At 42.4% G+C, this 144,179-nt stretch overlaps 1 protein-coding gene across 4 annotated transcripts; it reads right to left on the bottom strand.

Moving 5' to 3' along the window:
- Positions 1–39,571: 39,571 nt before the first annotated feature.
- TMEM196 (transmembrane protein 196) lies at positions 39,572–116,585 on the bottom strand. Of its 4 annotated transcripts, XM_082259845.1 has the most exons (5): positions 116,193–116,585; positions 56,980–57,036; positions 54,808–55,053; positions 49,434–49,485; positions 40,177–40,283 (listed from the first exon to the last, which is right to left on the bottom strand). In XM_082259845.1, the coding sequence occupies exons 1-4, from the start codon at positions 116,361–116,363 to the stop codon at positions 49,468–49,470; spliced, it is 492 nt and encodes a 163-aa protein (XP_082115971.1). In that variant the 5' UTR covers positions 116,364–116,585; the 3' UTR covers positions 40,177–40,283; positions 49,434–49,467. The 4 variants fall into 4 exon arrangements, with proteins under 4 accessions (XP_082115969.1, XP_082115970.1, XP_082115972.1 ...); XM_082259843.1 differs by lacking the exon at positions 49,434–49,485 and having other exon boundaries at positions 39,572–40,283; XM_082259844.1 differs by lacking the exon at positions 49,434–49,485 and having other exon boundaries at positions 39,572–40,283; positions 116,211–116,585.
- Between the last annotated feature and the right edge of the window lie 27,594 nt (positions 116,586–144,179).

Below are 144,179 nucleotides of genomic sequence, written 5' to 3'. Positions count from 1 at the left end.
CGCCTTGGGACCTCAATTTGATGCTTTTGGTCCACCAGAAGCCTCCCTTTGAGAACCTTCAGGAGATTCCCCTGCTTACACTGTCCCAGAAGGTAGCTTTTTGGTGGCTATCACCTCTGTGCCCAGGGTGTCGAAACTGGTGGCGTTATCCTGTCATTCACCTTACCTGGTGCTTCACAGAGATAAGATGGTTCTTTGCCCCTGTCCGTCGTCCTTCCAAAGGTTGTCTCTGATTTTCATTTGATTGAAGACATTGTGTTGCCTTCCCTGTGTCCCAGGCCTAAACATCCAAAGGAAATTGCCTTGCATGCCTTGAAAGTGGTCGGGGCAATTAGAGTGTAACTGACAGCTACAGAGTCTTTTAGGAAGACAGACTCTCTCTTTCGCTTATAGATGGGCCTCGTAAAGGGTTGTCCGCTTTCTCTGTGACCATTAATGGATCAGAAAGACAGTGATTTAGGCCTATTCTATCAGGGGTGAGGTTCCTCCTTTCCTTGTTAAGGCACACTCTACTCGGGCGCTTAGTGCCTACTGGGCTTTCCGCCATCAGGCGTCAGTGATGCAGGTTTGCAAGGCGGCCACTTGGTCGTTGGTGCACACTTTCACAACGCTTTATAAAGTGGATGTGTTGGCATCTGCTAATGCTTCTTTTGGCTGCAAGGCTTTGCAGCCAGCTGTTGAGAGGACCTGATCCTCTTTGAGAGTCTGTCAAAAAACATCAGAGAAATGGATTTTACGATTTTACGAAGTAATTTTTTTACTATTATTTTTTTTTTTTTTAATGAAGCAGTATTACACTATTGGATTGTATTTTATTATTATATGCTTCCCACATCAAGATAATTAATGCAGATGAAATTAGAATAGTGAAAACGAGATTCCATATGAAATAACTGGATAGTCTTATCCAGATGATTTTTTTAAAGGAGATCTGGAAATGGTGAAAATGCACATCTGTACTTTATAATTTGAGGTTTGTTTCATCTGGTGAGCAAGCTTATCTGAAGTTGTTGCATAACACAGTTAAAGCAATTTTTCAGGGGAGTTCAGTGTAATGTTCCGGTACCTTTGGTACCCTAAATTACACTTTCCACAAGTGTATGCGCCCTACCATTTACTTTTGGAAAGGTGCGCATACACCTTTAAGACTGGAGCTGTCATCACTCAGCGCCGGACTAGATGGCTATTTAAGGCGTCGGCTCTCACTCACATGTGTTCGTTCAAACACCCTTATCTGGATGCTAACCTTGCTTGAAGCTTCCATGCTTGCAAGCTTACTTCGCTGACGGAACCTCGCTGCGCTGATCCCTGTATCCCGCTACTGGATCATCCGCCTCTCCTGAACCACCCTTCGGCTGTATCGCTAATAGTGCTAAGTACCCCACAGGGGAATTCTCTATAAACTTATACTAAGCTTACACTATCTAGCTCTGAATAGTAGAGACTGTTTATCACATCTGCATAAACTAGATTGCTAGCTCTTGAGACTACTGCTACTTTTCTGCACTGGGTTGATCTCTTTTGTATGTCCACCTGCTATTCTATCATCTGCTATCATACAACATTGTTAAACCTTCCTGCATCCATCTGCTACTGTCTCACCTTCAAGTGTCTATCACCTACCACCTCCACTCAACCTATCCCTCAAACCTTCATCATTGTGTTACCACATATATAAAGTCACTCTAGGAACCAGCTTGCTAATTGTGTGTATTTACTGGCTGAAATAAGACCTTCCACACATGATGAGTCATTGAGGTTGGGAATGGTATCTCAGCATATCTCTTACATGACAACTGACGTGGAACTATTTCTGCAGCTGAAAATCCACACCATATAAGAAACGCAGGAGCGTTATAGATTGAACGAACCTAAAAAATGGATTCAGCAGAAATAGCCACTCAGGTGACACAATTAAAACAGCAAGTATCTGCGTTAATACACGCACTTGCTGAATTAAAAGAAGACAATCAGGCTCTGTCGCAGCAGGTAATTAGACTGACACAACTTACCTCTGCTCAGTCCCCTGAACCCAAGATAAATCCCCCTTTGGTATTTACAGGCGATCGCAAAAAATTTCACGAATTTAAAAACGCATGTGAGTTATTTTTTTTGCTAAAACCTCGTACCTACCTTACTGATCACATTAAGGTTTGTACTATTATTTCTTACCTATCAAGCGATCCTCGAGCCTGGGCAGATTCTCTTTTTGAGAAAAACGACCAGCTTCTCAACTCCTATGCCTTGTTCCTGGCAGAGCTCACTAGCCTATATGATGACCCCAATAGGCAGAGTACTGCTGATCTTCAGTTAAGATCCTTGAAACAAGGAAGGAGGCCTGTGGAAGACTTTGTCGCAGAGTTCAAGAGATGGACCCTTGATTCAGAATGGAATGATGCATCTCTGAAAACCCAATTTAGGCTTGGCCTATCAGAAGCCGTTAAGGACGAGCTCGCCCGAGCGGATCTGCCAAAAACCCTGGATGCATTAATACAACTCAGTATTACCATAGATAGTAGACTACGAGAAAGAAAGGCTGAAAAGATGGGAATGCCATTATCCGTTTCCTCTCGGAGTCTGGCCGTTGACCCCGTTCCTATGGAGATAGGAACCATACGCCCACCGCTATCAACTATGGAAAAAGCCAAAAGACGAAATTAAAATCTCTGCTTGTACTGTGCATCCCCGGATCACAAGATAAACGTCTGTCCCCTAGTCAACAAAAAGAAGGGTGAGTGTTCACATGTCTCTCTAGGAGGATTGACAACTTCATTCACTAACCCCTACATTTCTGTTTTTTTGACATTACAGTGGGACCAGAACAGGATTACTACTAAGGCCATGATTGACACAGGATCTTGTGGAAATTATATGGATATATGTTTTGCTGCTTTAAATAAAATTCCTATTATTTCTAAACTCAAACCTGTCTCAGTAAGTCTTATTACCGGTGTTCCGTTATCCTCTGGTCCGATCACCGATCAGACACAAGCACTTCTAGTCACTATTAACGAGTCTCATAGGGAGACTTCTACCTTCGATTTAATACCATCACCCCACTTTCCCATTGTGTTGGGACTTCCCTGGTTGCACACACACCAACCAACCATAGATTGGAAGAAACGGTCCTTGACCTTCCCTTCTTGTTATTGCGAGGAAGCGTGTAACCTCCCGTTTTCCGGGAAGATTCTGTCTGTGGTGACAGATGAGATTGCACCACTATGTTATCAGGATCTTTCTGAGGTTTTTCTTGAGAAAAATGCTCAAGCATTACCTCCTCATCGAGACTATGATTGTAGCATTGATCTACTCCCAAATAGCAAATTGCCGTTCGGTCATGTTTATCCTCTTTCACAGGATGAACTTGCCCATCTCAAAACCTATTTGGATGAGAACTTGGAAAAAGGTTTTATTAGACCTTCCACTTCTTCCACAGCAGCAGGACTCTTTTTTGTTCGCAATAAAGATTCAAGTCTCAGAACTATCATCGACTACAGGAAATTGAATGCTATCACAATAAAAGATCGCTATCCTCTACCACTTATCCCTGAGCTCATTGAGCAGGTGCGTGGAGCTACCTATTTTTCAAAATTAGACCTGAAAGGAGCATACAATCTCATTCGAATCCGTGATGGACACGAGTGGAAGACTGCGTTCAGAACTAGATACGGATTGTTCGAGTATCTTGTGATGCCATTCGGCCTGTGCAATGCCCCTGCAGTTTTCCAACGATTTATAAATGATATTTTTAAAGACTTACTAGATGTCTGTGTTGTGGTATATCTGGACGATATACTTATATATTCACGGACCCTGTCTGAACACATAAGACATGTAAGACTTGTATTATCGAGATTGCTTGCACATAATCTTTATGTGAAGCTGAAGAAATGCTTGTTCCATAAAGATGAGGTACTCTTTCTAGGCTACATCATATCCAAAACAGGAATCGAGATGGACATGAGTAAAATATCCTGCATTCAGGATTGGCCTACACCAACTACACGCAAGGCGCTACAGCGATTCCTGGGATTTTCAAATTTCTACAGGAAGTTCATAAAAAACTTTTCTGCTATTGTGAGACCCCTCACACAGCTCACTAGCATAAAAATACCATTTAAATGGTCAGAAGAAGCAAATAAGGCTTTCCACTTGTTAAAGACAAGGTTTACTTCCGCTCCCATATTACGCCATCCAGACCCATCCCTCCAATACATTCTGGAGGTAGATGCGTCAAACCTGGCAGTAGGAGCAATACTCTCCCAACGACCTACCCCCACTTCACCACTTCATCCAGTCGCCTTTTTTTCTAAATCCCTGAGCAGTCCCGAGATAAATTACCCCGTGGGTGAGAAGGAACTGCTTGCTATAAAATTGGCTCTGGAGAATTGGCGACATTTACTCGAAGGCACCCAATTACCAATAATTATATACACGGACCATAAAAACCTCCAATATCTTCAGACTAGCAAAACTCTCTCGCATCGACAGGTACGATGGTCACTATTCTTTCTAAGGTTTAACTTCCTAGTGACCTACACACCTGCAGATAAGAACAAAAAGGCGGATGCACTATCACGACTAACTGAAGAAAATTACTTTGAAATTCCTTCCGTTCCTATAATACCTCACAAACGCATTATTGGAGTTGTCCGTTCCTTGAAGGAAGAGGTTCTGCATGGTATAAGGTTGGATTCACCCCCACCACAACTAAATACCGATGCAGAAGGCTTCCTCTACTACAACGACAAACTTTACATACCACCTACCCTACGCACCAAGATCTTGGAATTATCGCATGATGTGCCTATGGCAGGACATATGGGTATGACAAAGACTTTCAATTTGATTTCTCGGCAATTCTGGTGGCCTGACATGAAAACATCTATACAAAAATTCGTCTCTTCATGCAATGTCTGTGCCAGGTCCAAAATTGACACTACGAGACCATCCGGCCTACTATGCAGTCTACCAATACCCCAAACTCCATGGGAGGTTCTGTCATTGGACTTCATCGTAGAATTGCCTCCTTCCAAAGGATTTAATACCATCTTGGTGTCAGTGGACCATCTGACAAAGATGGCACATTTCATTGCTATTCGCAGACTACCTTCGTCCAAACAAACGGCAGAACTCCTGATGAAACATGTCTTCAGATTACATGGTATCCCAAAAACTCTTTTGTCTGACCGTGGATCCCAATTTATTTCTAAATTCTGGCAAGAACTATGTCACATACTACGGATTGAGCGGAAGCTCACTTCTCCTTACCATCCGCAGACCAACGGACAGACTGAAAGAGTCAACCAATGCATCGAGCAGTATTTACGTTGTTACACTTCTTACCAACAGGATGATTGGTTGGATCTTCTTCCCCTGGCAGAATTTGCCTACAACAACGCAACTCACAGTACAACCAAGCAGAGTCCGTTCTACTTGAACTATGGGTTCCATCCCTCTATTCTCCCTCCACGCATCCTTCCTTCAAATAACCCAGTAGCCTCAGACTATCTTTCCCAAATAAAGGATTCTCTGGGTTTACTAAATACTACCATTGCACACGCTCACAGTCAACAAAAGAAGTACTATGATCTTCGTAGAAGACCTTCTCCACAGTATACTATCGGGGACCTCGTTTGGCTCTCAACAAAAAACTTGAGACTGAAGATCCCTAGCAAAAAGCTTGGACCTCTGTTCTTGGGACCTTTCCCAATCAAGAAACTTATTGGAAAAGCTGCAGTGCAGCTTACATTGCCAATGGACCTAAAAATCCATCCCATTTTCCATGTGTCGCTACTAAAACCCCATGTTCCGGACCAAGGAATAAGGCCTAATATTCCACCTCCCCCTCCTGTACAAGTTGAAGGTGGAGAAGAATACGAGATAAAAGAGATTCTGGATTCTCGTATCTACAGAAGAAGACTTCAGTACTTGGTTAGATGGAAGAACTATGGGCCCCAAGACGACACCTGGCTAAACACCTCTGACATACATGCCCCTAGATTAATCCGCAATTTTCATGCGAGATACCCAGACAAACCAGCTCCAGAGGCCTTCAGGAGCAGGCCTTAAAGGGGGGGTATTGTAATGTTCCGGTACCTTTGGTACCCTAAATTACACTTTCCACAAGTGTATGCGCCCTACCATTTACTTTTGGAAAGGTGCGCATACACCTTTAAGACTGGAGCTGTCATCACTCAGCGCCGGACTAGATGGCTATTTAAGGCGTCGGCTCTCACTCACATGTGTTCGTTCAAACACCCTTATCTGGATGCTAACCTTGCTTGAAGCTTCCATGCTTGCAAGCTTACTTCGCTGACGGAACCTCGCTGCGCTGATCCCTGTATCCCGCTACTGGATCATCCGCCTCTCCTGAACCACCCTTCGGCTGTATCGCTAATAGTGCTAAGTACCCCGCAGGGGAATTCTCTATAAACTTATACTAAGCTTACACTATCTAGCTCTGCATAGTAGAGACTGTTTATCACATCTGCATAAACTAGATTGCTAGCTCTTGAGACTACTGCTACTTTTCTGCACTGGGTTGATCTCTTTTGTATGTCCACCTGCTATTCTATCATCTGCTATCATACAACATTGTTAAACCTTCCTGCATCCATCTGCTACTGTCTCACCTTCAAGTGTCTATCACCTACCACCTCCACTCAACCTATCCCTCAAACCTTCATCATTGTGTTACCACATATATAAAGTCACTCTAGGAACCAGCTTGCTAATTGTGTGTATTTACTGGCTGAAATAAGACCTTCCACACATGATGAGTCATTGAGGTTGGGAATGGTATCTCAGCATATCTCTTACATGACAACTGACGTGGAACTATTTCTGCAGCTGAAAATCCACACCATATAAGAAACGCAGGAGCGTTATATTCAGAAGATCTGCCTTGTGGTGAATCATTTACCAGGTTAAAGGTGGTGGATCCATTTCCAGGGCTATTTTTTGTGTGGTGAATGAAACATAGTTAAACAAAAAGATTTTGGATTTTTGTAGCACGTATTTGAACTTTAGCGCTGGTTGCAAATGGATTTAAAATTATATATTAAATCACAGCTTCATAGCAGAGCAGTAAGGGTTATATTTTACTATGGAAGATTGGGAGCTCAAGCTGCTAATTGCAGCAGCTTTTTGTAGACCTTATAGGTGGCATCACTGAAATAGCCCCCACACAGTCAAAAATGTGTGAGTGTGGTGTGAGATAGGAGGGTTGAAGCATTTATTTACAGTGAACCCTCCCACTATGTCGTTTTTCTAATATGACTAGGTGTTACAGTCTTAAAATCAATATATTTTCAGACTGGAAATCCACATTGGATAGACATCCAATATGTATGGATTTGTTGCAGATTCTTCTTAGGAGATGGAATGTGTCTAATCCACCAGCTGCACCTTATACTATAGTGATATTATTATTTTTGCAGGATTTATATGATGCCAACAGTTTATGCAGCACTTTACAATATAAAGGGGGAACAGTACAATTACAATAAAGTTCAATACATAAGGAGGGCCCTGCTCATGGAGCTTACAATCTAAAGGAATGGGTAAGGGGTACAAAAGGTAATAGCTGCGGGGAATGATCAAATGGAGATGACTCAAGTACAGTTCTTAGGTAGAGGTGCGGTAGGCTTACCTGAATAAATGAGTTTTCATGGATCACTTAAAGGCAGACAGGGTAGGATCTGACCAGACATACTGGGCAGGGAGTTCCAGAGGAAGGGAGAGATTCTAGGGAAGTCCTGGAGACGAGCATGGAAGGAGGAAATAAGAGAGCTAGAGAGCAAGATGTCTTGGGAGGAGCGGAGAGAACGATTTGGGCAAGATCTGCAGATGAGGTTGGTGATGTAGCTCGGGGCATATCTGGTTTTAAGTTATGGTAATTCTTGTGTACCTTTAGGCAGATGCTCTTTATTAATGTAATTTTATCATATCAGAATTTATGAAATATGACTGGTTTTAAAGAGCTGATCTGTATAAAAAAGGCACTTTGCAGTCAGACAAAGCCAGAGCACAAATGTAGATTGATTCTATCTGGCTTTACAGCAATTTTCAACAACTTTTAACTGGGGCTGTTTGGACCTGCTAAACTACATATAGATCACCCCATATTTATTTATTTTTTTTATCAGAAGAAATTAAATCAGAAGATTTAATTTTATTTAAAAAATGAAATCAGAAGAAATTTCTATTTGAACACATTCAGGCATACATGTTCTATAAACACTAAAGCCCCGTACACACGTACCGATCGTCGGCTGAACGATCGGCCGTCTTTTGTCCAGGGCTGTCGTGTCTGTTGAAAACTGCAAAAGACTGCACACGAATTTTGTCGGCCAACAACAGCCGACTGCAGAAGTGATGTCATGTGATGGTTAACTTTCCTTGTCTTTTTTCTTTTCTGAGCATGCCCAGTCTTGCAAATCTGCTGTCTGTCGGCCTAAATCTGTACTGACTGGCGAACAATTGGCCGTTCTGGTGTTGGCCAACAAAAATTTTAATGCCTGCACGACAGATTCTGTTCGGCCGAAAATGCGCTGTCGGCTAGCCTACAATCGGCCGATCGGTCGTCGGCCGAATATTTACGGCCGACAATCGGTACGTGTGTACGGGGCTTTACAAAGGAATGCAAAGTTGTAATGTATAAAACAGTAGAAAACAAAGCAATTACAGCTGCCAACTGCATAAAGCTCACTATAGAGAACACCTAGTGGTTGAAAACATAAATTACAGTGTCAATAAAGCATTAATATTGCACACTCCAAAGTCAGATACCAGAACCAGCATACATACAGCGCTAACTCCCAGCAGACAGCACCTGGGGTGAGAAGGGACGTATGTTTTTAATATTGACCATTGCAAGAACAGATGTCCATCTGTGTAACTTGGGACACCTCCAGGGCATGTGAATGAGATCCCCTTGATTTCTGCTACATTTTGGACAGACTGGTTCTGACAAAAGCCCCATTTTAAACAATTTCAACGGGGTATAATGAATTTGCAATAAAAGGTACAATTGCCATAAATGCTGAGACTTATTAGGAGAACTAGCTTGCACTGCTTCCAGCACATGTTCCCATTGTTCACCATACAAGTCTTCTACATCTGACTTCTACAGATCCATGGCCTTACAGGGGTAGGCCTCCAAATAGATATTCAGTAGGGATGCATAACAATTAGCAATAAGGTCCTTCTGTATTTCACTGTGCTGCAAATAGTCCAAAAATAGGTGTTGGGGAAAGAGAAAAGTCAGAGGGAAGATGTTGTGCCTGTACTGCATGGGACAGCTGTGAACAGAAATAGTACTTGGATTGTGGTAGACTAAACAAAGACTGAAACAAAGGAAAGCATAGCAATTTACCAGCTCTAAAGATATGCTTCATGTGCGTAATACCATAAGCACCCCACTTAGGAGCATAAGTAAGTTTTAGTAAGGTAAGTGGACAGGGAAATGTAGCCTGCAAAAACGTCCTCTCATCTCCTCTTGGGAAGGAGATGGACAGGCATTGAGAACAGGCAGGGGAAACAGAGCCATTAGTGACTGCTTGTCAAATTCCCGACCACCACAAGAGGTCGCCAGTTCCATGTTCTCTCACTGAAGAAGGCCGAAAAGCCGCGGCCTCAATTATTGGATGGCGCGGTAGTCCGTGCACTCGGGGAGTGGGTGGGGGGGCGCAAAAGGGACAGGACACCTCCTGCAGTGCACCCCAGGCGCCAGGTCGCTAATTCTAGTCGCCAATGCGACCTGGGTCCTGGGGTTTGTCGAGCCCTGTCTTAAGACATTAGCATACCAAGACATTTTGGACAATTTCATGCTCCCAACTTTGTAGGAACAGTTTGGGGATGGCCCCTTCATGTTCCAACATGACTGCGCACCAGTGCACAAAACAAGGTCCATAAACACATGGATGAGCAAGTTTGGGGTGGAGGAACTTGTGTGCGTGTAAAGGCAGGCGTCCCAATACTTTTGACAATATTGTGTATAAAGTGTATGGGGAGTCTCCTCATACAAATTCATACATATACTATTTTCAGTAGGAAGCCATCATTTAAAATATGCAAGAATTTATTTACATTAAAAAGTGGGTTACTATGCGCTACCGTATTGGATATGTAATATTATATGAAATAGGGCAGCTGCTCAAATCAGTGTCATGTGTCCCCACATTAAGAACTCAAAAACATAATATGCGGTGTATCCGGGAAGTATGCACAGCGCTTCACTTTTTCCACATTTTGTTATGTTACAGTCTTATTCCAAAATTAATTAAATTCGTTGTTGTCCTCAAAATTATACAAACAATGCCCCATAATGACAACAGGAAAGAAAATAGTTTAAAATCTTTGCAAATGTATTATTTATTTATATTATTCACAATCTTTGCCATGACACTCAAAATTGAACTCAGGTGCATCCTGTTTTCTTTGATCATCCTTGAGATGTTTCTACAACTTGATTGGTGTCCATTTCCCCACAAATAGAGCTTTCTTTTGGTGGTATTTGATCACCTGTGCGGTTTTTACTTTTTGCGCTATAAACAGAAAAAGAGCGACAATTTTGAAAAAATAACAATATTTTTCACATTTTTTTTATATGAAATTCCCCCCCCCAAAAAAATGTAAAAATCGAATTTTTTTTAACATTTTAGGCCAATTTGTTTTCTGCTACATATTTTTGGTAAAAAAAATCGCAATAAGTGTATTTTGATTGGTTTGCGCAAAAGTTATCGCAGCTACTAACTATAGGAAATTTATGTCATTTTTATTGTTTTTTTTAAACTAGTAATGGTGGCGATCTGCGATTTTTTTTTCGGGACTGAGACATTGCGGCGGACAGATCGGACCCTTGACTGACATTTGTGACACTTTTGGGGGTACCAGTGACAATGCTACAGTAATCAGTGCTATAAATATGCACTGTTACTATAAAAATGACACTGGCAGGGAAGGTGTTAACTTTTATTGGCGATCAAGGGGTTAATGTATGCCTGGTGCTTGGGGGGAGGGAACTGTGTGACACAGGCACAGATCGCAGGTTCAGCTATGCTGAATCCTGCAATCTGTCCCTGCCTGTCACTTAGGAGATTCACCTGCTTTGTTTACACAAGCGGGCGGATCTCCACACTCGATCCCCGACGATCGGGGAAGAGCGGCGGTGATTACCGCCGCTCCTCCCCTGGCCCGACTCCCGCTGTGACTGAATACAGCGGGAACGAGCCTCTGGCGGCACGTGCGCTGCCCACAAGGGGAGGAGTCCAGCGACGTAGACCTACGTCGCTGGGCGATAACGAACCACTTTGCCGCAGTACGCTCAATTTGAGCGGTCGGCAAGTGGTTAAAGGGTGCAGTCGCAGCTGCAAGACTATTCAGTGGAGATTAATACTAATACATCATACAAACATTACCAAACCAATGCAGACATTACTTTAACAGAATAATGCACACAGTAACAGCATCAGCAGTTCCTCAGATACAAAAAGAAAAGCAGTGGCAGTTCTGTGTGGACCATTTATCATGTGGTTATGTATGATAATGGTGTAAATATGCTTTTCAGCAAGTAAATAATCCCTTTAGTAGAAATTGTCAAATACTGAATGCAGGTGACTCAGTATAAAATGTGAAGGATGTATGTGTGTAGGGGACAGAATTTGACACATGCTTGTCCATATTTTGGTTTGAATTTTATCCTTTGGGGAATATTCTGCTTTATAAAAACATTTCACTAATATTAATCTTGAATTTGATCACAAAAGCTTTATAGAGAGAGAATATTTATTTTTTCAATATTTTGCCATGACAAGTCGCGCCCCATTAACGGCAATTAAACCGTTCTAATCGGTGGGATTCAAGTCACTCCGACTTAGAAAAAGGTTCCTGCGCTGCGGCTCGTTCACAGACAAGTCAGTGCGTGTGACCGGAGGACTCGATGTCCGCCAGTCACACTACGATCGCTCCTGTGAAGGGAGAAAGACAGAGCGGCTTGTGTAAACAAGCTGCCTGTCAGTTCTCCCTGTGTAAAAGTGAAGATCTGACCGTTCTACTATGTAGAACTGTTGATCTTTGCTTTTACACCAATAGCAATGTCCCTGCACAGTTAGAATCACGCCCCTAGGACACACTTAACCCCTCCCTGTCCAATAAAGTTAACCCCTTCCCTGCCAGTGTCATTTTTGCAGTAACAGTGCATATGTATAGCACTGATTACTGCAGTAATGTCACTGGTACCCCCAAAAGTGTCAAAAATGTCAGTCAAGGGTCCGATCTGTCCGCCGCAATGTCGCAGTACCGAAAAAAAATCGCAGATCGCCGCCATTATGCGTTAAAAAAAAAAAACACCAAAAATGACAAAAATCTTTCCCTTTGTTAGTAAACGCGATAACTTTTGTGCAAACCAATCAAAATACGTTTTTTGCGATTTTTTTTACCAAACATAGGTAGCATAAAACAAATTGGCCGAAAAATGTTAAAAAATTTTGATTTTTACATTTTTTTGGGGGAATTTCATATAAAAAAATGTGAAAAATATTGTTATTTTTGCAAAATTTACGCTCTTTTTTTGTTTATAGCGCGTGATCAAAAAATCGCACAGGTGATCAAATGAAGGGGGCGGAGCCTCGGCGGGAAGAAGGTGAGTGCCCATTGCCCAAGTGTGTGTGCTGGATAGGAGGGGGATGGGGCTGCTGCATATAGAGGAATTCATCTTTCTCTATTCTTCCTGCAGCTGCCTGCTGAATAACTGATTCTCCTCCTCTCCCTCCTGGAGGAAGAATAGGGAAAGATCAATTCATCTATATGCAGCTGCCCCATCCCCCTCCTATACAACTTCTTTTGCTGGCCCCCCAAAGTTCTTAACCTCCTCCAGTGCTCCTAATCCCCCCTCAGTGCTTTTAGCCCCCCCAGTGCACTAGACCCCCCCTGTTCTTTAGCCCCCCCATGCTCTTCAGCTCCCCACAGTGCTTTCTCCCTCCCCCCAAGTGCTCCCTGTCCCCCCCTGTGCTCTCCACCCCCTGGTTTTCCCTGCCCGCCCCCCAAGTGCTCCTTGCCCCCCCCCAGTGCTCTCCACCCCCTGGTTTTCCTTGCCCGCCCCCCAAGTGCTCCCTGTCCCCCCCAGGGCTCCCCCCTGGTTTTCCCTGCCCGCCCCCCTAGTGCTCCCTGCCCCCCCCCAGTGCTCTCCACCCCCTTGGTTTTCCCTGCCCGCCCCCCAAGTGCTCCCTGCCCCCCCAGTGCTCTCCACCCCCCTGGTTTTCCCTGCCCGCCCCCCAAGTGCTCCCTGTCCCCCCAGTGCTCTCCACCCCCCTGATTTTCCCTGCCCACCCCCCAAGTGCTCCCTGCCCCCCCCAGTGCTCTCCACCCCCCTGGTTTTCCCTGTCCGCCCCCCAAGTGCTCCCTGTCCCCCCAGTGCTCTCCACCCCCCTGATTTTCCCTGCCCACCCCCCAAGTGCTCCCTGCCCCCCCCAGTGCTCTCCACCCCCTGGTTTTCCCTGCCCGCCCCCCAAGTGCTCCCTGTCCCCCCAGTGCTCTCCACCCCCCTGATTTTCCCTGCCCACCCCCCCAAGTGCTCCCTGCCCCCCCCAGTGGTCTCCACCCCCCATATTTTCCCTGCTCGCCCCCCAAGTACTCCCTGTCCCCCCCAGTGCTCTCCACCCCCCTGATTTTCCTTGCCCACCCCTCTAAGTGCTCCCTGTCCCCCCCAGTGCTCTCCACTCCCCTGGTTTTCCCTGCTCGCCCCCCAAGTGCTCCCTGTACCCCCCAGTGCAATCCACCCCCTGCACCTTCCAACCCCCCTACAATGCTTTCCAAACCCCCTCTTAATTCTCTCCAGTCCCGCCCCCCCACCATGCCCTTCAGCACCTCCAGTGCTCTCAGCTTCGTCTGTGCTCTCCGGCCCCCCTAGTGCTCTTCTATCTTCTATCATGTCCTCAGTCTCTGAGCATCTTCTGTATCATGTCTGTAGTCTCTGACCATCTACTGTATCATGTCTGTAGTCTCTGACCATCTACTGTATCATGTCCGCAGTCTCTGACCATCTCCTGTATCATGTCTGCAGTCTCTGACCATCTCCTGTATCATGTCTATAGTCTCTGACCATCTACTGTATCATGTCTTCAGTCTCTGATCATCTACTGTATCATGTCCTCAGTCTCTGACCATCTCCTGTATCATGTCTGCAGTCTCTGACCATCTCCTGTATCATGTCTGCAGTCTCTGAGCATCTCCTGTATCATGTCTGCAGTCTCTGGCCATCTTCTGTATCACGTCTGCAGTCTCTGACCATCTTCTGTATCACGTCTGCGGTCTCTGACCATCTACTGTATCATGTCCTCAGTCTCTGACCATCTACTGTATCATGTCTGCAGTCTCTGGCCATCTACTGTATCCTGTCTGCAGTCTCTGACCATCTACTGTATCATGTCTGCAGTCTCTGACCATCTCCTGTATCATGTCTGCAGTCTCTGACCATCTCCTGTATCATGACTGCAGTCTCTGACCATCTCCTGTATCATGTCTGCAGTCTCTGACCATCTCCTGTATCATGTCTGTTGTCTCTGACCATCTACTGTATCATGTCTGTAGTCTCTGACCATCTCCTGTATCACGTCTGCAGTCTCTGACCATCTCCTGTATCATGTCTGTTGTCTCTGACCATCTACTGTATCATGTCTGTAGTCTCTGACCATCTCCTGTATCACGTCTGCAGTCTCTGACCATCTCCTGTATCACGTCTGCAGTCTCTGACCATCTCCTGTATCATGACTGTAGTCTCTGACCATCTCCTGTATCATGTCTGTAGTCTCTGACCATCTCCTGTATCATGTCTGTAGTCTCTGAATATCTCCTTTAGCAAGTCTCCAATCTCTTACTCAAACTTAAACACATTGCTAATATTAGCTATCTATCTATGCTTAAGGTAGGACTGTGCAGGGGAGGCAGAGAGTGCAAAAGGGGGAACTGTGATTAGAGAGACGGAGGGCAGACTGCAAGGGGCCCTGTGATGGGGGGCTGTGAAATTTGTGCAAAAAATATTCTTGAAAACATTACATTTTTTGTGGGTGTTTTTACATTTTAAAGTCGGGGGGGGGGCAGATATAGGATCCGCCCCGGGTGCCAAATGCTCTAGGTACGCCACTGAATCAAACTTTCACTTTTTAATACTTGGTTGCAAATCCTTTGCAGTCTGGCTTTTGCAGATACTTTTATAACCCTTTCCAGCTTTATGTAAGTCAACAATTCTTAATCATAGGTCTTCTGAGAGCTCTTTTGTGCGAGGCATCATTCACATCAGGCAATGCTTCTTGTGAAAAGCAAACCCAGAACTGGTGTGTTTTTTATAGGGCAGGTGTAACCAACACCTCCAATCTCATCTCATTGATTGGACATCAGTTGGCTGACATCTCACTCCAATTAGCTCTTGGAGATGTCATTAGTCTAGGGGTTCACATACTTTTTCCACCTGCACTGTGAAAGTTTACATGGTGTGTTCAATAAAAACATGGCAACATTTCATTCTTTGTGTGTTATTAGTTTAAGCAAACTGTGATTGTCTATTGTTGTGACATAGATAATGATCAGATCACATTTTATGACCAATTTGTGCAAAAATCCATATCATTCCAAAGGGTTCACATACTTTTTCTTGCAGCTGTATTAGGCCTTATGCACACAGGGCGTTTTTACAGCTGCTTTTAGGAGCGTCAGACGTTCTTTTTTGCAGGTTAAAAAGGCCCCTCCATGTTATTCTATGGCCTCGTGCGCACACAGGCTTTTAGGAGCTGTAAGTGGCATAGGCGTTTTTAAGCTGTTAAAAAAACTCAGGGCCAGCGCGTTCTGGAGCAGCAGCGTTAAGCTGTAAAAACGCCTGACGCTGCTAAAGGCCGCATAGAGCATTAGGCCACGTCAGACGTTTTTAAGCTGTAGTAGTTAGATTTGAGATTGGAAAATAGAAGAGGGCAGAGAAAGGCTGCCAAACGCTAACGCTGCTAAACGTGGCTAATACGGCATTAACGCCAATTCAAAACGCATCTAAAAGCACGTTTTTACAACTGCTTTTTCCTGGCATCAGAATTGGCTTTGCAGCTCAGCTCATTTTTTCAAACGCCTCATGTGCATGAGACCTAAAGGCCCGCACACACGTAGCGATTGTCGGCCGTACCACCGTACGATCGGCCGATAATCGGCTTGTTAGTATGATGCTTCCGACAACCGACTGCGACTTTTCGACCGAACAGAATCTGATGTGCATGCTTTAAAATTTTTGTTGGCCAACACCAGAACGGCCGATTGTTCCTCAGTCAGTACAGAATTCGGCCAACAAACAGCAGAGGAGCAAGACTGGGCATGCTCAGAGAAGAAAAAACACACGGAAAGTTAACCATCACATGACATCACTTCTGCAGTCAGTTGTTGTTGGCCGACAAAATTCGTGCGCAGTCTTTAGCACTTTTCAACCTACACGACAGCACCGGACAAAAGATGGCCGACCGTTCGGCCGACAATCGGTGCGTGTGTACGTGGCTTTAGTGTATTGGGGTGCCATTCAGAATGAATGGCAACATGTAAATTATATACAGCACATTATAGTGCATTCTAGTAATGCATGGTAGAACGCATTACCACAATTTTGTTACGGCTCCTGCTTTGAAATAAGCAGGTAAAACCGGTTTAAGGCCTCACTAGAACTTTTCTATTCTGGGTGGGAAAATGGCAATCATTGTCATACTCCACTAACTGGAAATATATAGGCTGCATTTTTAAGAGGCTTGATCACTAGCCTGGAGGATAAATAGCTAAGGCTTCCCTGCTTTTAAAGAGCTAAAATGATTGCATGCATTTTAGGCCATATCCAAGCTCCTGGTTTAATATATGTATATGCTGTCACACAGTTTAAGGCTTATACTGTGCAACAGGGAACAGAACCTATTATGTGACTTGACATTTTCAAGGTGCTGTTATGAGAAATAACACAAAGCTTTTTGTCACTAATACAATAAAACAGTATGTGAGCATAATCGGAATGTTAGCAGCACATTAAGTCATATATTATCACTTCTAAAAGAAAAAAATTAACTTTTTTTGCAGAAAGCACTGAACATGGACTTGTCATAATGATGGATTCCTGATGAGAACAAAGATCTTTTGAGATTTTTGGCAAACATTATTTTGACCAGCTGTAAAACATATTTAAGGGATGCTGGAAATGAGGACCACAGAGACGTGTGCTGTAGATAAATACAGAGACACAATAGAGTTGTTGGGTATATCCCTTGTAAAGCTATTGCCTTTATATAACTTAAATCTTATTCTCTGAATAATATGTACAATCAATGATATGTTCTTGTTTCTAAACAGTTGCTAGCCTGTTGCTTAAAGTGATATTAAAGGTTATTTATTTACAAAAGAACCATGCCGATGTATGTGGAATCAAGGTGTGTGTCAGTCCCCAAAATGTACAAAGACAGAAAATAATGGGACTTTAACCACTTCAGCTCCGGAAGGTTTTACCCCCTTAATGAGCAGGCCATTTTTTTGAAAACAACATTTTTTTTTAACAATTGCACGTGGTCGTGCGACACTGTACCCAAATACAATTGATGTCCTTTTTTCCCCACAAATAGAGCTTTCTTTTTGGTGGTATTTAAACACCTCTGCGGTTTTTAGATTTTGCGCTATAAACAAAAAAAAGAGAGACAATTTTGAAAAGAACACAATATTTTTTACTTTCTGCTAAAACGTACCCAATAAAGTTCAGTTTAAGCCAATTTTTATTCTGCTACATATTTTTGGTAAATAAAAATCCCAAAAAGCGTATATTAATTGGTTTGAACAAAAGTTATAGCGTTTACAAACTACGGGATAGATTTTTAGACTTTTTATTTTTTTTTGTTTTTATTAATATTGGCAGCGATCTGCAATTTTTAGCGGGACTACGACACTGCGGCGGACAAATCGGATCCCTAACTGACATTTTTGGGGACCAGTGACATTAATACAGTAATCAGTGCTAAATAATATGCACTGTTACTGTATAAATTATACTGGGAAGGAAGGGGTTAATGCTGGGGGTGATCAAGAGGTTAAATGTATGCCTAAAGTGCTTGATAACTGTGGGGGGGGGGGGGAGCTCTGTGAAAGGCACACAGAGATCAGTGTTTCAGTTTAGCTTAAAAACACGATCTCCGTGTGCCTGTCTGACAGAAGAGCCGCCTGATTTGTTTACATAGGCAGGCGGCTCTTCTGTCAGTTTCCCCGAAGATCGCAGGAGGCCGGTGGCGACCGAGTCTGCTTCTCCTGTGGTCTGTCTCCCGCTGTGTCCAATCACAGATCTACGTGATTATGCGCAGCCGAGCGGCCCTGTCGCATTAAATCTGCATGGGGCGGTAGGCAGTGGTTAAGGAGATACACAACAAACATTAACCACTTGCTGACTGCCCACAGTAATATTACTGTGGCAGTGCGACTCCCCTGCGTCCAGTCACGTAGTACTACGTGACTGGATTGTATGTGATTATGGCTATGTAAACAAAGCAGGCGGATCTTCTGTGAGACAGGCAGGGACAGATCATCACTTGCAGCTAAGCTCAAACTGCGATCTGTCTGTGCCTCTCACAGAACCCCCCCACACACACACAGTTAGTAAGCATCTAGGCATACATTAACCCCTTTGATCACCCACAGGGTTAACCCCTTCCCTGCCAGTGTCATTACTACAGTAACAGTGCATATTTTTAGCACTGATTACTGTAGTAATGTCACTGGTACCCCCAAAAGTGTCAAAAATGTCAGTTAGGGGTCCGATCTGTCCGCCGCAATGTCGAAGTCCCACGAAAAATCGCCCTTACTAGTAAAAAAAACCAAAACAATAAAAATGACATAAATTGTTCCCGTAGTTAGTAGACACAATAACTTTTGCGCAAACCAAACATATGTATTGGAAAACAAATTGGCCTAAATGTTAAAACATTTTGATATTTTATTATTTTTTTTTTTTTTGGGAATGTCCTATAGTAGAATGTGAAAAATATTGTTTTTTTTTCCACAATCGTCACACTTTTTTGTTTATAGCGCAAAAAATAAAAATCGCACAGGTGATCAAATACCACCAAAAGAAAGTTCTATTACTGGAAAAAAAGGATGTACATTTAGTTTGGGTACAGTGTCGCACGACCGCGCAATTGTCCATTAAAGTAACGCAGTGCCGAATCACAAAATAGGGCCTGGTCAGGAAGGGGGTAAAACTTTCTGGGGCTGAAGTGGTTAAAAATATAGGAATTTATTACAAGAAATATACATATAAAATTGAATCATCAAAAATCTTTACAATGTATATTCATCAGTAGGAACAGAACAAAAAATGAAGTATAAATTCATACAAAATATGAATTCAACAATTTCCAACATTCTGTGCTATGTCATTATCATTCTCAATATACTGTGCTGTATCAGTCTCAACGCGCTCTGCGAAATCTGTAGTTTGATCATCAGGAGAAACACAGATATGAGTAATCAATGCCGTAATCAGGGTCCTCTCATATATCCAATAAATGTTCCAATAAATTCAGTCAACTGTTCCAATAATTAGTCAAATTGAAAAGGAATGGAAAAAGCCCCTCCACCTCTTAGAGGTGCAACTCTTTCCCAAGGAGGTGATCACAAGTCTATTGAGAAATTCTGTCCAGGAATAAAACATTGGGTCATAAAGCCACTTTGCTACAGTATAAAGTAGTGAGTGTACAGCTTGTATAACGGTGTAAATTTGCTGGCCCCTAAAAATAACTCAACACACAGCCATTAATGTGCAAACCGCTGGCAAAAAAAGTGAGTACACCCCTAAGTGAACATGTCCAAAATGGGCCCAAAGTGTCAATATTTTGTGTGGCCACCATTATTTTCCAGTGCTGCCTTAACCCTCTTGGGCATGGAGTTCACCAGAGCTTCACAGGTTGCCACTTGAGCCCTCTTCCACTCCTCCATGACGACATCACAGAGCAGATGCCCCACAGATGCTCAATAGGGTTTAGATCTGGAGACATGCTTGGCCGACAGCACTCATGCAGCCCAAGAACATGACACTCCCACCACCATGCTTGACTGTAGGCAAGACACACTTGTCTTTGCTCTCCTCACCTGGTTGCCTCCACACACGCTTGAACCATCAAGCGTGTTTATCGTGGTCTTGTTAGACCACAGGACATGGTTCTAGTAATCCATGTCCTTAGTCTGCTTGTCTTCAGCAAACCGTTTGCTGGCTTTCTTTTGCATTATCTTTAGAAGAGGCAGACCAATTTGATGCAGTGTGCGACGTATGGTCGGAGCACTGACAGGCTGACCCCCCACCTTTTCAACCTCTGCAGCAATGCTGGCAGCACTCATATGTATATTTCCCAAAGACAACCTCTGGATATGACGCTGAGCACATGCACACAACTGCTTTGGTCGATCATGGCGTGGACTGTTCTGAGTGGAACCTGTCCTGTTAACCACTTCCCGCCCACCCTATAGGCGATTGACAGTGGGAAGGTGGTTGCATTATCCAGACCGGACGTCATATGGGGCGCGCAGAGCAGCGATCGGTGATGCGGCATGTCACTCTGATGCACCGCATCTCCGATCTTGATAAAGAGCCTACTGACGTAGGCTCTTTACCATGTGACCAGCTGTGTCCAATCACAGCTGGTCACAATAGTACACAGGAAGAGCCGTTGATCGGCTTTCCTTAGTTTGTGCCTGACAGACAGTAGTAGAGGAGAGCCGATCTGCGGCTCTCCTGACAGGAGGGGGTCTGCACTGGTAATCAGAGCATTGATTACCAGTGCAGACCCTTGGGGGGGGTGCCACTAGAACCACCAGGGATGCCAACCAAGACCCCAGGGATGCCCACCCAAGACCCCACGGATTCCCACCATGGCAATCAGGGCTCAGGGAGCCCACCAGTGCCCTCCCCATCAGTGCTGCCCACCAGTGCCTATCATTGCCATCTATCAGTGCCGCCCATCAGTGCCCGTTATTGCCCACCAGTGCCCATCAGTGTCCATCAGTGCCGCCTATAAGTGCCGCCTATCAGTGGCCATCAGTGCCACCTATCAGTGCCCATCAGTGCCACCTATCAGTGCCCATCAATGCCGTCTATTAGTGTTGCATATTAGTGCCACCCCATCAGTGCCAGTCAGTGCGGCCTCATCAGTGCTCATCAGTGCAGGAAAAAAACGTATCTATTTACAAAATTGTATAACATAAACAAAAAAACTTTTTTTTTTTTCAATTTTTTCTGTCTTTTTTTATTTGTTTAGTAAAAAAGAAAAAACCTTGCGATGATCGAATACCACCAAAAGAAAGCTCTATTTGTGGGAAAAATTACATTAATTTGTTTTAGGTACAGTGTTGCATGACTGCGCAAATGTCATTCAAAATGCAACAGCACTAAAAGCTGAAAATTGGCCTGGGCAGGAAGGAGGTGAAAGTTCCCGGTATTGAAGTGGTTAAACCAGTGTATGGTCTTGGCCACCATGCTGCAGCTCAGTTTCAGGGTCTTGGCAATTGTCTTATAGCCTAGGCAATCTTTATGTAGAGCAACAATTCTTTTTTTCAGATCCTCAGAGAGTTTTTTGCCATGAAGTGCCATGTTGAACTTCCAGTAACCAGTATGAGAACATGAGAGCAATAATACATTTAACACACTTGCTCCCCAGCATTCACACCCATAACCCAAAAGTCACTTGACACCGGGGTGGGAAATTGACTAATTGGGCCCAATTTGGACATTTTCACTTAGGGGTGTACTCACTTTTGTTGCCAGCAGTTTAGATATTAATGGCTGTGTGTTGGGTTATTTCTAGGGGACAGCAAATTTACACTGTTATACAAGCTGTACACTCACTACTTTACATTGTAGCAAAGTGTCATTTCTTCAGTGTTGTCACATGAAAAGATATAATAAAATATTTACAAAAATGTGAGGGGTGTACTCACTTTTGTAAGATACTGTATATATATATATATATATATATATATATATATATATATGCATACACTTTACAGTTAAAGCATACTTTACCCAAAAGACGAAGTTCTGCTTTTAAAAATTTCCCCACTCCTATTGAAGTATTATTATTATTGGGGGCGCCCTTCTGCTAGAATCACCTGGGCAATTCCACTGAAAGTTGGCCCCCTACCCCCCCCCCCCCTTCTCACAACCTCATGGGACATGCCACAGGTCTGAAGAGGCTGCAGGACCATTCACAAAGAGCAGTGCGAGTCATGCATGCGCAGTGGAAAGCCAGCTGTGTAGCTGCAAGGAGTCACTGCCAGCTTCCCAACCTAGACATGCCTGTGCCAAGGACCTGAAGACTGGTGAAGAATTGGGTGAGGACAATGTTGGATCTCTGGACAGGTACAGTGAGTGTCCTTATATTAAAAATCAGCAACTACAGTATTTGTGGCTGCTGACTTTTAATTTTTTTCTAAAGACTGAAGAACAGTTTTAAAACAATATTGATACATGGGGCCCAGCACCCATTTACAAAAAACCTACAGCTCTTTTTATCCTAGCATTCATCTAATTCACCTGGGGGCTCCCACTAGCTAAATCCCTAAATTGCTCTTTCAGCATGACCTCATGTGTATGAAATAACACATAGCAATTTTTCTTGTCAGTATATTGTTTTCTTATTTTTTATTTTATTTCTTACATAAAATAAATAGACAAAATGTATTTCCTTAATGTTAATTATTGCATTGGATATTTCTGTGGTGGTTAATCTAGCAGCGTGACTTGTCAAACATTACTGTAGAAAATGTATTTTAATGCCAAGTAACTCTTCATTGAAAAATCAGAGTATAATGGCCCATGGAGAGATGAAACAGAGATACATAAATTACCTGCATGACCCACAGCTAAGACCGCTGATGTGTTTATCTAGAGAACTGTCACACTGTGCTTACTGGAAATCTACCATGCTTTGGAATTTATATTAATTTATACAAAATGTGTAGACCTTCTATTTAATGTTAAGAATAATTTTATGGACTGATTTATTTTTCTAGCAGTGAGATGAAAACATATGATTATATCTTGGCTCATTATAGCTTTAAAGTGTTACTAAACCCAGGATCCTGCATTCACTATATCTGGTCTCCCACAGTACACAGAACATGGAAATGCAATTATTTTAGTAAATATAAACTACTAAATACCTTTTCACATCAGCAGTATATAGCAGTCTCAGTGTCTGGTTAAAGCTCGTAGAAGGAGTTTTCATTCTACTCTGATTGTCCTATGAGGCTGCAGGACCCCTGATCCTCACCATAAACAGTGCTGATTTGCCATGTGTCAATCACATGCATATTCCGCCTCCCAAAAACCTCTCTAGAAATACACACCTAATTGAGCATGTGCAGAGTGACTCCAAAGGCTTTGTCTTATCAGGAGATAGATTGGGGACAGTGTAAACAGCCTTTTTACACAATGCGCATTATACACAGTGAGTAAAACAAGCATGCTTTACTGCATACAGACTGATTTTACTGTTGTGGGAACTGGAGTCCAGAGAAGGGCAACAAAATAAAAAAGGGGACTGGAGGACCTTAATTATGAGGAAGGACTACAAGCACTAAATATATTCTCCATGGAGAGGAGGTGCTTGAGAGGAGACATGATAGCGATATATAAATACGTCAATGGTGATCCCAGCATAGGAAAAAAACTATTTAGTCTCAGGGAGTGTAAGAGCACATGAGGCCACACAATGAGATTGGAGGAGAAGCAGTTTAACTGTAAGCTGCGTAGGGGATTTTTCACTGTCAGGGTGATAAGGATGTGGAACTGTCTTCCACAATTGGTGGTGTCAGTGGGGAGTATTGATACTTTTAAGAGACTCTTGGACATGCATCTTAGTAAACACAACATACAGGGATATGGGAAATGATTATCAACACTGACACACGTAGACCTACACAGGTTGTACTGGATGGACTACTGTCTTTATTCAACCTTACCTATTATGTAACTATGTAAGAGGCAGCTGTAGCATATGTGAAGGTTGCGCAACTGCCCAAAAGCCCTCTAACATTTCATTGTCCATTTATATTAGATGTTGTGGCAAGTGCTGAGGCACGGTCATGTAGACCTAAGTACAGCTTATTTAATGAAGCAGGTCAGGAGTGACAGATAGCCATTATGAAGGTCTAACCCTTCTCCTTCTTTGTAATATCCAAGTATCTGTACAGTATCTACCTTTACAGTGTTTGTACTTGTCCTGGATGTGATTGAATGGTCCAAAAATGGCATTGGGCCCTATGTTAATAATGTTTTCCACTGAACCAGTAAAAGTGAACACTATCGGCAGCTACTTATTGGTGTATGAAGAAAAAGAATTGGCTGCACTCCAGATGAGGTCAAAATCCAGATTTATTGACTGGACATCCCAACGTGACAATAGTGACAAGGTAATGATTAAGCACACATTGTAGTGTGTGAAACGCGTCTACCTTGTCACTATTGTCACGTTGGGATGTCCAGTCAATAAATCTGGATTTTGACCTCATCTGGAGTGCAGCCAATTCTTTTTCTTCATTGATTATCCACGGAGGCGAGCCGGGGCGTGCACCGGTGTGTGTCATCAGGCTTTCATACCATCTTGAGCAGTGAGTTCCTTTTCTTTGATTACTTATTGGTGTATTTGAAAATAGTCTTTACCTTGTTTCATGTGGACAATTCACTGCTGTACTTGCACTGGATAAATACTCCAGAAGGTCAGATTGTTGATTACCAGGTATATATCACTGCATTCCATGTATTCAACCCTTCCAGGCCTACGCGTGAGAACTGAATGTATGATGCAAAATCCAACTTTTCATATACAGTATGTCTGTATGGACTGGGAGATATATAGTTATCAGTTACCCAAGCACATTTCCCAGTTATGTGGAGAAGAATACTTAAACAACAATTTCCTTTTCAAACCTCTTTCTTAACACATATAAATCAAGAGGACTGACTGAAAACAATTTTCTCTATGTGTAGCTGGGATTTTATTTCCACAGCTGTTTATGACTACCCCGGAAGAGCCACTGGATAGTTTGGTTCCCAGATGACCCACCTTTATCTGGACCTTTCTGACACCGACACACTTGAACACAGATTCAGTAGGCTTTATTTAAGGCAGTTAAAGCCCTGAAAGAAAAAAGGGTTAGGTTTAACCAATGCAATGTCAAACAGTTTACAGCACGATACACACTGCAATTGGATGGCTTGCTTATGTGCAAAACCACTAACTACAAGCAAGAGACCCTGTCTACTCCTACTCCTCTGGCCAGTTAACTCAGTCCTGCTGGCATTGGGACCCATACTATGATGGATAACTCTCACCTCCCTTCTGATGGCATTTTTATTTACAAAGGCCCAGAAAACTAGCAGAACAAATGGTCAGAGGGCTGTCACCAGAGATGCAGTCCCCCAGTGAATATTAAAAGGTTTTCCCAGGGCCTCCCTCTCAAGTTGTTGTCCCACAGCATCTCTAGGTTGTCTTCACTCAAAGGATCCGGAAATAGCCATTGACTCTCATGGAATCGGGAATGGTTAGCAGCATACTGAAACAAAATCACAGTGACGGTAACCCATTGAATTAGGGAATTCTCCAGCATACTAATTCAAGCCTTGGTACAGCAGCCATGTGTTTCTAACCAGCAAAGGTTCCCTGTTTTTTCTTGCAGTAGCTTTGAGTCCTTGAAGTTAGCAACACAGCACATGGTCTCCACAGCTGCAGGTTCCAACTCCTCTTCCTGGACAGCAGCACATAGTTGTGACTTGCAGCACAAAACCTCTAGCAGCAGTTCTAAGTCTTCTCCCAGGCATCCAGCAACAGTCTGTCATCATCAATGCAGCCATCTTAGCACAGGTCAAAGAACACAGGCTTTTAACTCTGGCTAGAACAGCAGTAACAGTCAGTCTCTCATCACAGCAGCAGATATTGGACTCCAGCTCTCACCTGCAGCATCTCAAGTAGCTTACAGACCGTATTGTAGCAGCAATGATAACTTACAGCTCTGTACACAGATTCACAGGCTCCAGGTAGTCTCTTCAGAACTCATACTGGGCAGCAGACAGCACCTTTGCAGACACTGTACTAGCTGGATACCCTGCTCTTCCCATGGGTTCTGGCTTATTGCACATGCTTTCCTGGTCCTCCTGTCCACCACATGGGTCTCAGAGTTCTGTCCCTGTTGGTGGCCAATTACAGCTCTCCTGACCTGCCAAGTCATTAATATTTCCTCCTTGCCACATTACTAGAGTGGGATTATCTTCAGCTGCAGAAACAGCTAAACACAGCTCTCAGTGTCCTCACTTTTCTCTCCCTGGGCTATTCATCACTAAGGGGGGAGAAGAAGAAGTAAACTTAAGAAGTAAACTTAAGAAAGTAACTAAAAAATATATGTCCCCTGAAAATAGATATTTTGATAAAAAACTATAAAGGTGAGCTAAAATCACAAATATTTCAGTGGTCAGTGGGAGACAGGTGTCTGGTTTCTGGTTTCTGGTTGTCAGTAAACTTGGACAAATATTCACCATTTAGAATCTGAAAAGATGGTTAAAGTTTGTCTCACAGCCATACCTCTACAAATGTAACAGTCTGAAAAAATTAACTTTGTATTTGTCTAGGAAAATATATTCAAAGACTCCTGCCATTGGGATAAAACAATACTGCCCAAAAAGTAAAGTGTTTTCAGTTTTTTTTCCCTTTTAATATAGCATATAGGCAAATCTCTGCATGCCCTTTTTCTTTCTTGTATTTTTTTAAATGTTTTCTTTGTACATATTTCTATGCACTGCTCACCAGTATCCACTTCTTTGGTAGACCTTTATGTGCATAGTCTATAGTTCGCTGCTTTGTACTGTGGGGTTAGTCTACTAAAACGGAAGAGTGCAAAATCTGGTGCAGCTATGCACAGGAACCAATCAGGTTCCATTTTTTTCTGCCAAAAAAACTCTTACTGGCCAGCAGACAGCACCTTTGCAGACACTGTACTAGCTGGATACCCTGCTCTTCCTGTGGGTTCTGGCTTATTGCACATGCTTTCCTGGTCCTCCTGTCCACCACATGGGTCTCAGAGTTCTGTCCCTGTTGGTGGCCAATTTCAGCTCTACTGACATGCCAAGTCATTAGTATGTCCTCCTTGCCACATTACTAGGGGCGGGATTATCTTCAGCTGCAGAAACAGCAAATCACAGCTCTCAGTGTCCTCACATTTCTCTCCCTGGGCTATTCATCACTAAGGGGGGAGAAGAAAAAAAAATGTCCATGCAGCAGAGGATCCTGCGTTGCTGATGAGTGGCAGAGGATCCTGCATTGCTGATGAGTGGCAGAGGATCCTGCATTGCTGATGAGTGGCAGAGGATCCTGCATTGCTGATGAGTGGCAGAGGACCCTGCATTGCTGATGAGTGGCAGAGGACCCTGCATTGCTGATGAGTGGTATAGGAACACAGAAGGCATTATAATGAGGGTTTCACTTTGTGATTTGAGTTTTAATTCTCTGACTTTTGCTTAACCTTCTTTCAAGGAGCTAACTTATACCCACCTCTCATTCCTCAGTCCAGTCAGATTATCCTTTTTTGCCTTTAGGTTCCAGTCATTTGACACAGGGGCTCTGCTGGGACTTAGCTTTGGAGACAGAGCTCAGTTCTGAAGTTGGGACAGTTAGATTTTAGTACCAAAATAAAACCAGGAACAAAACGGAAGAGAGCAGTAGATATTTTGCCTAGCAGATGTACCAGTTTTTAGCCTGAACTTGCACTTTTAAAAGTTTGAAATAGTTGACCAGGTCGCTTTAAAGTAAACTTAGGAAGTAACTAAAAATATATGTTTCCTGAAAATACATATTTTGATAATAAACTATAAAGGTGAGTTAAAATCACAAATATTTCAGTGGTCAGCGGGAGATAGGTTTCTGGTTGTCAGTAAACTTGGACAAATATTCACCATTTAGAATCTGAAAAGATGGTTAAAGTGTGTCTCACAGCCATACCTCTATAAATGTAACAGTCTGAAAAAATTAACTTTGTATTTGTCTAGGAGAATATATTCAAAGACTCCTGTCATCGGGATTAAAACAATACTGCCCAAAAAGTAAAGTGTTTTCTGTTTTTTTCCCCTTTTAATATAGCATATAGGCAAATCTCTGCATGCCCTTTTTCTTTCTTGTATTTTTTCAAATGTTTTCTTTGTACATATTTCTATGCACTGCTCACCTAGGGATATCAAATTGTAAAATTATTAAGTGCCTTCTGTGTACTAAGCTAAGAATTCCTACTTGTAGAGAGACTGGTGCTCTGTGTTACCAGTGTCTGTATTCTTCATATAGGCTTTTTCTTAGTTTCTATGAAATACCATTGTGTGGCTGATAACTGCAAGCAGATTAGTGTTAGTGACGGATGTGTGTGGTTGCCTAGCAGACCAGTCAAAAAAATAACATGGGGGTAGGTGGGTTCTGCCCTGAGAAACATATAACAGTGCCAAATGTTTTTTTTTTAACAATTCTATTTAGCCATGAGAAGTGCTTTTTTTTTTTTGGGAGCACTGATATTTAGGAAAAATGGCTTTAAATTGCTGCACAAGACATTTACCCTCTGGCTTTATATAAAATATGTAAGGGAACTTTGAAAGGTCTTGGCTCTGTTTTTTTTTTTTTTTTTAAAGAACATGGCAATTAAATGTGATTTGCCAACAATTTAAACTGTACAATTTTTCTTTGTAAATGCCATTTTTGCTGTAGCACATTGTACAGCAAAAATGGAATAAAATGTTCTCCCAAAATGCATAGCAGACCCCCTGAGTCCCTTTGATGAGGACAAGGGCCTCTTCCCTGGCCTCGTGGTTGTGGGGGTCTGTGGGCAGCAGACCTATCAGAACCTGGAAATCCCCTTTAACCTGTTGCCGACCGCCTGCCGCAGTTATACGGCGGCAGGCAGCCACTCCCAGGCGAATCGCCGTAGCTGTACGTTGCTCGCTCTCGGGAGTCTAAGGGGCGAGTGCACGCCGGCGGAGCTGGGGAAGCTGATGCAGCGGGCAGATGGCTCCGATTGCCGCCTGACACCCGTGATCGTTCCCCGCTGAGAGAGAAGAATGGTCAACACAGTTGACCGTTCTTCCTGGAATGATCATAGAGCCCATGTGATCCTTCTATATAGGATCACATGTCTCTATGGTTATTTCAGAAGCCACACCCCCCACAGTTAGAATCACTCCCCTAGGCTCACATTTAACCCCTTGATCACCCATAATGTTAACCCCTTCCCTGCCAGTGTCATTATTACAGTAACAGTGCATATTTTTAGCACTGATTACTGTAGTAATGTCACTGGTCCCCCGAAAAGTGTCAAAAAATATCAGTCAGGGGTCCGATCTGTCCACCGCAATGTCACAGTCCTGCAAAAAATTGCAGATTGCCACCATTACTAGTAAAAAAAAAAACAATAAAAATTACAAAAATCTTTCCCGTAGATAGTAGACGCGATAACTTTTGCGCAAACCAATCAAAATACTCTTATTGCAATTTTTTTTACCAAAAATATGTAGCAGAAAACAAATTGGCCTAAAATGTAAAAAATTTAGATTTTTAAATTTCTGTTTTTGAGAATGTCATATACTGTAGCAGAATGTGAAAAATATATATATATTTTTTCAAAATTGTCGCTCTTTTTTTGCTTATAGCGCAAAAAATAAAAATTTCACAGGTGATCAAATACCACCAAAAGAAAGCTCTATTTGTGGGAAAAAAAGAACATCAATTTTATTTGGATACAGCGTCACAAGACCGCGCAATTGTCTGTTAAAGTAACACAGTGCCGAATCTCAATATAGGGCCTGGTCAGGAAGGGGGCAAATCCTTCTGGTCTTTAAGTGGTTAAAAAAAGAGTACCCCAGATACTCCCCCCCCCCCTTTGTGAATGAGTAATGGGTACCCCTTCTCATTTACAATAAAAATGTAACCTAGAAACAATGACATCTAAACAGTTGAAACGTTGACACTTTATTGAAAAAATAAAATAAAAATCCTAAAAAAAGTCTCTGTCTGAAAACCCATCTTCAATCACAATGCATGCCTGGCAAATCTTTGAAATTAAAAACCCAATGGTATGCACACGACCAATCCTGATGATACTCATTCCCATATACCAGTTCCCCAGCTGTCATCAGTTATTTAAGGGAAGAGGCTGAGATAGAAGCAGCATCTTTGTTAATGGCATTGCCCAAATAAGGCCAGCAACCATATTTAGGCAGTGATGTTACTGCTATCCCCAACCCTTTGTTTACATGGCTAGAGATTCCCGGCCATGTAAGCCACTGTGCCAGTGATGGCGGTAGTTGTAGTGAGAAGGTGGTTGCCAAGTCCTTAGGAACCATTAACATTAAGAAGATGTCATATAAAGAAGCAGTAGAAATAGTTTTATACACTGCAAACAAGCTTAACCCTATACATAAAAAAACAATCAGTGTTCGATAAATGCTCATGTGTATAAGAGCACCCCGGTATCCAAGTTACTTACCTTTGGGGTTTCAACTGAAAGTTAACTAGAGCCACATAAGAAAGTTAGGTTTCTACCGTTATAGCTAATTCAGAGAGGAAGGTAAATAGGACTTCAGTGGTCATGACAGAGAGAAGAAGGGAATAGACTTCTAGCAAACAACAACCAGTTCTTTACACCACTGGAGCTCCATTTTCAAGTAGACAATAGCCTAAGGTCAGTATCCAATTCTTTGGTAGACCTTTATGTGCATAGTCTATAGTTCGCTGCTTTGTATTGTGGTGTTAAGCTGGATACACACTATACAATTTTCTTTAGATTTTTTCCTTTAGATTTACCAAAACCATATAATATGAGGTCAAATCTAAACACTTTTAATCTGTATACAATCTGGCACTACATAGTTGAAGGTAAATCTAAAGGAAATCTAACAACAAAAGTTGTATAGTGTGTATCTGGCTTTAGTCTAATAAAACGGAAGAGTGCAAAATCTGGTGCAGCTCTGCACAGGAACCAATCAGGTTCCATTTTCTTTCTGCCAAAGCTTAATTGAAGAAGCTGAAGTTAGAAGCTGATTAGCTAACATGCACATCTGCATCAGATTTTGTACTTTCCAGTTTTAGTAAATCAACCTCTATGACTCTGTAATCGCTGATTGACTTACCAGACATATGGAAAGAAATATAGCAATACCATGTTTGAATGACAGACAATGATGAGTAAGGTAAGGTGGGAGCTTACATCTGATTTTTTAGCCCTTCCAAGAGTTTAAAAAAACAGGAAAGCAAGGAGAACACACTATATGTACAGTATTCAGTCTAGTTTATTGGATCTCTTTTCAAAAAATTAATTCAATTCTAAGTATTGCTTTGTTAACAAAATGATTCAACCAGTAGATCAAGAACCACATTTGATCTATAGTTGCAATATTATAACTTATAAAATATACAATACCTCATTCATAAATTGCAGATATATACATTATTTGTCATTTTTACACTGGTTGTCATAGATTTTATTTTATTATTATTATTTTGCCTTTATAGTCATTATATTTGTTTCATGTTACAATCTATCAAATTGTAGAAAAATGTGTTGTGTGCGTGCACATAAATGTATTTGTGAGCTACTTCTACTTGCCTAAATATGCCAACCTTTTCTTCAATGGTGCCATGTAAATGTGGAATTGTTTGAAAAAACTTACAGAGAATAAATGACAGTTTGCTTGATCTGTTTTTTTTTTTTTTTTCAATGTATTAGGGGTTAAATAATACTCAGGTGCAAGGCAAAATGTCATATTGGTTCGAATGATAAAACTGCTTGCTTCTCTGTAGACCAAAACTTACACTGAATTGACCATACTGAGCTGCTAAATACAATAGACACCACACTTTCACCCTTTGGAAATAAACATTTTGTAGACTTTTATTTGTTTTTGTATTTTGAAATTTAATAATAATAATATTATTTTGCATAGTTTGGGGCCCAAACTGGCCATCAAACGTGAGACTGCACAATCTGAATACCAACCGTCCACTTACATTTTCAGATCAGTGAAAGATAAGCATGCTAAATCTTTGTTCTCAGCAGACACAGCTAGTGGCCTTTCCATATCTAAGGTACCCATACTGCTGTGTTAGTTTTCAAATAAATTCCTGTATCCTTGTGGAGGTCGTGGATTTTCTGACCTATGCTGTACAGAACAGGCTCTCCTTCTGTTGACAAATCCTGTCCACTAGCAGAATGGGTGGACGCTCAGTGTTGCTAAATTAGAATGACGTTGAGGTTTTATAAACAGCCTGGGACAAAGGAATTGAAGTGGTACCTTAATGTGGATAGGGGGAAGGGGGGGGGGGGGGGTAAGCAACTAGTTTGGGGATTTATAGCATTCTAATCCCTCCGACAACTCAGTCTCAAAGCATGTAACTATGTAGCTAAACAAAAATACTCCTGACTCATGATCCGACTTGCGGTGCGACTTCCATTCAAATCAATAGGCTCCCATAGGGAACCATTGATTTTGAATGGAAGAAAAAAAAAAACGTATAACGTGGCTTAATGTACTTCATCACGTTTGGTCGCGTTCGGTCCCGTTTTTGCATTTGAAACGCCTGGAAACACACGTTCGAACGCAAATAATTGCGTTCCAAAAAATGTCCCTGAACTCAACTGCCTGCAAATGACTGTAAACAACCCTTTGTACATGGACAGATAAGATAACATGCAGGTGGGTTCAGGGGCTTCTGAAAAAAACGCCCAACTGCTCCTAAACGGCCATTTACAATGTCCCGTGTACATGGAGCCTAAGGATTCATGTTATTGTCAATTAGGAAAGAGATACAGGTACCTGTCTGATTTAGGTTTCCACCCAAAGAAATGTCAAGCAATGCTCCCCATAGACATGATTGGGCAGCTGTCTTCTAATGTCTACACTGTTTTTTTCAAGACGCTGATACTTTAAGTGGTATCTAGTATCTGATGTGTTGCATTTATGGAAGCTATTTAGGACCTGAACACCCATATCTCCATTTCTACTGCATAGTGAAGGTCAGTAATTAAAAAGGACGGGGATATCTAAAGCTGTTGTATTATTTTTTGATGGAGCAATAAGTTAAACTCATCGTGCGGCAACTAATGACATGCAGCTGCCTGGGTCCTAGCAACCAATGACACTTGTGGGTTGCACAGCATCACTGGTTGGTATGGTGCAGGCAACCAACATCATCTTAGCAAACAATTATTAACTGTTGCATGTTTGTGTAATGAAATAAATGTTTTTACTGAACAAGTTTATTGTAATGTAATGTATTTATCTTTTGCTTTTCAGGAAAAAATGGGTTACTGATACAGGTCATCCGAAAAGTATTCACAGCGTTTACATTTTTCCACATTTTGTTATGTTACAGCCTTATTCCAAAATCGATTAAATTCAATACTTTCCTCAAACTTCTACAAACAATACACAATGACAATGTGAAAAAAGTTTGTTTGAAATTTTTGCAAATTTAATAAAAATAAAAAAAAAATCACATGTACATAAGAATTCACAGCTTTTGCCATGACACTCCAAATTGGGCTCAGGTGCATCCTGTTTCCACTGATCATCCTTGAGATGTTTCTACAACTTGATTGGAGTCCACCTGTGGTAAATTCAGTTGATTGGACATAATTTGGAAAGGCACAAACCTGTCTATATAAGGTCCCACAGTTAACAGCGCATGTCAGAGCACAAACCAAGACATGAAGTCCAAGGAATTGCCTGTAGACAGGATTGTATCGAGGCACAGATCTGGGGATGGGTACAGAAAAATCTCTGCAGCACTGAAGGTCCCAATGAGCACAGTGGCCTCCATCATCCATAAATGTAAGAAGTTTGGAACCACCAGCACTCTTCCTAGAATGGGCTGCCCGGCCAAACTGAGTTATCAGGGGAGAAGAGCCTTGGTCAGGGAGGTGACCAAGAACCCGATGGTCACTCTGACAGAGCTCCAACATTTCTCTGTGAAGAGAAGAGAACCTTCCAGAAGAACAGAATGAAAGGATATGGAGCGGCGCTATATCAATAATAGTAATATAATACAATAGTGAAACAATATTAAAATGACCTAATATAAATCTTAAGCTTCAACGCATAAGATCATGCATCTACAAATGATACTATGATGAAAAAAAGTGCATGTGTAAACAACCAAAACAACAACAAGTGTTAACACATTAACCAATAAAGATTATATATATAAAAGTTCCAAAATATATATATATCCTGTGAGATGCTCAAAAAACATAAAAAATGTGTTCAAGATAACACTGTGCAATGGTGATGAGTGAAAAAAAAGTCTGCTGATTCAAAAATAATGTGATCCAAACTGTGATAAAGTGTGTCCTTTTCCCCACAACTGATATTCAACATTGAGTGCAATAGCCGCTCACCTTAAGAGGAATGGTATTGCATTTTTTATGGGGGTCAAACCTTTGTTGAAGAGGATCACTCCATAATAGCCAAACTTAGCTCATATAAAATAAAATGAGGATCCCTTTATTGTAAACAACAGTCACTTACAGTTAAGTAGGAGACAACAGATGTAGCCTAAGGAACCAAAACGAGGGGTCCCAGGAAGATAGCAGCTAAAAAATCCGAACTTCCGGTCTCGGCCGTACACCAGACGTAACATCACCCGACTCCCTCTGACGCATTGTGTCACAATCACATGACTTTCTCAAGGGCTCAGAAGAACAACCATCTCTGCAGCACTCCACCAATCAGGCCTGTATGATAGAGTGGCCAGACGAAAGTCACTCCTCAGTAAAAGACACATGACAGCCCAAAAGGCACCTGAAGGACTCTCAGACCATGAGAAACAAAATTCCATGGTCTGATAAAACAAAGATTGAACTCTTTGGCCTGAAAGGCAAGCGTCATGTCTGGAAGAAACCAGGCACCTACAGTGAATTATGGTATTGGCAGCATCATGCTGTGGGGATTTTTTTCAGCGGCAGGAACTGGGAAACTAGTCCAGTTCGAGGGAAAGATGAATGCAGCAATGTACAGAGACATTTTCAAGGAAAAACTGCTCCAGACTGCTCTGGACCTCAGACTAGATCGAAAGTTCATCTTCCAACAGGACAATGACCCTAAGCACACAGCCAAGGTAACAAAGGAGTGGCCATGGGACAACTCTGTAAATGTTCTTGAGTGACCCAGCTGGGGCCTAGGCTCAAACTCTAATGAACATCTCTTGAGAGATCTGAACCGACGCTCCCCATCCAAACTGATGGAGCTTGAGAGGTCCTGCAAAGACGAATGGAAGAAACTGCCCAAAAATAGGTGTGCCAAGCTTGTAGCATCCTACCTAAAAAGACTTGAGGCTGTAATTGGTGCCAAAGGCGCTTCAACAAAGTATTGACCAAAGGCTGTGAATACTTTAAAAAAAAAATTAAAAGAACACTTTTTAATAACAGTGTATATAAGAGTATAGCATCAAGTCAAATAAACTCCTGGGATATTGATCTGGTCAGTTAAGTAGCGGAGGGGATTGTTATTCAGTTTTAGCTATTTGGTGTTAGCTAAAAATAACAACAGGGGCACTAGATGGGCAATATTGAGATAACCTCCAAAACAGAATAGTTTTACAAGTGGAGGCCACTGAAATTTTTTTCCCTACTCATCTTTTCTGACTGTTTTTCACTAGTTGTGCATTTGACTAGGATCAGTGTCACTACTGGTAGCAATACCTGGACCCTATAGAGGTTGCACAGGCAGTCCAACTCCTCCAGGAAGGCACATCAATACGTGCCATTGCCAGAAGGTTTGCTGTGTCTCCTAGCACAGTCTCAAGAGCATGGAGGAGATTTCAGGAGACAAGAAGTTACTCTAAGAGTGCTGGAAGGGCCCTAGAAGGTCCTTAACCAATCAGCAGGACCAGCATCTGCTTCTTTGTGGAAGAAGGAAAAGAATGAGCAATGCCAGAGCCCTACAAAGTGACCTCCAGCAGGCCACTGGTGTGAATGTCTCTGACCAAACAATCAAAAACAGACTTCATGAGGGTGGCCTGAGGGCCCAACATTCTCTAGTGGACCCTGTGCTCACTACCCGGCACCGTGGCTCGATTGTCATTTACCAATGAACACCAGAATTGGCAGGTTTGCCACTGGCACCCTGTGCTTTTCACAGGTGAGAGCAGGTTCACCCTGAGCACATGTGACAGATGTGAAAGGGTTTGGAGAAGCTGTGGAGAATGTTGGATGGAGGGATGCACAGGCCTCTAAAGGCTAGACAATGGCACCCTGACTACCATTAGGTATTAGAATTAAATCCTTGGTCCCGTTGTCAGACCCTTCGTTAGTGCAGTGGGTCCTGGGTTCCTCCTGGTGCACGACAATGCCCGGCCTCATGTGGCGAGAATATGCAACCAGTTCCTGGAGGATGAAGAAATCAATACCACTGAATGGCCCCCATGCTTGCCTGACCTAAATCCAATAGAACACCCCTGGGACATTGCGTTTTGGTCCATCTGACGCTGCCAGGTTGCACCTCAGTCTGTTCAGGAGCTCAGTGATGCCCTGGTCCAGATCTGGGAGGAAATACCCCAAAACACCATCCGTTGTCTCAAAAGGAGCATGCTCCTTTTGACTATCCGTTGTCAGGCATGCATACAAGCACATGGGGGCCATACAAATGACTGAGTACCATTTTGAGTTGCTGCAATGAAATTTCAGCAAAATGGACTAGCCTGCTGCATACTTTTTTCACTTTGATTTTTGGGGTGTCTTTGAATTCATCCCTCTGTAGGTTGATAATTTTAATTTCCATTAAACCATGTGACATCCTTTCGTTTCTAGCACATTACCCAGTCAATATCAGTATAGATATCCAGCATGATATTTTTCCCCAATGAGATCTGATTTATTTTCAAAGTGTTGCTTTAATTTTTTTGAGCAGTGTACATGTGATTTTCTTTTTTTTCTTTTTTTTTATCTTTAAGGCTCCATGTACATGGGACGTTGTTAAAAGTCCCTTTGAATGCTGTAATTTTTAGGACGTTTGAAACGTCCGTTCGGTCACGTTTGTACCCGCGTTTAGCGGGCGTTTAGCAGCTTTTGGGGGCGTTTGCGTTTAGAAGCGTTCCTAGAGGTCAAAAAAATTATTCCCCTTTAAAATGGAAAAACGCGAACGCTAAACACGAGTCATCGCGTTCAGACGCGTTCGGACGCGTTTGTAACGCCGGGAAACACACGTTCGAACGCAAATAATTGCGTTCTAAAAACAGTCCCTGAACGCAACTGCCTGCAAATGACTGTAAACGACCTGGTGTACATGGACAGATAAGATAAAATGTAGATGGGTTCAGGGGCTTCTGAAAAAAAAGCCCAACTGCTCCTAAACGGCCATTTCCAGCGTCCCGTGTACATGGAGCCTTATACGTTTTGCAAAGGTTTCAAACAAACTTCTTTCACGTTGCTGTGAATACTTTCCGGATGCACTGTACCTCTGTCCCACTGACATTTCCAGATAATGCTTAAACCTCTGCATACTCAGATATTCCTAAAGTATTCTAAAAAATATTTTTAAAGTAGGATATCTGACATTTAAAGTCAAACTACTATCCCCCACTAAAAAATGTTTGCTGTTGCATTTAATTATGTCTGAATTGTTTTAGTACATTTTAGTACACTAAAATCTGTAGTACATTTTATTTGACTAAAATCGAATGGGTTTAATTAAATTGTACTGCACTGTTTAAGCATTTCTCTAAGAGTGACAAACTCATTATATACTCCTGGAGTTAAAAATCAAATAACATGTAGCAATTTATGATATTAAGGTTTGAACATGCACTGCAGACACAGATTTAGTCGTTTTGATACATAACGTCTTTATAAATAGGTTTCATAAACAACCAAAAATTTTGCTTTTTGACAAACAGAACTGCAGCTTTAAAATTTAAAAAAACAAAAAATAAAAACATCCTGTAAACTTTATTTGCTGCAATGCCATTACACATATTACTTGAATATATTACCAACATTAAAAATTAAGAAAAAAAAAAGGAAAGACTTTTTTCTTAATTTTTTTTATTTTCTGTCAGCAGCTTAATAGATGCCCACTACTTATTCTTATGTGGTAGTGCAGTGTTAATTTTGGCATCAATTTTCAATTTAGTTTTAGTCATAGACTTTTGACTAAAATGTAATTTTAGTTTTGGCCGTATTTTAGTCTTTTTACTAAAATGCCATCTTAGTTTTAGTCATTTTTTAGTCATCTGAATAGTTTTAGTTTTAGCTTTATTATAGTCGACTAAAATAGTGTTAATTTCGTTGATGAAAATATTTTAGTGAACTAAATTAACACTGCTGCCTGCAAATTTCCCCAACCACTGATTAACCTACTATTAAAGTCCACCTAATGCAGCTGTCTGTCATGGTGTGGCAATGATACAGCACTGCTCCTGAATTCAAAGCGGAGTTGCCATTCTCATGTAGGCTGTGCCTGGTTGCTCTATAGTGGAATGATAAAGTGTTGCAGGGGTGTGATCAGCTGCAGATTGTCATTCTGTACCTGGTTCTGCCCACTGCTTTCTGGTTTGGCAGAACTAACTATACTGGTGAAGCCCTCCTCCCACTGTAGGCTGCAGTGTCCAGGAGGGGGAGCATGTGAGACATAAATGAAGGAAGATTTGGCTCAGCCAGGGAAGGCAAAGGAAGTTTTGTATTTACTTTATAAAGCTTGTACATCATTTTTTCATTAAAGCCTGTGGATCACATAGTAACTAGATTTGTGGTTGGAGTTGGTTACATAATCACCTCAAACTGACATTGGTATGATTATGCGGACAACTCTAGGTGGTACCATGGCGAGCCAAAAATCCGGGACACAACATTCTGAAAAATACTGACCAGATCTCTCATGTTCACACTGCAGCTTCCCTCACCACTCTCCTTGCTTTCCTAGTGGATGCAAAGTATGATGGACAGCCTTACTGGCCACTAGGGAAATGAAGAGAACACAGAAAAGAAAAAGCCAAAGCGCAACCATAAGAAATTTGGTTATTTTTTGCTAAATACAACATTTTTCAGGGAAAGCGTGTGCATAGGCCCCTTCTGATGCAACATTGCTCATTTAAAATTCCTATAGGTTTGCATAAAGACACTGCAGCGATATTACTTCTTTGGATTGCTACAGGCCAGACCATGATACAGATGTGCAGTAAGTGGAGGACCTGGAGGGGACCTTTTTTGGGCAATGGTTGTGTACCTCTAGGTGGGGTTACACAGTACATATTGCTGGAAAGGTACCATTGGTCCTTAAAGTGATTGTAAATGATCACCTTGTAAAATAACCCATTCAGTTTAAAAAAGAAATGAAAGGCAAAACATTTGTGTATAGATGTAAACAAAAAGAACATTACAAATACCTTTTTTTTTTTTCCCCCTTTTTCATTAGTGATCACATTCTCTCTGTCCTCAGCTCTATAAGAGCTGGGAGAGGAGAAGCAACAGTACACTGATCTTCCCAGTGAAAGGCTGTGAGTCAGGGGGGAGTCAGGACAAGTCTGATCATTGGAGGAGAGCAAGCACAGCTAGAGAACTGACCGCAGTGTGTTCTCCTGCTTAGTGTGGTCAGTTTTAAATAAGAAAGCAGAGGTTCTGGCAGGAACACCAGGGATTTCACACAAATGAAGCGATACAAAGAGAACATGATCCTTTTGCATACAAGTACATGGCACAGCAGGCACATATCAGGAATATGAAATGTTGGGTTTGCATACTGTTTAAGGCATATCAAATTATAGAATTGGAAATATGCTGGTACAGTATAATACATACATAAAACTTTCTCTTGAGGTTGGCTTAGAATGTGAAGGAAACGCTAATTTGCTCAGCTTGCTGTACTGTGTGTGAACTTGTTGATGTGAAAGAAATTCAAAATATATCTCTAGAAACCTTGTGCTTTCCAAAGTAGCATGCTTATTGATAGTGTCTCCTGTTTCCATAAGAAGACATGTTTAACCTTGTTGTTACAAGTCTTTTTTTGTATTATACAGCAATGTTTCTTGAAGGTTGCAGTTAGTGGATGGCAATGTGCTGAGATACATGGATACATTGTTGGATAATTTAGAAACATTGTTCTACAACTCTTCACTTCTTCTTGTATAAATTGAATTGGTCATTATTCATCATACAAAATTGTTCTACACTCGTCCATTAAAAACAAGCTGTGTTCCTCCATTGCTGATGTTTTCAATGGTTTCCTGGTAAAACAAAGACAGAACATATTTCACGTTTGATTGAACAGCAATTGCCATCATTTTAATATTAAAAAAACAAGAAGTTTTCATTTGATATGAATTTCTGAAGATTTCACTTTAAATTTAACGAAAAGATTCAGCTAATAACATCTTGTTGTAGTAAAAAATAGAGAGAATCTGAATTTCTTATGACTGGTTGCAGATTGTCATGATCAGATACCCTAATCTGTTCTCCAGTAATTTAGGCCCCTTTCACACGGGCTGTCCGATCAGGTACATCTGTCAGTTTTTCCTGGTGAACCTGATCGGATCTTGCACTCTCCCCTATGGAGCGGCGGATGTGAGCAGACACATGTCTGCTCACATCTGCCGCTATCTGATCCAATCTTGCCCGCAAAATACAGATGGACGGTGGTCCTTTTTTTCTTCCGTCTGGCGAATCGGATGGGATAGGATCAGATGAAAATGAACAGGCGGTCACACAATTTCCCCATATAGGGGAGCGGGAGTGTCCGTCTCCACTCTGCACAGTGAGCAGACACGGACCTGTCATCCGTGTGCTTAGCGAGGATCAGTGGAGCGATCCCCCACTGAGCAAGTGGAGTCTGCCAAACGGGGGGACCCGTGTGAAAAGGGCCTTACTGTTGTGATTATTAGAAATGTGTGTGTGTTGCCATTACATATGATATTACATATGATATTGAATATCACAAAACCTTATCCTACTTTTTTTATCAACTGAATATATTTTTAAAGGAAGATAAAAATGGCAACTGTCCCAATGTATAACTAGCTTTCAGAGTAAGGTGCATATGGAAGGACTTTGAACACAGCAAGAAAAACATATTTCCCAGCACAAGCTAGTGAGCAAAAAAAAAAAAAACTGCATTTACTTATAAAAATTTGTATTAACAACAGAAGTTTAGTTGCACAACGTTCACAAATATATTAGTGATAGACCGATATGGTTTTTTTCAGGGCCGATACCGATATATTGGTCACAATGTATCGGTATCGGCCGATAAGGGCCAATATTTTGTACTTCCTATGTCAGGGTCGAGACTAGTCTCCTCCAACCATTAGGTGGTGATGCTCATGTAAGGGTAAAATGACGTCACATAGCATAATTCCATTTAGAAATTTTATTGAATATGCCACTCACTTATGTACAAAAGATATAAGCAATTCCACATTAGCAGATCTGCTGGAAGATCAGTATCTCTCAGCCACTTGCCGTAAGTGATACACGGGTGATACCGCTCTGTCTTTCACCCACTTGCCGTAAGTGACACCCGGGTGATACCGCTCCGTCCGGCATACGATCTCGGAGGTCACGTGGTCACGCCATGACCACGTGACCTCTGAGATCGTATGCCGGACTGAGCAGTATCACCCGGGTGTCACTTACGGCAAGTGGGTGAGAGATGGAGTGGTATTGGGTGGATGGGAGATGGAGCGGGTGAGGGACAGAGCGGTATTGAGTGGAAACCAAATGGAGCGGTATCACCCGGGTACGGCAAGTGGGTGAGAGATACTGATCTGCCAGCAGATCTGCTAATGTGGAATTGCTTACATCATTTGTACATATGTGAGTGGCTTATTCAATAACATTTGTAAATGGTATTATGCTATGTGACATCATTTTACCCTTACATGAGCAATATTTGGAATATTGGTAATATTGGCCAGTTTCAGGGCCGATACAGATATATCGGCAAAAGTGAATATCGGCCCTCCGATAATCAGCTTTGCCAATAATCGGTCGATCCCTACAATGAACACGGCAAGCAAAACATATTTCCCAACACACTTGCTAGCTGGCGAGTAAAAAAAAAAAAAAAAAAAACTACATTTACTTATAAAAATTGGTATTAAACAACAGAAGTTTAGTTGCACAGCATTCACAAATACAGTAAAACCTTGGTTTGAGAGTAACTTGGTTTGAAAGCGCTTTGCAAGACAAGCACATTTTTAAAATAAATTTTGACTTGATATACAAGCGATGTCTTGATATACAAGTAGCGTCATGTATAAAAAAGAAGAGAGGAGCCTCTAAAGTGTAGCAATATGGTTACATTTAATGAAGGTTCAATATTTAGCAACTCACATGGTTGATGATTAAAACAGGCACATCTAAGTATGCAGGCACCCGGGGTAAAGCTGTCCACATAGACCATCCTCTGCACAGCCATCTTCATCATCCCTTCCCCGCTGCACTCCACGAGTGATTCAAAGCCTCACTTTCAGATCACTCTACTGCAGGCTATTCTTCCCGGTCAGGATTGCAGACTGACAGTGGTGAGAGCCGGTGGTTCAGAAGATGGTCTATGTGGACAGCTTTACCCCGGATGCCTGCATACTTAGGTGTGCCTATTTTAATCATCAACAATGTGAGTTGCTAAATGTTGAACCTTCATTAAATGTAACCATATTGCTACACTTAGAGACGCCTCTCATCTCTCTTATATTCTGTAGCTCTGCTAGATTTTGCTTCTAATCCCCTTGGGAAGGCTGCATATTGTGGATGGACATTTTATGGTTACACAACCTATCACATTACTATAATCTTTGTATACAGACTATAAACTGAAGGACTTGTGGAAGGAATCATCTGAGTTTCCATTATTTCTTATGGGGAAATTCGCTTTGATATAAGAGTGCTTTGGATTACAAGCATGTTTCCAGAACTAATTATGCTCGCAATCCAAGGTTTTACTGTATATGCCTTGTAAGGGGCTGGCAGGCACTGTACGTCACTGCACAGCAGCACAACACCCCATGCTCTTTTGCTGAGACATAAATAAAGTGTCACTTTGTGCACTTCAAATAAAGTTAAAAAGAAAAAAGCAAAGAGTATGCTATGATGTGCTGAATCACGCATCACTCCATCCCCTCATCGTGGCTCACTGCATTCAACAACTGACCGCAGCCTGCACACTAAGCGTTTAATATGCAGGCAGTGTGATCGAGCCCTAAATTGTAGAGCAATTACCTGTTGCAGAAGAAATGCTTCTACCTTTCACATTTCAACCACTAATCTCTACCTCCTATGACAAATAAACACTTTCAACCAATTGTGTTAGGTTTGCAAGAGATTTGTTTACATGAAATATTCTCCCCAGGAAATATCCTTTGTTCTGTTTCATGGGCATCTTTTACTTTATTACAAGTAGCTTATAATTTCACTTCTAATTGGCAGAAAATAAATTCCTTGTGTTTGTGATGGACAATGTCTCCACTACACAGCCATGCAAAGTATGAGTCATGTCATTTCTATTTCTGTTCCATTAGAGTTAATTGATATGCTGCACAATGACATGCACAGATTTTTGCTGCTGGCAATGGTAATGCTGATCTTGGGATGTTTATATTCAGATCAGGAAAGTTTTTGCTGTTATTGAAAATATATATTATTCTCCATCTCCACTAATCCATGGCCATTGTCAGCAAGATTACATAAAAAGCAAGCAGCAATGTCATTCAATGTCACTGGCTCTATAAAATTGTATTTAGAAATTATTGATTGAAGTATAAGTAAACTCAATCACTAAAATATCATAAAAGCTTTAACTCGTTAATGTAATTCTGAAAGTAATTATCAGAATTTTACATCTGCAGCATTCATTAAAATACTACCTTCTGATTCTGCAATGAAGAACCTAGTTTGTGTATGTTACACGATAACATCATTTTATCTTTGTCTCCCAGTCACGCTCCTGTGTTGTCACCCTGTCACATGGTCTTCCAATGCAGTCTACAAGAGGTTGTTTTAACCACTTAAGCCCCGGAAGATTTTACCCCCTTCCTGACCAGGGCCTATTTTGCGATTCGGCACTGCGTGACTTTAACGGACAATTGCGCGGTCGTGCGACGCTGTACCCAAACAAATTTGACGTCCTTTTTTTCCCACAAACAGAGCTTTCTTTTGGTGGTATTTTATCACCTGTGCAATATTTTGATCATGCTCTATAAACAAAAAAAGAGCGACAATTTTGCAAAAATAACAATATTTTTCAAATTTTTTTATATGAAATTCCCCCCCAAAAAATGTAAAAATCTAAATTTTTCAACATTTTAGGCCAATTTGTTTTCTGCTACATATGTTTGGTAAAAAAAAAAAAAAAAAAAAAAAAAAAAAATCGCAAAAAGTGTATTTTGATTGGTTTGCGCAAAAGTTATTGCGTTTAATAACTAAGGGAAAGATTTTTGTCATTTTTATTGTTTTTTTTTTAACGAGTAATGGCGGCGATCTGCGCTTTTTTTGCGGGACTGCGACATTGCAGTGGACAGATTTTATGATTGTGTCCCACTTGTTGATTCTTCACAAAAAATTACAGTTTTATATGTGTATGTTTGAAGCCTGAAATGTGGCAAAAGGTCGAAAAGTTCAAGGGGGCCGAATACTTTCGCAATGCACTGTATATACATATTTTTCACGGTTTGATTTTGAATATAAGGCACTTATATGCACTTTAAATGACAGCACAACATACCTTACCCTCTTTTTTATACACTATGCTACCAAAAGTATTGGGACACCTGCCTTTACATGAACTTTAATGGCATCCCAGTCTTAGTCTGAAGGATTCAATATTGTGTTGGCCCACACTTTGCAGGTATAACAGCTTCAACTCTTCTGGGAAGGCTGTCCACAAGATTTAGGAGTGTGTCTATGGGAATGTTTGACCATTCTTATAGAAGCGCTTTTTGTGAGGTTAGGCACTGATGCTGGCTCACAGTCTGCGCTCTAATTAATCCCAAAGGTGTTCTATCTGGTTGAGGCCAGTCAAGTTTCTCCACCCCAAAATTGCTTATCCATGTCTTTATGGACCTTGCTTTGTGCACTGGTGCGCAGTCATGTTGGAACAGGAAGGGGCCATCCCCAAACTGTTCCCAAAAAGTTGGCAGCATGAAATTGTCCAAAATGTCTTGGTATGGTGACGCCTTAAGATTTCCCTTCACTGAAATTAAGCTCTGAAAAACAAAAAAAAAAACTATTAAAAAATACTCAATATTGAACCCCACGGACTAAGACTGGGATGCCATTAAAGTTAATTAAAGTCCCCTTTCACACGTTCAGATCTGCCTGTCCGTTTTTTTGGCGGATCTGAACGGATGTCCTATGTATATCTATGGGGCATTAGATGTCAGCTGAGACATGTCCGCTGACATCCGATCCAATCCGTCAAATCTGGATGGATGGAAACCCTATTTTCCACCCGTCCAGCGGATTGGATCGGATGAGAACGAACAGACGGTCCGTTCCCATCTGATTCCCCCAGAGAGAACAGTGGGAACTGACAGCTCTGTCTCCGCACACAGCGCGTAGATACAGCTGCCATCCGCCTGCTCAGTGGGGAATCGGCGGATCGATCCCCCGCTGAGATAAACGGAGTTCGCCGACGGTCCGGACTGTGTGAAAGGGACCTAAGGGCAGAATATTCCTTTACAATTATTGTCCACTGTTACCGTTGAAAAACTGGCCCTAAGAAATGTCATGCAGCCATTGATGAAATACAGACAGGAAGTGCTGCAAAAGGGCTGCTTGAGGTCAACAGCATTGAGAAGCAACAATAAATTAAAAAAAAAAAAAAAAAAAAAAGAGTATTTCATTACAATCGTTTATAATACACAGAGCTTTATCAAACCAAATGTTATTTACAGAAGTTAGCGTTTGCATCTACTTGAACAACATGCTTATCACAAAATCAGATACATTTTTTTTCTTATATAGAAGGTAATCTAGATAAGAATATGATAAAAATGATAGTAAACACTTATATTTTTCTTATTTAATAGCAATTTAGACCATACATAAGGGCTTAAATGGGTTAGTCTACACAAAATAAGCTCTATACTTTAGGCCCCTTTCACACGATTGGACCGATCAGGCCCATCTGTCCATTTTTCAGTTGGACCTGATCGGTCCACCTATTCTCCTTTATGGGGAGGCGGATGTCAGCAGAGATGTGTCCGCTGACACCCGTCTGTCATCCGATCCAACAAGATCTGCTTAAAACAGACGGATGGCGATACATTCACCATCCATCCAGTGGGTTGGATCAGATGGAATAGAATGAAAATGGATATGCTGTCCATTTTCAACCAAACCCCCCTATAGAGGAGAGTGGGACTCTGACAGGTCCATATCTGCACAGTGAACAGAGACGGACCTGTCATCCACCTGCTCAGCTGGGATCAACAGAGTGATCCCCGCTGAGCTAGTGGATCCGCCCCGAGAGAAAGGCGCCTAAAGTGTATGTCTAGTCAAAAACATTTTCTTAGTTTTGGGTAGAGCAAGGGCAGGTTAAAATTGCTGTAAGAATTTGACTGCTATCTGGGGCTCTTTTAGAAGAATTACACAGCCCCTAGATCACATGTGTCAAACACAAGGCCTACGGGCCACATGCGGCCCGCTAGGCCATTTCATGTGGCCCTTGCACCTCTCCTGCAGCACCTCCCTCATCACTATCCCCACCTTATCTCAGTAGTCGGCAGCAGAGAGGAGGATTAAACTCCTCCAGCAGATCCTGTGTCTCTCTGTGAACCCACAGTATGCCCTTGTCTCCTCCTCCCCATTAGCATTGAGCAGACTGGCAACTAATGCCAGCCCTTCTCTGGTCCTCCTCCAGCCCCTGCACTTTCTGCTTTCCAGCTCTGCCCCCAGTTTCTTCCCAGCCTCAGCACAAGTTAAGGGGGTGCACTGTGATGTAAGGGAGGGTGGGGGGCTCTTGACATCTGATGTAAGAGGGGGTGGGGTGCTCTGGAAATCCAGCCTTGAAGATACAACCGGCCCTTTGAGGGCAACCGTGATAAAATTCAGTTTGACACTCCTGCCATAGATGATAATTTTTTTTCCCACTGAAAACATTTTATCAGACACTCTCCACCTGCAACACAGACAGAAATGTTTTTTTAGAGCATGCTAGAATCTTTGTCAGATTCCTATTCTTGTTTGTGTTCCTGTTGCAGATTTTCCTTCACTTTCAGCCTTGAGTGTCTGGTAAAACAGTTGTCAAGGTGACAAAAGTGAGGGTAAGTCTCTCTAACAGAGCCCTGGATAGAAATAAAAAAATCTGAAAATTGCTTTAGTCATTTCCCACTTTATCCAACAGTAAAAAAGTTTTTAGCTTGAACATTTTAACCCTTTTACTGCCACCATGGTAAGGCTAACGGCAGTGGCAGCAGAGGGTTTTACACACACTCCCAATGGCTGCACCTACAAGGAGTGTGTACACGCACAAGCCGACTGTTGGCTTTCCAATAAAAGTAACCCGGCTCCTGTACAGCCACCTGGCATACAGTCACCTGTACCGACACATTCTGTCAAGTATGTGATATAAACAAAGTTTTAAAAAAATGTAAACCCCTCATAAAAAAATATTTAAGCCCATCCCACCCCCATGTGCATGCACACATGAACGTAACTGCACTCATTGGGGGTGCTTTCGTACAATGTTGCTACTGTAGCAATATTTCCAGGCATTGGGCCTGATGTGGGTCTGCCATGGTTACCGTTACCACCAACAGCACATTTAAGCTTGTTGCCCAAGTGTGAGATCTGAGACAATGAACAGTCCGGTTTTTAGTTTTATTGTAGGAACTTGGATGGGAGAAAGGGAATGAGTGGGATACTGGAGGGTGCTACACTACATATCGCCCCACACACTGGAGTGAGAGCAAAAATTCTAGAGCCATTATTCACAATTAACTCCAAACTGATGACCTGTAGGTGCTTTTAAAGTGTAGCCAACGGGAAAAAATAGGGTACCAAGGTTCGTATTTTTTTTTGTTGGCATGTACAAATTTAAAGTGATAATAAAGTCTATTTTTTTTTTTTTTTGTTTAAAAATAACAAATATGTTATACTCACCTGCTCTGTGTAGTGGTTTTGCACAGAGCAGCCTGGATCCTCCATTTCTTGGGTCTCTTGCCGGGACTCCTGGCCCCTCCCTCCTGCCGAGTGCCCCCACAGAAAGCAGCTTGCTATGGGGGCACCCAAAAGGAGCGGCTGAGCCATGATCAGCCCGCCTCCTCTCTCTCCTCATTGGCCCAATGGCTTTGATTGACAGCAGTGGGAGCCAATGGGGCCTGCCAATGTTTCAGCCAATGAGGGAAAGTCCATGAACAGCCATGGCTCTGGTGTGCAACATCGCTGGATCGATGTGGGGTTCAGGTAAGTATTAGGGCGGCTGGGGGGGGGGGGGGCTACTGCACATAGAAGGTTTTTTTTTATCTTAATGCATACAATGCATTAAAGCTTAATGTGTTGCGTATTTATGTACTTGGCACAACCTTATCTTTTGTATTGTATTTTTGTGCAAATATTGTGTGACCTAAACATTTGGAACTACCACTATTTTATTCTCCATGTGCTTTCAGAAAATATATAGTATTGGTTTTAACTAACCTTCAGGCCTAACATTTTTAATTTTTTTATTAATTTTTAGATTATTTGTGTGCAAAAAAACCCCTCAAAAACAGCTCTAGCAGCATAAGGGTTAAAAGAAAACTAAAAAATATGTTGGGTCAATTATATCATTTTATTAATATTCATACGTTTTTCAACATTCTAGATTATTATATAAAAAAACTCTGTTTTAGGATTAAATGTTTAAAATTTGTTGTACTTTAATTTCACAGAGTGCTATGCGTTTCCAAAGCTAAAATAAAGCAGTGGCTGCTTTTAGACTGTCATTCTGATTGAAAGTTTGTCAGACTAGGCAAGAAAAAGCAAGTAAAAAGGATGAACTATTGAGCTATTTGGTTCTGTGGACAACATACTTTCTTTTTTCAACAAATCAGTCTGGTAAACATGTGAATGGAGACCAAAGCTCAATAAATGGTTTAGAAAGGGAAATATAAAATATAAACTCACAATTAATGCATATTTAACATGCATAAAAAAATGAAAATATGTTTTTAAAGTAGCATATACAAGTATATATACACAAGTATATACTGTACAAAAACACTAAACATCCCCTTTAATATGACATGGCTTCACATAGCAGCATCAATATGAACAGGGACTGTACCCATTCTCCCCAGAGTCCCCATTCTCTTAGGGAACTTCCTGCATACGTTCTTCAAACGCCCTCACCCAGAAGAATTAAGAAAAATCATGTAACCCAAATAGACTTTCCACTGTACCTTATTAGCAGGATGTCACTTATTTTCATTAACCTTATGTTGTCCTATCAACCTATAATTTGCAAACAATGAAAAGTATTAGCTGTACAGGTTTGCTGATATTTATTGAAGTTTCTTTCTTATTTTAGTTTATTCAATGATCCAACAATAGCGATCAAATCAGAAGAATCAGTATTTCACAAAGTCAGATTTACCTGAATATTTGCATTTAAATGTGTATAATGCAAAGAGAATCACACAGTTCAGGAATTCAGCCAATTGTAATTGGTGGAGAGTAAACTTAGTTTGGGCATTGATAAATCGACATGTATAAATAAATGTGAAATGCACAAGTGATTTGTTTCTCATTAAGCAGAAAATTCCAAGCAGCCCTTTAATATCACAAAGGAATTTTGGCATCCTTAAACACAAAGTGAAGGATCTCCATTGGCAGTAGACAGCTGTGAACATGTAACATTCTTATGCAAATGATTAAAGCTGAAATCCAAACAAGCAGCTAAATACAGTGATGAAATACATATGTACTAACTATTTATAAGCCAAAGCATCTATACTGTATTTCTGTCCATTCAGTTCTGAAATTTACACAGCTCCACTACACAGCACAGCCCTGTTTGGCGGGGCAGTGGATCTCATGTTTCTTTGCTGCAGTTTAGTAACACAGGTCTCCTTTCCTCCCGTAGCTAGTGACTAGACAGTGGAAAGAGAAGCACAGACTGATGAGCCCATCTCTCTGTCACCCTACTCTCTCTTTCTATCAGCCAGCTCCTTGTTAGCACATGAGCACTGCGGCACAACACTACTTACATTTAAAAATGCAATAATTCGTAACCTACAACCATCCTGGATACCAACAAAATCCGGGTGCCCCATGGATCTGGGCTGAAATCCTAGAGCCCCATTGCCAGAGCGAGTTCTGGCACTTGGCTTCACTAATGCATGTTGCAGTGGCACACTAACGATGCCAAGCATATGCCTTAGACCCCTGTCGCCACAATCACCCACTGTGACAGGAAGTCAGGGGAATTGTTTTGGGGTGGTTTGGTAGGGGAGATAATTGTGGTGGAAGGTGGGGGGGGGAGGGTGGTTGGGGGCAGAAAATGTGCTAGAATGGAGGAGGGATTTGTGTTAGAATGGGGGATCTGGGGAGGAGGGACAAAGAGATATGCACTGGAATGGAAAGAGAATTGGGGGAGGAGTTTGTGCTAAAGGAGAAGACTATTTGTTCTGGGATGGGGGGGGGGGGATTCAGGGGGGCAGAGAGTTTGTACTAAAATAGAGATTGGGGGGAATTGGTGCTGGGATGGGGGGGGGGGGGTTGGGAGGGTTGGAGGAAAGGAAGATTTGTACTGGGGGGGAGGATTTCGGGGGTGCAAGGATTTGTGCTGGGAGAGGGGTTTGGGGGAATTTGGGCTGGGAGGAGGAATTCGGGGGAGGGGGGATCATTTCTATTGGGAGAATTGAGGTGAGCCTGCAGATTAGTGCTGAATTTTATGGAGGGAAAAATTGGTGATTTTTGCTGAAAGGGTACATTTGGGAAGAGTAGTGTTGTTGGGGGAGGGGGATATTTGCACTCTCCTGACCCCTACACTGTGTGTTACCCACCCTTAACTCCTGCACTCTTTTTGTTTTGTACTCCTGACTTTTAGGCACCATGTACACGGGACGTTGTAAATGGCCGTTTTGGAGCAGTTGGGCGTTTTTTTTTCAGAAGCCCCTAAACCCATCTACATTTTATCTTATCTGTCCATGTACACAGGGTAGTTTAAAGTCATTTGCAGGCAGTTGAGTTCAGGGACGTTTTTTGGAACGCAATCATTTGTGTTCGAACGTGTGTTTCCCGGCTTTTCAAACGCAAAAACGTGGCCAAAAGCGGCCAAACGCGGCCGAACGCGATGACCCGTGTTTGGCGCTCGCGTTTTTCCATTTTAAAGAAGAATGATTTTTTTGACCTCTAGGAACGGTTTTAAACGCAAACGCCTGCAAACGCCCACTAAACGCCTGCTAAACGTGGGTGCAAACACGACACAACGGACGTTTTAAATGTCCTAAAAAAAAAAAAATTCCAGCATTCAAGGGACTTTTAACAACGTCCCGTGTACATAGTGCCTTACTGTGCATCACACAGTCCTATCCCCTGCATTCTGCACATAGCACCCTGCCCTCTGTGTGGTATGTACTCCTAAACAGTAACAGCAATCTGCAAAGCACATACTCTTGACCATTGAACTCTTTGCATTATGTACCCTGGACCCTTGCACTCCCCTTGCATTGCACACCCCTGACCCCTGCACTCTGCGTTATGAATTTCAAAACCCACCACTGACTTCTGCACTTTGCATTACTCATGACCCTTGCACTCTATGCATTCCACTAGTGCAGGCGGCTCATTTGGTCCCTCTGCAAAGTAAGTCTGTACAGAAACTGCAATAGCCACAGCATTCTTCTTTAGGATCCCTTGACTCCACTCCAGCAGATATGAGGAAATTGGGCCTTAACACTTCCATGCCTTGGGACCCCATCAGCTATGGGATTGCCAGCTTAGGGGATGTCTTTCCACAATTCCCAAGTTTTGGGGCTCAGCTTTATCCAGCAACAGGTTGGACAAGAAAGCAGAACACAAACTACACCTTATCCATCATGAAGACACTGCTGGAGTTACCTGGTCACATTTAGGCAAAAGAGAGTTAGACATTACCTGGTTGTAAAGGGCATAACGTTTCTGTGGCACAAATCTCAGACCAGTATCCAATGCCACTAGGGCCTAATAAATACAACCACCAAAGCCTTTCTGGTTGTACCCCAGCCTTCTTCCATGAAGTTCAGCCATTGTTGATAGTTGCTCACAGACACAAGACCATGCACCACTGGGCATCTGGGTGTCCCCCCCCCCCACTCCTAATATGCACAGTGATGTCCCTTCAGCTGGGTACTAGTACTCCCTTGAGGCTTCTAGTAAATTTTAGTGTATTCTAGAATATTTTAGGATCTCCCTAACAAGCGCCATGTTATGCCAGGAGGCCAATCCTGCCCATTACGCTACTATCATTAGCAAGTTACAGGTACAGGTCAGTCAGGGGCCAGGTTTTAAGCCGATTCCTGGCCCAGAATCTGAACACTAACCTCCACTGTCTGCTCCTATGTGTACAGATGATGAGTTCAAAACCCCATAATGCCATCCCAAGACCACAGAAGTATCAAGCCTTTTTACTGTTGGGGCTTTCCCTACTTGCAAGGTCTTTTTTTCCTGTGGTTCCAGGCTAGGGTCACAAGGTATGGCTGCACCCCTGAAGCCAATTTGTCATAGAGGCCCAGGTCGGCTGACCCGCCTTGCTATCAGTCTGTTCTTTTCTTGCTGACAGAAGGGTAGATCTCTTCTCAGTTAGCCACCACTAGCTCTTGACTTGACAAGGTTTTCACTCTGTTCCAAATTATTCAGGACCCTGTGGCTATTACCAGTCCAGAATATTATGGGAATATAACCACTTGTATAGCAGCCTGAACTTGTCCAGACCTACACTATATTTCCAAAAGCATTAGGACACCTGCCTTCTTGTTCAGGACTCTGTACGGGCCAGTCAAGTTTCTTCACCCCAAGCTCACTCAGCCATGTCTTTATGGACCTTGCTTTGTGCACTGGTGCGCAGTCATGTTGGAACAGGAAGGGACCATCCCCAAACTATTCCAACAAAGTTTGGAGCATGAAATTGTCCAAAATGTCTTGGTATGCTGACACCTTAAGAGTTCCCTTCACTGGAACTAAGGGGCATAGCCCAACCCCTGAAAATCAACCCCGCACTATAATCCCTCTCTACCAAATGATTTGGGCCAGTGCACAAAGCAAGGTCCATAAAGACATGCATGAGCGCATTTGGGGTGGAGGAACTTGACTGGTCTGCACAAAGTCCTGACCTCAACCCGATAGAACAACGTTGGGATGAATTAGAGCGGAGACTGCGAGCCAGCCCTTCTCGTCCACATCAGTGCCTGACCTCACAAATGCTCTTCTGGAAGAATGGTCAAACATTCCCATAGACACACTTCTAAATTTTGTGGACAGCCTTCCCAGAGGAGTTGAAGCTGTTATACCTGCAAAGGGTGGGCCAACTCAATATTGAACCCTATGGACTATGACTGGGATGCCAATAAAGTTCTTGTGCGTGTAAAGGCAGACGTCCCAATACTTTTGGTAATATAGTGTATTTTAAATGCGGACAATTGAAAACATAGGCATCCTTTACGTATAACAACACATCTAGCCAGAAGTTATTCATAATTTCATAGTTGGTAAGGTTGAATAAAAATATTCGTTCATCCAGTTCAACCTGTGTGGGTGTATGAGTGTGTTCGTTATTATTTTTCTTCCATTTCCCATATCCCTGTAAATTGTATTCGCTAAGATGCCCATCTAAGAGCTTTTTAAAATGATCGACACTCCCCTCTGACACCACCAATCGTGGAAGGGATTCCACTTCCTTATCACTCTAACAGTAAAGATTCCCCTACACAGTTTGTATGGTTTTCCTAATCAGATAGGAAAACACTACAACTTCTAAATGATGGCATGGTACAAAAGGCGCAATATAAAGGCTTCAACCCTCCTAACGCAGTCTATAAACTCAGTCATCTGGCATGATACTGAGAATGCTGTTCACATCAGAGCGCAGTAACAGAAACAGGGAAACCAATAACAGTGGAAGCCCATGAGAGGGCTGCATCATGCGGTTACCCTGCACCTCACTGGACTCTTCATCGCTCCCCCAACTAACTCCTCTTTTATCTCCACCCTCCAAATATATCATGTCTGCAAGTAGGGCAGGGCTAGTGATGCAAACACTGCAACGGGGGGTAGGGGAAATAAAATGGACAAAGGTAAATCCTTCTCACATGCTGACCACTTTAACCCCACTGCCCCAGGCACTAGCCTGTGGGTGTCATTATGGTAAAAACAGCCACGAATGCAAATAAACTATTTTAAATTTAGGAAACAGACAAATGTAATCAAATGAGTAATGCTACATTATTCATATGCTGTAGATACTATATATTTGCACAATATATATAACCACATCTAATCTATCAATGTACATCCAGTACATCGGTGCTATGAATAAGCATAATTAGCTTATATTTTATGCATTTGATCTTACGGTCACTGATAATATCATGACATATTCAGGCTGAGTATAAAAACAAGAGAAAACAAAAGCTATTGATTTGTTTGTAGCAACCATTCTGATCCCAGCTGTCATTTTCTGCTGTAGAGTAAAAAGTAATAATGAGCACTTTTCACTTACCCCATACCCAATACAACAAATAGCATTTGTCAGAGCAATGTTTAGTTCAGCTGTCTAGGAAACAAATATTTCATTACCTTTTCTGTCATTTCATGGGAGTGATGAAGTGAGTGTTCTCTTTCTAGAAACATCCTCCTTTGCTCATAACTGGCCAAGCGACAAGTAAGCCAAGTGGAGATGGTGCATCCGCTGATGCCTATACATGCGAGGGACAAGGAGGCAAGGTGCAAGGAGGACCTCTTGTTGGACAGAGCTCTTAGGAACTGAATGTTCAGAATGCCTCCAATGAGTCCGCAGATGCAGCAGGCAGAAAATAGAATCATCTAGAAGGTGGAAAACATGAAATATAATAATAACACATCTGTGCAGTGCACAAAAAAATAACAGCAACCGATTATACTGTCAGAGAAAGTATAAAGGTCAGTGATAATAGTATTTAAAAACAGCTCAGATTGAAATAAAAAAATATTGCACACAATTGAGGAGCTGCTGAAATTATAAAACATAACATTGCTGCTATTTTCTTTGCACTTGTTGAATACTTAATTTTTATATTGGTGAATGACACTCTTTGACAATATGAAGCAATTAAAGCTTTCTATGCCACTGCCCACTGGCATACACTCTAGCACTTCAGTCCATTCCCAGTAGATACTGATCGCTATCATACTCTCTATAGCACTCCAGTCCTGTCCTTCAGATACTGACCCCGTTCATACCCTTCAAAAACTTCAGTCCTGCAGATACTTACCTCTGTCATAGCCTTTAATTCTCCTGTCCCACAGATACTTCTATTTGCTATACCCTTTAAGACTTCTGTTCCGCAGATACAGCCCACTGTCATACCCTCTGACAATCTTGTCTTACAGAGACCAACCTCTGTTAAACCCTTTAACACTCCTGCCCTGCAGATATTGCCTACTGTCATACCCTCTAATAGTCCTGTCCTGCAGATACTGCCTACTGTCAGACCCTTCAACCAGGGGCATGATGCCAATGAGACATAATGGGGCCGCTCTGAGGGTGGAGTGTCCAAAAGACTGGCAGGATGTCAGCAGCTGGCTGCAATGCGACATTGGTTGTTATTAGGGATCGACCAATATCGTTTTTTTATTGCCGATACCAATATTTTGGTCATCGCATATCGGTTTCGGCTGATATTTTCATACATTAAAATTTGTATTTATTTATTTATTTTGTTACAGGTACTCTTGTGGAGGGATCTGGGGGTCTAAAAGACCCCAAACCCCTCCTCTGCACTTAAAAACATTTGGCTGTTTTGAATGCTGTAATTTTTTTGAATTTGGCGCAGAGTACCCGGAAACGATGTCATGATATCACTTCCAGGTTTTTACATGGAGACCCGATCAGAGCCAAATGCGGCTTTGATGGGGTCTCCTCTTCGGCGGCCGTGCAGGCTGGTTGCCAGGGTCTCCTGGTGGGACAGGAGACCCAGGCGAGCCGCAGAAGGCAGCGAGAGGGGGGGATGTCCCTTCCCACTCCTTGTAATGACAACAGAGCGGCTTCTCAGCCGCATCGGTTGTCATTACAAGACAGCCTTTCGTCGGCTATGGATGCCGGTACCGGGGTGATGCCTCTAGCTGCAGGCATCACTCTGGTACATGCACTTTCCCGAAATATTGGCAATATCGGTAACCTCAGGGGCCTCTTCCGATATAACGGGGAAACTGCATATTGGCCCTCGATATATCGGCTTTGCTATGGTGTAGGCACCCACTGGCCAAGCCATAGTATTATTGTTTGCTATGCCAGCATCCCAGCAACCTGGGTGCTAGCAAACACAGCCGCCTCAGGTGGCAACAAACATAGGCTTGCTCCTGTCTCCCGTGCTCCTCTTTTGCACAATGAAAATGTTCCTTTTGTGTTTACAACAAAATTGGGTTTATACATCTTATTGACACTCCTGTATATAAAACACTTCTCCAGCATTGCTTTTAACAACCCCAACCTTCCCTGTTCTAGAACATGCAAACTTTTACTAGAAATTATTAACTGCATGAATTTCTTCTATTAGTTAAAAACATTATATTTCATAGTGTGCTTTAGTATTGAAAGTATGACTGTGTTTACAGTTCTGGTTAAATTATTATTTTATGCCAAGCAATTCTACCTTTGACAAGTGGATTAATATTGTCTAATTCAGCACAGATATTGCAGGCATCATTTAAAAGTTAACTACAGTTTAATTTACTCATTTTATAGCTACGCTTTCAAACAGAGGCACTTACTATGAGTCCAGATTTCTTTTTTGCACAGAAGATGCCGCATATTCCACATATCAGGAACTGCAATGAAAAAGACAAATGTGAACCATAAACTACTAAATCATCCGTTGTTTGCTGAACAGAATGGATTCTGCGCATATGGAACAGAAGTAAGAAGAAAGGGATATGAATCTTTACTATTACATGAGGAAGTTTACCGCAAATTGACTCACATAATTGAAAATGTCCATGTAAGTTATGAAAGTACTCACTGTGGAAATGCTGTAGCTTTTATGCTGTCTACTATTCACAGGATACACAGTGTACTGCATACAATTAACGATACAGTAGTTTCGTTTGTACATAAAACATTCAACACATTTTAATTTGCATATGTTAAGCAGAGATTTAAAGAAAATGCCACCCAATATTTATTGCTCTATTGCATGAAGTGAGAACGTGTTTGAACCCCAACCAGGTCTGTACTTCTTCTGTATGGGAGATTTCCCCAAACTCCCAAAACAGTTGTGACAGATTTACCTTGGCTTTTCAGTTGAGCTACTAATGGACTCCCCAAAGGATTATACTGAGAAATGTATTTTTTGTAAATGGAGTATGTAATGGGGGGGGGGGGGGTTATTTCTTGTTAGCTAGTCCTCCCTTACTGGGTGATTAGTCTCTTGTCTATAACTGGGAAGGACTAGTTATGTTAAATTTACAGGCAGGGAAGATCTGGAAAAAGGAGCCTAGAGTAGAGATGGAGCAACAGAGAGACTAGCAGGCCTTTCTTTTGTGGTACGCAGGTAGGCCTCAGGCCAACAGAAGAAATTGGGGAGACTGAATTTTGGAGCAGTCCTTTTGATACAGCCCTGTGAGCATCACAGCACTCCTTTTAAGACACACAAACAATGGGAACAGTTGTGAAATTTTGTCAGCCATGTTTTTGGAACTGTACTATAAGTTTGGTCTTTTTGTGCTTTTGGACAATAAAGCATAAACCCTAAGTTGACATTTACTGTGTAAACTGTTTAAGTGCTCAGTAAAAGAAACATTAAGCCAAAAAATGTCTAATTGACATGTTCAGCAAAGATAATCGGCATTTGAAGTGAACCTTTGCTAATTAACCATTTCTCAACAGCTTGGTATGATGAGTGATGTTGCTGTTAAATACGCTTGACTGGTTGTAAGGTCTCTGTGAGACATAAACCAATACCTAGAGAAAAGAGTAATCTAGCAGCTATTTCGGGGCAGGAGTAAGTGGTGGTTTGGGGATTTTGGTCATCTGGTCACCCATTCCTAGGGTCCTCAGGTGTTGGATGGAATCCCCTATAGATTAAACCTGTAACCACTGGGATGTTGAGGCCTTAAGCCCGCATTAACACTGAAGCGGCACGACTTGTGCACTACTTCGGGGGCGACCTGTGAAGTCCCGTGCACCGCGACTTCGGTGCGACTTGCATGGACTTCACATAATGGAAGTCAATGCAAGTCGCCTCAAGGTCGCCCCGAAGTAGTACAGGACCCTTTTTCTAAGTCGGAGCGACTACAGTCGCTCCTATTAGAACGGCTCCTGTACTACACAGTGGGAGCAGGAGGACCGCAAGTCGCCTGACAAGTCGGATCAATGTGAATGGAGACTAAGAGTAAAGTAAAATTAGTGATTCCTGACCAGGCCTAGGGATGAAGAAGTACCATGTGTGCATAACGTTAGTGCGGGGGGGTCAGAGCCTCGATTTGACAGCACTGCATGCAAAGCTGAAAAGTTGTAGATATGGAGTATCAATAGATTAAAACCCCTGTGGAGTTTGTATTGCTTATTTGGCTTATTTGAGGTGATTGACCATCTCTGTTTGTCCTGGTGACAATTGTTACTGTAACTGAAAGTGAGGAAAATACTCAGTTTTGATTGTCACAAAAAAGCAATAGATAACAACTCTCCCAACGACAGCAAGTGGACATTTCCGTTGGATGGATTTCCTTTTATTTCCTGTTATGTCCACAAGTCTTGGCATTTGATAAATTGTATTAAAATTAGCTATAGCTTCATTTATTTTAAAGTAAAAATAATTTGAAATAAAAACATATCAAAGCAAATAAATACCGTTGTCTAAAATGTGAACAAAAATGTACTATAATCTACATATATAGTAAGTCATTTTTAATACATAACATACATTTCTGGAATAGTCAGACTTGCTACTCAAACAGTATCTAAGAAATGAGCAGAAAGCAGATAGCATGATGGTATGACAGATGTAAAGGAAAGTGATGATCTACCTTTTCTGCAGGGTGAATAATTAGAACACAACTGGAAAATAAAAGTAGAAAAGCCGGTGTATATGGGACCCCAAACCACATGCGTTTTAGGTGTATTACCACTGAAGCCTATAGAACATGCAATTTTGATGAAAGCATAATAAAGATGCTGCATGCATTTTTAATGCACCTCACCTAGAATGCACATACAACACACATATGTGATCAGGGCCTAAGGGGAAGATGAAATGTGAGAACTTTAGAGTTGTGCAGAGACAGCTGGTTAATACGGGATAATGTCTATAAGGACTAGGGCCAAGTCTCTGATACCCTGCCCACCCAATGCCTTGGACCTAACCTTGAGAGTTTTCCCACTATTCTATAAAGAGCCAGCCCCTTTATTCCCATTTTTACCCTCTCTAGTCAGTTCATGTTTGATGGTAATAGTAATAAAGGAATAATTGGATTTTACTAGACCACACACCCGCCCCTACTCGTTTACCAGGGCTTAACTTATATTTTCCGGGGCTCCATCAGTTCAACAGAGGGGCCCAGTAAGTGGGAGTTTTTTTTTATTTTCGAGGCATCGGGGGGGGGGGGGGGGGGGGGTAAAGTCAGTGTCGCTGTTTCGCTGCATCCCAGGGGGGGGGGGGTGAAGTTGGGCTTGGGGGGCCCTGTCAGGAAGGCTGTACAGGATTTCTAACAGCAACCCTGTCAATATGGCTTCATTGTGGAGTCATCCCTTCTCTAAAGATATATAAATTTAAAAGTGACATAACTATAATTGAAATATAGGTTATAGTTTACAGCTGGGCATCTTTTTTGAATAAGACTACATTACTGTTCACCGGATGTTAATGTTTCTTCAGGGCATTCATATGATTTGTGCATTAGGGCCATGTTACATGAATAAACAATGCATATGTAGCTCCCTACAGGTAGGTGCTAGGTAAACGTATAGTGGGCCTTGTGTGCCTAACAGCAGCGCTGTGATTTATTAGTCAGGGTGTCATGGTTTCCAGGTGTGCCTGCTGAAGGGGGAGTCTCCCCACTGACTCCTGTGAGAGGCTTCTCATAGGGCAGTGGAGGAAACCCAATCAGGGGGACACATCTAGGCTTGTAACTACCCCAGAAGGCAGATTATGCGGCAAAGGATTCTGGAAGTGGGTATAAGTCTGGGGGTGGTGCATGACACAAGGTCTTTGGTGGGAGCAGAGTCTCAGGAAGGAGAGTGCGGCTGTCTCTCCTCCTGTCTGAGGAAGGTGGATGTCTCAGGGTGTCGTCTGAATGTCCAGAGAGTGCTGAGCTGGGCTGAGGGGATCCGCTGTGCCGAGAGCCTGCGGAGAGAGAGAGGGGACCAGTCCCAGGAAAGCCTACACAGGTCATGAGTACTGAGGATTGCCCCTGGGGGTCTGCCTAGAGTCAGAGGGGACCACTCCGGGAGAGGTTTTGGGATCCAGAGTCAGCTAGCTGTACAAGGGGGTACCTAGGTTGAGGACCCTGAAGTTGTAAAAAGGGGTACAAAGTCAGTGGACCCTGAAGAGTTCAAGGAGTAAAGGGGGCACCTGCAGCCTGGGCCCTGAATTGTACAGAGCGTGACAGTTACAGTGACAGTTATACAGAGTTCTACAATATACTACCTCAAGCTGTGCCAGGTGGGGGAAAGTATTCAGTGACTTTTTACAGTGCAACAGTGTCAAGAGTTCTATAGTTCTTAGTCTTGCATCTACTGGACTATAAGTTGGGGATTCAACACTTATTCTGTTATACAGAGTGTTCTCAGAGTCAGTGAGCGTTGGCTGGCTGGCGCCAATTGTAACTAGTTTGATCCTCAAGGAGTATCCCACTTTTTCCCTTCTCCCATCCCCTTTATTTCAATAAAATTACAAACAAAGATGCCGGAGTTGTCGCTGCTTCAGTTGTCACACCCAGGGTCACAGCTCACATGGGCTGGAGAGGATTCCGGTACTAATGGCAGACCCACATCAGGCCACAGGCCTGGAAACCTTGCTACACATACATTTCCATTGTGTATCTGTCTTTTTATGTAATAGTGTACATTTGAAGTACAGGGAAGTGGTAATCTGTATATTACTTTAGGAGTTATTTTATCCTTCATCCACAGATGTAAATACAGGAGGCAGATAGCAAGAGTGCTGAATGTGTGTGATGATCTTGTTCTCTTTCCTCTCCAGAAGCTTTCCTCTAATCAGATGCATGTAGAAAATCCCTGCCCAGTCTCCCCCATGCTGTATACATCCTCTCCCACAAACCTCCATGGTACTTTTATTTCTAGTCTCCCCCTGTTCTAATTTCTGCATGGGGAAGATCCTGGCTTTTTCTCACTAACTCTATTGACTGGCAGCTTCTCAACTGTTAGTCAAGCAGCTCCAGATCCACTAAGGGCTGAGTATAAACAGTTTCATCAGTGGTCTCCAAGAATATGCCTACTGGATCATAAATATTCATTCATTTTTTATATAGGCTTCACATAACCAGACACACATTTGATGCCTTTTTAACAATACAGAGATGCCAAATATGTTGGCCGCTCTAGTACTGTGAAACAACTCTGACTTCTTCTTTGGGATTCATCCAGTCCTGCTTTTAAAGACCTAACACTGTTTTGTGCCAAGCAGAGTGCAGACATGTGCTATCGGTGTGTCTGTGTGGCACACCTTATCAACCTTGAGAAATAGTTAGGTAATAGTTTACCTCTTGGATCGATGATTAAAACAGAATTAAACCCTAAAATTAACTTCTCTGTTTACATGGTTAAAGTATTTTTGATACTATCCATTTCTAAATTGCTATTTACCTTACATATGCATCTTCCAGTCACAGCACTTCCCCCATAACTTCTAGTGGGGAAGCAATAACTCTTTTCCCTTTCATGCCCACCGGTCAGACTATATCTCCCATATCCTCTACTATATCTCCCATAACCTCTGATGTGCACCCTCACCAACGCTTATGCATGGTTCTGATCAGAGTTGTATAAAGTACTCGGAACCCATACTTGAGTAAAAGTACAAGTGCTCGATCAAAAAGTGACTTGAGTAGAAGTGGAAGTGCTCGATTAAAAAGTGACTTGAGTAGAAGTACTAAAATATTAATCATTTTTTGTACTTAAGTATTGCAAGTAGTTTTTTTAAAAATTTTGCTACTCAAGTACTGAAATAAAAGTATCAGTAGTTTTGAAAAGAAAATTGCTACTCAAGTACTGAAAGTAAAAGTACAAGTACTATGTTATGTAGTTATTAAAGAAAGAAGTCAAAAGTTTGAACATCATATTGTTTTTTATTATTTCAAATTCAGCTTTTATTTATACATACAGTAGCATTTATTTTCGTATGCGCTGACAGATGTCTGCTTGTCAAGTTGTTTTAGCTGACATAATACCATTACTTCTACCTATCCAGAGTCTGAACAGTATTTTTAAACAATTTGTCAGAAAGTTTGTTTTTCTGACAGCAGTAGCTATAACAGCTGCTGTATTTAAACAGCAACTCTTAGCTGTCATTTTGGCAGCTGGGAATGGCCAGCAATTACAATTAGGGGAGTGAAAGTGGAACAGAAGCATAGTGTGTACTTTGACTTTTTTTTTTTTTTTTTTTGTCTACAGGTGGTTAAATATCACATGGATTGGTTTGAAACATGGGTTCCTTAATGGGCCATACACACTATCAGATTATCTGAAGACTTTTGTCTGTAGACTTACCAAAACCATATAATATGAGGTCAAACCTAAACACTTTCAATTTGTATGCAATCCGGCAGGCCCTTGCACTACATAGAAAAGGTAAATCTGAAGGAAAAAGTCTTCAGATAATCTGATAGTGTATATGGCCCTTTAAAGAACATCTAAGGGCTCTTTCACACGGGCGTTCCGTATGTCCGTTTTTCATCCCATCCGTTTGCGGATGAAAAACGGACATAATGTATCTCTATGTAAATACGGATGTCAGAGGATGATCATCCTCTGACATCCGTTTTTTGTCAGTTCAGTTCAGTTCAGTTTTTTTGAACGGAGGAGAACCCTATTTTTTCTTCCTTTCAAAAAACGGAACTGAAGCAAAAACGGATGTCAGTGGTGTCATCCGCAGACATCCGTTTTTACATAGACATGCATTATGTCAGTTTTTCATCCGCAAACGGATGGGATGAAAAACGGACATACGGACCGGATGACACAAGTGTCATCCGTGTCCGTTACAAAAAAAAAAAAAGGACCTGATCGGGCAAAAAAAAAGGAACGCCCGTGTGAAAGAGCCCTACAGTCAAAACTTTTTTTTTTTTTTAAGCTAATGGTTAAACCCTTGTCAAGTTTTTTGTTTTTGTTACCAACTGTGTCTTATTAAGGAGATTTCTCCTTGCTCCTGCTCTGTAGTCACAACAGCAACGAGAAATCTCCCCAAAGTGAAGGAATAACCTTCACTTTGGTTAAGTATCCCTCATTGGAAGATTATAGTGTGGTTGTGACAACAGTAAATTTTGTTTTTTCCCTTACCTCTTAGTCCAGGGGACAGTGGCCACTGGCACAAGCAGAGAGGGTGAACCCCTCCATTATTTTATTTAAAACAAAAAAAATGCTTTTAAATAAACTTTGATCAGCAATTAAATCCTATCCTTGCTGCGTAACATATAACATATTTATAGTTTTCCCTTTGCAATAAGTTTAGTCTTTTATAAAGCATTCAAACCACTGATGGATTCTGATTTATGAATTTTTAATATATGCAACATTACTTCCATTCCACTGGTCTATTGTGCGTTTACATACCGTCCATTAATTTTGTACTGTCTTATGCATGCCAGCTGACTATAAATATTGTTGACTATTTTATTTGCTTTAAGGGCTGCACTTTTTTTTTTTTTTTTAAACAATTTGGTTTTATTGAGATAGAACAAACATAGTACAAAACAAAAGCATTTCAGTCCCTCTAGGAGAGAGGGACGAATAAATGGTGAACAGGCACATTGTCAAATGGTACAATGAAATACAGTTTTGTAGTGTTAACCGTTCAAGAACAAGGCAACAAAAATAGCAAATTCAAATACATTACATTTAGCATTGAAGATAGTAAAATGCAAGCGAGGAAACTATATGAGACCTTGGTCTTGAATGTAAGGAATAGAGAAGACCTCGACCGGTACCTCATGACCATCGAAGTCATAATGTTAAAACTGTTTCCAATAAGTTGACTTGAGTAAAATAAAGTGAGCAGTAAAAGATGCTAGTGGATAGTGTGAATGAATGAGGGGGGGGGGGGAGGGCGAGAGAAAAAAAAAAAAAAAAAAAAGAGGAGAATGTAGAGGGTGGATGACATCCATCCCTAAAAGAGGTAGAGAATTAGAGGAGGGAATACAAGGGTGTAGTATGGTAAGCAATGGGTTAAGTTGCTGTCTGCAAAATGTTACAATTATGTATATGTCTGGGAGCTGGGTGTGGCTGAAGTTTAGTTTCATGCGTGGTGTTCAGTGAATAAAGAAGCAACCTGTACAACCTGGTCTGTGTTAATACACTACATTTTGGCTATGAGGATGGCTAGTTTCCTGGATTTACCGGCTATCGGACCGTTTGATGTGTCTGGAGACCACACTAGTCTCTCACAGCGCTGGGACAAGTGGAAGAAGGGATTTCAGCTCTGTGTTATAGCCACAGGAGTGACTGCACCTGCTCAGAAGAGAGCCATGCTGCTGCATCTAGCTGGACCTCAAGTTCAGGACATTTTTGAAACCCTGGGAGCAACAGGGGATGATTCAGACTATGAGACAGCCATGAATAGACTGAGTGAGTACTTTGAGCCAAAGAAAAATATTCCCTATGAAAGATATAAGTTTAGACAGGCTGTGCAAGAACCGGGAGAAACCACAGACAGTTATGTGACTAGGCTGAAATATCTGGCAAAGTCTTGTGATTTTGGGACTGTAATTGAGGAGATAATCAGAGATCAGGTCATAGAGAAATGCACATCTGTGCACCTCAGGAGGAGATTATTGAGAGAACCTAGTCTCACACTTACTAGTCTGCAGGAGATTGCAAGAACCATTGAACTGTCTGAGCTCCAGGCTCTGCATATTGAAACCAAGGACACTGCATCTGTCAATACAGTCTCCAAACCTACCTATAATATTAGGAATATCTGGAGTAGGAAAGAGAGTTTTCCAAAGAGGACTTTACATATAACCTGCAGTAAATGTGGCAGAGAGGGACACACAAGTCAGGACTGCACTGTGGTACAGAATAAAACGTGCTATGCTTGTGGAAAGACAGGTCATTTTGCAGCTGTGTGTAGAAGTACAACCAGAGATAACAAACCCAAAACAAAACAAAACCAAAGGACCATCTGCACGAGTAAATGTTATAGCTGAGGATAAAGAGAGTGCTCCTGACTGTGAATTTATATTCTCCCTGTGTTCTTTGCAAGCTGGGACATTAACCATTAAGATTGGAAATACAGATGTGTCAGTGCTGATTGACTCTGGAGCTACATGCAATGTTATGGACTTAGCTTCTTGGCACAGTCTTAATGGCAGAGAAAATCACCTTAAATTGTGTAACACCACTAAACAGATTTATACTTATGGCTCCAGTACACCACTACAACTTAAAGGCAAATTTTATACCTCTGTTCAAACACATGAGACTGGTCCTCCAGTGCAGACCGAATTCTATGTTGTAGATGGCACAGGGTCGCCTCTGCTTGGTCGTCAAACCGCAATGGCACTAGGGGTGTTAAAGATTGGCCGTGATGTAGGCAGCGCAAGAGTGAATATGGTGTCTCCTGCTATTTCTGCATTGAAAGAGGAATTTAAAGATTGCTTCTCTGGGTTTGGAAAATTAAAGGATTTTCAGTTGGAGCTTCACATTGATCCACATGTAAAGCCTATTGCACAGCCAGTACGCAGACTTCCTTATAGCCTGAGATCACCTGTTGAGCACAAACTGGCAGAGCTGCTAGACCTTGACATTATTGAACCTGTGGAAGGACCCACTCCGTGGGTATCGCCGTTAGTTGTTGTACCAAAGGGCACAGATATTCGGATTTGTGTGGACATGAGATGTGCTAACCAAGCTGTGCAGAGAGAGAGAGACATCCAATTCCCACTATTGAAGATGTTCTACATGCAATGAATGGGGCAAGTGTCTTCAGTAAACTGGATTTGAAATGGGGTTATCATCAGATTGAATTGACCCCAGCATCTAGAGTCATCACTACATTTGCAAGCCATAAAGGTCTTTTCAGATACAAGAGGTTGATGTTTGGCGTATCATCAGCACCGGAGGCCTATCAACATGTGATTCAGCAAGTGCTACATGGTTGTGAAGGCACGCATAACATTTCTGATGATATAATTGTGTGGGGAACAAACACACAGGAGCACGATGAACGTCTCTGTGCAGTGCTAAATCGCTTGAAGGAGAAAGGGTTAACATTAAATGAGAAGAAGTGCACATTTCAAATGAATAAAATGACTTTTATGGGCCATGTGCTGTCTGACAGGGACATTGGTCCGGAGGACTGTAAAATTAAAGCTGTGTCTGATGCCAGAAATCCTGAAAACCCTGCAGAAATACACAGTTTTCTTGGGCTAGTGAATTACTGTGCCAAGTTTATTCCAGATATGGCGACTGTCAGTGAACCTTTGAGATTGTTGACTCGCAAAGCAGTCCCTTGGAAGTGGGGCCTTTTGGAACAAGGTGCATTTGATGAACTTAAGAGACGGCTGACTTGCGCCACAACTTTGGCTTATTTCAATCCTACCGCACACACCCAAGTTATTGTCGATGCTAGTCCTGTGGGGTTAGGCGCCATCTTGGTTCAGAGACAATGCACAGGCGATTACAGGCCTATTCAGTATGCAAGCAGATCCCTTACTGATGTAGAGAGACGTTATTCTCATACTGAGAAAGAAGCTTTGGCTGTTGTTTGGGGTTGTGAAAGGTTTCACACCTATCTCTACGGCCTTGATTTTGAAATCATCACAGACCACAAGCCTCTGGAAGTGATATATTCGCCACGCTCAAAACCATCCACCATAATTGAAAGATGGGTTCTCAGATTGTTACCGTATCGATTTACGGTGCGGTACAGACCTGAACCGGTAACTCACACTGTTCTACCTGAGAGACCATGGGAAGATTTAGCCATTGATCTGTGTGACATTCCATCTGGACACCATCTTTTAGTTGTTGTGGACTATTATTCAAGGTGGCAAGAGGTGGTAGTTCTCACTAAAGCTACATCATCAACTTGAGGGGTTGGAGAGCATTTTTGCGTCTCATGGGTTGCCTAAACGGATTGTGAGTGATAATGGTGCCCAATTTACTTCTCAGGAATTTCAGGATTATCTGAAATCAAATGCTATTGAACATCATCGTACAACTCCATACTGGCCACAGGCTAACGGGGAAGTGGAACGCCAGAATCGAACCTTGCTAAAAGCTTTGCGTATTGCTCATTTAGAGAGAAGAGACTGGAAAAAGGAACTGTGGCGGTTTCTTTTGGCTTATCGCACAACTCCGCATACTGTCACTGGAGTTAGTCCTGCGGAACTTCTTTGTGGTCGCAAATTCAGGACAAAATTGCCAGACATTGGGGGTCCTCCTACGAGTCAGAAACCTTTTCGGCATATTGATGAGGAAAGGAAGATCCGGGCTGAACAGTATGCAAACCACCGCCGCCATTGTCAACCTAGTGGCCTTCAACAGGGTGATAAGGTGTTGCTTCAAAATGATCGGTTTAACAAACTGGCTCCGTCCTTTGAACCTGAGCCTTATGTTGTAAAGGTAAAAAGAGGTACTCAAGTGGTTTTAGAGGATTTAGATGGACACACAAAAGTGCGTAATTCCTCATTTGTGAAGAAATTTATTGAGTCAGAAGGTCAAGTATCGGAAGACGGCGAACAGGCAAAGAGTAGTGATGATACTGCCAGTGATCCAGACTTCAATCCACAACCATCCACATCGGAATGGCCAAGAGAAAAACGAGCAACGAATCCACCAGCCTACCTTAAGGACTATGTGTATAGTCAGGAGTTTATAGTTTAAATTTTTAGTTGTTCATCCATGCATTTTGTTAATCTTATTAATACGTCGTGCATGTTATGTTTTATTCAAAGAGAGGAGGGAATGTAGTATGGTAAGCAATGGGTTAAGTTGCTGTCTGCAAAATGTTACAATTATGTATATGTCTGGGAGCTGGGTGTGGCTGAAGTTTAGTTTCATGCGTGGTGTTCAGTGAATAAAGAAGCAACCTGTACAGCCTGGTCTGTGTTAATACACTACAAAGGGTAGTATGTGAGAGGTGGGGAGGAAGGGAGGGGGAAAGAGTGGGATGTCATTGAGCATAAAGTACTGAACGGTAAAGTAACTCCCAATAAGACATTACTCTTTGTGCATACTTGTCATGGATTCAAGGATAGAATTCTACATACCATGGATAACATCAATATAGTCATAATAGGCTACTCAGGTGGAAAATAACTCATGAGTCAAGAATTAAGGGCTGCACTTTATCCAATATATGGACCTGTTGAATAATGTATTTTTATACTTACATACATATGCCTGTTGGGGTGGTTTAAGCACAATCCGTTTGCTTTATAAAAAATATTTTCTTTTTGTAGCTTCACCCCTACCTGAATGAATACCCACAAGACAGTTCTGTTAAATCACAGCACAAAAAAAAAAAAAGAGAGAAAAACATATGGCAATGAAAATGATTAAAGGAAACCTGCTCTAAGAGAAATGAACAGACTGTCACTGCTAATCTTCTTCTGAAAATGCTAGTTGCTTGACTGTTATGCTGATCTGAATAGCATACTGTGTGAGACATTATCCTGGATCAAGCGGATCATAAAAGTCCAAACTCCTGATCTTCTTACTAGCTCTGGGGCAATGCTTCTACTAAAATCATTGATTTAACGTGGCAGCCAGGCAACTAGCATTTCTTGTCTATTATGCTAAATCAAAGGCTACTGCAGCATTGACAGTTTCCATACTTCTTATAATGAAACTCAATTAACAATTAAATTGGAACTAAAGTTTTTTTTTAAAAAAAACTGTTGGCAGGTAGGCTTTTATTGCATAAGAGACTCTGTATGACTCCTGCTCAATAAAAGCTCAGATTTTAACCTGCCAACAATGTTTTCTAGTTGTACACTAAACCATGCATGCAACTCAGCGCACAATGCTTCCATGTGGTAGGTGCCAAGAGACAGCGAGAACATCATTTCACTGGAGGAGGCTACTTTGGGAGGTGAGCGCCTGCCATCCAAATATATTTAGTAGATAGATAGATAGATAATATTTTCAAAAGTATTGGGACGCCTGCCTTTACATGCACATGAAACATACATGCACATGAATTTTAATGTCATCCCAGTCTTAGTCCGTAGGGTTCAATATTGAGTTGGCTCACCCTTTGCAGCTATAACAGCTTCAACCATTCTGGGATAGCTGTCCACAAGGTTTAGGAGTGTGTCTATGGGAATGTTTGACCATTCTTCCAGAAGCGCATTTGTGAGGTCAGGCACTGACGTTGGACGAAAAGGCCTGGCTGGCAGTCTACGTTCTAATTCATCCCAAAGGTATTCTATCAGGTTGAGGTCAGGACTCTGAGCAGGCCAGTCAATTTACTCCACCCCAAACTTGCTCATCCATGTCTTTATGGACCATGCTTTGTGCACTGGTGTGCAGTCATGTTGGAACAGGAAGGGGCCATCCCCCAAACTGTTCCCACAAAGTTGGGAACATGACATTGTCCAAAATGTTTTGGTATGCTGACACCTTAAGAGCTCCCGTCACTGGAACTAAGGGGCCAAGCCCAACCCCTGAAAAACAACCCCACACCATAATCCCCCTTCCACCAAATGATTTGGACCAGTGCAAAAAGCAAGGTCCATAAAGACCTGGATGAGTGGGTTTGGGGTGGAAGAACTTGAATGGCCTGCAGAGTCCTGACCTCAACCTGATAGAACACCTTTGGGTTGAATTAGAGGGCAGATTGCAAGCCAGCCCTTCTCACCCAACATCAGTGCCTGACCTCACAAATGCACTTCTGGAAGAATGATCAAACATTCCCATATACACTACTAAATAGGGATAGACCGATATGTTTTTTTCAGGGCCAATACCGAAACCAATATTTTGGCCATCGCATATCGGTATCAGCCGATATGAGCCGATATTTTGTACATTTAAAGTTTTGAAAAAAATTTTTGACACAAATCTGGTACTGAACATGTTAATTTTTGTTTAATGCTTAATGGCTGTCTTGCTGGCACCCTGTGGTGGGTGGCTGGATGTCTTGCACCCTGTGGTGGGTGGCTGGCTGGCTTGCACCCTGTGGTGGGTGGCTGGCTGACTGGCACCCTGTGGTGGGTGGCTGTCTGGCACCCTGTGGTGGGTGGGTGGCTGTCTGGCACCCTGTGGTGGCTGGCTGGCTGCCACCCTGTGGTGGGTGGGTGGCTGGCTGGCACCCTGTGGTGGGTGGGCTGGCACAGGGGCTGTGGGTGGCTGGCTGGTACAGGGACTGTGGGTGGCTGGCTGGTACAATGCCTGTGGCTGGCAGGTACAGGGCCTGTGGGTGGCTGGCTGATACAGGGCCTGTGGGTGGTGGACTGGCTCACTGGTACAGGGCCTGTGGATGTGGGTGGCTGGCTGGCACCGGGCTGCTGTGGGTGGGTGTATGGCTGTGATACACTCCCGCCAGACTAGTCCCGACTCCAGACGAGGCTGTAAAAGGTGGGGGAGGCGGCCTAAGAAGGCAGAATGACATCACAAAAATATCGGCAATATCGGCCAGTTCTGGGGCCGATACCGATATATATCGGGGAAAGTGCATATTGGCCCCCGAAATATCGGCCTTGCCGATAATTGGTCTATCCCTACTCCTAAACCTTGTGGACAGCCTTCTTAGAAGAATTGAAGCTGTTACAGCTGCAAAGCCAACTCAATATTGAACCCTATGGACTAAGACTGAGATGCCATTAAAGTTCATGTGCGTGTAAAGGTGGTGTCCTTATACTTTTGGAAACATAGTGTATTATATATACACACACACACGCATCTCATCGGGCACTTTATTAGGTACACCCGTGCAATTGCTTGATAACACAAGTTGCTAATCAGGCAATCACCTGACAGCAACTCAATGCATTTTGGTATATAGACATGGTGAAGATGACTTGCTGAAGTTCAAACCGAGCATCAGAATGGGGAAAAAAGGGGATTTAAGTGACTTTGAAGGTGGCATGGTTGTTGGTGCCAGATGTGCTTGTCTGAGTATTTCAAAAACTGCTGATTTACTGAGATTTTCACGCACAACCATCTCTAGAGTTTACAGAGAATGGTCTGAAAAAGAGAAAATATCCAGTGAGCAGAAGTTGTGTGAATGAATATGCCTTGTTGATGTCAGAGGTCAGAAGAGAATGGGCAGACGGGTTTGAGATGATAGAAAAACAACAGTAACTCAAATAACAACTTATTACAACCAAGGTATGCAGAATACCATCTTTGAACGCACAACACATTGAACCTTGGAGCAGATGAACTGCAGCAGACCACGTCTAGTGTCACTCCTGTCAGCTAAGAATAGGGAATGGAGGTTACAATTCGCACAGGCTCACCAAAATTGGACAATAGAAGATTGGAAAAATATTGCCTGGTCTGATGAGTCTCGATTTCAGCTGCGACATTCAGATGGTAGGATCAGAATTTGCCAAAAATAACATGAAAGCATGGATCCTTTCTGCCTTGTATCAATAGTTCAGGCTGGTGGTAGTGGTGTAATGGTGTGGGGAAATTTTTATGGCACACTTTGAGTCCCTTAGTATCGATTGAGCATTGTTTGAAAGCCACAGCCTACCTGAGTATTGTTGCTGACCATGTCCATCCCTTTATGACTACAGTGTACCCATCTTCTAATGGCTCCTTCCAGCAGGATAATGCACCATGTCCCCAAGCTCAAATCATCTCACCACTGGTTTCTATAACATGACAATGAGTTCACTGCACTCCAATGGCCTCCACAATCACCAGATCTCAACCCAATAGAGCACCTTTGGGATGTAGTGAATGGGAGATTCACATCATGGATGTGCAGCCGACAAATCTGCAGCAAATGCGTGATGCTATCATGTCACTATGGACCAAAATCTCTGAGGAATGTTTCCAACACCTTGTTGAAATAATGCTATGAAGATATAAGTCAGTTCTGAAGGAAAAAAGGGGGTCCAACCTGGTACTAACAAGGTGTACCTCATAAAGTGGCCATGTATACATACACACACACACACAGTATCTCACAAAAGTGAATACACACCTCACATTTTTGTAAATATTTTATTATATTATATCTTTTCATGTGACAACACTGAAGAAATTACACTTTGCTACAATGTAAAGTAGTGAGTGTACAGCTTATATAAGAGTGTAAATGTACTGTCCTCTTAAAAGAACCTTAACACACAGCCATTAATGTCTAAACCTCTGGCAACAAAAGTGAATACACCCCTAAGTGAAAATGTCCAAATTGGGCCCAATTAGCCATTTTCCCTCCCGGTGTCATGTGACTCGTTAGTGTTACAAGGTCTCAGGTGCGAATGGGGAGCAGGTGTGTTAAATTTGTTGTTATCACGCTCACACTGGTCACTGGAAGTTCATTACGGCACCTCACGGCAAAGAACTCTCTGAGGATCTGAAAAAAGAATTGTTGCTCTACATAAAGATGGCCTAGGCTATAAAAAGATTGTCAAGACCCCGAAACTATACTGCAGCACCGTGACCAAGACCATACAGCGGTTTAACAGGACAGGTTCCATTGAGAACAGGCCTCACCATGGTCGACCAAAGAAGTTAAGTGCACGTGCTCAGCGTCATATCCAGAGGTTGTCTTTGGGAAATAGACGTATGAGTGCTGCCAGTTGAAGGGGTGGGGAGTCAGCCTGTCAGTGCTCAGACCATACGTGCAAATGTGAACGCATACGTTACTCCCGCACGCAGGTGAGATATTGTCACGAACGTCAGAACGAGAGCAATAATTCCAGCACCAGATCTCTTGTGCTACTCTAAACTGGTAACCTGTAAAGGCTTTTAAAGCGTTGCCTATGGAGAATTTTAAGCACTGCAGTTTGCCGCAATTCCATGGGCTCAAAGGTGTCTCATTGTTGCCCATCTAGTGCACGTTCATTTCATTAAAACCAAAGCAGCTAAAACTGATTAACAACCTCCTCTGCTATATAACTGACTAGATCAATATCCCAAGAGTTTAATTAACTTCATGCTTTACCCTGATTCAAAAGTGTTTCTTTGATTTTTTTGAGCAGTGATTTTATGTGTGTGTATACATATACACACACATACGCACGCAGGTGGTGCAGTAAAGTGCGATGGGGAAAGTGCAATATAGGTGTCAACCAGAATATTTCTTAGTGAAATCAAATTACTGAGAACACAATGTTAGAAAAGATTAGTAGCAATTTAGCAAATGTTCTGTTTTAATAAAAAGGAAATCTGGATATATTAGCAGAATTATGGAAAATATAGTTAACAGGGGAGTTTTCCTTTAACTTCCCAGGCTGCTACCAATGGCTTTTATCTGCTACATGTCAGATAGTTTTGAGCATCTGGCCTGAATATCCCTTTACGATTTTTCTTATAGTTATACTGGTAAGAACAGAGCAGTAGGGACTGTTTGGACCCCTGACTACTTTCCGTTGTTGAACATATGATTGATCTTACTGAACATAATGGCCTTTCTTGACATAAAGAAAAAACAAAGCAAGGAACACATATAATAACTACACAGTAGAAAGCTAAGGAGAACAGAAACTATTACAACTGTAAGTGAAACGTCGTACTGGAAGCTATTAGCCAAAAACAGTAGACAAAGAAAAAAGCAAGATACTGTACTCAGCAAAAGGCTGGAGGTGACATCTCGGCTTAATAAACAGGAAAGTTGTCAATAACATCCAATCAGGAGTAAGGATGACAATCATTAATGAAATGCTAAATTTGACAAGGGCAAAGGGTCAAGAATGTCAGGCTATGACTTATGCAGGGGACCCTGATAGTGATTGATTTTACCTTGTCCTTGTCCACAGCATTTGTTTGAATAAGGGACTTTCTAAAAACTAAGAGCATAATGAGCCTAAAATATCTGCAACCTTAAAAAAAAAAAAAAAAGCAGAATTAAAAAATGTAAAACAGAACTGACTTAGCCACAAGTGTCTTATTTTTTGAGATGTGATGCCTAAATATATATATATATAAAAAATAATACTCTTTCTCTGCAAAAAACTGTTATGTCATAAATAATATGGAGCCAGCCTGCACTGAATACGCGAATACCACCACACACACAATGTATATATATATATATATATTCAGAAAAGTGTGGTTCATCCAATCCTCTCCCACACAAAATACACTGTATTAATACATGAGAACACAATCTGTCAAACAAGTAAATATCCAAATATGAAAAGAATGTCGCAGATTTATAGAAGTTCAACTTTAAAGACACTAATAATGATCTTCCAAGAACTTCTCCATCCAGAAATGAAAATGCAAAAAGACTCCACAGTGATTCCACCAATCTCTCTATACTGTGAATTTACTAGGAGTTAATGTCACTAAGAGGCAAATAACATGGGGTAAAATAGCTCTTGCGTTAAATCAGTTTTGAAAGTGCAATTCACTAAGAATTTTGCGTTAAATATTGAATGCAGTTTTTGCTTGATTGAGCCATAATTACCACATTTTTTCATGCGGTAATTTATCACATTGAGCTGGTCGCTGGAGAGCTGGCCGAGAAGCCAGCTGCCACATCCTTTTTTTTTTTTTTGTAAATTTCTTTTTATTAAGTTTGGTACAAGCAAAACAAACGACAAGAAAAAAAAAAATCCGGCTCCCCACAACATGGGGGAACCACACATACACAGTGAAAAAGCAAAAACTGTAATCCCCCCCCAACCAACCCAGGCAACCCAACCCCAATTGAACAAATACTTAATCACCAAGTCATAAAGATAGGACCCGGAACGACTAAACCTCCGGAATCAGCATCCAGTCGTCCCGGCCCCCAGTTCACACAGAAAAGCATCACTTAATTAGGTGAACAACATCAGTGCAAGTTTCAGAAGACATTTAGCGCACCGTGTCAGAAGACTCCACCCATGCCCTCCACACCCTCTCAAACTTCTTGGGGCAGCCTCTGGACTGATAGGCCGCCTTATACAGAGGCAGGACAGCATTCACCAACCCCTTCCAGTACAATAAGGTAGGCGGGGCCACCTTCTTCCAATGCAACAATATGGCTTTCTTGGCATAAAACAATAGGATAGTCAAAAGTGTTCTAAGGGCCACCGAGGGAACCCCCTCCTCCACCAAACCCAGGAGACAGACGCTTGGGATCAACGGCACCGGGGTCATCAGCAGCCTCCCCAAACAGGCAGCAACCTCAGACCAGTACTGCCGAATCAGCGCGCAATCCCAGAAAATATGCGTCGCATCCGCCGGGGAGGCAGAGCAGCGCCAGCATTCAGCGGAGGAGGTGGGATAGATTTTAGCTAAGCGGGCAGGAGTATAGTATATCCTATGGAGAAATTTAAATTGGATAAGTTTGTCCCTGGCAGCAATCAGATGTTTAAAGGATTCCACCCATAGATCATCCCAGTCCTCCCCCTGGAGCTCAGGAATTTCAGCAGTCCAGCGTTCTTTGCATTTAACAATACTCGGCGGTGTCAGCTTAAAGAGATCCTTGTAAACAGTGGACAAAGTCTTAGTAAGGTCAGGATTGGACAGCATCAACTCCAGGTCAGATGGGACAGATTCAATAGTGGAGTCAGTAAACTGGCACCCAAAGGCATGGCGCAACTGCAGGTACCTAAAAAAATGGGTAGTAGGTAGGTCATGTCGAGTACAAAAATTGTCAAAGGACAGCAGGGCCTCCTCCGTGGTGATGTCCCCCAATGTCTTAACCCCAACAGTTGCCCACATCATAGGGTCCTGTAAACGGTAAAAATGAGGGAGTTTGGGATTCATCCAAAGGGGAGTGGCTGGGGAAAGGCCAACATAGCTGGGGCAGGCCAACCTCACAGTCTGACCCCACGCCCCAATGGTAGCCCTCATGGATGCTGTCAGCGGAAGGTCCGAGCCCACCCCCCTATACAGCGCCAAACGGAGGCTCTCATATGAACCCAAATGAGCGGCCTCCAAGACCGTAGTGGAATCCCTGTCATCTGCCCGTGGCCAACGTCGTGCAAATACCATCTGCCCAGCCAGGTAGTACTTACGCCAGTCCGGGAGAGCAAGACCCCCATTACCCCAGGGCTCCTGGAGGGCCCGCAGGCCAATCCTGGGAACCCCAGGGGACCAGAGGAAGGAGCTAATAATGCCATCCAATTTGCCAAAGAATGCCTTCTGAACCCATAAGGGGGAATGAGGCAAAAAATAGAGCACCACCGGGAGAAATTTCATTTTTAGGAGGGCAATCCGACCCAGCAGGGAAAGAGGAATTTTCTTCCACACCTGGACCAGGTGCTGGAGCCTAGGAATGAGTGGAAGGAGATTCAGGGTATAGTAATCCTTTCGGTTTCTAGTTACCTGAACACCTAGATAGGTAAGGGTGTCCACCCAACCAGGGGATAGAGACCACGACTCGCTGTGAGGAAGCTGTTGTGGGGAGTTGAATATGAGTAAATAAACGCCGGATATTAGTATCCACCGATTTCCCCGGCCAGCTGCCACATCCTTAACAACAGATGACTCATTAGCTGTCAGAGGGTTACCCGCTGACAGCTGAGTGTAAAAAAACCTAATCATTACATATGATTTAATGGTTGGTATGTCACATTGCCATTGACAAAGTCACAGTGGCACGTAGAATGGAGCTTTTTGGTGATATTACAATACTCCAGGAAGCTCCAGTGGCAGCTCCGGGATGTATACATGGAGAGCAGATCGGGGAGCAAAGAGCAGTAGGAAGCTCCTATTCAGCATTACTATGGTACTTGTGCAACTGGATTCCATTATTATTCCACTTATACCTGAAATTGTGTGGGAGGATTAACACCTCTGGGGAATGGATGTGATGGTTTCAGTAGTCTTTATTCTTGTTTTCAAAAAGTGCATATTGGACCTATGAAAAAGTGGGTCCTATGCAATAAGGTGAGGCTATACCTGGTAACACTATAACACATAACTGGTATTTGGAGAGAAATGCTATTTTCTCATATTTTGGGTAGATATATTTAATAAGATCCAAAGTGGACGTTTAATTTAGGATACAACTTTTTTCCCTCTGCCTTCCTCCTGTCAGTATTCAGCAACCGGGAGATCAGATAAATGTAGCTACACCAAGAAAACTGGGACCAGACCATGTCATATATTATATATATATATACAGTATATATATATATATATATATATATATTTTTAACCCCCTCCTTTCCAAGCCTATTCTGGCACTTCGCTCCTACATGTAAAAATCTACTTTTTTTGCTAGAAAATTACTTAGAACCCCCAAACACACACATATATGTATATATATTTTTAGCAGAGACCCTATAGAATAAAATGGGGTGTGTTGCAATTTTTTATGTCATATGGTATTTTCGCGGCAGTTTTTTTTAAACGCAATTTTTTTTATTCATGAATAAAAAAAAAAAAAAAAAAACAGTAGAGTTAGCCCAATTTTTTTGTATAATGTGAAAGATGATGTCACATCAAGTAAATACATACCTAACATGTCACTATATATATATATATATATATATATATATACACACACATACATACATACATACTGTACATACATACCACACAGACACATATACAGTATCTCATAAAAGTGAGTACACCCCTCACATTTGTGTGAATATTTTTTATATCTTTTCATGTGACAACACTGAAGAAATGACTCTTTGCTACAATGTAAAGTAGTGAGTGTACAGCTTGTATAATTTTCTGTCCCCTCAAAATAACTCAACATACAGCCATTAATGGCTAAACCAGAGCTTCACAGGTTTCCACTGGAGCCCTCTTCCACTCCTGCATGACGACATCATGGAGCTGGTGGATGTTAGAGACCTTGTGCTCCCCCACCTTCCATTTGACGATGCCCCACAGATTCTCAATAGGGTTTAGGTCAGGAGACATGTTTGGCCATCACCTTTACCCTCAGCTTCTTTAGCAAGGCAGTGGTCATCTTGGAGGTGTATTTCAGGTCATTATGTTGGAATACTTGTTTTGCTTGCGTCTATCTAGCAAGGTTACTTTGCGGTACAAACAAGGAAACTTTGACCTTTGCGGTGTATAAATGTGCTTTTACTAAACAAAGCATGCTGTACATATAAACTATTACAATATTAGGAACATATCACAAGACTGGCAGATATAACAATGCCTAACACATGAACAGCCTATGGTCTGTAAACAGCAGAAATACGCTTCTTAAACATACAACCCTTGTCCCAAGAATATCAAATAAATACTTAGCTCTGGTCAGCTTCCAATGGATCTCTGGAACAAACAAGCAAGGCATTGCTGCATCATGGCTGTACCACAGCTGATCATCCAAGAAGAGAGAGAGAGAGGCAAAAGGGCATTTTCTCATGCTAAATACCCCTTTTTATGGTCCTGTATACAAAAAACCACCCACAGGATGTGGTCATTCCTCTTGACCATTCCTCACTCCTTTTTGCATCACCACATGGCTGCACATCCCCCACAACCACATGGCTCATTAAGTATGCAGCAGCCTTTTTAAAACCACCTGTGGGTGAGAGAGATTATTACAAATGTATGGGGACATTTGTAAAAAATCCACAACTGATACAATACTGCACTGCAGCCCAGTCTCCAAAGGGGGGGTAATGCACTGCTTCAGTATGTCACAGTACATGTTGGCATTCATGGTTCCCTCAATGAACTGTAGCTTCCCAGTGCCAGCAGCACTCAAGCAGCCCCAGACCATGACACTCCCAACACCATGCTTGAATGTAGGCAAGACACACTTGTCTTTGTACTCCTCACCTGGTTGCTGCCACACACGCTTGACACCATCTGAACCAAATACGTTTATCTTGGCCTCATCAGGTTCCAGTAATCTATGTCCTTAGTCTGCTTGTATTCAGCAAACTGTTTGTGGGCTTTCTTGTGCATCATTTTTAGAAGAGACTTCGGGACAACAGCCATGCAGACCAATTTGATGCAGTGTGCGGCATATGGTCTGAGCACTGACAGGCTGACCCCCCACCCCTTCAACCTCTGCAGTAATGCTGGCAGCACTCATTATTTCCCAAAGACAACCCCTGGATATGACGCTGAGCACGTGCACTCAAATTCTTTGGTCAACCATGGCGAGGCCTGTTCTTAATGGTACCTGACCTGTTAAACCACTGTATGGTCTTGGCCAATGTGCTTCAGCTCAGTTTCAGGGTCTTGGCATTCTTCTTATAGCCTAAGCCATCTTTATGTAGAGCAACAATTCTTTATTTTCAGATCCTCAGAGAGTTCTTTGCCATGAGGTGCCATGTTGAACTTCCAGTGACCAGTATGAGAGAATGAGAGCGATAACACCAAATTTAACACACCTGCTCCCCATTCACACCTGAGACCTTGAGTCACAAGTCACCGGAGAGGGAAAAATTGCTAATTGGGACAAAAATTTAACATTTTTACTTAGGGGTGTACTCACTTTTGTTGCCAGCGGTTTAGACATTAATGGCTGTGTGTTGAGTTATTTTGAGGGGACAGCAAATTTACAGTGTTATACAAGCTGTACACTTACTACTTTACATTGTAGCAAAGTGTAATTTCTTCAGTGTTGTCACATGAAAAGATATAATAAAATATTTACAAAAATGTGATGGGTGTACTTACTTTTGTGAGATACTGTTTATATACACACATTACTCAAAAAAATAGAAGGAACACTTTGAAAACACATCAGATCTCATTTGGGAAAAATATAATGCTGAATATCTATACTGATATGGACTGGGTAACGTATTAGGAAGGAAAGGATGCCACATCGTTTGATGGAAAACGAAAATTATCAACTTACAGAGGGATGAATTCAAAGACACCCCGAAAATCAAAGTGAAAAAATAATGCAGCAGGTTAGTCTATTTTGCTGAAATTTCATTGCAGTGACTCAAAATAGTACTCTGTAGTTTGTATGGCCCCCCCACATGCTTGTATGCATGCCTGACAACGTCAAGGCATGCTCCTAATGAGAAAATGGATGGTGTCCTGGCGTATTTCCTCCCAGATCTGGACCAGGGCATCACTGAGCTCCTGAACAGACTGAGGTGCAACCTGGCAGCATCCGATGGACCGAAACATAACTTCCCAGAGGTGTTCTATTGGATTTAGGTCAGGAGAGTGTGGGGGGCCATTCAATGGTATCAAATCCTTCATCCTTTAGGAACTGGCTGCATACTGTCGCTACATGAGGCCAGGCATTGTTGTGCACCAGGAGGAACCCAGGACCCTCTGCATCAGTGTAGGGTCTGACAATGGGTCCAAAGATTTCATCCCGATACCGAATGGCAGACAGGGTGCCATTGTCTAGCCTGTAGAGGTCTGTGCGTCCCTCAATGGATATGCCTCTCCAGATCATCACTGACCCATCACCAAACTGGTCATGCTGAACAATGTTACCGGCAGCAAAATGTTCTCCAAAGCTTTTCCAGACCCTATCACATTGGTCACATGTGCTCAGGGTGAACCTGCTCTCATCTGTGAAAAGCACAGTGCGCCAGTGGCGGACCTGCCAATTCTGGTGTTCAATGACAAATGCCAGTCAAGCTCCACAGTGCCAGGCATTGAGCACAGGGCCCACTAGAGAATGTTGGGTCCTTAGGCCACCCTCATGAAGTCTGTTTCTGATTGTTTGGTCAGAGACATTCACACCAGTGGCCTGCTGGACGTCATCGTGTAGGGCTCTGGCAGTGCTCATCCTGTTCCTCCTTGCACAAAAGAGCAGATACTGATCCTGCTGATGGGTTAAGGACCTTCAATGGTCCTGTCCAGCTCTCCTAGAGTAACTGTCTGTCTCCTTGAATCTCCTCCATGCTCTTGAGACTGTGCTGGGAGACACAGCAAACCTTCTGGCAATGGCACGTAATGATGTGCCATCCTGGAGAAGTTGGACTGCCTGTACAACCTCTATAGGGTCCAGGTATTGCCTCATGCTAACAGTAGTGACACTGACCCTAGCCAAATGCAAAACTAGTGAAAAACAATCAGAAAAGAAGAGTAAGAAAAAAATGTCAGTGGCCTCCACCTGTAAAACCATGCCTGTTTTGGAGGTCATCTCATTGTTGCCCATCTAGTGAACCTGTTAATTTTATTAACACCAAAGCAGCTGAAACGAATTAACCCCCTCTGCTACTTAACTGACCAGATCATTATCCCAGGAGTTTAATTGACTTGATGCTATACTGTACTCTGATTAAAAAAAAGTGTTCCTTTTTTGTTTTTTTTGAGCAGTGTATACACACAAACGCTCTTATCAATAAATGTAAACAAACATTTGAAAGTGTATTAAAACATGGATGGTGTCAGTAGGACAGTGCATGGTGTCAGTCAGTAGAGCAGTGGACGTGTCGATAGGGCAGAGGTTGGTGTTAGTAGAGCAGTGGACAGTGTTATTAGAGCAGTGGATGGTGTCAGTAGCAGGGGGCATCTGTGCCGCAGGGGGTGATTAGGGTGTGCCCAGGCACACCTGGCACACCCTGTGGGCATGCCTATGGCCTCATAATTTATAGTCTTATCCCAAGGTTCCACTGCATAATCCTTCTGTAGTTGTTAGAGTATATTTGAAGCAACCCTGTCACATACTGGAAAATGCTAAACACACATAATGTACCTGTGAAAAAGAAAGATAATACCTCTATTGCTGCATGCACCACTACATTTCACGCGGTTACTGAGGAAAAGTCTGCAGACGAACAGACAATTCTGAAAATGTTAGACTTCTTTGTTCTTCCCAGCATTCACCAACACCTACACTATATTACCAAAAGTATTGGGACTCCTGCCTTTACACGTACATGAACTTTAATGGCATCTCAGTCTTAGTCCATAACCCACCCTTTGCAGTTTCAAATCTTCAGGGAAGGCTGTCCACAAGGTTTAGGAGTGTGTCTATGGGAATGTATGACCATTCTTCCAGAAGCGCATTTGTGAGGTCAGGCACTGATGGGGACGAGAAGACTTGGCACGCAGTCTCCATTCTAATTTATCAAAGGTGTTCTATCGAGTTGAGGTCAGGACTCTGTGCAGACCAGTCAAGTTCCTCCACCCCAAATTTGCTTATGTACTGTATGTCACTACAAAACACAGTAGTGATGTGGAGATCGCTGGTACCAATGCTGGGACATCCTCCCCTGACTGGCTGCAATACTAACAATACTAAGACATTCTTCCTCCCACTGACCCCCATGTAAGAGGAATTCTGCCTACCGTTGACATCATAGCAAGGGTAAGTCTCCTTTTCACTTACAACTAATGTAAGTGCCATGTTTTCTCCTTTTGATTCTAATGTAGGGGACAGTCTTTTTCCCTCTGACCTCCAATGTAAAGGACAGTCTTCTTCCCACTGACATCCAATGAAGGGGGCCATCTTCTTTCCATGGATTGCCAATGTAAAGGGCAGCCTTTTCCCACAAACCCCTACAGTGGCTTCACTTCCTATAGTCAGACTAATGAAAACCTGCAGACCAGCCCCCAAAATCCCAATCATCTTATATAATATAAATTGATTTACACTAAAGTTGATAAAAATAGAAATGGGTAAGGGTGGCATGTAAAAGTCCCATGGGACCACCAACGTGGTTCTGACATCTGTACTCTCATAGTCAAAATGTAAAACAAACATCAAGTGAATCTATACCCAAACTATGAAGTTTTATTATCTGGTATTCCTTAGCACAATAATGTGACAAACCAATAAGTAAAAATCATTCTTAAATTAAAAGCAACAGAGCATTTTCTCACATATGACCGTACCTAGGCACCCTCTGATCTTCTGCCTCACATGACCTATCAGAAGTGTGATAGACATATCCCATACTCTCTTGCTTCTATTTAGTGGACTAGAGTGGTGGTATCAGATGGGTTTAGAATCTAGGAAAGGAACTGTTGTGAAACCTTGCACCTCAATGGAATAAATCAAGTAATAGGATTGCCAGCTTGCAGCCACACAATGCTAAATAAAAAAGTCAGCCTAGGCAAAAGTGCAGCTATGGAATGCTGACTGTAAGTGCAATGCGCAGCCCCACAGTGCGTTGCAGTGCCATTCATTTTAAATGGCACCCCAACACATTATTACAGTAGAGAGTAACACTCACACTGCAGGGTGTCACCACAGACATGCACTCTGTTAAAAGAAGGTGCATGTCTGAAATTGAGTGCATTGCCAGCCCATTCAGAATGAATTTGCTGCCTTATCACAGCACATCAAGCACTTCACGGTAACATGTTGCATTAAAGAAGATACATTAATGCAACACATAATGTGAATGTGGCCTGAGAGACTTTCAAGAGACTTCATACCCAAGGTCATCAACAAAGAAATGTATGTGCATATACAATATATGTGCATTTAACCCTTTGCCGACCATGTAACACATTTGTTCGGTGGCAGGGAGGGATATGCTGCACATATGCGTTCATGGTGGCCAAAGTTTCTGTGCCGAGAACATGTTCACTGCGTGCTCCTAGCACAGTGGCCGAGCTGTCCCCAATCTTTGTTTAAGATCGAGAGCCAGTGGGGCGGCTTCTAAACATGTGACCACTGTGATGACAAATCGCAATGATCACATGATCAGGAAGTCTTTTCTGCCTCTAAGTATTAAGACCCAGCTAAAGGGCTTCTGGGAGAGGGCGATAAATTGAACCCAACTTAGAAACACAAATAAAAACAAAACCTGTACACTCTACATCTGCTTCAATTATAGTATTTCCATTTCCATGGGATATGTCATAGTAAACGTTTAGAAGATACAGAAAGTATATATTTATATTGTGCTGCTATCATTTACCAACTGTTTTTAAAGTATATGTAAACCCTAACAATGAACGTCTCTTATTTGCTTTCTTTTGCTCTGCTGAATGTACTATTGAAAGCGTTTTGTTATTCCGTTCGATAAATGCAAAACTACCTATTGACTTTGCCAGAATTTTTGTGAAATTATCCCTTTCTGTGCTTTTTGGGTGTAAAGAAGGAGGGGTTGTAAAGATGAGGGGGGGGGGGGGGGGGAGATGTGGAGATGCAATAAAGTCGACAGGGCTGACACAAAGGGGTTGATTTACTAAAGCTGGAGCACTCAGAATCTGGTGCAGCTGTGCATAGTAGCCAATCAACTTCTAACCTCAGCTTGTTCAATTAAGCTTTGGTAATAAAACCTGGAAGCTCATTGGTTTTAATGCAGAGAGGAGCCTGATTTTGCACTCTCCAGCTTTAGTAAATTAACCCCAACATGTCAGCTGTGTTTTCATGTTACAGAGGAAGATGGGAGCATACTATATTTCTGGTTATTTCCTGAATTTGTAGGGTGTTAAAAGGGATAAAACATGGGAAAAATTAATGTATTCTAGAGTTGTACTAATTTTTTTTTTTTATGTTGCCTGGATGGACACTTTAAGTTATTGCAGGCATTCATTTTTACCACCTGCAGATATCATTGTTTCTATGCTAACTGTTCTGTTGGGGGAATATTTCCATTAACACCCTATGGAAAGATGCAGTTTAAATATCTGCAGTGTGTTTTATAGAGAAGCAGACGAGAGAGACAATAATATCAATGTGCAATGAAATGAACCTAACGTTAAAAAAAAATATATATATACTCTATATATTGCTTTTTCATCAAGACATATTGTAATTGAATTAGAGGTGGGAGCAATCCAGTGGCTGATGGCTTGCAGAGTGCATTGCTCAGTAAATTATATAGCATAGCTCTGGGTCTTTTCAAACTACAAAGCACTAAGAAAACCCACCGTTCATTTTTTTCAGTTAGCTTTAAAATACGCATGGCCAGTGAAATCTGACTTCACAGCTATTTATGTAGGTGTGTAAAAGCAGTTGCCAAAACATATCATTATACTACAGCCTGTACACTTAAATCAGCGCACAATATACAGGAACTGAATAACAATAAAATTGCACTAACCTATGGAAACTTCTACAGCACGTTTTTTTTTGTTTTAGGATTCAGTGTTAATTAAATATTTCACATTTTTTTTTTTAATTTTACTACATATTTTGCAGGCTGTTCTTCCATATTTAAATCTTTAAAATGTTTTTAAGCCCCCATCTACATGAGCTCTGTGACAGGTAGTCCGTGAATGAGCCATGTGTTTGTGGCTTGAAGCGCTAGGTGCTGCATGTAGGCAGCCCATTCACGTCTCTGTGTATACATGCACACAGGTGCTTGTTCCAGTTTTTTGACAGGTGTGGGTGAGTGCACACTCACCTACACCCATATACCTGTCTAAGCAGGCAAACCGCTGGGTCTGTGCGGCCACTGCAACTCTATAGACTTGAATGGGCTGCCTGCATGCAGCACCTGGCAGCTCAAGCCACATACACACATTACAATGTGCCTCTGAACCTAGAAAACAATGGCTAGCTAGTTCCCTAGCACAGCCTCCTCTCTCTTGCCATGCCATAGCTCTCTCCTATTCTGGGAACCCCCCCTCCTTCAGATCAATGGGAACCCCCCCTCCTTCAGATCAATGCCTTTTACAACAATGCTTTGCAGTAACGTGTGTTGGAGTGATGCAGTGATATCTATTCTTAAGCCCCGTACACACGAGTAGAAATTCGGCCGGGAAATTTCGTCTGACGACCGATCTGCCGATTTTCGGCTTGTTAGTATGGTGCTTTCGACGACCGACTCCGACTTTTCAGCCAAAAAAATTCTGGTGTGCAGGCTATATAATTTTTGGCGACCGTCAAAACACGTCCGATTTTCATCTCATTAGTACAGATTTCGATAGGGAAAAATCTTATGAGCAAGACTAGGCATGCTCAGAGATGCAAGAACACATACAAAGCAATCCAACACGTAACATCACTTCTGAAGTAGAATTCTGTCGTGCGGGAAAATTTGTGTGCAGTCTAGAGCACATTCCAACCAACAGAACCACTCTGGACAAAAGACGGATGACCGGTCGGCGGAAATTCGTTGCGTGTGTACGAGGCTTAAAAGACAACCTCACGCACCTTTCAAGCATATGTACACCCATCATGTTTTTCAGTGTGCTGCTCTTTGGTGCATCAGCAACAATACACATTAACGCATGGCAGCAAATCAGGCTGATGTGATTGAGTCCTAAGATGCAAAACTGCAAGTGGTATTTGAGGCTGTGCTCATATCTAAGCAGTTCCAAGGGTAAAACACAATTAACTGTAACATGGAATTCTCATAAAAAGCAGTCAGGCCTATTTATATCTCTGCGCTGCAGTTCAGTGCATTATGGAAAACAGTGTAAATCAATTTTACTGCATCAATGGACATTTTTGGCCAAAAAACACATGCCTCAGCAACACTCAAAATGCACAATATAAGCGTGTGCATTTCAAAACACAAAGTAACGACCCAAGTAATACATTCAACAATAAAAGCTATATATAGCCCTAACTAGGTAATAATTAGTTTTCTAAATCAATAATAAAATACTTGTTTTCACTTTACTTCATTCCCTGTTGCATCTCAGTGCTACTAAACTCGTGCAGTCTCATTGGTGTCAATTCCTGTCTAAATGCATTTAATTTCCCAGGGCAGGTTTTCTGGTGACAACAGGCATTCATAGCTGCATAAACGTGTACTGAAAAGCTCCCAAAAGCCACAATGGGTTTATTATGGTGTAATCTCCATAATAAACTCATTGGACAGGTAGAAAACCCAGGAGAACAGCTGAAAGACAGGGACAGATTCTGTAACTTTATAACAGGAAATGTCCGAACAGGTACCTTTATTGCAAGATCATCGGATATTAATTTATTACAATCTGCAGAATTTAAAATAATAAACTTTACTTTTTAAATTAGAAAAACATGTTAGAACTTATAAGACCTTAGTGTTTACCCCCAAAGGAGCCACTGATGTTTGGGTCCCCTGATTCTGGATGTCAGTGACTTTTTCAGCAATGACACACACTCTGCATAAGATGGGTCTGTAGAGTTGTACCTTGACAACACCAATTATATAAAACACTGTACAATTTTTCTTTATGCAAAAATTTTAAAACACCTTTACATTAAAACTCTGTTCTGGCATCATGTTACAATATCCTGGTGACACAAAAAAAAAACCCCCACCCAATACTCGTTTACACAGTGGTGGGGTTAGGGAAAATATGTATATCAAATGTAGAATTTCCTTGACAACGTACACTCTTGCAAAGGAACCCGATGTGTTTCAGTTTGTTTCTTGCAAACCTTCATCATGGGAAGGGTATGTAGGTATAACCATATAACATCACTGCATACAAGCCAAAATGATTAGGAAAAAGGGTACCATTTCCTCAGACCCTCCAATCCCCAGAAATTCACAGCAAATGGACAACACGAGAATATATGACTAGTCCAAAAGGTAACCCTTCTGGATGAAAATACAAACTCTTCTTAACTTGAACTGGAAGAACTGGAAGTTCAGATATATTATTGTCTGCCCACAGGCTATGAAGAGCCAGAGCACCCATTTTTCTGCATCCCAGTTCCTTAGTTTTTTTTGCATAGTTGAGTTGCCTAACCTTGTTTGGCCACAATTCTTCCATATAGAACACTTCTGGCTAGACTTTCCTGACAGTAAATTTCTGTCCCTGCTTCCCACTGATTTCTGCTAATTCTGTGATGATGGCACTGCCGGACATCTTCTGATGTTGAATGGAACTAAGCATGATGTGTCTTTCATCTGCTGCATTTCCTTAACCACCTCATTTTAAATTCTATTTTTGGGTGGCTGTCTTGGTCACCGTCCATTGGTGGTTTGTGGGATCTCGGTCGAATGCGGCAATGTGCCTGGAGGCTGCTTGTCTGGGCTCCCTGGCGGGTCTTGGCAACCTGGCCTACCGTGGCGCGGGTGCTTATCCATCTCTTCCCCTCCCCACCAGGACTACTCTCCGGGTTTGGAAGGTGGCTAGAGTGCGGTTTATCCAACCCAACACTTTGTCCCCCTATCAGCCTCTGTGGGGCAACCCGTCCCTCCCTCATTTGCGGATGCTTCCTGACCCGCAGGTGTGGGCCAATTGCGGCGTCCGGAGACTGAGGGACATAATGCCACTTGGCACGCTTCGCACGCTCCCGGACTTGCGCGGCTCCTTTGCCCTCCCCTGCTGGATAGGTTTCCGCTACCTCCAACTGCGCCATGTGGTTCGTGCCCAGTTTCCGACCACCCCAGTCCTTCAGAATGATCGTCTGGAGGATGTCCTCGCGCAGGCCGAGCTCCCCAAGCCTCTGTCTGCCCTTTAGGCCACTCTGCTTGTTGCGGACTCTCCTGACCTGGAGCGTCTGTGGCAGCGCTGGTCTTCGGATTTGCCTACCCTAGATAGAGAGGAATGGGAGGACTGCCTGGGTCAGGGGTCAGGTTCGGTTATCGCTTCCAGAGACAAACTTATTTACACTAAATTTCTGCACAGAGTCTATTTCACTCCATTGAGACTGCACAGAATGCACCCTGCGAGATCGGCTGACTGTCCTAAAGGTCTGGTAGCTGAGGGCTCTTATCTGCATATGTTCTGGACTTGCCCACGGGTGGAGGAGTTTTGGGGCGCTGTGTTTGACCTTCTGAACAATCGTCTCAACCTCACTGTCATGCGCACCCCGGAGCTGGCACTCCTGGGTATTCCTGATCAAGTTAGGCGCTCTAAGTACTCAAAACTGCTGATTTCTTTGTTGCTGTATTATGCTAGGAAGGAGATTATTCTACGTTGGGGTTCCCCCTCCCCCCCATGCTGTCAGCGTGGGTGGCCCTGGTGAATGGGGCTCTCCTCATGTATAAACTCACCTATATTAATAGAAATTGTCCCCACAAATACGAAAAGATTTGGCAGCCCTGGGTGGATGATGCGATTTAATTTCACTTCCCCCTTGATATGCTTTTGTTTACTGGTCTGCCGGTTCTCTCCTGGTTTCTTTTGGTCTGTATATTTGATACTGTACATTTGTACTGTTTCCCCACCATGCTTACCTGTGCGCTGTTAGTACACTGTTTTTATTTGTTTTACCCATCTGTTTATCATGGTGGCCATTTGCTGCACGTTGTTGTATACTGTGTCAACTTAGTTTTACTTCAATAAAGAGCAACCTTGTTTGTAAAGTTTCCTTAACCACTGCTTCTATGGTCCTCAACGTTGCCAGATGAATGGTGTCCTTGGCTGTGTGTAAGAGGCTGCAGCATGTGAGACTCTGTCAGTGGCAGCCAGGTCTGTGCAGCTGTAGTCCAGAGTATGTCTTGACCGGGCTGCATGACATTTTAGTTAATGGGTGTACATACACCTACTTTTAGTGTTGAGCCTCAATGAAAAAAGCAAGAAATGGCAAGCTGCTCCATCACTTTATAATAGCTAGGGAGATGAACAGTTGGAGAAAATTTATCACAGGGGTAAAAATACAAAAATCTGCGGATCTCAGCACTGCTAACTAACAAAGGCGACTTATTTATTATAGCTTTCACCCATAACTCAACCTAGGAGAAAATGTATTTAATTCTTTTTTTACTGTATGAAACAGAAAGTACAGATCCCAAAATAACAGCTGAACAAAAAGGGTGCAGCCCTCCTGGAAAGCAGACCAAAGCATTGTCAGCAGGAATACTGTATTCTATATAAGAAATACTTGATATCATGCTAAAGGACATGGAAGGTGTGGCCCATGTGACTGTGAGTCAAATGCTGAATGCTGTACAGAGTGGTATTCACAGGGAGGAATGCATTAAAATGGATCTAAAGCCTAAACATTTTTTTTTTTACCTTAATGCATTTCCTGCATTAAGGTAAAAAAAAAAAAAAAAAAAAAAAGTTTTACAGCTTGCTATCCTCCCTAAATACGTGATTCCTCATTATATCCAGCTCTGTGCGCAGCTACATCTATTCTCTCCCCTCTCTTCCTCTTCATACATGGACTCGGGCAGCCGCAGGAGCCATTGGCTCCTTAAGCCCCGTACACACATACTGATCGTCGGCCGAACGATCGGCCGTCTTTTGTCCAGGGCTGTCGTGTCTGTTGAAAACTGCAAAAGACTGCACACGAATTTTGTCGGCCAACAACAGCCGACTGCAGAAGTGATGTCATGTGATGGTTAACTTTCCTTGTCTTTTTTCTTTTCTGAGCATGCCCAGTCTTGCTAATCTGCTGTCTGTCGGCCGAAATCTGTACTGACTGGCGAACAATCGGCCGTTCTGGTGTTGGCCAACAAAAATTTTAATGCCTGCACGACTGTTCTGTTCGGCCGAAAATGCACTGTCGGCTGTCGGAAGCATCATACTAACAAGCCTACAATCGGCTGATCGGTCGGCGGCCGAATATTTACGGCTGACAATCGGTACATGTGTACGGGGATTTATGCTCTCAATAAAATGCTGTGAGGAGGAAGCAGGGGCAGGGGCAGGGCCAAGCCATGCTGTATGTGTCTATGGAGCATGGCTCCATAGACACACACAACTCAGGAGCAAGCAAGTGGCTTGCTATGGGGCACACGGAGAAGAGGATAAGTCAAGATCGCTGACGAGGGACACCAGAAGAGGAGGTTTGGGGCTCCACTGTGCAATACCACTGCACAGCGCGGGTGAGTATATAATGTTTATTATTTTAATTTTAAAATGCCTTTAGTAACCACTTAAGGGATGTATGCGCAAAGCGTTCCTGAATGCATAGGGCCCTAAACATGAGAATCACTTGGTGTAACATTCAGTCGCAGTGTACTTCAAACTGTCAGGCTGGTGGCAGCAGGGCTTGACGAAAATGCTGGGATAATTCTCAGCCAAACATTGACCAATGGGGACACTAGTTCTGGCGACAACTATGGATTCCCTAACTTTGGACAGATTTCCTCTTTTGCCTTTAGTTCTACTTTAAGATGAGAAAATATATCGGATGTTAGGTCCACTTATAGAAGCAATGTTTTTAAAAAAATTTCACTGCATAAGCATTGGGATAGAGAAACTGTGCTCTGCAAATTTAGCCAGGTTGGGGTTACATATTCTTTGCAAAGTTTTCATTAATGAATAGCAAAGAAATAGTACAATTATACTATTTGCAGTCAAAGAGAGACATGAAAATGTGCAGGTAACATAAAGACAATAGAGTGCAATGAAGCGTGCATTGGATGGACACAGTTCCAAATATAGTCCGAATTATATAAACAATGGTCACATACTTCAAACAGAAATTGTTAACAAGGGAAAGTACTGGAGTACATAAAGTAAATATCAGAGGCAGAGGTTCCCTATTCCCCCCAATCCATTACAAAAAAATAAAAAGGCCATGGGAGGCCACCCACAAAGAACCATTATGTGTAGTAAACAGTCCAGAGAATGTAACAAAGAAGAGGGAGGAAGAGGGTTACATTTTCCATGCATTTCTACACATAACCAGTATTAAAAAACATTATGGCACTTCCCCATTTTATTGAAAAAGGAAGTGTTTTGTTTCAGCCGTGTCCTTACTGACCTGCATTCGCTACAGAAAATGAGGATAAATCTCTTAATGGGGTCAAGGACTGCAGTAAAAAAAAGACAGGGGTTCTAAACCTATCCTACTCTCTCCAAAACAAATATAAAGTTCACTGCTGCCTACTGGAGGTTGGTAGACTGGCAAGCAAAAATCGCTGAAGCCAGCCTTCATAATACCCCACCTCAAACCATCATGTTTAGTTTAGTTTTTTTACTGGTGTCTTAGGTCTTAGGAGATTGTATGCTAATTCCCTCATGTCTGCTGATAACACTTTAAATACTGTAAAAAAAAAAAATATATATATATATATATATATTGTTTATACTGTGTATATACAGTATATGTTCATGTTAATTATTTGTTTGATAATTTCATCCAAGACTCTTGATACACTGCTGCTAATAATTTTTGTTCCCCTTGGGGACTTCATTCAAGATTTCTAAGCCATCATTTGAGCTACTCTCTACATGTCAACTATACGAATTGGCATATCCTCAGCAACAGCTTTGGAATCTGTACTCTTGGTGCTTTCTAGACCTTTAGGTCTTGTGTTAGTTAACCTCAGAGTGCCTCTGGTGTGACCCTAACTCTGAAGACTCATAGTAAGTAAGGCCAACCAGGCTTACTTCCTCACAGTTAGTACTGTTGGGTGCCTTTTAAAATTTCCCATAACTGCCATTTCTCACATTAAGGGTTAAGACTGAGGGAACTGAGCATCAAAGTCATCTCCTAGCTTTCTACCACCATTTCAGTCTAGAAATCCTGCTATAGCTCTTGCTCCTGAAGAACAATATGCTTTATTCAGTCTCTGCTCTTGTTCCACTGCTCCCTACAGCCACTTGGTCACCGCTGGCCATTAGCCACTTTTATTAACACAAGCTGCTTGGGTTTTTGAGTATGTAAAAAACTTGCTCCATTTTGGGCCAAGTTTTCCTCTACTACATTGTGCAACATGTCTTCTCAAAGGCATATAGACAGTCCAGCTGCAATGGGTACCCTTAGCACATACTCTCAGCACATACACTCAAGAAGATTTTGCGGTTAGTACAAAAATCAAAGTTTTTGTCCTGAGTTGGAGCTTTGGTGTTTTTGGAAAAGTCTTGCATTGGGTGAGCCCAGGTTCTACTCTCCACTCACTCAAATTTTCCCACCCTCTCTCAAGCCATGACAGCCTGGATTCTGCTAAACCCCCTTATTTCCCCTCTCAGGGTATATTATCCATATAGTCCTGTAGGAAATCTACTATGGAGCTAGTGACATCTAGGGATGATCGAACGGTTTGGGTCGACCATCGGTTCGACCCGAACATTGGCTGTTCGAAATTCGGCCGAATTCCAAACTTTTTGCGGTAAAAGTTCGGAATTCGGCCACCAGAACCGCCCAAAATGCAATGGGACAGGAATTGGGCTTTAAAAGCCCGTGATTGGACCAGAAACGTCAGTAAAAGCCAATTGAGGGGGCAGGAGTCTGCTAGGAATGTGATTGGAGTGACTACGGGGTCCAGAGGCTAATCAGTAGTGAATACGCCCCCCAGTATATAACATAGCCCCGCCAAATCTCTAGCACTGTAATAGAGAGGCTGTGGAATATAGTGGAAGCATTTCTGTTACTCCTGCTGCTCCAGTGTCATTTTGCAATTATTAGTGTGATGAAAGGGATATGCAGTGTAGTTAGGGTACTATATACCACTATAGTTAGATTCAATAATCTAGTTTCTGTAGGGAAAGTGTTAAGTGTCAGGGTGACCGTAGTGTAGTTTAGGGTGAACTGACTCTGACTGCTATGCCAGGGTGACCGAACTCATCCATGTCAGGGTGACCACCAGAAAAAAAAGATAATTTTTCTTAGAATTTTTTGTAGCGCAGGGATGGGGTTCCGCTCCTTTCATACCTGGGCGTTTTTGTTTCAGGCGTTTATTGGGCTTTTTTGTGGACGTCTTTGGAGGCAGGCATGACATCTGAACTTCTGTATAGGGGTATATATACACACATATATATATATATATATATATATATATACACATACACACATATAGGTGTGAAAGGAGCGGAACCCCATCCCTGCGCTACTGAAATTATTTCAGTAGCGCAGGGATGGGGTTCCGCTCCTTTCACACCTATATGTGTGTATGTGTATATATATATATATATATATATATATATATATATATATATATATATATATAAATGTGTGTGTGTGTATATATACCCCTATACAAAAGTTCAGATGTCATGCCTGCCTCCAAAGACGTCCACAAAAAAGCCCAATAAACGCCTGAAACAAAAACGCCCAGGTGTGAAAGGAGCGGAACCCCATCCCTGCGCTACAAAAAATTCTAAGAAAAATTGTCTTTTTTTCTGGTTCTGGACATGCTACAGAGCTAAAACTTCACAGGTACACTTTTTAGACCCCCTCAGACACTAAATCCAAAGAAATCTCTTTTTTTTTTTTCAATACTTTTTTCAATAATTGGCTCTCTATCAAAAACGACAATTTTTAAGAACTTTTTTTTGCCTGATTTATAGTCCCTGGGGCATGACCCAGAACCCTAGGCACTTTTTAGGGGCATTTATTGGGTTGTAGGGCTTCAAAATTGTGTTCGGGTCCCATTGATTTCAATGGGGTTCTGGAATCCGAACCGAACTTTTGTGAAATTCGGGTGTTCTGGCCAAACCAAACTTTTCAAAAGTTCGATCATCCCTAGTGACATCATTACTTAAATATAATTGGGTTGGTATGCAGAGTTTGTTTGCAAAAACCTAATGTTGTAACTTGCTTTAAAGTCAGAGGAAATTTTCTTTGTTGCTTAGGTACAACAAAAAGGAAAGTATTTATAACAAAAATAGTTCAGCTCAGGAGGTCATTTTGTCCTCATTATTATTATGTTTTCCATTGCGCTTATTTCAAACGTACATAAATATAAAGCATTAGTCATTCAGGCAGTCATCAGAAAAAATGTACATGCAAGCAGTAGTGGCTCCTGTTCAAAAGAAAACCTGTTGTGCATTGACTAAATTATGCACACTACAGTGCAATGCAGGTGTAAAACATTGAAAAGCACTTCATAGAAAACATGCCATTTTCATGTATATTGCAGAGTATTTATAAATGTGCTATGAGAAATATATGATCTGTTTTTTAAAAACATAAATTAAAAATCCAGTACAACATTTCCCAGTAGTCGTCTCTACCTAGCAAGTGGTGAAAACCTGTCTTATCTTTTTTTAAGAACAAAAAAATGGAAAATTGCATCAAATACTTACCGTAATTTTCCTTTTTTGACGCCAATCCATAGCAGCATACAAACCCTCCCTTTTTTTATCTTGATATTTTTTTACGGAGAATGGGAAAAGTTGCTCTCAGTCAGACTTTTATACATTTAAACAGGTCCTGTAGGTGGATATGGGGGCAGAGCTATATAATATGCATGCTGCCATGTTGGTGTCAGGAAAAAGAGGTTTCAGTTACATATCTTTCAAAATATATATGGGCACTCCAGATCAAGGTGGAAATCTACTGTATGAAAGCATAAACAGTGGTAAACATGTTACATAAAGTAAGTGAAAGCTTAGGGCTCTTTCACACGGGCGGTCCGATCAGATCCGCCTGTCAGTTTTTTAGGCGGATCTGATCGGATCCTCCATGCAGCTCTATGGGGCAGCGGGTGTCAGCAGAGACACCTCCGCTGACACCCGCTGCCATCCGCATCTGATCCTGTGCTGAAATCTGGACGGATGGAAACCCTATTTTTCCATCCGTTCAGTAATCGGAGCGGAGCGGATCTGATGAGAGCGGACAAGCGGTCCGCTCTCCTCCGATCCCCCATAGAGGGCAGCGGGTGCTGAGACACCTCCCTCTCCGCTCTGCAAGCGGAGACGGAGCTGTCATCCGCCCGGCTCAGTGGGGATCGCGGATCGATCCCCGCTGAGCAACACGGATCCGCCTGCGGAGGCGGACCGTGTGAAAGAGCCCTAAGTATGCTTATGCTAAAGGCCCATTTCTCCATATGGTGCACACACCTGAAGAATACAAACTTGCATGGGAAACAAATCCTTAAAGGCCCGTACACACAATAAGAAATTCGGAAGGGAAATTTCGTCTGACGAGCGATCTGCCGATTTTCGGATTGTTAGTATGGTGCTTTCGACAGCCGACTCGGACTTTTTCGGCTGACAAAATCCTGATGCGCAGGCTATAACATTTTTGTCCTCTGTCAACACACGTCCGATTTTCGTCTCATTAGTACAGATTTAGACGGGGAAAAATCTTATGAGCAAGACTAGGCATGCTCAGAGACGAAAGAACACATACAAAACAATCCAACACATGACATCACTTCTGAAGTAGAATTCTGTCGTACGGGAAAATTCATATGAAAATAACCTCTTCACTTTCCACATCAGACTAGCATGCCACAAAAAAACGGACGACAGATCGTTCGATGATCTGATCGTGTGTAGGGGCTTAACAGTGATTAAATGTTATCTGCTACTCTGTCTATTTAAAAACCAACACAGGTGCAACTTGGGGGAGTATTTCCTAATTTCTTTGCCACTCAGCTATGCTAGCTAGTAAAAGGGTACCCAGGTGCTGTGTGCAACTTCCACATTTATTTGCAAATAATTGCAACTAAGACCTTTCTTTGTATTCCCTGAAATAGCTAGTATAGCTACATTTTGAGGAATTTTGTATTCAGTATCCCTCCCACTGTAAACCACCTACAGTATGCAAGCATTAACGTTTATGCAACCAAAGTCTCTAAACTCTGGTTTAAAATAAAATAATCTATTCAAGTATGTATTCTTAACTCAGAAAAGTGCTGCTGTGATCTGACTTGCTTTTAGAGGGTGGCTAAGTTTGTTCTATATTGTGCATGTAGCAGCCCTTTTTTTTGTTCTCACTCCCAAGATTGGACCAGGTATTATGGACTATGGGATTTGTAGTGTGCATAGAGAAATGCACAAGACCAATACTAATGTGCAGTGCTTGTTTCAAACAAACAGAAGTGAATGGGAAAAGGAAAGGTTCGGGAACTCGTGGAGGATACCAGGAGGCAGAAAAACACATTAAGAAACAATTTCATGAAAAATAGATTACAGGGCCATTGGGGAGTGGATGTGTATGGATTATTTTTGGAGAATAAGGCAATCATTTAGTGTCAATTTAAGATGTTAACATGCAATTACAAAGTCATTTTAAAGCGGAGTTCCAGCCTAACCGCACACTCACCTGTCCCACGGTCCAGCGATGCGCCGTCTTCTCCCTCTCTGCTCCGCGGCGCCGGCATCACTGATGTGGGCACCCGGCTGTGACAGTTTGCGGCTTCACAGCCTGGTACGCACTGCGCATGCGCGAGTTGCGCTATGCGTCATGATTGGCCGGCAATCTTCTGGGACCTCTGACATGTCCCAGAAGATTGCAGGGAGGGAGGGAGAACTTCCGCTCAGGGCGCCGCGGCGCTCAGAGTGGAAGTGGGAGCAGGTACATGTCAAAACTAGGTACCCGCTCCCCCCCCCCCCCAAAAAAAATGACTTGCCAAATGTGGCATGTCCAGACTTGTATAAAGTACTCGAAATTTCTACTTGAGTAAAAGTACAAGTGCTCGATCAAAAAATTACTTGAGTAGAAGTGGAAGTGCTCGCAGAAAAAGTTACTTAAGTAGAAGTACTAAAGTATTCAACATTTTTTTTACTTAAGTATTGCAAGTAGTTTTTTCAAAAAATGTTCTACTTAAGTACTAAAAGTAAAAAGTACCAGTAGTTTTGAAAAAAAATTTCTACTCAAGTACTGAAAGTAGAAGTACAAGTACTGTGTTATGTAGTTATTAAAGAAATAAGTCAAAAGTTTGAACATCATATTGTTTTTATTATTTCAAATGATTTATTCAAATGATTAACCTGTGTTTGTTAGTAGTTTCTTGATGCACTTTAAGCGCTGTAGCACCATTTATTTGTTTGTTTCATATTTTCTTTTTATTGGAAAGATTTGGTATAGCAGCTTTTATTATACATTTATTTTCGTATGCGCTGATTTACAAATGACATTATACACATTTTTTTGAGCTTTATGCAACCTGCCATCTACTGTTCTGGCAGTGGTAATTTTTTTAAAAGTAACGAGTAACTATGCAGCACAAAAAAAAAATACTTGAGTAGAAGTATCGAAATCATCGAAAAAATGTAGTGAAGTAAAAGTAGAAGTAGGAGAAAAAAATTCTACTCTAGGAAAGTACAGATACCGCATTTCGGTACTTAAGTACAGTACTTAAGTAGTTCTACTTCGTTACTATACATCTCTGGGCATGTCAGGGGGTTAGGACTATTTAAAGCGGAAGTTCCACTTTTGGGTGGAACTCCGCTTTAATATTTTTAAAGTCTGCAGATTTCATTACAATAATACAAACTGATCCTACATAAAGGACTTTGTGCAGGTACTTCCTTTTATGTGCTTTCAGAGTTCTTTCCCTTTCTCCCAAGTGTTCTTCTGCATTGTCACACGCTCTCACAATAGAGACTACAAGCAGCGGGGCTGATGCACACTGCAAAGGTATGGTGTACTGTTGTCATCATCAGGAAATCTGCACTGAGTTTCTGGACTGCAGCATGCATGTAGACAGAAAGAGGTTACAAAGAGGGTGCAGGCGATCAGCAGAGCTGATATTCCAGAAATAATTTTATTTGAAAAAAACAGCAACTGTTTCTGACACTCAGTTCTTTAATAAACTATGGTGGGAAATTATAAAGGAAGTCACAGACCAAAATTATCCGTGCCTGTGGCTGATTCATGTACCTATCATAAACAGTTACATTAATCTGTTAGTGTTAGGCATTGAGGTCAGAGGGTTCATACTGGGCACAACTACACATCTATTTTAATGCTGGAACCACTGGCTTGTACAGCTTGCATGTACTTTGATTTATTAAGCAGCTACAACTTTGTCTAGTTACTTCAGTCTGAGATTTATGAACTCTACTGCAGCTAGATTTTTAAAAGTCCTCAAATGTTATTCTGAAAGAAACTATGGATCCTTGCCACATCAATCTGTGCTCTTAAACTGTCCTCTTTGTGTAGGTCCTGGGACCATAGGCTAAGCTCCTTAGTGCATTATTTTATTTATTTATTTCAGATACTTATATTGCGCTGTCAATTTAAGCAGCACTTTACATATACATTGTACATTCACATCAGTCCCTACCCTCAAGGAGCTTACAGTCTAAGGTCCCTAATAGGGATGATCGAACGGATCGGGTCCACCATCGGTTCGGCCCGAACATTGGGTGTTCGAGGTTCGGCCGAATTTAGAACTTTTTTCCCAAAAAGTTCGGAATTCGGCAACCAGAACCGACCAAAATGCAATGCTTCAGGAAATGGGCTTTAAAAGCCCGTGATTGGACCAGAACAATTAGCAAAAGCCAATTTAGGGGGCAGGAGAATGCTAGGAATGTGATTGGAGTGACTAGGGGGTCCCTAGACCAATCATTAGTGAATACGCCCCCCAGTATATAAGATCGCCCCCGCCAAATTCCTAGCATTCTTGTACGGGACATGGAAGAGAGTGGAATGCTGTTCTGTTCTAATGTGTTAAGTGTCATTTAGCTATTTTTAGTGTGAGGAAAGGGATATCTAGTGTAGTTAGAGTGCTCCTTTACACTTAAGTTAGCTTCAAAAATTTAGTTTCTGTAGGGAAAGTGTTAAGTGTAAAGGGACCGTAGTGTAGTGTAGGGTTAACTGACAGTGACTGCTATGGAAGGGTGACAAAACCCTTCCATAGCAGGGTGACCACTATAGAGAAATGATCATTTCTCTGAGTTGCTTCGGGGAGTTGCTTCGGGACAGGCATATGGCTTCTCACCAGCCAAGCATTTTTCATGCTGCAGGGGCTGCCACTGCCAGTGCTTTTTTGAGGACATGTTTGATGTCAGACATGACATCTGAACATGTGTATAGGGGGTATATATACACATATATGTCTGTATATATACCCCTAGACATATATAGGTGTGATAGTAGCAGAAATATATGCTTGCGCTAATGAAATCATTTACAGTAATATATTTCTGCTACTATCACATCTATATATGGCTAGGTGTCTATATACATATAATTATGTGTGTATATATACCACTATACACAAGTTCAGATGTTTTGCCTGCCTCAAAAGAACCCAAAAAAATGCCAAAAAAACACTAGCGTCAAAAAAAAATGCCCAGGTGTGTTTTTGCTGGCATTTTTTGGGGGGTTTTGGAGGCAGGCAAAACATCTGAACTTGTGTATAGTGGTGTATATACACACATACATATATTTATATACACACCTAGACATATATAGGTGTGATAGTAGCAGAAATATATGCTTGCGCTAATGAAATCATTTACAGTAATATATTTCTGCTACTATCACACCTATATATGGCTAGGTGTCTATATACATATAATTATGTGTGTATATATACCACTATACACAAGTTCAGATGTTTTGCCTGCCTCAAAAGAACCCCAAAAAATGCCAAAAAAAACGCTAGCGTCAAAAAAAAAAATGCCCAGGTGTGTTTTTGCTGGCATTTTTTGGGAGTTTTTGGAGGCAGGCAAAACATCAGAACTTGTGCACAGTACCACTATACACAAGTTCAGATGTTTTTCCTGACTGCAAAGAACCCAAAAAAATGCCTGCTTTGAAACCGGCAAGGTGTGAAAACCGAGAAGAGAAGCTAACCTCCTGAGCTGAAAGTGTTCTAATACAAACAATCTTTTTTTTATGGTTCTGGACATGCTACAGAGCTGAAACGTCACATGTACACTTTTTAGACTCCCCAGATCTGAAATCCAAAGTAAAAATCAAAAAATCTCTCTTTTTTTTTTTTTTTTTCAATAATTGGCTTTTTTTTATCAAAAATGACAATTTTTAAAAACTTTTTTTTGTGTGATTAATAGTTAATGGGGCATGACCCAGAACCCTAGGGACTTTTTAGGGGCATTTATTGGGTTTTAGGGCTTAAAAATGGTGTTTTTTGATTACCAAAGTTCGGGTCCCATTGATTTCAATGGGGTTCTGAAATCCGGGCCGAACTTTCGGGAAGTTCGGATGTTCTGGCCGAACCGAATTTTTCAAAAGTTCGATCATCCCTAGTCTCTAACTCACATTCATACATACACATAGCAGGGCCAATTTAGACAGGATCCAATTACCCTACCAGCATGTCTTTAGAGTGTGGGAGGAAACCGGGGCACCCAGAGGAAACCCACGCAGGCACAGAGAGAACATGCAAACTCAAGGCAGGTAGTGTCATGGTTGGGATTTGAACCAGCAACCCTTTTACTGCTAGGACAAAGTGCTAACCACTACACCACTGTGAGCATTATTTTTGGTTTTGACTAAGTTATGTGTTTTATAAACAATGTTGCATTCATTTTTGGCATAAGCAATCTCTTTTTATTAAAAAAAAATATTTTTTTCCTGGATAATTCCACAGAAAATAATTATTTAGTTGAATTTAATGGGCACATGTATAGGAAAATTGCACCAAATAGGTATTTTTGAAATGCAATTTAAATCTTCATAATTATAACCTTCTAAGATTAGATTTTAATGAAGCACTGAGGTTAACCACTTGATTCTCAGGCACCCTATTAAATACATTTAATAACATTTGTTTGTCTCAGCAGCATTTTAAAACGGTGCCCAGTCACAGCAGTTGTAGTTGGTCCTGGGGGCTGTTAATGTAGACCCAAACCAAATAATTGAAAATTGATATAAGTTTTAACATGTTAAAGTAATTTCCAAAGTAATTTTTTATATTTTTAAATATTTCATTGACATCCTTATTTAGGCACTTTCTTTTACAGAATGACAATGTTCAGTCCCTTTTTCCTAATTGAGCTTCTGCAGTGTCACTATTTAAACACACTATTCAGAATGTACACGTTCCTTAAAAATGGCTGTGAGTGTAAATCTGGCTACAGCGAACACCAACTGGGAAGCGAAGACATTCAAAGCAAAAAGTATGTCACAAGCACACCACGGATCTCCAAAGTGGGTTCAAAGCTTTATTCAGTATTCACACCATAGTTATAGAAGCGATGTTTCGGAGCCATGCAGGACCCCTTCGTCATTCATGCCTGATGAAGGGGTCCTACCTGGCTCCACAACATTGCTTCTGTAACTATGATGTGATGCTGAATAAAGCTTTGGACCTGGAAATCCTTGGTGTGCTGATGACATACTTTTTGTTATGCATTAACACCATTCCACTTTGGCCGCTGACGGAGACTCTAAGTGGGTCATTTCAATACACATTGCACAAAATATGATCCATTATTGTAACCATCATGAAACCCGACATGAGACATGCCTTGCTGCTATTAGTGGAGTTGTAGACAAGAAGTGGTTCCAAAGAGACTGAAGGAGATCAGGCTGTCAGGAACGTACTGGCCGCAGTACTGTTATTTGCCAAAGGCGAACGCGGATGCGCATGCGTGATCGCGCAAATACCCAGCGTTCTAGATATGCTAATGTGCGCATGCGCACAAATATGTGCAAACACGCGCACACGTACACACCAATAGACGTTGGCACCAAAGTACCATATATAAGTGCAGCAGTTTCATTAGGGCTTCGCTGTCTGATCTGCAGCTGTACCTGAGTTCTGAAACCTGATCCAGCTTCTTCTGTGTTTGACCCGGCTTGCCCTTGACTTCTCCTGCATCTCTCCAACCATGACCTTGGCCTGTATCTGGACTTTCCTTTTGTCTGTGCCCATCTGCCTGCACTTACGTTGCCGATCTCTGTCTGAACCCCAGATATTCTCTGCCTAAAGCCAGCTATTGATCATCTGTTACTGACCCGGCTTGTCTGACCTCGCTTCCAGTATCTCCCGCTCTGCATGCACCTGCTTGCTGCCACCAGCCTGCTGTCATCAGCCTTAAGTCTGCCAGTTCTGCCTACCTGCTGTTACCTTCTGGTTTACCCTGGTGATACTCCACCATCTGAAGGACATTCCAGGCACCCTTACATCACCACGCTCTTGCGGCCACTGTCTCAACATCGGTGGTCCCGGAGCCGGGGTTGTACAAGAGGCCTTCCCTCTGCACATCAGGCTCAGCCGTCAGGTACGTGACACAGGCTGCACTGAGAGGCACCAAAGGATGATGAAAAAAGGAAATGTTATTCAGTTAGGCTTTACTTGTACTTGCATGTCAGAAACATTGATTGTCTGTGGCAGACAGTGCTACAAAGTGCTCAAAACAGAGCTCAGTTGCAAAATGTTTCTGTAATGTGCTTAAAGAGGAAATCCAGTGATGTCATTTTGAGCCACATTTGAGCAGGGCAAAGCAAAATGTGCTTGCTCATAACACCAAGCAATAGATGAATATCATAAATGATCTGTTACTGCATCGATGCAGGGGTAAACTGGATCAGTACTATTGACCACAACTAACTCCTTCATGAGGAATGAAAATTTGGAAAACAATTATACAAATAAAATTAATTAATTATAAAAAAAAATAATAAATCACCCTCTTTCACTGCTGATCCTGAGGTCTAAACAAAAAGATACGAGGCTCTGGATAATATGTACTGTATACCTATAGTGTAGACATCATACACTAATTTTTTGTTCTGAGGTTGATTTCTGGGATTGCAATAATTATACAAAGGTTTCATGTTGAAAAGTAAAGAGAATTAATTTGTCTCCTAATGTATCCCTTTCTTCCTAATTATAGCTTTTAAAATATATAAGTATTCTATGAAATTAAAGACCTTTCTATTTTACAGTCTCAGGGTATTTATTGCTTCTTACTCAAACCTTCTCTCTCAGTTTAAAGCAGAGTTTCACATGTTTTTGTGTTTATATAAAGTCAGCAGCTACACAAAGTGTAGCTGCTGACTTTTAATAAACACACACTCAGCTGTCAGGAGCAGGAGCCTCGGTCCTCTCCCTCTTCTCCCTGTGGCGCCGGCATCACTAGTGTGGGCACCCAGCTGTGACAGCTTGTGGTTTCACAGCCAGGTGCGCACCACGCATGCAAGAGTCGCCCTGCACATCCAGAGTGGACAGGCAATCCTCTGGGACCTGTAACATGTCCCAGAAGATTGCAGGGAGGGAGGGGGAGAGGAGAAATTAAGCTTGAGCTGCCTAGGCAGCCCGAGTGGAAGTGGGAGTGGGTACCTGTCAAATCTAGGTACCCCCCCCCCCCCCAAAAAAAAAAAATGCCAAATGTGGCATGTCAGGGGATCAAGAGGCCTTAAAGCAGAAGTTCAACTTTTGGGTGGAACTCCGCTTTAAGTAATCTAATACCCCCATCACACTTAAGCAGTAAGCATGAATCTCTCCAGGAGTACAAAAGAATAGTTGATCATTTTTGGCCTGGTAAACTCTTAAAATGGAGTGCCTAAAAAAAAGGAAGATAAAAACAAATATTTTTAAACAGCTAACAATAAAGTCTATGGGACCATAACATTCCATTCTTAAAGTCTTAAAGATGCTCATGTACATTTTTGAGCTTCATGCAAAAGGTGACCAGTAATACAACACTCAGGCATAAACTTTTCCATTAAGAGTTTTGGAATTGTTCATCTAGAGCACTGTCACACTTTGGAAGTGGCCTGACAAAACACTCAGGTGTGAAGGGGCAACTAAAGGTAATTTAATACTTTAGTTCATCATCAAATCTTTACTAAAAAATAATTCTAAACCCTCCCCTTATCCTGTCCACTGGTGCCTATAGCTTACTATCATATTCCAGCATCCAACTCTCCAGTACCTCCTGCCACTCCCTAAATTATGCTAGCAATACCCACTATTGTAGATAATTGCACATTCGATAGCATATACCCTCAGCCCCATATAACAGTGCTGGGAAAATCTACTATTTTAAAAGTGACAATGTAAAATTGTTTATGCCACTAGGTGAAAAATAATTATTTTGCAACTATTATAGTTTTAATATATGCTATTAATTATCTCTATAATTAATATTATCATGTCCCTTTGGAAACTATGCGCTATACAAAGAGTTTTATGGACTATTTATTGAAGACATTCCAAGGTTGAGGAACAGCTGGAGGTCTGCAATTTCCTTTTGGTTCACTACCAAAATTGAAATGTATTGCATGTATTTTGTTGAAAACCAACATGGGGCGATAATAAAAGAACTCAAAAATTATGTTTATTTCCTGGTAATTCAGATCAGTATTCAAAAGATTTCTGGTGCAGATTCTCACGCATAAGGTGCCCATACTCACATAGATCATCAGCAAAAGTTGTTTTCCATATATATTGCCATAAATAGTAAATGTATAGGCTGCTCCATGATATTGTTACAAAGTTCTTATCCACTTATCATATAGAGCATTTGATCACATTGGCACATGTACACAGTTATAGAGGAGGTTTTCTTGTGTCACCTAAATAATCAGGAAGCTTGGCTGGGGTAATTAAGAGCCACCTACTAAAATGGCACCTCAGCTTTCCCTCTCATAGGTATGCAGTTCATGTTTTAGCTTAGCATCACTCCTATGGATCTAATCAGAGTGAGATCCCATAAAACTTACCAGATATGTTTATGGTATTGCAATATTTTATCAGGTTGTTGTACTGCATGTGCCCTGACCTGGTAATACATAACAATGATACCATATTGCATGACATAAGCAAACAAACCAATAAGCAGATGTCTTTCTTCATTTAAACTGTAACATACTGCACCGTCAGAATTTCAAGTGCCTTATACTTACCAGACCTGTCAAGACATTTATGTGAAGTTACAACAGCATAACATAAATGGAAACTAGGTGGGCTAAAAATATCAAACATTGCTTTTTTGTAGGTTATGTAAAATTAAAATATAGGTTTTTATATAATTGCCATATTTGGAACCCATTAACTACAGACAAAAATGCATGCATAGCATAAGAAAGAAAGAAAGAAAGAAAGAAAGAAAGAAAGAAAGAAAGAAAGAAAGAAAGAAAGAAAGAAAGAAAGAAAGAAAGAAAGAAAGAAAGAAAGAAAGAAAGAAAGAAAGAAAGAAAGAAAGAAAGAAAGAAAGAAAGAAAGAAAGAAAGAAAGACTAGGGGATTTTATAGGGCACAATACAATATTCTGGTTTAGGCCCGGTCCACACTGGTACGACATATGCTCCGACTTTGGGAAAACATGTCGCATGACATGTATAAATTAATGGTTCCCTATGACAGCCATCTTATCTGGTCCGACACAAGTCGGTCAGACTTTGAAAAAGGTCTCTGCACTACTTTGGTCTGACTTTGGTCCAACTTCAGCCCATTTAATATCACTGAAGTCAGATCAAAGTCAGATCATCATCTTAACTGATCCAACTTGTGGCATGGGACTTGTGCTCTGAGGATCTTGAAGGGGAACCCCACAGCAAAATAAAAACAATGGCACAATAGGGACCGGGACAGAGAGTTGTCACCCTATAACAGGAACAAGAACCCTCGTGGCAGGGGGGCTGAGAGAGAAGGGGGCGAGACCACAGCATCAGATTGTTTTAGAGGGGGTTTCCTCTAAAATCCATACCAGACTGAAGGCCAAGCTGTGTTTTTTTTTTTTTCTTTAATTTTGGCGTGGGATTCCCCCCCCCCCCCCCCCCCAAGGTAACAGACTCAAAGGGCCTTGTATTGTCAAATCAAAGTCAGATCCTGTTCGTTGAAGTTGCATGGAAGTTGGACATGAAATCGTAGGGCAAAGTCAGGCTTGAAGTCTTCCGACTTCCATGTCGGAGCAGTGTGTCAGAGCAGTTAGTGTTTTTAAACCTTTGGTGGGCCACACCAACTAACATATGGTAAAACAGTATAAAGAGCAATGCAAATGTGTGTAATAATTTACAGCAACCAATAGGAAATCAGTTATTAACTTGTTATCCAGCCTAAAATAGACATATGATCATTATGGATTACTGCCATTTGAACTTTGCTGTTAAAGAGGCTTCCAGCTATTAATAAATAAAGTATCACTCAAAACATTATTTAAAAATGAACACCATTAAACACTTAATTCAATTATATAAAATATTCATGCAAAATGAACTTGCAGTGGATACAATATTCTGATGTTCAGAGAACAGGTCTTGCAATGCCTCCTAAGAAGCATTGCCTCTGGTAACATCAGAAGGACCTATGGGCCCCATGTGATTCACCAGCCACTGGCTGAAAAACACAGCTCTTTTCATGGTTAAAGCGCCAGTAAATACTCACAGTAAATTTCTCTTACTTATTCCATTTTGTTATTTTAGGTATATAACTGAAAGTGTTTTGTTACGGGAATCTGTTTGACAAGTGCAAAAAAAGTAGCTGATCAATTTTACTAACTGATGATTTCCTGTACTCTCAGTCTCTGAGCTGTTATCAGTAAGCATTGTTTCCTGCCAACTCCATGAACTACAAAACACCTCCCTTGTTATGGAGAAGAAAGAGAGGTGTTATGTAGTTCAAACACAATGTTATGTAGTCCAAAAGACACTCCCTGGGTGACAGCATTGCTCTGTATGGTTGTCATTCTAGAACAGGAAGTGAAGTGAGTTCATGGCAGGGTTAGTTGGTTACCCACTTGTCGACCATCCAGTAGTAATTTTACTGCAGGCTGGTGGCTCCACTGGGCACAACGACATACCCGTATGTTGTGCCAAACTTCCTGGTTTACAGGCATGAGGGCACCCCCTGCCTCTTATGCTGTGGTTGGACTCAACATGAGTTCAATAGCAGGATCGCAGCCAATGATTTTAGCTGTGAACCTACTGATTGCTGTGTCCAATCACAACACAGATTTGTGTGTGTTAGTAAACACAACACAGGTCTGGCTGGTTTTTTCTCCCTGATTTCGCTTACTGTTCATAAATAAAATCAGGAAAAAATGCCAGCCAGACAGTCTGTGGGTAAAATCAGCACACATACACTTGTTAGGCACACAGTTAATCGTTTTATTGTCCTCCTGATCACCCCTGTCACCCAACAAGTGCCATTAGTACAGTGACAGCGTACAGCATTGTCACTGATCATTGTATTAGTGTCACTAGCGACGTCAGATAGCATCAGTTAACGTTATTTAGCATCCCTCCCTGCCAGTGTCAGTTAGTGCCAGTCCCTGATTGCCCGCCACATTATCACAGTCACACTATAGGTCGCTGATCACGCCATTACTAGCATAGTGTTTTTACAGGACTGTATCCTGGTCACAGTCAGAGTCAGAACTATACTCGTGTCCCCAATAGTATAGTATAGTGTGCGCAAAAATGCATTGTTAGCATGATCAGCCCTATCACTGCCAGCACATTTTCTTTTTATAATAAAAATAAATAACCCAGTGGATATCAAATACCACCAAAAGAAAGCTCTATTTGTGTGAAAAAATGATAAAAAATGTCACTTGTGTAAAGTGTTGCATGACCAAGCAATTGCCAGTTAAAGTAACACAGTGCTGAATAGCTAAAAATGGTCTAGTGATGAAGGGCATAAAACCTTCCAGAGGTCAAGTGCGTAAAATAAAGGGAAATAAACTGTGGAAAAAAAAAAGAAGAAAAGTAATACAGTCAACACATCTTGAGAGCTGTAACCTGTAAAACTATCAATTTCTATTCTAGGGTAATGATGGGCTGAACACCCCCTGTTCGATTTGCACCAGAACATCTCAAACAGGGAAAAAGTTCTAGCAATATACGAACTGTATTAAAGTCTATGGGACACGAACATAAAAAATCAAAAGTCCTCATTTTAAAGGCTTATATGCAAGTTATTGCTGTAAAAAGTGTGTTGGGACCCGGGAACTGTGCTGGGGAACATCTATCAATGCAAAAAAAATAGTTTTTAAAGGAGCAGTGATTTTAATGATGCTTTAAGTGAAACAATAAAAATAAAAAAAATCCTTTAAATATTGTGCCTGGAGGGTCCCCATAATGTGCCTGTAAAGTAGTGCATCTGTACGATGTATGGAGTCTGCTGCAGCAATACTGACATTTCTAAAGGAAACAATGTCATTTAAACTTGCTCATGGCTGTAGTGTATTGCCGGCTGCCGGCAAAACCGATAAAAAAATATGAAAAAAAAAAATGGCGTGCCCCCCCCCCAATCCATACCAGGCCCTTTGAGTCTGTTATAGATTTTAGGGAAACTCCACACCAAAATGTAAAAAAAGCAGCGTAGCGTGTTTCATAAAAAATATGAAAAAAAAAAAAATGGCGTGCCCCCCCCCAAAATCCCTACCAGACCCTTATCCGAGCATGCAGCCTGGCAGGTCAGGAAAGGAGGGACGAGCGAGCACCCCCCTCCTGAATCATACCAGGCCACATGCCCTCAACATGGGGGAGTGGGTACTTTGGGCCCCCCCCCACCCCAAAGCACCTTGTCCCCATGTTGTTGTGAACAAGGGCCTTTTCCTGACAACCCTGGGCTGTTGTTGTCAGGGTCTCTGGGGGGGGGGCTTATCAGAATCTGGAAGAACCCTTTAACAAAAATAAAAAAAACAGTGTCCCTCAAAGTAAATCCATCGTCAATCACAATGCTCGCCGGACCCGAAAAATTGGGAGGCATCCCGCCGAATGCCTTCTCTCCCCTTTGACAGCTCTTATATAGGCAAGGGGCCAGGCTACATCACCAGGTGGCACCACCCCTTTTTGACATTATGTGACGTCAGAAGGGGCGGTGCCACCGGGTGACATAGCCAGGAGGCCCCGCCCTTTGCCTATATAAGAGCTGTCAAAGCAGAGAGAAGGCACTCAGTGGAACACCTCCCAAGAGGCGGAAGCATTTTTTATCTTTTCTATTTTTTGGCTCCAGCAGGCGTCATGATTGATGATGGATTTACATAGAGGGACACTATTTTTTATTTATTTTTTAAATCTTTTTATTGTTTTTTCAAAACACGACAACAAACAAGTGCATTAGGTTCACAGTACAACAAGTTGAGTAAGCATGGCAGTCAGCTGCAGTTCACCTACGCAGGGGCGAGAAATAACATTGTAATTCAGAGCCGAGGTAAATGGCCAAAGGAAGGCAACCAGCAATGCGGGAGTGAATGAAGGGCCATAGATCAGACAGCAGCCCACCAAATCACTCGCCGCCTCCAGACCCTATCATATTTTTTAGGGCAACCTCTATGGCAGTAAGTGTCGTGGTACAGTGGGATAACCGAATCCACCAGCGCCCTCCACTGCTGGATCGCCGCCTCCAGTGAAGCACAATCTTTTTCCTAGCGTAAAAAATAAGAGACCCATGAGGGTACGGTCAGCCACCCTGGGCAGCAGGTCATCCAACAGGCCCAGTAGGGCAAGTCTAGGAGAGGGGTCTATCAAAATCTGTAGGATGGTGGCGATAACCGAGAACACCTGTGTCCAGTAAGTGGAGAGCTCCAGGCAAGTCCAGAATATGTGGATGAAGTCGCTCAGAGTCTGACCGCATCCCCAGCAGTCCAGGGAGTGGGAGGCGTGAATTTTGTGCAAACGGTGAGGGGTAAGATAAGCTCTGTGAGCGATTTTATATTGAGCTAAATGATCTCTGAGGGAAACTAAGATTTTGAAGGGAAAATCCCATACATGCAGCTAGTCCTCCGAGTCCAAGTCCGGAACGTCACGGGCCCAGCGAGAATGGAGGCCAGAGAGCTCTGGAGAGGAGAGCCAGAGGAGATGGGCATGGAGGACCGAGGTGGCGCGCTCAGAGCAGTCATACCTCAAGACACATTCCAAATCCGGTTGTACTGACTGTGAAACCCCGGGGGGAAATTGGGCTCTGAAGGCATGGGACAACTGCAGGTATCTAAAAAGGTGGGAGGGTGGGACATTATTAGTGGCGAGCAAGTGTCCAAAAGGAGGGAGGGTGAGATCTGAAGTCTGAGATCTTTTTAATATCATATTTAGTCCAAGCCACAGGATTGGGGAGTTAAAACAGGTGCGGCAGAAGGGATTGATCCACAGGGGTGCATTGGGGGAGACAGCAGTGCCGGGTACGCCTCCAGCAGAAGGCCCTGCCTCAATTCCCTGATTCGTCATCTTCATGGATGTAGTCAGGGCGTAAGGAGCGTAAGTGGGGCCTCCACTGACCCCAGCACCGCTGCCTCTGCCACAACCACAGAATTGGAGGCATTTTTTATTTTTTAATAAAGGACTTGTCAAAAACAGTTTCCTGTGGTTCTTACTTTTTGACACTTTTTTGGTGAATGGGTAGGGGCACATGGGGGGTAGGATCTGGGGCCCCCTTGTAAACCCCCACAACCACAGTCCAGGGTTGTTGGGAAGAGGCCATTGTCCCCATCAACATGGAGACTAGGTGCTTTAAGGGACACCCCAAAGCACCCTCCCCATGTTGAGGGCAAGCAGCCTGGTATGGTTCAGGAAGGGGGGGGGCGCTCGCTCGTCCCCCCTTTCCTGACCTGCCAGGCTGAATGCTCAGATAAGGCTCTGGTATGGATTTTGGGGGGGGGGGCTCCTTGCCGTTTTTTTTTTTTTTGCATGAAATCCCCCTTAAAATCTATACCAGACCCAAAGAGTCTGGTATAGATTTTGAGGGGGAACCCACGCTGTTTTTTTTTTTAATTTCTAAAATTCTATCATAGGGTTCCCCTTAATCACTTAAATACAGGACACGTTCACCCCCACTTCCTGCCTAGACCAATTTTCAGCTTTCAGTGCTATGGGAAATCTTGGTCAGCTTGACATAGCACTGCTCCCGGTCTTTAACATTGGCATCTATGGGAAATCTTGGTCAGCTTGACATAGCACTGCTCCCGGTCTTTAACATTGGAATCTATGGGAAATCTTGGTTAGCTTGACATGGCACTGCTCCCAGTCTAACATTGGCGTCAAAGAGAAATCTTGGCCACCTTGACATGGCACTGCTCCTGAACTATAAGTGACGGGGACACCAAACTTGGGTGAGTGAGTACCGGGAGGGGACCCAGGACTACAACATATACATACATTTTAAAAGTGGGGTATGGCTGTACACTACTCTGACTGTACTAAACTGGCTGAACTTACAATCCACCAACTACCTGCCTAACCTCCATTGTAACACACTATACAAGGCTGCCGTGTAAGCAGCAGCCTTATATAGTGTGGTGCATGGACTTAGCCCCTGAGCCATGATTGGCCAAAGGCAGGCTGCCTTTGGACAATCATGGCTCTCACAGTATATTGTGCTGTGATTGGCCAAAGCATACAGGTCAGGTGTATGCTTTGGCCAATGATCGGCAATCAATGCACTGCAAGAGTGCAGTGCATTATGGGGCACTCATCGGCAGATGAACTTGCCGCAGAGTGCCCCATTTGTTTGTGTGTTCAGCTAGCACACGAAAGGCTGATGATCTGGTGGAACTTACGTTTGACTCGAACACAGAGCCCATCCCTATTCTAGGGTTAAGATAAACTTTAACCCCTCACAAAAAGCAAAATACAATATTCTGGTTTGCTGTTTTGCAACCTTTACTGGTGTCTTGGGCATATTAAAATATACCAAAGGGATGGTTGACCACACCATCTGACATACAGTGGTTGATTTACTAAAACTGGAGAGTGCAAAATCTGGTGCAGCTGTGCTTGGTAGCCAATCAGCTTCTAACTTCAGCTTCTTCAGTTAAGCTTTGCCAATAAAACTTGGAAGCTGAATGGTTTCTGTGCAGAGCTGCACCAGATTTTGCACTCTCCAGTTTTAGTAAACCAACCCCTTATAGTATAGTAAGGGAGTATAAAGAGCAATGGCAATATAAAAGTGTATTAATTTTCAGCAGCCAATAGGAGATAATTTCTTAACTGGTTTGTCTGCCTAAATTTAACATATGATTACGTTTCTGCTCTTCAATTTACTCTATTAACCACTGCTGGCCCTGAAGATTTTCCCCCTTAATGACCAGGCAATTTTTTTGAGATTCGGCACTGCGTTATTTTAATGGACAATTTATGTCCATTTTTTCCCCATAAATGGAGGGTTTTTTTTGGTGTTTGATTACCTGTGCGATATTTATTTTTTGCACTATAAACAAAAAAATTGTCAATTCTGGAAAAAAACAATCGTTTTCACTTTCTGCTATATAGCATTCCCCCCAAAAAAAATAAAAATAAAAAATTTTCATCATTTTAGGCCAATTTGTTTTCTGCTACATATTTTTGATAAAAAAAATCCCAATAAGCATATTTTGATTGGTTTGCACAAAAGTTATCGCGTCTACAAACTAGGGGAAAGATTTATGTCATTTTTATTAATTTTTACTGGTAATTGCAGCGATCAGCGGTTTTTAGCGGGACTGTGACATTGTGGCGGACAGATCAGACCCCTAACTGACATTTTTGACACTTTTGGGGGGACCAGTGACATTACTACAGTAATCAGTGCTAAAAATATGCACTTTTACTGTAATAATGACACTGGCAGGGAAGGGGGTGGATCGGCTTCCCCACTACAGCGATTCGTGGGAACCTGCCACTGTATAACTGTGGCGGCTGCTCGGCAAATGGTTAAAAAGGCTTCCAGCTATTGATAAACAAAATATCACATAAAACCTTATTTAAACAATAATACTATCAAGCACCTAATTCAATTCTATAAAATATTCATGCTAAAATGAACTTGATCCTGGGCAGTGGATACAATGCTTTAATGTTCAGGGAGCAAGTCATGCAATGTTTCCTAAGAAGCATTGACTCTGGCAATATCAAAGGGTCTGATGAGCCCCATGTGATTCACCAGCCACTGGTTGGGAGGCACAGTTCTAGAATGAACGTTGTATGGGTAAGTGACACTTTGGATGTATAAGTTATAGAAAATAACACACAATTAAGATATGCTTTTCTTATGGAAACACGGAAAAGCGATATTCAATCCAAAACAAACATTTTAAATATTGCAGCTCACCAATCCTCAAGTGTTGTGGTTGCATTTGTTTTCTTTTTTTTAACTTCTTCTCTTTATTTTTGCTAGCGATTCAGCCAGTAAGTGCCGGTTCAAACTATTGCGACGCGGGAACACTGAGAATATACTGCGTGTTCCCGCATCGCATCCGCAGCACAGGCAGTTAACACTGCCATATGCGATATGCTGGGGGTGTCAATTCGAAGTTAACGACATCCCCAGATCAGATTGCATATCGCAGTGCGATCTGACAGTTCGTATAGGAATCGAATCGCACTGGTGTGAACCACCATGCGATCCGATTTTGCTGCGGACCAAAAAAAAGGGTCCTGTGCATGTTCACTGTGATTGCGGTGCGAATTCAGCCATACAAACTGTATGGCTGAATTTGCACCGGCACAAACATTGAATGGGATTTTAGGAGCAGTGTGATCCGAATCATATGCGATGTCTGTGATCGCAATAGTGTGAACCGGCACTAACACATTTCCTATCTTTTGGTGTCTCCACTCTGGATGGAGATTAGAAGATTTAGATGGACAAATTAAGGCTGAACTCCAGCTAACACTTTTCAAACAGTCACAGCAACAGTAGTTGTTTCATTTTAGGATAAAGGTTTTACATAATGTGTTAAACTGGAAACTGTAAGCACCTCTGTCAATAGACACTGAAAAACAACAGACTTGGAGTTTGTTTACACATGTGTCAAAGGGGCGGTGAATATTGGCTGTTGAGACACAATTTTACCACCCATTTAAAGAAATATTAAACCTAAACCCAAAAATGTATTCTATATCAGCTTACCAATCATTAGATGTAGTGCCTGCATCAGTTTTCTTTTTAAGCATTTTCCTCTCTGTTTTCACCTTGTGATTTGGCCAATAACACATCTCCTGTGCCCCTACTCTAGATGAAAGAGTAACAAAGACACCTTTGGACATCAACATTGTTAATCTATGGGGAACTGAATGCTAGGTGTACTAGCAGATTTAAATAAAGTAAAAAAAATGATGCCAAACTCCAGCTAATACTTTATAAGCAGTTACAGCAATCAGTTTTTCCTCTTTTGGGATAAATGCTTTACCTAAATAAATAACAGCTGATCATTGTAAACACCCCTGTTAGTGGCAAATGGTTTGCCTCATAAAATTACATTTTAGAAAAGAGCTTGTTCTTTGGGAAAACAACAGACTTACTGGCCTGATCACTAGGTGAAAATAAAGTCCAAAAAAAAAAAAGAAAATTAATACAGCCATCACATCTAAAGCCGGTAATGCAGGAAAGAAAGTCACTTGATTTCCCCATCAATACAGTGTTGATGGGGGAATCCCTCTCGCAGAGCCTTTGTGTTGTTGCAGTGGGGGTGGGGAAAGCTATCCCATGGGGAGAACACAGGAGTTCATTTACTAATACCGGAGAGTGCAAAATCTGGTGCAGCTCTGCATAGAAACCAATCTGCTTCCAGGTTTTTTTTGTCAAAGTTTAATTGAGCAAGCTGAAGATAGAAGCTGATTGGCTACCATGAACAACTGCACCAAATTTTGCACTCCACAATTTTAGTAAATCAACACCACAGTGATTACTGCTAGTGGCTATATTAGCCGCTAGCAATAATCACATGTAAACTCTGACAGGCTGGTTGTAACCAAGTTAATTGATTGATCAACTTGGGGACATTCAGCCTGCCCATACATGGTTTGAATCTCAGCCGGTCCCTGCTTAAAAATCCTTATGAATTGGTAACATTATACATTTTTGCTTTTGGATTTAATACCACTTTAACCTAACACAGCAGCTGAAGCAGGTTGTACACATGCCTCAGCTGTCATGCTTTGCTTCACAGCCATAACAAAAATTACACCCCCTGCTGTGTTCAGATGTGGTATTTCCCAAGTCAATAAAATCGTATTTCAAATCCAACCATGCACACAGTTGCATGGCGGTTGTGTGAGCTTTTCAGTTTTGGGTAGCAAAGACTACAGCCAGCATAAACAAGCCTTTAGTCCATATGTACAATACCCTTTGTATACGATTCAGGGGGGCAGTAAAGCCATGGCTAAACCACCTATTTTTATCAACCCTCTGCTACATGTGTGAAGGAACCCTTACTGGGTAGATAAACAGGTGAAACTAAAGGAGAAAAGCCTTAAAAAAATGCAGATACCATATCTAAGGTCTGGTAAGCTGCAAATTAATAATTTTTGGTCTTCAGGTTTAATTTGTAATCCTATATCAATACTATGGAGCACTACAGGTAGGACACCCAGACATGCAGTACAAGCTATTCAGCAAGTTTACCCTTCTCTAAAACCCCACCTTGACCGGAATGATAATGAGCAACAGGAGACTTAGGGAATGTCCATGTGAAATAGGATGCATGACTAACCTAATCACAAGGGTATAGAAATAAAGGTAGTGAAATGGCTAACGTACACACGCCCCGCTCCATACCGGAGAAGAGTCTCCCAGCTGCGGCGGTGGCTCCGTCCTGTTCCTGACCCTGATGAAGGTGACAGTTCCCACTGCCACGCTGGATAAGCCCAGTCCTATCTCCAGCACAGAGAGCACCAGGAGACTGCCGATGATCTGACTGCTAGTGCACATCCTTCTCCGGTCATCCTTCCTTCCAAATCAGCCAGGAAAACGCCACCATCCACCTTCCCCACCTCTACAGCTTCTTCTTACGTTTCCCAGCTCTGCTGCTCTGCAAACTTTTCCTGTCTGTCATCTTTACAAACGGATCAGAAGACTTCTTATTTCCACTGTGCGCTAAATGAGCTCCTCGGGGGTGGCACTGGGAAGAGATGTCAGTAGCCTAGGCTCAGGTGACGAGCTGTAGATGGGTTGGCATGTGCTGTCCAAGGTGCTGACCGCCTATTATCCGGTGCGATGTCCAAGGTGCTGACCGTCTGCTATCCAGGGTGCTGAACGGCCAGTGCGCTATCCAAGGTGCTGAACTGTCACTGCGCTGTCCACGGTGCTGAACTGTCACTGCGATGTCTAAGATGCTGAACTGTCACTGCGCTGTCTAAGCTGCTGAACTGTCACTTGCTTTCCAAGGTTGCCTCCTGTTCGCTCTGCTGTTACTTAGGTGAGCTTGCGCTCAATGGACTCATGCCTGGGCTGGAGACCGACGCTCATTCCAATTTACCCCCCAGTGTCAGGGTTACAGCTTATATGTATCAGGGAGGGCGATTCCATTAGACAAGATTAGGCATTGCCCAGAGCTGCATAAAGAGGTGGCGTCTCCACAGCAGCTTATTAAGGAGAGCTGGGGCCAGTTTAAAGAGCTGTTCAGTGCTTAGCTCCTGAAATTGCAGAGCCCGTGTGTTACTGGCAGCAGGGGTAGGGGGGGGGGGGGGGGGTTAGGATATTTATCACCGCTGCTGCTATTAGACAGACACGCTGAGCACAAGCATATTGTGCAGCATCACAGTAGCTGGGTCTTCAATGCAGACCTGATGACAAACTGATTAACCTCTTTGCTGCCAGACTTTTGGGTATTGCCTGTACTGCTGCTGCTAAAGTATTTTTTGCAATTTTGTATCCTAGCAATAAAAAGTCTTTATTGGTCATTGAGGGACATAGGAGTTTAAACTAAACTGAACTGAACTCTGGTAAAACTTTTTTTTTTTTTTTTTTACTGTTTTATTATATAATGAATATAATGACAATATAAAGGAACAGACATCGATGATAAAGCAATATCAACAGACATTGAATAAAACATGTTACCAGACAAAATATAAACACAATATGCAATTTGTTTGTGAAATCTTACATTTTCATATGAAGATACAATATGAAACATTAGGTATGGGTTTGTCAACATCAAACAAAATAAAGGAAGAACACAAAATAAGAAAAGAATATGTGTAGTCTAGGAAAACTTAAAGTCATCCCTTGATTGCAGGGCTATTCTTGAATGTGACCCTTGGGTGCTGGGCTCTGCATTGTGGCACTTTCCTGACTTATTTTCACTGCCTCTGCTGTGACCTAGTCTAGTTGACTAGTAGACCCAGTGGGTTCAAGCACTACAAGCTATTTCATTAGGTGTAATTTTATAATTCCACCATCATCATACCTCAGAAACAGTTAAGGTGGTTGTAACCCTCAGTCATGAAATTTAAACTAAGCACATATACCGTTTCTGCTGTGTTTACTCATCTCTCCTTAAAGCTCTAAGTTGTTTCTCTCTGGTGCTTGGTTCCTCTGTTATTGGCATGAGTCACTTCTGAGAAGTTTTCCCGACACATGCGATAACATTTGTGCCGGGGAGGGAGATAAATACACAGCTTGTCTGCTCTCACACAATGTATAAGAGATGTAACTAGAGTTTTCCACCCTCTCCTCTGTATTCCTTGCAGATGCATAATGATTTTATCACAAAACTGCACTTTTGAAGGGTTGTAGACAAGAGAAGACTGCAGATAAACAGATAAAAAAAAAACTTATGTAGGAGGAATTGTTTAAATTCTGTGTATCATCTGAGGCTATTCACTTCACTGGGTTTTTGTGGGGGTTTACAATCACTTTAAGCCTGAGAGAACAGGGAGCTGACATCATCCCTAGGAGAAGTACTGTGCATGTGTGCTTGACCCTACCTATCCTGCTAATCGTCCTGGAGGAAGCACCATCCCGGTATTGCTTCTAATGCATTTTGTGGATCATTCAGTGTACTGTATTATTCCACTTCCCACCTTCAGTGACTTCCTTACCTCTGACCACCTGCAACCCTTATCAGCTCCAGCTACTTGGATTTGAGAGTAGCCTTACTTTGAACCTAGTTGTTTTCTTTACTTTGAACCTACGTGTTTTCTGCTAATTCTAGAAGCAATTCATCCCCAGAAATAACTGACACTTGTAACCTAGATCCTAAAACCCCCATTATTATAGATTCTTCCTCATCTAAGTCTTTTTTAGCTCCGCCTGGTGAGGTTAGGACCTCCGCTTTTGTCAACAGGGCCCTTATGTTCACTTTATACTTTTTATCAGTTTGTGTACATTTAGTGGTGCAATATGCCCAAGATGCTTCAAGCGCATTTCAGCATCATCCCCAGCAGGTTCTCACTCTGACTCTTCCGCGCTTCCTTTAATAACTGCCTAAGGCCTTTTTATCACTTTCAAAATGACAGTCCTCACAGTCTACCCCTGGATAGGCTGTTTTTATATAAACCCCAAATGACTCGGATTTACAAGAGGTTTTTTCTAAGCTGGTTGATGCATAACCTACTACCTTGCATTTACAGGATCAGCCTGCTTCTTTAGGTCTATGGTCATTTAGAGTTCTTACAGCTACAAAGCCCTTTCAAATACACGCAGTATTTAAAATATTCCTCTAAAAGGACTGGAAACAGCCTTGAGAGTCCCGGGCTCCACCTGACAACACGATGGAGCTTTTTCCCATTTACAATGGAATTTACTGCTTTATAGTCTCTGCCCTCTGTGAATGCTTCAGTGATCCACCCTAACAAGCAAACTACTAAACAGGTTGATGGTGTTCTCACTTTGCAGAATTTTGCTGACAGACAGATTTCCATCCTCTGATGGTGGTGATGACTTTGATCTGTAAAATCTGATTACTATGGATAAAATCCATTAAATAAGACACTCTATCAAAAAAGTTCAAACCCTTATGTTCTCAAACTTTTGCAACAAATGTCTGGAGCCCTTTGGTTTATCTGTGAGAGCTTCTCACAAACATCTACGCTGGTGTCTCACAAGAGGGTGACTTTAATTATAAGTAAAGGAACTTTTCAAAGACTTTGAGAATGCCTTGTGGGAGGGGCGAAATGCATTGATGTGGTTTCCGGTCTTTCAGTTCGTCACATCCGGTGTCCCTTGGAATGCATGTTGGAACGCACATGGAGTGCAGGTCCTGGCACCGGCTGTTGAATCAACTAATCAAGCACATCTGCCCTCGTTTTTATCTACAGCATTGCGAACTAATGTCTACAACATTGTAAGTGCCTTTCTATTGTTTACACATAAATAAAGAGACGTATTACACTATCCTTGGATCCTTCTATTCCCTTTTATGAGCCCCAGTTCTGACAAGTACATTATCTCACTTACCAAAAAGCCTGCTAGACCCACATGCTATACGGCTAAGGGGTCCATGATATCTGGTAAGTGTGCTTACTGCTGGGGAGCAGAACACTGAGCACTGCATGAGATATTTAACATAATCAGCACTTTTGCATGGAAGCACTTTATTTTGTGGAAAACTAAGGAGTCTTCACTGGCCATATACTTGTCACTTTATGAACTAAATTTTTAGTATGCAAGCACTTTTTTGGCCTCTTACCATTGAGGACTTTCACTGGCAACTTGCTTGGACCGATTACGTTGGACTCTTATTTACACATTGGATGCACATGATTTTTGCACTTAATGTTCTTGCACTATATGTTTTTTTGCACTGATTGCCTTTGTGCAAGGTGGATTTACCTTTTTTTGTTTATGCACATTAGCACTTTAGGTTTTCAGGCACATTTGGTATATTTTATATATATTTATTAAGGTTTGGTTATCGATTTTGGGTTTGCGTGTGGTATCTAATTTTACATATATTTTCTCACATTGTGATGAACAGTGGCAGCCCTCTATTAGTGTAAATCTATTATATTTTTTTTTGCACAAGTTTATCCATTTTCTTTTTACAAATCCTCTTACCTGTCCCTTGAGTTTGGTTTCCTGAATCAGACAGTTTTCGAGTTGTTGCAAGGTTCTTCTGTTAGTTGGTATTCTGATCTGACATTATTTGCATGCTGCAGAAATTTCATCTCTGAAAAATTTTGTAAACTGACCCTGCAAAAGGCCTGGTGACCTACTCTCTATGCTGGACAGCGTAGAGTGAGTCATTCGTTACCGCACACAATCTTTTCTAGTGTCTCCCAGATCCTCTCAAGTGATAATCCCCACATTGAAAAGTGAGGGTTCAGCATATAAGTACACCTCCTTCCTTTCTCTAAAGGAAGCATTCATTGCTGAAAGGTCCTTTACTCCCTTGGATAGTCATCAGGCATTCACTACCATACTGCTGCTTATTCTTGATCCATCCTGATGCAGAGTGAAAGTCTGGAGGCCTTGTTGAGACCTAATCACTGGGTGATAGGCGTTCTTTCTGTGGCTAGGCAGGTCTGTGCTGTGGCTATCACACCCCAAAAACACCTGTAAGTATTGGTTGAAGATAATCCAATCCTACTGATCCTGATGGTAATGAACTCCATGATATTATAGTATATCCTCTTTCCTGGCTACCCTTTTATATGGATGTTGTTTGTCATCCTACCTCAGATATATTCAGAGTTTATTATTCTCAATTTTTTTTCTAGACTAAGGGTTTTTTTGCCCATATTTTTCAATTTATGTTATGGGGGCTCTCACATCCATGATTTTTTGTTTTGAGATTGGCTGTTTAATCAGGTAATACCCTTCCTTATCATGGACCTCCCATTCCCTGAAGTCAGGAATTTGATGTATTCAATTTAAGCCTTCAGCCGTTGACTAGCTGGTCTTTCTTCTGGACAGGTTATGTCTTTCCCAGAAGTCAAGGGTTAGGTATGTTAGGTTTAAATTATAACTAAAAGCAAAACTTTTTTTTTTTTTTTATAAATGTCTGCATGCCCATTAGGAAGTTTCACTCTCTCTATTTATCATTTTGACCTTTTTCATTCAAAGAGAAACTGAAAGTTAATCCCAAATTTTGGTTTGTCCCACAACAAGAATAAAGGGGAAATCTTCATTTGAGGACACCAGTTCAGATGACCCTGGGGACAACCAAGGATTTCCCTCACTTTGGAGGCATTTCCTTTCTCTTCCTATTTTGACTATGGGACAGGAAGTGAAGGGAAATCTCCCTAATGAGGCAAATATGTCAGAAAACCTTACAAGGGGTTATAACCTTACTATCTAAAATGAAAAACAGTTTTGACTTTAGTTCTTCTTCAAGCTTTTTGCTGCAGGTAACCAATTTTTTTAGTAGACATTGTAATTCTGTTCAAACTTGGGAATCTATTTTTTGTCTGGGACTTGGTCCAATAGCATACCATACTTGTTGACCATGCCATTTGTTGGTTTTGTTTTTCTTCTGTTTGGATAGTGTATTTTCCTGGATGGTTGACTTATTCTACACTTTTCTGATTATGGCCCCTCACTCTTTCAGATAGCAGTTTTTCCCTTAGCAGTGATTATCTGTCCTGATCTGAAGCACATGGTTGATCCTAGGTGCCCTCCCCTTGGTTGTAGTAATTTCCTATTTGGCTTAGCCCTTTTTTGATGTGGCCTTGATTAAAAAATGATTCTCTTTAGAAAAGCCATATAGTGTGACCTCTACATCTGTTGCCGCCTAAAAGCAGCAGTAAAGTCCAACTTTAAGAATTCCTATACTCCTGTTTCCCCAATGGACTGCAAGAACAAGATTGTACAGTATGTACAAAAATCTAATTTTAGATTAGTGCCTTTTTTATTTTAGCCAGGCTATGCCAGAACTGACTAGAGAGGGCTGACTGCTCAGCGCTTTCCTGCAAACCATCTGAGAAAGACTGTGTGGGCCCTCTGTTAAATATGAAGTAATCACCAAAAGGGACAACCAGCTCTATTTTGTTATTTAAGCACCTACTTCACCACCAAAAAGATAAACTTTTACTGCTGGATCTTCACATGGAAAATCCTTACTGCAATATGATGGACTCATAATTGTTTCTACCACCAGGAGCATGTAATAGGATTTGTGGGTGGCATGGCATTGTGTTTGCAGCTGCAGTCAGCTAGACATTGTAAAATATGTTTGTATCTATCAAACAGCCTGTAACTTTGAAATTCAGTATTTTAACAGTGTTAACCTTTTATTTGTCTTATCTATTCAATGAACACTGCTAACAGTCTTTTTCCAAAGACGGATAAAAAATATTGTTTGGGTAAGCACAATGTTCAGCTAGATACCCACTCACTCAAATTCAGATCACAGATCAAATTGTAAAGCACCTAAAAAGTTTAAGATCCATGATATGTGTTTCATGCACCTGTGAAGAGCCAGAGAATTTCTTTTGTTTTATTTTTTTAGAAGCATGCATAATGTGTATTGAAAAAATAAAATATTGTAAAAAAGATGAGATCTAAAAATCATTTACTTTGACAAATTAAAGACCAGTTTTCCCATCAGTTCCCACTCTAGGCCACTGCCCTGCTTATTTTTTTTGGGTAAGCTGTACTCATGGAAGTCTTCAGTGGCTTACCCATAGGAACAAATAGGGAAGCACCCAAGCACATATGGAGTATGAATAGTAGGCAGCTGGGACCATGTTGGAGGAAAGCTCTTTGGATCAAGGAAGGAAGATACTGTAAGTATTATGCCAGGTAGGCTGCACTTAGGGGGTGGGGACATTAGGTTATCCTTTTGCATTATATGTGTACAATTTATTAGGGGCACGTAAACATAAACACCTGCTTTCCTCTTCTTCCCTCTACCCTTCATTATCATTAAGAAGAAAGAGATAAGTTGTTATACTCCAGCATATTGAGTTTAGTGATAGTTTTATTTATTTTTTTTAAATCAGGAAATGTTTATTGTACAAAACAGGTAACATAGCAGTCCAATACAGTACAGTAAGAGAGGAAGTGCTTCCTTTTACACATTTAAAAAACATTATCGACAAAGACAGTAGCATATATATATATATATATATATATATATATTCATGCCCTCACAATAAGATTAGAGGATATACCAGCGTAGTTCAACCATGCCACCAGCCCACCAGAAATACAATTATTGATAAGCAGTTGGTTTAAGCAACCCTTTAGAGCTTTACGGTCTATTCGGGCACATAAACAATCTTTGGTATACAAGTTCCCGAGGGCTGAGTCTAGGGGTATCTAACCACAAGCTCCACAGCTTTTCAAATTTACCAGGGCAACCACATCTTGTAAAGATATGGCGTTCCAGGAGTAACACATTTTCCACGGCTGAAGCCCAGGATTTATGTGAGGGGAACATTACTAGAATTAACCTATGGGCATGGAAGAGGTCCCTTCCAAATGCTGTTCTAGAATGTTCGCCCTCAATGACACCTTCTAAAACATTCAGGAAACAGCATTTAGGGTCCAGTGGAATTTTCAATCTAAACACCATGTTTAATGTGTCTATAACCTGTCTCCAGTAGAGGTGTAATTTGGGGCATCGCCACAGTAGATGGATTAGGTCACCATGATCTCTTTTGCATCTAAGGCAATGTAGTTCTGTACTGTAACCCATCTTTTAAAACCTCAGGCGAGTATAATGAGCACATAGAAGAATATAGAGCTGAGACAGCTTCTGGGCCGCATTTAAACAAAGGTTACTACAGCCTGATATGGTTCCTCCCATTGGTCAGCCAACATCAGCCCCAGATCTCTCTCCCAACCCGCCTTACTAGGGTAGCCTTTATGAAATTTAGACAACAACATATTATAACATTGGAAAATAAAGCCTTTAGAGCTGTCAACCATTTGTATCATATTGAATATAGGGGTGGGAGATAGATGCTATTCCTGCGGGTCTCCCTGTGCCCCAACTGCATGCCTTAATTGCAAATAGTAAAACTCAATTTGAGCAGGTAAGGAGTATTCAGCCTGCAGGGAGGCAAAACCTACCAGAACCCCATCCATAAAGATCTGGGACATACAGTACGTTCTTTCCCATATACCTTCCACCGAGAGCCATGTATCAGTTTGGCTAGTTCCGGGTAATTGTTGTTGCTACATATCGGGCTATACTTCGTATACCCAGTGACATGTTGCAGGTATTTGGCCTTGTTCAATACTCTTTGAATGAGACCTTACGTCGGCAAGAGCTTATTTGGTTTGACAAAGCTAAGGGCCTCAAGTCCTTCCGAGACTGAGTCTCTCTGAATATTGATAAGTATAATATGGGTTGCGGAAGGAATATGATCTGCAACTGGCTGTGCAGTAGCAAATCTGCGACCAATGAATTGCTGCCATTGCGCTGCTACAAAATATAGCCAGGGGTTAGGGAGGGCAAGACTCTCCATCCTTAGGCTTTTGCAATTGTTCCAATTTAATTCTTGATGTGCGTTTTCCCCACAACAGGGTTCTAAAGATGGAATTCACTTTTCTAAATGTTTTCAAAGGGACAACAGTCGGGAAATTATTTATGGGTAAAGGAGCTGGAGCATCAGTATAATTTTGATAAGATTCATCCTACCTGCAACTGACAATGGTAGTTTATTCCAAATTCAAATTTTATTGCATAATTTTTTACATTTTGGGCAATATTTAGTGAGCCATAATCTAAGGGAGAGGAGGTCACATGTATCCCCAGATACTTAAATGCATCTGTAATAGGAATGGGACAAGCGGGAACTATTAGTTGCATAGAATCACTATCCAGTAGGAGCAGCGCTGACATGGTCCAATTGATCGTAAAACCGGAGTATAGGCCTGAAGTCAAGGACAACATTCATGACAGTTTACAGAGACAAATTAGTGTCCCCTAATAGCAGCAACATGTCGTCTGCATACAGCATGATTTTTTTGTGGAGTTCCCCGTAGCAAAACCCTGTGATTAGGGGGTTGGTTCTTATGAGGGTGGCTAGTGGCTCAATGGCGAGTGCAAAGAGCAGTGGAGACTGGGGAAAACCCTGCCTAGTGCCTCTGCCCAGTGGAAACGAGGAGGAAAACCTATCCAAAGTTCTCATGGATGCAGTCGGTGCACTGTATAGAAGGCGAACCCAGGATATAAACTGTGTTCCGAACCCGAATTTGGACACGACCAGCCAGAGATAATCCCATTCAACTCTATCAAATGCTTCCTGGTCATCTAAGGATAGTAAGGCTCTAATACCAATGTTATCTGCTGAAGTCTGAATGTTAATATAAAGTCTTCGCAAGTTAACCGCTTGCCGACCGCCGCAAGTAGATTTACTGCGGCGGTCAGCCCCTGCCAGGCAGAGTGACGTTAATTAACGTCACTAGCCTGGGAGGGTCTGGGGAGCGAGCGCGCGCCCGCGGAGGTGCGCTCCCGCTCCCGCGTGGTCACGGACCCCCCCGCGCCTGTGACCAGCGGACCCGATGTCCGCCGGTCACTCGGCGATCGGCGGGGGAGAGGGAGAATGTCAGGCAGCTTGTGTAAACAAGCCACCTGTCATTCTCCTCGCTGTAAAGACACTGATCACATGGATCTACTATGTAGATCCGTTGATCAGTGTCCTTACAGCTCAAGCCACAGCCAATCACAGTTAGAATCACGCCCCTAGGGACACACACAGCCCCTCCCTCCCAAATAAAGTTAACCCCTTCACTACCAGTGTATTTTTACAGTAACAGTGCATATGTATAGCACTGATTACTGTAGAAATGTCACTGGTAACCCCAAAAGTGTCAAAAATGTCAGTCAAGGGTCCGATCTGTCCGCCGCAATGTCGCAGTACCGCAAAAAAATCGCAGATCGCCGCCATTACGCGTTAAAAAAAAAACCAACAAAAATGACAAAACTCTTTCCCTTTGTTAGTAAACGCGATAACTTTTGCGCAAACCAATAAAAATACGCTTTTTGCGATTTTTTTTACCAAACATAGGTAGGATAAAACAAATTGGCTGAAAATGTTAAAAAATTTTGATTTTTACATTTTTTTGGGGGGGAATTTCATATAAAAAAATTTGAAAAATATTGCTATTTTTGCAAAATTGTCGCTCTTTTTTTGTTTATAGCGCGTGATCAAAAAATTGCACAGGTGATCAAATACCACCAAAAGAAAGCTCTGTTTGTGGGAAAAAAAGGACGTCAAATTCATTTAGGTACAGCGTCGCACGACCGCGCAATTGTCCGTTAAAGTCACGCAGCGCCGAATCGCAAAATACCCCCTGGTCTTTTAGCAGGAAAATCCTCCGGGGCTTAAGTGGTTAACCGCCATTGACTTTCGGGGCATAAAGCCTGCCTGATCCTGATGCACTATCGACAGTACGACTTCATTCAGTCTAAGGGCCATTACTTTTGCCAAGAGTTTTACATCGCTCTGGAGTGAGGAAATCGGCCTATATGAGCCTGGATCTAAGGAGTCCTTACCTGGTTTTAATAGAAGAACCACCATAGCTCTGGTCATGGATGCCGGTAGCCGGCTCGCTTTTACTAAAGGTGGGGCAGTATTACCTCTCTGTATCTGACATAGACTTCCATCAGAATGCCATCATCACCTCTTTTCCTTACGGGTAGGAAAAGAACTGGCAGCCCTCTGTAGCCGTACCAAAGTAATAAGGGCATCTAATCGAGCCTTTTGGGCTATCATAATAGTGGGGAGGGAAATCCCCTGACTATAAGATGACAAATCCTCTAGGGACTGCATCCTCTGCATTGATAAAGGGAGGAGTAAAAGTCTGTTAATTCCTTTATAATTAGTTCAGGTTTATTAACAATCCTACCAGAGTTACTCCGTAAAGCTCCTATGGCCAGTGAGGCCTGTTGTGACTGGACAATCTTAGCCAGGAGGCGACCAGTTTTCTCCCCCTCCTCAAAGAAAGCTACTTTATTAAACAACCGTTAATGTTCCACCGCAGAGGTCCGCAGACTATCCAGTGAGTCCTCGGCTGACACCCAGGCCTCCCAAGTGGAATCAGTCAGTTCAACTATATAGGCTAATTCAAGCTGTGTATCCTAATCTTCCACAAGGGAAAGAAGCTCAGAAGATCTCTGAATTTCAGCAATAAAAATCCCTCTGAGTACCGTCTTAAAGGTCTCCCATTTTCAAATAGGGTTCTCATATGAATCATGATCTGTGAAATATGCCCAAATCTGGGTTTCAATACGATCATAAGAGGGAAACAGCTGTAGCCAGTAGGCATTGAGTTACCAGGGCACCCTGGGGAGGTCTGTCGGAGGACAGATCACAAGCTCTGCAACAAATGGAGAATGGTCTGATACTCCTCAAGTATGGTATACAATAGCGGAGACATGTCCGATCATATGAGCATTGCCCACACAAAGATCTATCCGAGAAAAATATTAGTGTATTTTAGAGAAGCATTTGAATAATTTAGTGGTAGGGAAAATAAAACGCCACAGGTCCAGCAGACTAACCTCCGACATAAATCATCCCAGGACCGTGCCCTTATCCCCCCCCCCCCCTTTGATGGGACAATGGGGAGTGGCGGTCTAGGAGAGGGTCAAGAACAGTTGAAATTGCCAATTATCAGTAACAAAACAAGAAAAGGCAGACACAAATGCTTCGTCTTTATGCTGTTTATTCCCGCATTACAGCAGTTTACAACATGACAAAATGCTAACTCATTTCAGTCGTAGCCCTACTCATATATCCGTAACAAAATGTCAGGTTTATCTACCAGATAAGTCATCAGGATTTGTAAAACATCCCTATGTAAATGGGGGCGTGATATACACAAACTCCAGTACCAAATTCACATTGCACAATTTACAATAAAGGAACACATACTGACCCTCTGAATCCACCCTCGAGTCCAATTCCTGGAATATCAGTGACCTATGTATTAGCACACTGACACCTTGAGAATAGGAGGTATGGGTGGAATGATATACTTTTGACGTATTGTTAGAACCTTGTCATCTCCACAGTCAGGTCAGTTCCTTGCAAGCCAACTATAGCCGGATGAAATTTCTGGAGGCATGTGGAGAAGATAGTATGTTTTAAGGGATTGTTCACACCCCTAATGTTCCACGATACTATATCAACATTAAACAACATTTAGAATACACTAAAGGAGTAATCATGGAGTTGTCCTCTATCCAACTATGGTCATCTGTCAATCTGGTAGGGCATTTATACTCATCAGAGGACACAGAGGTAGGTGAAGTGCATGTGGACTGTGAAACCAGTTAAAGGACTACACATATAAAGTACTTACGGGTACAAGTTCCTGTTGAGAGTCAGAACAAAAGTTACTAACTGAAAAACACAACTGCGCCATAGAGGCCGAGTGTTGTACCACCTTTAGCGGTGCATTAGGCAGAAGAAACTGACAGATTGTGTAGCCATCCTTGGCTGTTTCAACTGTGGTATGCCTTGGTGTAAGGAACAAAAATAAAAGGAAAAACAAAAAACCATCTGCAACAGCTGTTTAATTAGGAGAATTCAAAAAAACCATACTCCCGCAAGTGGCGTGATACAGGTTCTGGAGTCTCCTTAAAGGATCAGTCCTCATCACCAGCCTCTTGTCGGTGGCGCAGGCTGTTCTCGTTGTGTTCCAGCCAAGAGGCCACCTCGGTTGCTGATTCAAAGAATTGAGATCGGCCTTCTTCAGTAACCCTGAGTTTAGCCGGGTACAACATAGCATAAGATTAGTGTAGACGGCGCAGCTGGGCCTTGACATCATGGAACTTGGAAAGTTTGCATGGGTATAGTGATATTTTGGCTCTGTTGTACTGGATATCAGACTTTTCCCTTATTTCTCGATGTATGTAACTAAGAAGGCGCACTAGCAGTGGGTCTCGGTGGGGAACCCTGTGGTAACGGGTGAAGTGGTGTGTGATAAGCCCTTTCCACTGCAAATAGTGGGGTAAAAGTTTCTTTCCCGAAAGTGTCCAGTAGCCAGCGTTCCACAAAATCAGTGGGATCTCTACCATCGGTCTTCTCCGGCATTCCCACTATACGCAGATTGTTTGCGACGCAACCATTATTCAAGGTTATCTGTCTTGTTATGAGAAGCAGCTGCCTGTTGGAGTGCCATTTTAGTATCCCTGATCACTGGAGTGTGTTGATCTTCCAGGTCACTTATTAACTTAGGAATGGCTGTGATGCACTCTCCATAGCCTGTTCTGAGGATGTCTCCTCAGATCCACAGAGGGCTTGAAGGAAAGTGTTAAAATCTTGTTGTTCAGGGTTTCTTAGCTCCATGGCAGAGGAGGGAGGAAAGTCAGCCAATGCAGCTGGACAGCCTGACAGTTTCTGGGCATAGAAGAGCATTTCTATCGGTTGCTCTTTCCCTGTTGCTTTAGATGACTTACTTGCAGGGTCTTTGGAGTTGTCCCCTGGACCGCGCTGTGGCATATGGGTCTGGGCGCCATCTTGTCAATCCGCAGCCATGGCCTCTTCTCTGTTTCTGCTTAGAACCATCGCTACTTCCATGTCCTGAGCCTCCGATTGGTGGTATATCGGCTGGGGATAGGATTTTTGGAGAATCACATGCGGAAGCACGTCTGTTCACATGCCTGACCTGACCATGCCCGATAGTTTTAATTTTTTTTTTTTTTTAAAACAGTGAGGTTTATTGAAACTTTTGGTACAATACAAAAATAAACCGTGCATTGAAGCTTCGATCAGATTCATAACACACAGGGGTACAAAAAAATACAAATATACACAGTGATTAACACTTAGAAACAGAACAGACATAGCAAAAATAAGGCAGTAGTCAGTTACTTTCTTTCGGCCCAACACTCAAGCAGACAATATTAGTTTAACTGGGGCGGTCAGCATAAAGTAGTTACCCACTTCACTACTGAGCCGTATCAGGGCACTGCACCCATTTGTCCCAAATCTTGTTGAACTTCCGAGGGCACCCCCTATGTTTATATAAAAGTTTATGAAATGGGATGACACTATTAATTTCCTTAATCCACAATCCTAGAGTAGGAGGAGTAGGTCTCATCCACCGCCTGGCTATCAATTTACGTGCTATAAACAAAGTTTCCTGAAGAAATATGACAGTGGATTTGGGCATCTCTCCATCCGGATAGACCCCCAGGAGACACTCCTTAGGAGAGAGTTGTAGAGGAGACCCCATTTTGTCATGCAGAAATGTGACTACTTGTTGCCATAGAGTCTGTAATTGGGGACAGCTCCACAATAGATGAAAGAAGGAAGCATCAGGGTCTCCGCACATAGGACAAGAGGGGACCAAGTCAGGGTGATATTTGGACAGTCTAAGTGGGGTGAGATAAGCCTGGTGTATTATAAAGGTCTGGGTTAGGAGATCCGACAGTTTTGGCGACACTCTGCGGCACGTCTCCAGGGCATCCTCCCATTCCTCATCCTCCATGGCCCCCACATTGCGCTCCCAGCGGGTCTTAAGTGCAAAAGCTAAAGTGGTCGAGGAAGGTGTGTGAAGCTCAGAGTAGAACATGGAAATGAGGTGACTGGGTTCTGTACTTTTAACAATCTCAAGGGTGGTAACCGATTCTATCTCAGGAGGACCGTCAGGGAATTGAGATCTATAGGCATGGGAGAGCTGTAAGTATCTGTAGTGCATGGGGCCCTGGAGCGCAAACTGGTCTCGCAGGGTCTCGTAAGACCGTAGACCAGTGGTCGTGGAGATATGGCTAAGGAGGAGAATACCCCTCCCACTCCATATCGACAGGTCAGGGATGGAGAGGAACTCACGCAATGTACTATTATGCCACAGAGGGGTGAATGTGTGGAATGGAGGGCACCGAAGCCTGAACGCTACCACCTCCCAGATCCGACAATAGTGATATAGGAGAGATCTGGGGCACAGGGGCTCCGGCGAGCCCCTGACGCCCCTAAGGATAACTAGGAGGGGGTCCCCGAGGGGATGAGCCCACCCAGGGCAGAGCAGGGTCAAGAAGCGTTCTCTATCCGTTTTATCTATGTGAAAGAACTGGGACAACTGAGCTGCCAGATAGTACAGATTAAAATCCGGCAGGGCCAACCCCCCTAGATTTGTAGGATTCTTGAGTTTGCGCCAGGAGATCTTGTGCCGGTTAGCACCCCAAACAAAGGTCTTGAGGAGTGATTCCATCTGCTTAAACAGCCTGAGTGGCAGATATATAGGAGAGTGCCATACAATTTTGGGAAGGAGAATCATTTTAATTAAATTGACTCTACCCATCACTCCCAGAGGTAATTTGGACCATACTTGAATTTTGGCCTTAAGCAGAGGGAACAAGGGTTGAACGTTATCCGGGACATAATCTGCTGAGCTAGCTGTCACCTGAATCCCTAAGTATTTAATGCGGGATACACATTGTAGGGCCGGGTTTGCGGGGGCGATCGCCTGCGGGCTCTCGTCAAGCGGGAGAATTTGTGACTTATCCCAGTTTATCTGAAAACCGGAGAATCGTCCGTACCGTTCAATTAAAGAAAGGGCTGTGAGCAGGGATTCTCGAGAGTCTTCCAAATATAACAAAGTGTCATCAGCATACATGCTGATTTTCTCCTCCAGCGGTCCCTTACGTAGGCCACGAATCCCGGGATGTGCTCTAATGGCCATCGCCAGGGGTTCCGCGGCCAGGGCATACAGCAGGGGGGAGAGGGGGCACCCCTGTCGAGTGCCACGGGATAAAGGGAAGGCGGTCGACTGCCAGCCGTTGGCCAGGACCCTAGCTACCGGGGCGCTATATAGAAGTTTGACCCACTTAATAAAATTAGGTCCAAAGCCGTATCGGTCCAGGCAGGTCCATAGAAATGGCCACTCTACCGAGTCGAATGCTTTAGCCGTGTCCAAGGAGACCACCACCCTGCCGCCCATTCCGTCGTGTTGTGCCTGGAGATTCATGAATAACCGGCGAAGGTTAAATGAGGTGTTCCTCCCAGGCATGAACCCGGCCTGGTCCGAGTGTATGAGTGAAAGGATCACCTTGTTAAGACGGAGGGATAAAATTTTCGCAAGGATTTTAGTGTCTACTGGGAGCAAAGAGATGGGACGGTAAGACTCTGGGGCGTGTAAGTCCTTGCCCGGCTTGGGGATGAGCACAATTAGCGCCTCCCGCATAGAAGGGGGCAGGGCTGCATCCTTGAACAGAGATTGAAACAAAGCCAATAATTTAGGAGAAAGGAGTTCCGAATATTGGGAGAAGAATTCAATCGGGAGGCCGTCTAGGCCGGGGGCCTTAGATCTAGGGAACTCGGACACGGCTGCTGCAATCTCCTCCACAGAGATGGGTGCCTCGAGGGTCGCCAACTGGTCGGGTGTCAAAGTGGGAAAGTCGATAGAGTCCAGAAAGTCATGCATGTCAGTGCAGTCAGCGGGGGCCTTAGAGGTGTAAAGCGTACTAAAAAATGATCGGAAACACTGTGTCACCGCAGCAGGATCAGTGATCTCATTACCCAGGTCATCCTTTAAAGTAATAACTACCGGGGGCCTATCCTCACAATGGACTAAATATGCGAGGAGTTTCCCCGCCCGCTCTCCATGTGCAAACAGATTCTGCTTCTGAAAAAACATCTTAGATTTCGCCTTCTCATATTCAAGTTGGGAAAGGACTTTAGAGGTCAATTTATACTGGGATTCATGCGTCGGAGTCGGTTCCGCCATAAAGGCCTGTTCAGCTTCAATTAGATTTGCCGTTGCCCTGGAGATCTCCTCAGCAGCCCGCGCTCTAACAGCTTTGATTTTGGAAATCATAGTGGATCTGGCGAACAGTTTAAATGCCTCCCACACTGCAGCCGGGGAGGCAGTGCCCTCATTATCAGAAAAGAATTGTGTCCAGGTCCCCTCAATGTCGTTCCCATCAGACACCAAGGGGAGCCAGGCGGGATTCAGGCGCCAGGCCGGGGGAGGTCTATTGCAGGGCAAGGACAACAGTATCCAATAAGGGCAGTGATCAGACAGAGTCCGTGGGGCGAAGCCTGCCGCCAGTAACCTGGGGAGCAGGGTTCGAGACAACAATATCAGATCAATGCGTGACATAGAATGGTGTGCAGCCGAGAAGCAGGAGTACGCACGCTGAGCGGGGTACTTGCTGCGCCAAGAGTCGGCCAAACCAAAGCTCTCCAACAATCGGGAGAACCTGGTTGGGGACGACCCCGGCGGCGCCTGGGAGGCGCCACCGGATCTATCCAGACCCGAGTCCATCACATTGTTAAAGTCGCCCAGCCAGATCACCAGGGCCCCCGGGCATTGTGCCATAAACGCCAATCCCTCCATTATAACCACAGCAGAGTAAGGGGGGGGCACATAGAAAGCCATCAGCAGCATCAATTCCCCATAGACTGACGTTTTGAGAAAGACATATCTACCCATTGGGTCAACCTGAGATCCTAGGAGCTGGAAATGTACCGATTTGGCCACCAGAAGCGCCACACCCCTGGAGTGCGAGCTATATGCAGAGTGCTGCACCCAGCCAACCCAGGGCCGTTTGAGAGACTGCTGTACGCGGCCCTCCAAATGTGTCTCCACCAGTACTATAATGTCAGCCCGGACACGGCGTAAAACATTAAAGACAGCCGTCCGTTTAATCTTATCGCTCATACCCCTGACATTCCACGTCAACAATTTCAATGCGGCCATGGCAGGGGTAATACGGAGCGTGGAGCGGAGGCTCCCAGGATCTCAGGCAATAAGGCCACAGAACTAACAGGTCCACGGTCATACACTAGCATTAATAAACGGCAGCAAAAGAGCAGGCAGTTATTACTTGAGGTCAATGTGCATAGAACAGAGACAGTATAGAGATTGTACCAATTATAAACTGTAAACAATGGTAATACCCCAATCCCCCCTCCCTGCCCTGCACCAACCCCAACTTGTGCGGGCATGTTCCCAAACAAGTGCCTCAACCAGAACAGGCCCACATGCGACTGGTAAAGAGCAAGATCAGGAGGCCAGGGACCCCCAGGATAGTCAGCAAAAATACAGCAAAATACAACTAGGACAAGCAAGGGGGCCCGGGGGCCCAGGTCCAACAGAAGTCGCAGGGGGCAACAGGGGAGTTGGGCACAAACACACGCCTGAGCGGGTGTAGGGGGCGAAAACCAACAGGTGTATCGCTGGGTAGCAAAGCCTATGGGCAGGTGGAAATCCATAGGAAGAGAACAGAAAAATCAGTTCCATCTGTGGAGCTAGGGCGCTCCGCCGGTCAAACACAGGAGCAGTAGTGCAGGGAAATGAGGGGGGGGGGGGGGAAGGGGGATGCAAAGTCTTGAGTTCCGCAGGATCTACAAAACCCCCTCCACCTCTGCAGCAGCGTAAGGCATAGGCAATCAGGGAGAAAGTATCATGAAGTCGCCAGGGCAAGGTGGTCAGGCTCTAGCTTCCAGTCCTTCTAACCAGGAGATGGCGGCTTCCGGATCCTCAAAGAAGTGGGCTCGGTCCTCACCCTCCACTCTAAGACGGGCCGGGTACAACATAGAGTATTTGATATTCTTGATACGCAGCCTGCGTTTGACCTCCAAAAAGCTCTTGCGGCGCCTCTGGACCTCAGCAGAGAAGTCGGGGAAAATCGCTATTTTGTGATTTCCAAATGGAATGTTCCCCTTAACTCTGGCCAGGCGCAATATGGCATCTCTGTCCCGATAGTTCAGGAATTTAGCGATGAATGTGCGGGGGGGTGCACCCTGAGGGGGGGGACGCCCTGAGAGGCGATGTGCACGTTCCACAACAAAAGTGGGTGAGAAGGATTCTCTGCCATATGTCTGAGTGAGCAATTGTTCCAAATAAGATGAGGGGTCTGCACCTTCAGAGCCCTCCGGGAGGCCAATGAACCGCAGGTTACAGCGGCGCAGCCTATTCTCCATGTCATCTTGTTTTTGAAGGATAAGGTGTACTTGTTGCTGCAGCCTGTCTGAGGAGCTTTGCAATGGGGGGAGGGAGTCTTCCACCTCGCTAATTCTGTGTTCAGCCTCACCAACTCTGTCCCTTAGCTTCTGCATATCCTGACGCATCAATGATATATCTACCTTCACCTCCTCGATTTTAGTTGTCAGCATGGTCTGGCAAGTGGCAATCGCTTCCAATACCTTGGATGTAGCAGGGCTCTCAGGCTCCTCCACCACAAGCGACGGGCCGGCGCCATCTTGGATCGGGGCCTCCTTCTCCAGCCTCCGGAATGCAGCTAGTTTTGCCGCAGCTTCCGAGCCTTTCTTCGGCGAAGACATGCGGAGGTCAGTGCCGCGGGTGTGCGGGAGGTGAAGGGAGGATTATCGTGCCCGGAGGGCTGCAGGATTAGCGGTAAAGGATATCGGTCCGGCGGAGCTCCTCTCACACACGTCCTCTCACATGCTGCGCCAGGCCACGCCCCCCCCGATAGTTTTAATTTAAAGAATACATAGAAGCCATATGCATAGAATATTGGGGAAACCTGTAAAAATAGTAAAAAAAAAGGGTGTAGGTGGTATAAATGTTATTTTTATTTTATCCAATAAGGTGCATTATGGCATTCAAAGTTGGTTACAACTGCATATTATATTTCTTTAGGAATGGTATTGAGTCACTAATACATTATTCTCTATCCCACACCTGTGTTACAGGGCAGCATGCTGTGCTGATTTATAGCAAATGAGGTGCCGTTGTCTAATGGGGCTGCATAGAAAGCAAAGCTCTGTATGCGCAAATGAGGAAACCTAAAAAAATACTGAAGATGGAATACAGTACAGGCAGTGTTCAGCTGCAGGCAATGTCTGTCAAAATTTTATCAAGCAGCCATGATCTACTTTTTCTTCAACACAGCCCAACTCAAACTATGATTTGCTTGCCAAGAACCATGTACAATTCTCTCCAACTAAACTATACACCCAAAAGGCTAAATAAACATATATTTTATTTTGTATACTCCTTGAAATTCCATAATATTATGACATTTTAGGCCTCAGTTATCAACTTTGTAAAATGTTGTTAACTATCTATGATGACCTAAAGAGTCATTATTGATTTCCAAGCTGGAAGTGTTCAAAGGAATAGTTAGACAGTATGCAAGTGTGACCTAATATATTCAGTAGATAGAAAATTCTTGAATTAAAGAAGGAAAAAATATATAAATAAATAAATAAAGTAGCAAAATTCACCAATCAACAAACGATAAATGATCAACAAGAAAAAAAGCATTTTCAAAACCCTAGAGGCTATGTAACACTCAAAGTGGAGCAGACTTGGAAGCAGTGGTAAGGCTTTTCACAGCTAAATTGCAACTATTATATATATATACATTATGCAAAACCAATTCTTATTAAAAATGTATACATATTGTATGGTAGTCAGTGTCTGGTTGACTGACTGTCAGTGTACTCCCATTACTGACAGATGCTATGTTCTTAACTTACTGTTTTATGATGCCAGTTAAAGATTCTGCAATTCCCTCTACTTAATGTCACCCAAACACAATCCACCTAGTGCCACGTGATGCCATTGGATTGAAATTTGCTTAAACATGGGGGCTTTTAAACATATAACTATTTATCCTGTGTTGTGACTATAAATAAATATCCTCAGCATTATGGCTTCTACTGTTCCTTTGGGGAAATAATGAGATGCACCATGTTTACTAAATAATTCACAGATCTGGGAAGAAAGGCAGTCCCAGGGCACTTTGTAATATGGTTTGGGGGACTTAGTGTTTAAGTGATTTAATAGAATTCTGTAGAGTAGATGAAGGTTTAGCATATGTGTATATCATTTGGCTTGGAATGCATAATGTGTTATTTGCAATTTGTATTAAAGCAATCTTTTACTTTGCCTAGACTAATAAAAAAGCAGGTTCTACTGACAGCAGGCTCCACCAGGACTCTATATTTACCTGCTAATGGGAGACACTAAATTAGGCGAGGGTCACATGTTCCCCATTGCTTGAAGTAACAGGTTTTCTGTGATCTCTGATGGTGGATCATGAGCATAGGAAAGTATTTATAAATTGTTAGTGGCATCTGCCATAAAGTAAACTTGATACTTTTGCCTATTCCAGCGAAGGTACAGTTTTATTACCTTTTTCAATCATATACTGTAAAAGATAAAGATCTATACTTAATTTTATGGTGGCTTGTTTGTTGAACTGTCACCACTATGCTTCTTTCCAGGCTGCAGTAGGCATTCCACACTTCTTAATGTTGAAATACCTGCTCCTCCAATGCTCACTATGGCTTCTTCAACTGGCTTGTACGGCACTACAGGACATACTGTACAAGTGGATGGGAGCATCATTTTTTACAATAAAAGGGAATCTATTGTTTAAAGCCATCATATTTAACTATATATATGAATCATTGTCCTAATGTATTAAACCTACCCATGTTTAAAAGAATTTTAGAAATACTTTTTATGTATAGTCAGTAGATAAAAATGTGCATAAGAACTGACTTCCTTGCTTGTTCCATAGGTATGGTTACCATCCTGATGAATACTGCTGCACAATGATTTCATAAATCTGCTCCAATCTAATAAATACATTATAGTTTCTAAGGGGCTTATCCTATAATCTTAGCATTTACTCTGTAAGGTAAGAGGTAGTTACAATGTTTAATTATATTCATATCCACTAGAAATAGAATCTATATATAACATACATTTGTGTGCATATTTAAAAAAAAAAAAAGTGAAAATATGGAACAGTAATTAATATCAGATTACTTCAAGGTAAGCATTTCATAATGTACTCTGACAATGCACTATAGTTAAAATATTGATTTATACAATATGATATCATGACAAGAATAACATGATGCCAGGGAAATTTGCATTATTGACATGGACATATTTTAACTTGACACTCTAGCAGTCAGAAAGCCAGTAATTATTTGTGACAAGGCTTTATAGCAACATTGTCACAAGAGATCAACTAATTTGCATATTAACAGTCCTCCCACTTTTAGAAAGTGAAACGAAACTGTGATCAGGTTATATTTGGAGAGCTAAACAACTTTGACCTCATTCACACCATGGTGCTGAGTTCTGCAGGGGCACAAAAAAAAAAAAACAATTGTTCTCTATGTGCCCTGTTCACATCACAACATTGGTATCACATGCAGATCTTTTCTGGACAGGAAAAAAACTGACATGACATCACCATTGGTGTGAATAGAGCACATAACTGATGCACATGAAAGTTGATGTCAGCGTGCATGAATACTGATGGACACTGATGTTGGTTTTCCCATTAGTTCCCATCAGTTTTCATGAATGTATGGTGAGAACGAGCCCTTAGTCAAATGTAAACCACTACAAATCATGTTTGTTGAGCCTTAAGTCCATCCACCTTCATTGGGGAAAAATACACCCCAAATGGGATTGTTTACAAAACCTAACACCAATCACACCAAGTCCAAAGGGCAGTAACCCAAAGCAAGTCAAAGCCCACTTTAATAAAGCCGGATGAATACAACATGAATTGGTAGTTGTTATGGGCACTACTCCTGGCACTTTGCACTTTTCTTGCATTATGTTACTCTACTTTGGTTTACACTATGAACTGTCTGGGAATCACACAGGAACTTCACTGCATTCCTGTTCAATTCAGTACAGTGCCATTTAACCACTTCTGGGTTTTCCCCCTTAATGACCAGGCCATTTTTTTGCGATTCGGCACTGCGTTAATTTAATGGACGATTGCGCAGTCGTGACCACCACTCACTTTCAGTCATCATTTGTGTCACAACACCAGAGGAAAACTGTTCCTTTTTTGATCGGGGTTGTGCATTTCACTTTAAATTTAGGGAATTTCACCATTACTTTACCAACTACTATTTCTCACAAACCTGATTGTTTCACCAGGGTTATTCTTCTTTACCCCCTATTTAATAGATGAATTTACAAGCAATTCCATGCCAGTAAACAATTTCAGACACTCTATCCCTTTCCAGAAGAATTTCCAAAAAATGGTCTACTCCTCCCGCGATCGACTCTCCAGTGTCTTGTTTTAACAAAGCTCCGACATCCCTATCATAGAAGTTTGGGGATGCTACTGACAGGAAGTTTAAATTACTTTATAAATCCATCTACTCTTCAGTGGGAATGGATCTTCAACCTTTGCTATACAGTATTCTTTTTTTCCAGACTTTTAGCTACTTGGTTTAAATCACTAAATGAGTATCAGTGACATCCTATCACATTTTATGTACAATGCAGTAATGCTCTTCCTCAGGTTCAGATTTACAGAGATCTGGCTTAACCACTCTACAACCGCTCACAGTAATACTACTGCGGCAGAGTGGTTCGTTATCGTCCAGCGACGTAGTATTAACGTCGTTGGACACTCCCCCTTCTGGGCGGCGCTTGCGCGCCGCCGGAGGCTCGCTCCCGCTGTTTTCATTCACAGCGGGAGTCGGGCCAGGGGAGGAGCAGCGGCGATCGCCGCTGCTCTTACCCGATCGTCGGGGATCGAGTCTGGAGATCCGCCCGCTGTGTGTAAACACAGCGGGCGGATCTCCATAGTGACAGGGAGTGACAGATCGGACTGTTCAGCATAGCTGGACATCCGATCTGTCCATGACTCACACAGTCACCTCCCCCCCTACACGTCAGTAAGCACCAGGCATACATTAACCCCTCCCTCTCCAATAAAATTAACCCCTTCCCTGCCAGTGTCATTTTTACAGTAACAGTGCATATTTATAGCACTGATTACTGCAGTAATGTCACTGGAACCCCAAAAAGTGTCAAAAATGTCAGTCAAGGGTCCGATCTGTCCGCCGCAATGTCGCAGTCCCGCAAAAAAATCGCAGATCGCCGCCATTACGCGTTAAAAAAAAAACACCAAAAATGACAGAAATCTTTCCCTTTGTTAGTAAACGCAATAACTTTTGCGCAAACCAATCAAAATACGCTTATTGCGATTTTTTTTACCAAACATATGTAGCATAAAACAAATTGGCCAAAATTTTTTTAAAAAATTGGTTTTTACATCTTTTTTGGGGGGAATTTCATATAAAAAAATGTTAAAAATATTGTTATTTTTTCAAAATAAACGCTCTTTTTTTGTTTATAGCGCAAAAAGTAAAAATCGCACAGGTGATCAAATACCACCAAAAGAAAGCTCTGTTTGTGGGAAAAAAAGGACGTAAATTTCGTTTGGGTACGGCGTCGCACGACCGCGCAATTGTCAGTTGAAGTCGCACAGCGCCGAATCGCAAAAAGTGGCCTGGACGGAAGACAGCAAAATCCTCCGGTGGTAAAGTGGTTAAAGAGGACTCGGTCCCCATTCCCTAAACCTGTATACCTGAATAGGATGGAAATAAATTAATATACTTACCTTTATCCTTGTGACATTTTCTTCATATTTGCCTACTTTTGTGCTGCCTGGGGCCCTGTTCCTGTGCCATCAGTTTGAAAAATGCCTGCGATACTGCGCGTGTACAAGATAAGGTGCATGACAGGTCCTTGTACCACTTCTGGGCCTTCATTGCCTCAAGGTATCCTACTTTGACAATCTGTTGTTTTGTGAATAGACCTCTCTGACCCTGGACTCCAGTGCATCAATCCTACTGAGTGTCTTGGAGGACTTCAAATGGATCCTCAAGACTGGGAGGTCATCTTTCATTCTGTTCTATCTCATTCTATCCCATAGTCAGTCTTCCCTTAAGAGCTGCATGCACAAGCTGAGATTGATGGTATTCACCTTTGAGGCTGTTCCCTTTGCTCCATCCCACCCCAGAAATGTACAATAGGACATCCTCATGGTGCAGGGTAAATTCAACCTTCTTCTGGATGAGATAGTCGGGTTGCATGCTTGAACCAAGATGTCTTTGTTGTGGTGGCTTCTATCCCCTTCCTTGTTGGAAGTTAAAGTGGTTCTAAAGGCAGAAGTTTTTTTTTACATTAATGGATTGCATGTATTAAGGTAAAAAACCTTCTGTGTGCAGCAGCCCCCCCCCCAGCCCCCCTAATACTTACCTGAGCTCCTTCGCCATCCAGAGATATGCCTCAGCCCTCTGGGGACTCTCCCTCCTTATTGGCTGAAACATTGGCCATCAGCTCTCGCTGCTGTCAATCACATCCAGTAAGGAGAAAGAGGCTGTGGTGCCGAGTGTATGTGTCAATGAAGACATGCCCGTACAGGTGGAGGTTTGTGCCGTATATATATATATATATATATATATATATATATATATATATAAATATGTATATATATATATGCATGTGCAAGCCAGCAACTGTTCAGGCACATTTACATGGTTGTGGGCCAGGGAACGTGCAAAGGCGAACGCGCATGTGCACCCACGCATCAGCGAATGCCTGTCACTAATGCTTGTGCTAGGTGGGCTATATAAACTGGCTGAAGTATGGGCTGTTTGATCTGCAGCTTCTGTGTGTTATTCCTTATTCCTGTGGTGACCTGTGATTCTGATCTGGCTTACTCCTGACTTACGTTTGTCTGGTTAATACCCCAACCTCGGCTTGTTTTTGGATTCTTCTTCTGCCTACTGTCTCTTCTCAATCTACTTGAACGTTACCGACCCGGCTCATCTGACTCTCCATCTTCACTTGCTTCAGTTGTTCTTCAGTCTGCCAAGCTCTGTGCCAGCTTACCTACCACCAGCCTGTCTGCTGCACATCCTCCTGCTGATTGCTGTCACGCGGATCACTGGACTAATTGCAGGCACCTGAACCCTTGCAACTAGGCCTGATCTGCCCTTCCTTGACCCCGGAGGAACACCAACGCCGACATCTGACTATACTGCGGAGAGGCCGGTCACTTTTACTTTCTTCAACAAAACAGTCAATCCTGTCTGCCAGCTCAGCTCACATAGCTCTGCCTATTTCCTTCTAGCTTCCAGGAAGAATCATTTCAGTGACAGCAATTATTGATTCGGGAGCTTGCAGTTGCTTCATCGATTTGTCTTTCCCAGCTCAGCAACATATCCCACTACTACCTAAGGAACAAGGACTCACTGTATTCCTGGCTGATGGGTCTTGCATCAAATCAGGACTTGTGACGAAAGAGATCCCATCACTCCTAACCACTACCTCTACCAACCATCAGGAACTACTACACCTAGATTCAATCTCATCACCTCTATTCTCTGTCATCTTGAGCCTACCCTGGCTACATCTATCTGGCCCAACGGTACTTCCCGGTGACTCCATCTTTGAGATATGAGGATATGCTTATGTTGATTTCCAATATTGATTTGTGTATATATTAATTGTTCCCTTCTCCTTTTGTGTACTTTGTTGTGACACTTTTTGTATATTAAAGAAATGTTTTTTATATAATGTTTGTAGCATTGTGATACTACTAATATTGGTCTTAGACGGTACCTCTAAAGTCCCGACACATGCCCCACTTTGTTCCAATTTTTGTTTCTAATGATATTGGGATGTGGTACCTCCAAATACTAAATACCCATGTTTATGAGCTATTTTGATTGATAGATACCCTGGCTACAGGCTCACAATCTACATATTGCCTGGAAATCAGGAAACATTAAGTTTCTCTCACCTTACTGCAAGAAACACTGCATGACAGCTTCACCTTCACCACCCGCTACCTTGTTTTGTATGGAATCCTACACAGATCTGTGCCAAGTAGTTCCCAAGTCATACCATGAGCCCTTGGATGTCTTCAGCAAAATGGGGTGCAGACACTCTTCCCCCACACAGACCTTATGATTGTCCCATCAGAATTCTTCCTTTTGCCAAAATTTGGACGCATCTTTCCCTTGTCTGAACATGAGTCTATTGAGGAAAATCTGCAGAAAGGATTAATCTGCCCCTCCACCTCACCGGCTGGTGCAAGTATATTCTTTCTGGAAAAAATGGACCAGTCTTAGAGGCCATGTGTGGACTACCATGATATAAACAAGATCACAGTTAAAAACCGTTATCCTCTTCCCTTGGTTCCTGAACTTTTCCAGAGTCTGCAATTATCTTTACAAAACTTGATTTAAGAGGGGCCTAAAGTTTGGTCTGTATCATCAATTATATTTTCAGAGACTTCCTGGATATCTTTGTAGTTTTCTATCTGGATGATATTCTGATATTCTCTGTATCACTGGAGGTGTACCGAGGACATGTTAAAAGTGTTCTTTATCGGCTCTGCCAGCATGGACTTTATGCCAAAGCCGAAAAATGTGACTTTGAGCAACAAAGCATTGAGATTTTGGGCTTGATTATTTCTACTGACGGGATCAAGATGGACCCGCAGAACGTCTCAGTGATCATAGACTGGTCAGCTCCCACAGACAAGGAAGGGATCCAGCAATTTGTGGGCTTCGTCAACTTCTATTCATCAAGAACTTTTCAGCCATTATCATCCCCATCACGCAACTCACCAAGCAAGGCATTTGTTTCTGTTGGTCTACTAAGGCACAGGCCTCATTTGAAACGTTAAAGAGACGGTTTACCGCTGCTCCTTTGTTAAGCCACCCAGATTCCACTTTATCTTATATCTTGGAAGTGGATGCATCAGAGAGCACAGTCCTGTCACAACGTCAAGGTCTCAAAGACGTGGTCCATCCTGTCGCATTCTTTTCACTGAAACTTACTCTAGCAGAAAGGAATTATGATGTGGGGGATAAGGAGCTCCATGCAATCAAGGCAACCTTGGAAGAATGGAGATATTTGCTGGAAGGAGCTGCTCATTCGATATTAATTTACACAGACCATAAGAACCTTGAGTATTTGCGATCTTCAAAATGTCTCAGACCACACCAGGCCTGCTGGGCTTTCTCTCAAGATCCTCTTTCCACATCACCTACAGACCAGGGTCAAAAAACACTAAGGCCAATGCGTTATCACGCAAGTTTGAGGATCTTAAAGACATACCAGTGGCAGACACCATCCTGC

Source organism: Pelophylax lessonae (assembly GCF_965119305.1).
Source record: "Pelophylax lessonae genome assembly, chromosome: 5".
In the NCBI taxonomy this organism is placed as follows: domain Eukaryota; kingdom Metazoa; phylum Chordata; class Amphibia; order Anura; family Ranidae; genus Pelophylax; species Pelophylax lessonae.
The sequence above is the reverse complement of the archived record's forward strand: the minus strand, read 5'-3'. Positions and strand labels throughout refer to the sequence as shown.

What these genes read in the sequence shown, in the direction of transcription:
- TMEM196 (XM_082259843.1), bottom strand. Translation starts at nt 116,363, where the DNA reads ATGTGCACTAGCAGTCAGATCATCGGCAGTCTCCTGGTGCTCTCTGTG. An exon ending in CGGTATGGAGCGGGGCGTGT is followed by an intron (nt 57,037 to 116,192) that starts GTACGTTAGCCA and finishes TTTTCATTGCAG; the next exon opens with TTCCTGATATGTGGAATATG. An exon ending in CCCATGAAATGACAGAAAAG is followed by an intron (nt 40,284 to 54,807) that starts GTAATGAAATAT and finishes TTGTTTTACCAG; the next exon opens with GAAACCATTGAAAACATCAG.